The 144,179-nt window shown below is 43.7% G+C and overlaps 2 protein-coding genes and 1 long non-coding RNA gene across 4 annotated transcripts in view; 1 reads left to right on the top strand and 2 right to left on the bottom strand.

The window, feature by feature from the left end:
* ONECUT2 (one cut homeobox 2) overlaps positions 1–52,031 on the bottom strand; it is a 62,357-nt gene extending 10,326 nt beyond the window's left edge. Inside the window, exons 1-2 of the mRNA XM_041739651.1 lie at positions 50,724–52,031; positions 1–4,625 (exon numbers count right to left, since the gene is read on the bottom strand). The exon at positions 1–4,625 is cut by the window's left edge and continues 10,326 nt beyond it. Coding sequence (XP_041595585.1) covers positions 4,339–4,625; positions 50,724–51,969 — 1,533 coding nt within the window. The 5' untranslated portion in view covers positions 51,970–52,031 and the 3' untranslated portion in view covers positions 1–4,338. The remainder of the gene's footprint in view (positions 4,626–50,723) is intronic.
* Positions 52,032–54,564: 2,533 nt separating this feature from the next.
* Positions 54,565–126,034, top strand: LOC121482142. 2 transcript variants are annotated; one of them, XR_005985518.1, is made up of 3 exons: positions 54,565–54,813; positions 124,225–124,403; positions 124,930–126,034. It is a non-coding gene; the product is annotated as an uncharacterized LOC121482142 (long non-coding RNA). The 2 variants fall into 2 exon arrangements; XR_005985519.1 differs by lacking the exon at positions 54,565–54,813 and adding an exon at positions 122,917–122,971.
* ST8SIA3 (ST8 alpha-N-acetyl-neuraminide alpha-2,8-sialyltransferase 3) lies at positions 107,731–124,320 on the bottom strand. Its single transcript, XM_041739979.1, has 4 exons — positions 124,142–124,320; positions 122,607–122,729; positions 119,587–120,144; positions 107,731–117,043 (listed from the first exon to the last, which is right to left on the bottom strand). Exons 1-4 carry the CDS (start codon positions 124,318–124,320, stop codon positions 116,761–116,763), a joined length of 1,143 nt encoding a protein of 380 aa, XP_041595913.1. The 3' UTR covers positions 107,731–116,760.
* Positions 126,035–144,179: the final 18,145 nt, after the last annotated feature.

The following is a 144,179-nucleotide window of genomic DNA, read 5'->3' as shown; positions in this document are numbered from 1 at the left end:
CTGTCCCTTTACACTGTCCACTTTGTTGCTGATGGCTGAGGCATGCCTGGAATTTTTTTGGATTGAAGAAACAGATCCTCAAGTCTAACCAAGTCCAAATGGTTATTTTCTCTGAAATGATTAACTTAAGTTTTAAAAATGCTTGAGGAAACCCATTGGGTCAAATTTCATTACCTTTAAATTGGCAGGATCTTTTTTTTGCTTTCAGATTTTTCACAAATTGAAATTCTGTAGGGCTTAAAATTCTGATACATAAATATATGAATACACATGTGTACTCATAGATGTATGTAAATAATTTTCTAGAAGCAAGCACCTCTCTCTGGGATGACATTATCCAGTAAGAAACATTTGACAAACGTCCTTGGAGGGAAGTTCTTGCCCCTTTTGCATCATCACGTCCTCCTCGGGTCACCAGCAACACGGAGGGAGGGCGGAAGTGGCTACAACAGGTTTTAGCACTACGGAAATCTCAGGCCACAAAGGCAGCCTCTTTGGGTTTTGACATCTTCAGAGGGTGCCGGAACCCAAATGGTGAGATTAGCATGCCAAAGGATCGCTAACCAAACCAAGCAGGCTTGTTCCCTCAATCCAATCTCCAAAACACTGGCCCCAAGTCACAAGGATTTCATTTAGAAAGGGCTGAGCTGAAACTCCTTTTTATCAACCCATATGGAGCATTCCCCGGCTGAAACATGCTCTTTTTCTCAGTTGTCTGACAAAGAAGACATGGGGTATGAGCAAGAGACAAAAGGATACCAGGAAAAGTCCTGGAAAACGTCGCGATCAGATGGAGTACAAAAGCCACGGAGAGTCATATTCCTTCAAAGCTCTGTGACTGCTGCCCCTGCCAAGGGAGAGCCCCATGGTGGGCACAAGGGGGTGGTACTTCGGACGATGGGGCACTCAGGGGCAGGATGCTGGGATTCGCCCCAAACCCTGCTTTGTGTTTTCCCTCCAGGCTTGAGACAAGCCCCCGAGGAGTAAGTATCACTGCCTTACTCCAGTGCCCGCTGTGGTTGCACACAGGCTTGTCAGTACAGGTTGGTAACTGCCACCCTGAGGAAACCTGGTCAGCCCATCGCAACAGGAGTTGGGCTTCCCCTGTGAGAAGTCCCTTCGGTGGATCTGCTCACTGAGGGGATCTGGACACCCTGATAGGACGGGGTAGCTCCTGGAGAACACCTTCTGGACTGGCCTCATCTTCACAGCTAGTGGGAATGGACCACCGAGCCTCCCCAGCAGTTACAGAAGCACCCCACTGGCCCCAGCCCAGCTGGGGGCCCGGTCTCACGGACAGACCCCACTCGCTACCTTGACGGTGGCTGAGGCGTAGACTAGAGATGGCTCCAGATACAAATAAAAACTCCTTTGCACCATGGATCCATTTATCAACAGGCTAAATGTTGAAATGCTGGAGTTGGACTTTCAACCTTTTCAGGAACTTTCACAGAAATCTAAGTACTCCAAATCATCCACAGTGGAGAACGGACCCTGGGATGGCATGAGAAATGAGCAGAATTCGGAACTGAATGCTTAATAAATGAAGCACTTGACCAAAACAAGACATGGATTCGGACAGCAAGAATTTGGGGTTATCACCAATGTCAAGTTGAATCTATATATGTATTCATATATTATATATATATCTCTTTCTTTAGAAATGCAACTTTACAGCCGATTTTTAAAAAGCTAATAGAAAAGTAGAAACTGGCAATTATTTTTACATGTTTCCCCCCTCCCCCAAATGAAGCCGTTAGGATGTAGCAATCACATGAAAATGAGGCTGTTGATTCCTCTACAAACTCTTTGGTTCTGTGGTTCAGGAGAGGATGTGTCACCAAGACCTCTGACCCTGACCCTCACTCCCCTTCCCTCCCCTGATGCTGAGACTCTGAACATAGAAGGAACCAAGTCTAAGGGGTTAGCAAAGAACATTCAAGTGACATTATTCCCCAAACTCTGAGGAGTAGAGAGAACAGTTCAGTATCCCAACATCTTAAACTTGGAGTCCATGGAACCTTTTGAGAGATTCCATGTTGGGGTAGAAAGCCATAAAACAAAATTAAAGGGAAACAATAAAATCAAATCAATGACCCTTTCCTTTTGTTGCTCAGAAACAAAATTGATTACCTTCCCACAGATCAATGACGCTATTAGTATTTTAGCCAGACAAGAGGAGATAACGAATTGAAACAAAAGATGTGAGAAATCCTCATCTTTGGTATTGTAGCTGTTGAGGTTTCTGTTGCTCTGTTCCGTGTTCTTTTGAAAAACTGCATAGGCACAAATTAAAGACAATCTTCAACTTTAAGATTACCGCGTGAGTTGTCAAATGAAGCAGTAGCCGCCGAGGCTTTTCCTCATATCTATTCCTGTCTCAACCCTTTCTTTAAAATCTGCTTCCAAAAAATGTCCCAAGAGGTCTGTTTAAACACAGTGTGTCTCGCTGTTTTTTGTGGGTTTTTTTTGTTGTTGTTGTTTTGTTTTGTTGTTGGTTTTGATTTTGTGGGGTTTTTTTGTTTTTGTTTTCTGGCGTGCTTCCTTCTTGTTGGTGGTGATTTTCACGGATTTACGTATTTATTTATTCATTTTAATGGAACAGTTTTGTTTGTTGCAGAATTAGGTGCAGAAAAAGTTTCTTTGGTTTCGATTAAGTAATTCATAAAAAAGTCAGTCTCAAGTGTCTGTAAAGAATCATTGCAGCGTTTGGCTTGCTTCGAACCCCTCCCCCGTGGTGCCCACCTGGGGCCATTCACTGGTAAATATGCACATCGTGACCTTCGCAACCTCCCAGAGTCATGTGGGCGCTCTTCTGCGTGCTGTGGGAAGGTGACAGCCAGGAGCCAGGGCTGGCGTGGCAAAGCCACTCCCTGGGGTGGCTTGGCTAGCCCGTCTGCTCAGCCTGATGGTGAGCCAAATGCAAGAGCTGAATGCCATTCGGAGTTGCAGAGGTTTTCTGATTTCTAAAAGTAATCACAGTATTTTTAGGCTAGAAAATGGCAAGTAATAAATGTCTTTGGTTTGCAGTATTCTGCTTCTTTGGTGTGCTGTGTTTTCTCCAGATTTACTCAGCTGTTTTGCAAGGATGATTCGACAATGGAAGAGATTTGGGACCAGATGACCCTCATGAGTTACACGTATGGTGGTTTGAATTACTCCTTTTTTTTCCATGCTAGAAAACACTGAAAAACGTCCCTACCGATGGGATGGATGAGGAAACAACAGAAATCTGAACGAGTGAGAATGGATCATGTGGTAGTTACAATGCACAATAGGAGGAACCAGGTGACTAATAACCGAGGAGGATACATCAATGATCTAAAAAAATCTAGATCTTTTAAAATGCTGCATTTTCTCCATGTACCGTAACAGTTAAATTGGCCTCCTGAGTGTGCGTCTGCATTATGTACAAACAGAATTTGTAGCAAACTGCAAAATGTGCTTGAAGCCATATTCCCAACGATTCCCTAATGACTTCACAATCAGTGTCTTGAAAATCCAGATGTGGTGAATCCAGAACCTTCCTTACTTCTCTGTTTATCTACGTTGTGCTTGATACGTTGAGCTCAAGAGAACTGATTTTTTTTTTTTTGATGGATCCAAGACCACGTGAGATTTCCAGGAGGTAAGGAAAAGAAAATTGTAAACTGGATCAACTTAAAGCTTTCCAAACCATTCAATGGAATGATGCCTGAGTTGGAAAAACAGGTCCTTGGATTTTTTTTTTTTTAATTTCCGTATTTAAAAGTTGTGCTCAGTAATTATCATTCTGATTTTTTTTTTAATGTTATGGCTGTGAACTTTGGTGTACTGTGGTATGATGAGGCTAAGCACTTGGAAAGCAAATGAGGTCATTCTTGTTGCTAGAAGAATCTCTTATGGTAGCATCTTGGGAGCCCAAACTCAGAATCCTTACACAGGCCAAATTCCCACTGTGACAGGTGGGAACTCTGACTGCAACAGGGCCCAGAGTGGGACTGTTGACATCTGGCGAGATCCCGAGCTTGGCTGACACCACACTGGAATCACCTCGCTCCAGGAAGGCCTCATTTGGGTTTCTGGGATGCTCAGCATGCTGAGAGGACAATGTCCGGTTCAAAAAGATTAATTTTCAGCTTGCACTTGGACTCCATAGCCATTGAAAACAAAACAAAACAGAACACCTGGCCTATGATTACAGCTAGAATAGAAGTTTCTTTTTAAGAGAATTGTGCTTTCAAATCACCAGTGAAGGGCCCCAGCTAAGAATCCGGTGTCTTTTTTCCTTTGTGTTTTCTTTTGTGTCGGTTGTCCCCATCTGGAGGTGACCTGTGCCCAACCGCGAGAGTCCTCCCATCACGCTTTGGTACAAGTGCTGGAGGTGGATGAGGAGCCTCCTGTGCCCAGATCGTCCTGCCACTTCTCCAGGCTGCGGCGCCGGGCATTCATGAAGAAGTTGCTGACGGTCGTAAGCTCCAGGCCCAGCTGCTGGGAAATGGTGATCTGCATCTCTTTGGACGGGCGCTTGTTCTCCTTGAAGATGGCAAAGAGTGTTCGGCGTTGGAGGTCGGTGAACACCAGGCGGGATTTCTTCTGGGAATTGTTCCTGTCTTTGTTTGGTTCTTGCTCTTTGCGTTTGCACGCTTGAAGGGAAAGAGAAGAAGGAGCGAGTCAGTACAAGTGTGAGAACCAGCACCCGAGAAGGTGAGCCATTGAAAACATCGACAAAATCGTACAAGAGGATGTAAACCGTTAAACTTTATTGTGCCAATTGCCCAGCTGTCAATAACCAGCCTTCCCAGTTCATCTCTGGGTGATGGAAGGGACCGGTTAGTGGAGAAGAGAGGACGGTGAGAACAGCAAGGCTGCTCTGCGCAGTCTGGTCTTGGCCAGCCGCAGCCCCCTGCCTCCAGCACACCCTGAAAATTCTTCATCTCTGAAATCAGGCACCGTGAAGGGAGTGATGGCTCCAGGTCCCCCCGGGGGAGCCTGGGTGGGCAGCTCCTCTTTCATTTTCAGCTTTCTAGAAGTGTTTACAGCTTAGCTGAAATGACTTTCTGGAGCCCCCCATATTTTTAAGGTGCATGATCTTTTTTCAAAATCAAAGCTTCTTTCAAAAAAAATTGTTAACAGAACGAAAGGAGAAATGAGGGAATGATGGTATCATCCCAAATCCCCTTCTTCCAGACTTCTGAAAAATTAAGGAAAAACAAAACAAGGAGGGAAAGACTGGAAAAAAAAAAAAAGGTTGGTTTAGCCGATTCCAATTTGGATAGTTTGAAGTGAAGCCGGTACAAGAGGGCCGGGGCTGAGGGTGGGGGAAGCAGCCAAATCACGGAGGACACTAGTTTGGCATCACTCTCTCTGCCTCACCCTCCAAGTCCCCGGAAGGCAGGGTAGGTCTGTGTAACCCAATGGAATACTTGGGATGCCGACTGGTTCTGGTCTCAGAAGAGGCTCGTAAGGGTTAAGTAACACGGTGCATACAAATCAGGAACTTAAACATGAGAACACATGTTGGAGTCACTGGAAAGCAAACCCAGCTCACCCAGGGGTGTCGTGAGGCACCAGCAGAGCTATTCCGGGAAAGGCAAGGAGGGAACAGAGATGCTCTTGCCCGAGTCAAATCCTACTGGACGTCCCGGGCACAGGCTGGGAATCCCTTTGAACTGGACCGACACCCCCCAAATCGAGCAGTCTGGGTGCTGCCCGGATGTGTGCCCGCACTTCTCAAAACCCTGGTTTGCCAGTTTTGCTTCTCGGCCCCGGGGCAGGGCATGACCTTCTGCAGGGAGCATCTCGGGCAGGGGAGCTGCTACAGCTGGAGTATCGGGGATGTCCTTCAAACTGATGGGCCTCACAAGTTAACCTGAGGACCAGCATGCAGAGAGAAGATATTGTGGACACTGGCTGTCCCCCCACCTAACCGGCTGTCCTCTCTGGTGGGTGCTTTCTGCCATAAAGGGATCACTCCTGAAATACATGGGAAGGGATGACACTTCGCTTTGGCAAACACTTTCTTCCTGATTTTTCCTTCTCTCTTTTTAAACATAAAAGTAATCATATTATCCTTGAAAATTAAATATACACTCACACCCACACACACACTGATGAAAGCAATTTGTTTCCACCTTAAAACCGTAAAGCCCATTCACTTGGACGGTGGGACTTTCTCAGGGGAGGCGAGCTTCCCTGGCAACGGAGCTCAGATGGAAAGGCTGAGATATTCCACGCCTTTCACTCCTTATGGGCTTGGCCCAATAAAGGCCGTGTCCTTGCTCATCCCTGCGAGGATCTTCCAACTGTGTTGGATTCTGTATATTTACTATATGCCCTTATCTTCAGATTTACTCTCTTGTGCAATCTCCAGTCTTCCTTGACCGTGCTTCTCACCCTAGAGAAGGCAAAAGGGGGAACCCCTGAGTGGCTCAGTAGTTGAGCCTCTGCCTTGGGCTCAGGGCATGATCCCGGGGTCCCGGGATCGAGTCCTGCATTGGGCTCCCTGTGGGGAGCCTGCTTCTCCCTCTGCCTGTGTCTCTGCCTCTCTATCTCTCTGTATCTCTCATGAATAAATAAATAAAATATTAGAGAGAGAGAGAGAGAGAGAAGGCAAAGGATCCCTGGAGAACTCATTCAAATGCAGACTCCGGGGCGGGCAGCCTGGGAGGGGCCTAAGAACATCTCTAATGAGCTTCCAGGCCATGCCAATGCTACTGGTCCACATGCCTCAGCTGACTCCCAAGCATATACCTGATAGCTAAAATATCAGAGAAGCACCTTGATGGAAAGGAGAGCTCTGGAACCAGGCATGCCTGGATTCGCAACAGGGCTCCTTCATCTTCAGGTCTTGGGACCTTGGCAAATTGCTTCACCTCTCAGAGCCTGTGTTCCTCATCTAATGGAAGTAACGATGCTGCTGCCCTCAGCAGAGCTCGAAGAGGGCATGGACAAGTGCTTCCTCCCCACCTTCCCTCTAATTGCATTTCCCTAAGAATCCTGAGGTGGGTAAGTCAGCAGAATTATTTTCATTTTAAAATGAAATAAATTGAGACCTAGACTGGGTAAGGCATTGACCTGAGGTCCCATTCCAAGTCTGCTGCAGACCCAGGGTAAGAATCCGCCCTTCCAACCCTCCCTCTTTCTCCTCTACAGAAAGGGTACCCACGCCATTGGTACATCAGAGGGGATCTGTCTGCAGGGCAGCCCTGGGGCTCCACTCCCAGGGATTCTGATTTTCATTGTGCGGGGCGGGGCTCAGGAACCTGTGCTTTTACAAACCTCCTTGGACCCTTCTGAGACATGGGAACCAGCCACTTCAGGTTCCAGAGTACTGTCCCCACCCCAGCCTCCTGCGACACCAGATACCAAGTCTTCATTGGAAGGATTCTGCGTAAACAGTGGTGCATGGTAATCTCTTGATAACAAAATCTGGGCAAATATCCTCTACAAACACTGGCGGAGGTCCTCTGTCAATTCTGCGCCTTTGGGTTAACCATACATCCCTCAAATTTCCTATCAATATTGATTGTTATTCAGAGAATGCTTTATTTGTACTTTTAATTGGGTATTTAGGCAATAGTGCTGGTTCATGTTGGCCAGTCAGATTATATTTGCTCTCTCTCTCTCTCACACACACACACACACACACACACACACACTTTAAGAGAAAAATGTTAGAGTCTCAATGTTCAGCAAACTGTAGAGAAAGAACAAATCAAGAGATCTGTGCATGCTTTTCCAGCAGCTTTCCAATCCACCAGATTCCACACCAACCAACGCGAAGATGTAGCTTGTGGTCTACAAACTTACAGCAAGTCCAAGAGCCCAAAATAATGAGACAGTAGGTACGTACCCTGTCCAGAGTCCTTATACCAGCCAGTTGGCAGGCACCCCACACTTGTTTTTGGTGCTATAAGGCATTTATTTCTTCACATGTTTCAAAGAGACAGGTTTGTTCTCCACCCCCGACAGTTACAGAAATCACAAACACACCACTAACAGCATTCACCCCACGACTCTTACACGAGCAGTTGATCTGGAGCTGAAGGAAAATAAAGGCAAGAGGTTGGACACCTGCTTTGAAAGCCTATGCCCGAATGATGTCTGGAAGCTGGTATGAGGCATGAAGTGAGCCATCCCCACAGGCACAGCTACAGAGTAAATGGTTTTGGTGTGAACATATTACACTACAGTCAAATAGCCATTTCTAAGCAGCTAGGAAAAAGCCAGATAGCTCCCTCTGACCCAGGAGCGTGTCAGAAACCCAACAGACAGCAGGTGTTCATCAGCGGTGAGGGTGGATCCAGTCTCTCCAGGGTTCCAGCCACACAAGGTACATCCTGCCTCTGGAAGGTAGGTTAGTCCAGGCTCCTGCAGCCCACATGGATCTGCTGCTTCTCCCTCTCTAGGAGAAAAGCAGGGGAGGAGGGCACACCAGAGGTTAATGTGTGCATTCTGTGGTGGTGAGGTGGGGGTGTGGGCACAGAAAGCCCTCCTCCATCCTTGACTTCTCCTCATGGAGTACGTGGTTCTTGTGTTGGCCATGGGGGTTGGAGAATTTATTTTTATTTTAGAGACTAAGAGGCATCATTTGTTTATCTACAGTGAGGCTACCTACCCAGATTTTGGGGGCCTTTCCCCCTCTCGTTTTTTGGGCAGGAATAGTATCAGCTTATACTGGTAATGCTGGCTGCCTCCTGCTGGTCCCTGGCCTGTGACTGGCAGGTATACACAAAGAGAGGCATCTGGGATTAGTCACAAAGGGACTGTTCCTGCCTAAGAAATGCAGGGTCCTGGCTGGACAAATTTTTCAAATCACCGGCTTCCCAGGGTGAAATAATAAGAGGGAAGCTCTGGTCCAAGGCACAGGCCCTCCCTGAGATCTTAAGATGCCAGCCCACTTTTCCCCCAGAGGCCACCGTGGGTTTTTTTTTTTTTCCCCTCAGAGGGTTGGAAACAGGACAAAGCAAGCATCTGTCCAGGGATGTGCTGCTCCCTGTGGCTCATCTTTCTGAACCAGAAAAGCGAACTCTCCACAAGGGACCATTCCCTCTGCCTCCAACTGCAGCTCCCTGTGTGGTCAGGCTGCTCCTGGGGATCCTCAGGAACCCAGCTGCCCTCAGCTGCCCAGAGGAACTGGCCACGGCTCTGTCTGGCACCCACATATGGGCACCGCGACAGTATGTGGTCAGGGCAGGCGGCAGGTGCCTCACATCAGGAGGGGATTCAGAGTGAGGTGAGACAGGCGGAGGGCTGATACCAGAGACCAGAGAAAAACATTAAGGAGGCCAAGGAGAAGCCCTGCACTGACTGTCCTGTGCCTTCCCTTTCCGCTCCTGGTGGGAGAGGAGCCCTGGTGCCACAAAGGTCGGTGACCATGCAGTTTCTCCAACAAAAAAAGATTTATTTTCACCCACCACTAACTTTCCGTACTGTGACAAAGGTCTTTTGGTACTCACATGCTAAGGGATAAAGGGTCGTTGGAAGCCAGGGCCGCTGTGGAGAGGGGAAGACCGGACGCCAGGGGGAAGCAAAGTAGGGGCAGAGACAGGGCCACCATCTGCCTTATCTTCTCTTTTGGTCTTTCCTGAGAGGGCCCGTTGTCCCAGGTGAGTGACCTCAGCTGTGAGTGTGTGTGTGTGTGTGTGTGCGTGTGTGTGTGTATTGGGGGGTGGGTGATGGGCATAGAGCGTTAAGGGGAACAGGAGCTAGTTGGTTCTGTGAGGCAGATACAGGCCACAGTCATCCTGGACCCACACTTAACCTTGATGCCTGGTGCCACAGGTGCAGTGGCTTCAGCCCTTCAAGGCACCTGCACATCTCGTACCACAACTGGATCCTCATCACTGGGTCCTGGAGCGTGAGGGTGCTTGTCTGGCCCAGGGCTGTCAGTGTTCACATGGGGAGCTGGAGGCCCAGTGAGGGGAGTGTGAGCCGAAGCTGGAGGCTGAAGCCCATCAGAACTTTCTTCCTACCACACCTTTGGGAGGAAGGTGGGGTGGAGATGTAGATTCTCATCTTACAGGTGGTGAAGGTTCAGGGACCTGCTCAGGGTGACACAACTGGCACTGGAGCTAGGACATAGGCCCAGAGGCCCCTTCCCAGCCTCCCTAGGCCGGGGGGAAACCGTGAAGCAAGAGGAGCCCAACAGCAGGTCAGATTCCTCGGCACTTGCTGCTCTGGAGTGGGAACTTCTCATACTGGGGGTTTTGTCCCGTGAATTCAGCCAAACAGCAGGGAATTCAGCCTCACAGTTTGCTAGAATCAGTGTGGGAAGGTCCTCTGCGCTCCCGCACAAGGGCCTTAACTGTCAGGAAAGGAAAAGATCTCATGGAAATAAGTTGTACTCCTAAGATTTGAAATGAAAGACTTCGCAGTCTTATTTTTTCTTGAGCAATTGACAGAGGAAGAAGGTGGAAATGGATGAGGGCCTGGCAGTTCCCGCTGACCTAAGTGCGAAGCCCGGCCTGCTTTCCCTACCTGTGGGGTCACCGGGCTGCCCCGGGCCTTCCCCCGTGGTGGCGACTCGCCTGCGTGGGCCTCTCCCTCTGTATTCTACCACTTTACGTGCTGTCCCAAACCAAAGGCAAGATGCAGTCTTAGTGACACCTGTTCATCCCTTCTCTGGCAGATAGAATTAGGGACATCTTGGCTGTTCCTCGCAAGGTTAATATACACAATTGTGTTAATATGCACACCCCGCAATGCCTGGAAAACCCCATGTTGGGCAAGTGCCTCTTTTGGGGAGACTCACCCCACCTCCCTAGGTGGAGAGTGGACCCAGGAGCTTCTCTTCCCTCCCAGGCAAGACCCTCCAGGGTTTGACCTCTGAGACCACCTCGCAGACCCTAGGAGGCGCTCAGGAGCTACTCGCTGGCGGAAGGCAGCAAGGGCAGGCCCGGAGTGAGGTAGCAGGGCAAGCGGGGCCTGCTTCGGGCTCCGGGGCGTGCGAACATCGGCCTCCCCTCGCTGGTCCTCTTATCCCTGATATTTCGGGCTGGGTTTGTAAACCCTTGCCTCTTCTCAGCACAGTTTCTTTTTCACCAGCTTTCCGGCCTGTCCCTGTCCTCCAGAAATGCAGCAGCTCTTCCTACCTCCGCCCCAGCACCCACTTCCCCTCCCCCCCACCCCCAGCACATCCCCACCCTGCTCAGCGGGTTCCACCCCCGCCCAGATGGCCACGCCCCACTCAGCTGCTCCCTTCTCCCCCTTACCTGGCCCCGCCCCTGCTCAGCTGGCCACGCGCCACTCTGCTAACCCCACCCCCGCTCAGCACAACCCCGTCCCGCTCAGCTGTCCCCACCCCCACTCAGTAGGTCCCCGCCCCGCTCAGCTGTCCCCGCCCCCACTCTGTGCATCCCGCCCCGCTCTGCACATCCCCCCCAGCACGGCCCCGCCCCACTCTGCACGGCCCCGCCCCACTCTGCAGGCCCCGCCCCACTCTGCACGGCCCCGCCCCGCCGTCCCCGCCCCCACTCTGTGCATCCCCGCCCCGCTCTGCACATCCTCCCCCAGCACGGCCCCGCCCCGCTCTGCACGGCCCCGCCCCGCCATCCCCGCCCCCACTCTGTGCATCCCCGCCCCGCTCTGCACATCCCCCCCAGCACGGCCCCGCCCCGCCGTCCCCGCCCCCACTCTGTGCATCCCCGCCCCGCTCTGCACATCCTCCCCCAGCACGGCCCCGCCCCACTCTGCACGGCCCCGCCCCGCTCTGCACGGCCCCGCCCCACTCTGCACGGCCCCGCCCCCACTCTGTGCATCCCCCCCCAGCACGGCCCCGCCCCGCCGTCCCCGCCCCCACTCTGCATCCCCGCCCCGCTCTGCACATCCTCCCCCAGCACGGCCCCGCCCCACTCTGCACGGCCCCGCCCCGCTCTGCACGTCCCCGCCCCACTCTGCACGGCCCCGCCCCCACTCTGTGCATCCCCGCCCCGCTCTGCACATCCTCCCCCAGCACGGCCCCGCCCCACTCTGCACGGCCCCGCCCCGCTCTGCACGTCCCCGCCCCACTCTGCACGGCCCCCCCCCCACTCTGTGCATCCCGCCCCGCTCTGCACATCCTCCCCCAGCACGTCCCCGCCCCACTCTGCACGGCCCCGCCCCACTCTGCACGGCCCCGCCCCACTCTGCACGGCCCCGCCCCCACTCTGTGCATCCCGCCCCGCTCTGCACATGCCCCCCCCCAGCACGTCCCCGCCCCACTCAAGCGCGCCCCGCCCCTCTGACTTCCCGAGTGGGCCGCGGTGGCCCTGGAGTCCTGCGGGAATGGACTTGTCCTTCCACCCCTCCTCCCTGGAAACCGCAGGTCCTGCGCCCGGGAGGTCCTTGCAGAGGCCGGCGAGGACGTGGGCTGCGGGGCTCCTGGAGAGGAGGGGAATCCTGGTTCCACCAGCAAAGCGCGACGCCGGGGGAGCCAGTTGCGGAGCGGGATCTGCGGGAAGCGCCAGCCTCAGGTGTAGCGGAGGAGGAGCGGTGCGCGGGCTGCCGCCCCACCCCCGGGCTCCCACCCCCGGGCTCCCACCCCCGGGCTCCCCTCCGCACCGGCGCCTGCTCGGGCGCCTGCTCTGGCTTAATCAGATCCGTGGAAGACTTAACCCCTGCCAGACTGGCCGCCCTCTTTCCGCTTGGGAGGAGAATCCTTTTAAATGGAAAGAGTTTAAGTTCTCCGCAGCAGCCATCCTGCCCCCTATTTGGAGGAGGAGAGGCTCCCAGCGCAGGCTTGGGGGGGGGAGCAGGGGCTTGCAGGCAGCAGGTGCCCCCAAGGGGACAGCGCAGCCCCACCGCGGGAACCGAGGCAGCCTGGTTGCAAAGTTGGCCCCAACTCTTCCCTTCCCAACACCTGCACCCCCTGCAACGCGACTCCATAGCGGCTCCCAGCGCAACGCCCTTGCTGGCGACCTGGGCTGCTCGGATGACTTGCTTGAGCCAAATGAATGAGGGAGAAGTCACTGTGGCAGTTCTGAGCCCAGGCCTCGCGAAGCCATGTGCTTGTTCACGCTCTTGGACCGCTGCCTGGCGGCCACGGGACAAACCCCGGCCAGCCTGGGTCAGCGGCCCTGGTGGCCCCGGCAGCCGACTGCAGGTGCCTGAGTGAGTCCAGCTGAGACCACCCAAGCGTGGCCCCGGAGCAGCAGAACCGCCCAGCTGACCCACAGGCTCTGGAGCAAAGAGAAATGTGTATGGCTTTACGCCGTTGGTTTTGTGGTTCTGTGTTACGTTGCCTTACTGTGGTGATAGATGTAGCAGCCAAGGAAAGCCTGTGCCTTCCTGCCCAGGGAAAGTCAGATGCAGGATAAAAGGCCTCCGCTTGACAACTGAGCCCTGGTTATCAGCTACGAGACCTTGGGTCTCCTTTCCCTCATCTATAAAATGGGGATACTATGCTCCCCACTCCAGACATCAAGGCCAGCTGTAACCCTTGGCACACAGGAGGCGCTTAGTACATGTAAATATTTTCTCCCTTCATAGAGAAAGAAGGAAAAAGGTGTATAAGAAGGTAAGGTTAGGGGCACCTGGGTGGCTCAGTCAGTTAAGTGTCCAACTTTTTTTTTTTTTAAAGACTCCATTTATCTATTCATTCATGAATGACACAGAGAAAGAGGCAGAGACACAGGCAGAGGGAGAAGTAGGCTCCCCGCAGGGAGCCCGACCTGGGACTCGATCCCGGGACCCTGGGACCACAACCCGAGCCAAAGGCAGACGCCCAACCACTGAGCCACCCAGGCGCCCAAGTGTCCTACTCTTGATTTCTGCTCAGGTCATGACCTAAGGGTCATGAGATCGAGCCCAGGGTCGGGCTCTGCACTCAGCTTGGAGTCTCCTTAAAACTCTCTCTCTCCCACTGCCTCTCTCCACCCCACATGCTCTCTCTCTCTCCTTTTCTCTCAAAAATGAATAAATAAGTCTTTAAAAAATAAGGTCAGATTAGGAATTCATAATCTGAAATGGTTTTCCAAGATTTACTCAATGGTAGATGAACTGCCTAGAGGGCTAATGGCAAATAAAAGGTTAAGGAGATTTGTTTTCAGTGTGAAGTTGTCTCATAGCCAATTCCCAGCCTTGTAGAAAAGGTAAGACCATGATGTGTTTTCATATATGTGTCAGAGATCCTAATAGGCTTGGGACCCCTGGTGTTTCCTAACATCACTAATTTATGTCCAAATACATTCTACATGTGATGGGTATTGTAGCCCCTCATAAATAATGCAGAAGGACCATATTCTCCTTGCATCCAGTAAATACTTCCCCTGAATAGTTCAATGGGATATTGCCAGGGCATAGGGGGGAGATAGGGGGGAAGCATGGGGGTGTGCACTCGTCAGCAGTCACTTGACCTCCAAGTATATGGGTTTGGAAAATATGCTAAGGAGAATCACTGCCATTTTGCAGTTGGAGAGCTTGAAGCTGTCCTCTTACAAGGGCTTGTGCCTGGGATGCCTGGATGGCTCAGCGGTTGAGCTCTGCTTTCATCTCAGGGCGTGATCCTGGAGCTCAGGGATCGAGTCCCACATCAGGCTTCCTGAGGGGAGACTGCTTCTCCCTCTGCCTATGTCTCTGCCTCTCTCTCTCTCTCTATCTCTGTGTCTCTAATGTATTAATAAATAAAATATTTAAAAAACAACAACAACAAGGGCTTCTGCAAAGTGGGAGACTCTCTCCAGCAAAGAGGGCACACGTACCAGGGCTGGAGCTGTGCTGGAAAGACAAGCTGGGTTGTACTGGAAAAACCAATTACAAGTAAGTTCATATTTGTAGCTCCAACCTTGTTCCAAGAAACCAATGGGGTTTTTTTTGTTTTGTTTTTTTGTTTTTTATGTTTTTATTTGAATTCCTAGAGTTACTTAACATACAGTGTACTATTAATTTCAGGTATACAGTATAATGAGTGATTCAGCACTTCCATACATCACTCAGTGCTCCTCACAACTAGTGCCCTCCTTCATCCCCATCACCTGTTCCTCCCATCCACCACCCCTCCGGTGACCATCAGTTCATTCCCCAGTGTTAAGAGCCTGTTTCTTGGTTTTCCTCTTTCTCTTTTTTTGTCCCCTTGCTCCTTTGTTTTGTTTCTTAAATTCCACATATGAGTGAAATCAGACACATGAAAAAGATACTCGACATCAAAAAAAAAAAAAAAAAAAAGATACTCAACATCACTGACCATCAGGGAAATGCAAATCAAAACTACAATGAGATATCACCTCACAAGAGTCAGAATGGCTAAAATCAACAACACAGGAAACAACAGGTGTTGGCGAGGATGCAGAGAAAGGGGAATCCTCGTGTACCATTGGTGGGAATGCAAGCTGGTACAGCCACTTCGGAAAACAGTATGGAGGCTCCTCCAAAATAAAACTACCCTAAAGCTACCAGTTGCACTACTAGGTATTTACCTAAAGGACACAAAAACACTCAATTCCAAAGGTACATGTGTCTCTGTGTTTATACCAGCATTATCTACCATAGCCAAATTATAAAAACAGCCCAAGTGTCCACTGACTGGTGAATGGATAAAGATGATGTGTGAGGTGTGTGTGTGTGTATGTATACGTATATATATTCCATTATATATATAAAATGGAATATTACTCAGCCATAAAAATAATGAAATCTTGCATTTGCAATGACATTGATGGTGCTAGAGAGTACATGCTAAGTGAAATAAGTCCATCACAGAAACCTACGGGGTGCAGGTAAGAAGGGAAATAAACTCCTTTTCCTTCCCTGCTCCAAAGAAGTGGTCCTTTGGTACTGACAAAAGAACAAGGCCACAGAAGAGGTGACAGTGCCCAGGAGGGCACCCTGTCTCTGGAACTAATCTGCATATCCAAGAGCCTTTAAAACAGTAACAGGATCCCCTGCATTCAAATAGGGAAGCAAGACTAGAAGAGTTACATACTCTGACAGTACACAATGTCCCGAAAGCCATCAATGCTGGTAAGTCTTAGCAATGCAGGCTTCTCAGGCAGCAAAAGAGCATGTGCTGGCGTATTGCTATGGGGACAGGGAGAGGAGGGGTCTGACACACAGACTTAGGGCTCCCACTCTAAGCATTGGCCCCTGAGGGTCAGGGGTGGCTGGGCACTGATCATCCACCTGGAAGGTGGGAGGGCTTGATGAAGGGGGAGTGGCTGCAAGGGCCAAGATCTTATCAAATCCTTTCATTATCTTCTGCTAAAATTTGGAAACTATAAGTAGTTTGCAGTTAAATGCTTGCAGTTTTCCCTGACCTTGGTCCAGATTACTGTGGAGCCACTATGGTGAACTTAGCCCCTGAGAGCTAAACTCTAACTTCACTCTGGTTTCTGCAAATGTCCCTGGCCTGAATCAGATGGGAAACTTAATGGCTTTGTCTCCAGGTTGGGAGCTGGCTTTCCTCACGGATCAGATGCCAATCCACTTAGGCAGTGGAGCCAGTGACATCCAGACCCACATCCATTTGAGAGGCCAAGAGCAGAGACAGGGAGGATACACCACGCAAATGGACTTGGAATCATTCTGGGTTGTTGGGTTTTATCTTTCCTCCATTCCCTTTGAACTGCAAGTGCAGACGAAACTCTGGCGTGAAAATCCTCTAAACCATTTGGCAAATTATCCTGAAAAGCCAAGGCACTCCGGGTTGAACGGCTTCGTGGAAGCAAGAGAGCCACTGCCTGGCTTCTTAGATCAAAGATGAGCTGGGGGTGGGCAAGTAGGTGGGAAAGGGAGAGAGAGAGAGAGAAAGGAGAGAGGAGGGAGAAGAATCAAGAAAGTATGGGGGCCAGGCACACATGAGCACACGCACACGCCCCTCATTCTGGAGACTCTGGAAGGGGCCGTGTCTAAAGTGCAGAGATGTCAGCAGCCCCAGGAGGCTGGTGGTTGCCCCTGAGTGCTCGAGCCACACCTCGGGCTTCGCTCCTGATGTGGGGCAATTCCTGCCCATCTGGGTATCCTGCAGTCCCCTCTTCTCATCTGGAAATGTGGATAATAAATGATAAACTCTGCTCCTCCTCTATATCCTGCCCCTGCCTTTGCTCGGGCGTTGGGAGGATTGTGAGCAGGTTGGTCAGGACAAATGTTAGAGCTACTCCCCGATGTCCACTTATTGTTAAATGAAAGGCAGCCAGCAAGCCACCATTCTCAGTTCCCTGCACCTCAAAGACATTCTCTGAAGAAAACAAGTTTTATTTCCTGTCTTTATTTTTATCTTTAATACAAAGGCACTGGAGGGAACTCAGGAAATGGGAGCCCTTGGATGCCTGACAACTTTTATAGGCAGAGGTAGAGCCAGAAAAAGGCCCAGGTGGCCCCAGGAGGTGAATCTTCCAAAGGAGGGCACTGGCCCTCGGCACCTTATGCCGCCCCACACCCCCTCAGCAGGCTCTGCCCCTGGCCGGAGCTTGCACACCCAGTGTGGATGTGCCTCCACCCTTTACTTTCCTTTCAGCAAAAACTCTGAGTGCAAAAGGGACAAGTTTCTAATAGCAGGTGTTCAGGACAGCTGGTAAAGCCATTGAGTCCCAGAATGGCTGAACTTGAGAGACCATTTGGTCCAATCCTTTATCCTGGATACAGGACTCTTGAGGTTCTTAGGGGTGCCATGAGTAATCCCAGACTGACCACAGCTAGTCCATGACCGAGCTCTGAGAACCCAGATACTCTTACTTCTACTCCGGTAGGGCTTTTATTTCCTATCTGGTGATTAGAATAAGTCTTTTGGGGTATTCAGTCTTTGAAATGACAATTTCTTGTTATTAATTCTGCCTATAATGAAGTCTGGCAAAGAAAGATCTTTAATTCTGTGGCATAGCTGCATTCCTTGCAAGCTATCCAGGAAGTTGTGAGTTGCTAAAACAAATACTTAATTCTGGATAGAAACGTCTGCCTTAAAATGGTGAAGGGAGCCAATGTAGCCTCTCCTAACATCCCACTAAAATCATCTCAAAAACCTAGAATAGGAGAGAAAACTCACCATACTGAAAGCGAGGACTGCGGTCAACATGTATAGAGGGCACTCCTGAGGAATTTTCACCTAAACACAAGGCCAATGGAACTAGGCTGAAAAGTAAGATCTGAATTGAAAAAAAAAAAAATACTTGACTCTTCCAAATTCAAATTAAGGGGCCAGCACTTGTCTTGGCAGATATCTTCCGAAACAGCCAGAGTGCCTTCCACTCCCTTCAACCTACTAATTGAGAACTGCAACTCTCAGAAAACAATTAGGAAACAGAAATTGGGGATGGGAAGTGGAAGAGAGACACCAGCAGGGGTAGATCACAGCGTGGAAGGCTGCGTTACTGAAGAGTGCTCTCCGCAGACACAGGACAAGAGGAGGCTGTGGTGTGCAGGATATGGGGACGGATGCACATACCCCACTTGACTGGCTTGTCAGCAACCTGGGAGCAGATGCAGGAGCTGACTCCCTGTCAGTCCAGCAGGGCCAAATTAAAAGAAAGCTCGTTAGAGGTTAGGAGCTGGGTTAGGTGTATCGGCTGGCAATTTAGTGCAGGTCTCAGAAGGTGAGTGCATAGACATCCAGAAAGGAAGTTGTAAGGAAAACACACACTGTTTCTGTTGACCACATCAGGCCTCACTGGGTTTCTCTCATTTGAGAATCAATCAGAGGAAATTCTTCTGAAAATATGTTATAGAAACTTGAAGAATATTTTAGAGAATCATGTGGTATCTCAATACGATGCCAAAGGAGATGGTTTCTATGAAACAGGAACAGAAAATGATTAAGAAAACAGAACTCTAGGGGTGCCTGGGTGGCTCATCATTGAGCATCTGCCTTCAGCTCAGGTCATGATCCCGGGGTCCTGGGATAGAATCTCACATCAGGCTCCCCACAGGAACCCTGCTTCTCCCTCTGGACAATGTCTCTGCCTCTCTCTCTCTGCTGCTCAGGAATGAATAAATAAAATCTTTAAAAAACAAAAACAGAAAAGAAAACAGAACTTTGTAAGTAACAGTAGGTACGAAAAAACAGTAAGGCGAGATGAGAAAGATAAAAACTTGAAGGAGAATGACAAATACACAGCATTGGAGGAAACCCAGAGCAATACTGACAGTGCAAGTTGTTAGAATTTCTGTCATTCAAGTGGGTCTTTCCTATAGGGAGTTATTCTCAGTTACACAATGGCTTGGAAAAGTATGGGTATAGATTCTTGATGAAGAGAAAAATAACTGAAGACATACTCTCACTTGGGATATAATGAGAATTAAAAGCTCAAGAAAGTTATATTGTCCTAAAAAAGAACCAGCCAGCAGCACCATGTGGCTATGAATCCCCCTAAACTCATCCCAAACATCCAAAGGAGTATCACTACATTACAAACATTAACAAACATAGCCTCCTTGGAAAGGCTACTGCAACAAATCTATGTAGAATGGTAAGTAGGTGGGTATGTAAATGGTTGATGCCTCCTTTTGCAACAGGATCTCAGTAATGTTTACAAACAAATAATTTCATTATTCATGTTTTTCACCATTATGTGAAGTACATAGTTTGATTTAAAAAAATCCCTCTGGAAAAGCATCTCCCTTTCTCAGAGTGAAACACCAGATTCATAAGTCTAGCTAGAGATGATTTTGTATATGTGAAACAGATGAAAAAGAAAACAACTAGAAACAACTAGCCCTACAAGAACAAGGAAAAAACGAGGAGTGTTCAGTGAGGTCTGAAAGCACCACTACTATTCAATATTATGCTGAGAAAGTGGTCAATGAAATAAAAATAAGAAAAAAAATAAGTGAAAATTTAGAAAGGAATGAAACTAATTGGTAAGATGACAAAAGTCTACATAACTTGAGCGCTCATTATTTGATAGGCATTATCTGATAGGTATTAACTCATTTAATTTTTACAATCAACCTCTGAGGTAGTTTGCAATTAATGATACTGAGTCATAGAAGATTAAGCAAATTACTTAAGGTTACAGAGTGAGTAATGGAGCTGGGATGCAAAGTCAGGTGGTCTGATTCCAGACTCCTTGTACCTAACAGCTACCCTATACTGCTTTTCCAGGCAGAAATAGAACTCTCCTAATTTTAAGTTAATATGAATTTTTTAACCTAGAAAACCCAGGAGCCTTATTACTCAAATTACTAGAACCAATAAGATAATTCAGGAAGGTGGTCAGTTACAAAATGAACATACAAAAACCAATGTTGATTGTGTATGCATAAAAAATCCAAATTAACAAACAGATAAACTATTGGAATTAATATGAGAACTTAGCAAGGTTCCTGGACTCAGTATCAGTAGACAAAAATCCTCTAACACAACAAACAGAAAATGAAAAAGGATCAAAACATCAAGTATATAGAAATAAATCTAACAATAGGTATGTACTATTTTGACAGAGAAAACTAAACTTTCTTGGAGAAATTAAAGAATATCTAAATAAAGGGATTGGAAGACTCAATATTATAAAGACTTTAATTCTCTCCATGTTGATCTATAGATCTGATCAAATCTTTAATGAAAGTCCCAGCAGATTTCTCTTCATTGCTCTTTTTCTTCTTTCTTGCTGTTCAGATTTTGGGATTTGACAAGCTGCTTCTAAAATCTTTATGAGAATGCAAAAAATCAAAGAATAGTCTAACTATTCTTGATAAAAAAAAAAAAAAGGAAGACTTGCTATATCAACCATCAAGACCTTTAATAATATTGTCATGGTGTAGTACTGGGATAAGGACAAATAACTAGACCAGTGGAACAGAAAACAAAGTCCACACACAGATCCACACACATATGGATACTGGATCTAACAATAAGATTTAATGACACTTGATTTAATGACAAGTGCCATTTAATGACAACGGGCCCATAGAACATGAAGAAAGTGTGTTCTTTCCAATAATGCAGTTGGGGTAACTAGATAGGTATTGGGGCAGGGCTTAATTCTTAACCCTTACCTTCATGTTGTACACAAAAAATAAGTTCTGGTGGGTCACAGACCTTCATGTTAATGGCTAAGCAACAAAGCTTACAGAAGATAATATAGGGTCCTATCTTTATAATCATGGGAAAGATTTCTCAAGACTCAAAAAGTACTAATCCATAGGAAAAAGATTCACAGATTAGTGCATATTAAAATGAAGAATTCTGCATATCAATAGACACTAATAAAGGAGTAAAAAGAAAAAGAGAGAGGGAGTGTAAAAGGAGAGCCATGGGTATTTTTGCAACACATAAGACAGACATGGGCCTGAATCCATAAAATCTCTTGGAAAGCAATAAGAAAAAGTCAGGCATGAAAGTAGGCAAAGACCTGAACAGGCACTCACAGAAGAAGAAATCCACATTTCCAGTAACTATACGAAAAGACACAGTTATTAGTAATCCAGAAATTACAAATTAAAAACATTACACATCCACCAAAGTGGCTTAAATGGAAAAGTCTCTCAATACTAAATGCTGGCAAGGATATAAGAACTCTCCTATGCTGCTGATGGGAGTGTAAATTGGTACAATGGTTTAGGAAACTACTGCGCAGTATCTGATAAAGTTGAATATATGCACGCCCTATGACCCAGAAATTCTGCTCCTACGTAGACTGTCTTGTTGTAGATGCTATCATTACTGGCACACCCCCTTGGCTGTCACCATTGTAGTGCATGCCAACCCAACTTCCAATTCCAATTGCCAGCACCTTTATCTCTTTGCCTAGTGGCTTTCTTTAGTTACTAAACCCCTTCTGTCCACATGCAGGTCATGTCAGAAGGGTTGAGGAATCAATGCCCCCCTCCCAGGAGCTTCTCCCAATCAGTGAATGAAATGATGAGTGCTGCTAGATAAATATCCTAACATAACCCAGGTGCAAGAACTCTGAGGTATGTTTTCTATGAACACAGAGAGTTATCCAGTAGGATTAAGCTCCAGTTGCCCACTCTGGGAATGTACTTGATAAAACAATGCTTACTATGTTTCTATCTGTCTTGGTCTTACTTCTCTTATCCTCTACCAGTGCTTTTTGGGATTATCTTTCAAATAAATGAACTGTACTAGAATCCTTGTCTCAGAGTCTGCTTCCGGGGAAACTGAAATGAAGGAAACCCTACAGAAATATATGCCATGTACATTAGGATACATGTCCGTGAATGTTCAGAGCAGCTATCTGTAATAAAACTAGAAACAATCCAAGTGCCCATCAACAGAAGAATGGACAAATTATGGCATGCTAATTTAACAGAATACTATACTGCTATGAAAAAGAAAGAACTACTACCATATGCAACAACATGTAACAACATAAAAAGAGTGTTGAAAAAAGAAGCCAGGCACAAAAAAAAAATGCACACCAAGTGAATTTATTTCTATCAAGTTTAAAAACCTGGCAAAACGAACTGTTAGGGATATATACTTGAGTGCTAAGAACTATAAAACAAAGCCAAGAGACGATTATCATAAAAGGCAGGTTACTACTTAAATTTTAGACTGAGGGATGGGTTTTTGATAAGGAAAGGGAATATGGAAGACTTCTGGAGATCTGGCAATATTCTATCTGCTTTACAATAATTCACTAAGTAATTCATTTATGTTTCATGCACTCCCTGAATACAAGTTTTGTTTCATAATAATACATTCTTTTCCATACAGCAGAAATAACCTATTAGAAAATGCAACAGAAAAAAATATTCATAATAACACAAGCAGCTAGGAATAACTATTAGCAAAAAGAAAAAAAAATGGAAAGACCAAAGCTAAAACTTTTTTTTTCTTAATGAAAATATAAACAAAAATTTTGGATAAGTGAGCTCCATGCCCTATATATAATTGAGAAGGTCAAAATAATATATAAATTGATGCTGATTCTATAATTCCCATGGAAGAATGGAAGTGCAAGAAAGGCTAAGAAAATGCAGAAACAAAAGATGAAGAGGTAAAACATGCTTTACGAGACCTCAAGACACTATAAAGCAAAAATAATTTAAACAGTGTGATGTTGACATGGGAATTAATAGATCAATAGAACAGAATGGAGTTCAGAAACAGACCCAAGTATAAAAGTGAACTTAATACACGGTAAGGAGAATACTGTATTTCAAATGCTAAGAACAGGATGAATTGTTCAGAAACTAGTGATGGATTAAGTGGTTATCCATGTGAGGAAAAAATAGATTCCAACCTCACATCATTTACAAAAAGAAACTCCTGACAAATGAAAGGGTAGACTAAAGCGAACAGCATACTTAGTGTAAGGAATTTGAAGCTTTCACACTAAGATCAGATATGAAGGAGGAGACAAGGCAAGTGGGCCCCTCCCACCACTCCTTTTCAACTCTGTACTGGAAGTCCTTGCTAACTAATGTAATAAGGCAAGAAAGGAAGTAAAAAGTATACAGATTGAGAAGGAAGACATAAAACTTTGTTTACAGATAACATGTTCATCTACATAGAAAATCCAAAATAATTAAAACAAAAATCCAAAACAAACAAAAAAAAACCCAAAAAGCAAAAGCTCCTGGAGCTAACAGCAATTAGAACAAGGTTGCAGGATACATATTAACATACAAAAATCAATTGCTTTCCCATATACCAATAATGAGTAAGTGAAATTTGTTTTTTTTTAAAGATTTTATTTATTTATTCATGAGAGACACACAACAGAGAGAGGCAGAGACACAGGCAGAGGGAGAAGCAGGCTCCATGCAGGGAGCCCGATGTGGGACTTGATCCCAGGACTCCAGGATCACGCCCTGGGCCGAAGGCAGGCGCTAAACTGCTGAGCCACCCAGGGATCTCCGAGTAAGTGAAATTTGAAATTAAGAATACCATTTATATTAGCATCCAAAAAAGTTGAAACACTTAGGTATCTATCTATCTAATCTATGAGAAAAAGCACAAACTCTGATGAATAAAATCAAAGAACTAAATAAATGGCTAGGTATTTCATGCTCATGAAAAGGAGGACTCAATATTGAAAAGAGGTCAGTTCTTTCCAACTTGATTTATAGATTCAGTGCAATTCCGATTAATTGAAGCAACTTATCTTGTGGATATTGTCAAACTTTTTCTAAAGTTTATACAGAGAGGTAAAAGACCCAGAATAGCCAACAGCATTTTGAAGAAGAACAAAGTTGGAGGGCTGGCACTATAAGATCTCAAGACTTACTATAAAGCTACAATAGTCCAGGCAGTGTGGTATTGGTGAAAGAATGACAAATAGATCAGCAGAACAGAATACGGAGCCCAGAAATGGGCCCCTATAATTATAGTCAACTGATAAAATGAGCAAAGATAGTCTCTTCAACAAATAGGCTGCAACATCTGGACACCCATATGCAAAAAAAATGAATCCAGACATAGATCTAACACACTCCACAAAGACTCAAAACAGATCAGAGACCTATATGTAAACCACAAAGCTATAAAACTAGAAGATAACAAAGGAGAAAACCTAGATGACTTTGGATGTGTGATGCCTTTTTAGAGATGACAGCAAAGATATGATCCATGAAAGAAATTTTGCTAGCTGGACTTCATAAAAATTAAAAATTTCTGCTCTGCAAAAGAGAATAATCAAGAGAATTAGAAGACAAGACACAAATTTGGAGAAAATATTTGCAAAAGACACATCTCATAAAGAACTGTTATCCAAACTATACAAAGAACTCTTAAAACTCCACAAAAAGACAAAAAATAAAACCCTTCAACAATAAGAAAACAAACATCCCAATTAAAAAATGGGCCAATGACCTTAGCAGATACCTCACCAAAGAAGATATACAGATGGCAAGTAGCAAATAAGCATATGAAAAGATGCCCTATATGTCATCAGGGAAATATGCAAAATAAAACAATAATCTGATACCACTACACACCCATTAGAATAAGCAAAATTTTATTTTATTTTAATTTTTTAAAGATTTATTTATTTATCCATGAGAGACACAGAGAGAGAGGCAGAGACACAGGCAGAGGGAGAAGCAGGCTCCATGCAGGGAGCCCGATGTGGGACTTGATCCCGGGACTCCAGGATCACACCCTGTGCCGAAGGCAGGTGCCAAACTGCTGAGCCACCCAGGGATTCCCAATAACCAAAATTTTAATGTCAGTACAGAACACTGACATCAAATGCTGGAAAGGTTGTGGAGTAACAGCAACTCTCATACATTACTGGTAGGAATGCAAAGTAGTAATTACTTTGGAAGAAACTTCGGCAGTTTCTCACAAAACTAAACATACTCTTACTATATGATCCAGAAATTGTGCTCCTTGGTATTTACCCAAAACAGCTGACAATGACATCCACACAAACACTTGTACACAGATGTTTAGGGTGGTTTTATTCATAACTGCCAAAACTGGGAAGCAACCAAGATGTCCTTCAGCAGGTGAATGGATAAATAAATTGTGGTCCATCCAGACAACAGAATAGTTATTAGTCAGCACTAAAAATAAATAAACTATCAATCTATGAAAAGACATGGAAAAATCTTAAATGCTTATGACTAAGTGAAAAAAGCCAATCTGAAAGGGCTACATACTGTATGATTCCAACTATATGACATTCTAGAAAAGGCAAAACTATGGAGACAATACAAAGATCAGCGATTGCCCGGTAGGGGAGAAAGGGGGAAAGATACATAGGCATTGCACAGATTTTTAGGGCAGTGAAACTACTCTGTATGATAATGGATACGTGTCATTATACATTTGTCCAAACCCATAGAATGTACAACACCAAGAGTGAACACTAAAATTATGAACTTGGGTGATTGATATGTCAGTATATATTCTTTCTTAGTAAAAAAAAAAAAAAGTACCATTCTGGTGGGGGTATGTTAATAGAGGGGGAGGCTGTGCATGTGTGGGGCAGGAGGTATCTGGGACATCCCTGTAGCTTCCTTTTCATTATGTTGTAAACCTAAAACTATTGTAGAAAAAAATAAAGTCTTAAAAAAATAAAGAGGCAAGTGTTTAAAAATTACCCAAGAAGCTAAACACATAAAGTAAAACAACACTAAAAGATTAATTTGATTGCATGAAAGTTAAAAGAAACCCCTTTAAACTTCAAAACAAAAAAAGCATGGGAGAAAATGTTTGCAGCATGTAAAACAAAGGATTATTAGCATCCAGGATCAAAGAAGTGAAAAAAAAAAAAAAAAAGAAAAATCAGAAAAAAAAAGGGCCAAGGATATGAACAGAACATTTTCAGAAAAAGAAATGCATATAACCAGCAGGTCTGTGAATATATTCAGGCTCACTAGGAATCATGAAAATGTAAGTTAAAACAACACAAAATGCCATTTTTTATCCATTAACTATGCAAAAAAAAAATATGGATAATACATTAACTGTTGGCTAGTGTTGGGGAAATAGGTGCTTTCCCCACATTGCTCAGTTTGTTAATATCTATCAAAATTCAAATGTGTGCTTCTCCACAACCCAGCAGTCCACTTCAGTATCTTCTCCAGGGAGTACTCACTCCGTGTGTACAAGGCTGTTCATTCAACATTGCCCAGCAAATACAGCAAATAGCCCAATGCAACGAGTAGTCCAACTGCCCATCTGCACAGGAATGGCCAAGGAAATGAAAACAGTCATGCCACGGGATACAATGCAGCAGATCTGGGTTGGGTGAATCTCAGTTATATATAGAAACTAGGTAGACTGACCACTGAAAGCACCAAGCTGCAGAATGATGTGTTTAATGCAATGGGACTTGTGTTAAAGCAGGATGGGCAAGCCTCTGAGATAAACACTTCTGTGAGTACACACACTGGTAAATAAATGCATTGTAAGCACTTGGGTTGGCAGACAGCACTGCAGCTGTAAGAGTGTCACTACTGGGAAGTGAGAAAGAGACAGGGAAGGGCCCCTGGGTGGATCAGTCCTGAGGTCTGACTCTTGGTTTCAATCTCAGTGTTATGAGCTCTGAGTCAGGCTCCACGTTGGGCATGGAGTCTGCTTGAGGTTCTCTCTCTCCTTCTCCCTCTGCCACGCCCCTACTTGTGTTCTCTCTCACTCTCTCAAATAAATTAATTAATTTAGGGGCGCCTGGATGTCTCAGATGGTTAAGCATCTGCCTTTGGCTCAGGTCATGATCCCAGGGTCCTGGGATTGAGGCCCATGTTGCCTCCCAGCTCACTGGGGAGTCTGCTTCTCTCTCCCCCTTCCTGTGCTCTGTCTGTCTCTCTCTCAAATGAATAGATAAAATTTAAAAAAGGCATGGAGTCTGCTTAAGGTTCTCTCTCTCTCCCTCTGACCCTCCCCCTGCACAAGGGTGCACACATTCTCTCTAAAATAAATAAATAAATTTTAAAAAAAGAGACTTGGATTACAGGAGGTGAGCAAAGGAGACTTCATTCTCATCATTAAGGTTCTGAGTTTCTACATGGAAAATGTTTTAATGCATTATCTAAGTAATTAAAAAATAAGTTCAACTAAAACAAAATATTAAGATGGCTACCTCTGAGCATTGGAACATTTTTGTTTTACTATTTTTTCTATTTTCTAATTTTTAAGATTAAGCAAGTATTACAATATAAATGACCTTCTATTTTTAAAAATTGTGCTAGAATACACATAACAATATTTACCACCCCAACCACTTTTAAGTATACCGTTTGTTAGTGTCCAATATATTCACACTATTGTGCAAGCAATTGCCAGAACTTTTTCAGATGGGGAGCTCTGTATCTATTAAAAAACAAACTCCCATCCTTCTTCTCCCCAGCTGGTGGCAACTGCCATTTCTCTTACTGTTTTCATGAATTGGAAGACTCTGGATACTTCATATAAATGAAATCACACCGTCTCCGTCTTTTCGTGACTGGCTTATTTCAGTTACCATAATGTCCTAAGGTTCATCCATGTTGTAGCATGTGTCAGAATTTCCCTCCTTTTTAAGGCTGAATAACGTCCCATTTTATGCATATACCACGTCTCGTTTATCTATTCATCCGTTGATTGACCTTTGGTTGTATCCACTTTTGGCTATTCTGAATAATGCCGTTATGAACATGGGTGTACAAATATCTCTTAGAGACCCTGATTTCAACTCTTTCAGGTATGTAGCAAGAAGTGGTATTGCTGGATCGTATGGTGATTTTATTTTTAATTTTTAAAGGAACTGCCATATTGTTTTCATAGAGGCCACTCATTTTGCATTCCCACTAACAGTGCACAAGGTTTCCAATTTCTCCACATCTAATGCTTGCTATTTTCTGGGTTTTTTGATAGCTGCCATCCTAATGGGTATGTGGTCAAATAAACTTTTAATGAAAAGAACTCGCATCAGGACTCTGAGTGGGAAGCAGGCTTCCAGAGTGTAGTCAGTGATGGCCACACATTTGCAAGAACCGAAGAGAATTTGCTTGCCTTATTCTCTTCCAAGTACAGCTTCTCAAGGCAGATTTCTCTGGGCACTATCCTGTCCTTACCTCAGGTTCCAGAAGAGGTTCAAGTGATGGCCCACCTCCCAGCCAGAAGCTCTGCCCCCACTTCATCCTCCTTAAACCCGTCCCTCCCCTCTAGAAGAGCAGTCCTCACTGCAGGCTACCCTCCTTCCCTGCATCCAAGGGCAGGTACAGGGTGCATCTGTAACTAGACCCCATCAGAGCCATGCAAGATGTGCCTGTGGATCAGAACTAATGGCATTAGGCAATCACTCAGGGAATAGAGCTGCAATTACCCCTTGGATGCGTTCTTCAAGATGACCACATGCAGAACACCAAGAGGGAGAGAAAATGAATCACCAAGTGAATTAACTGGAAGCTGCTCTAATTAGTGTTATAATTTTTCATGAAAACACTAATGAATATGAAATAATGTGGCCATGAAACCACTAGGACAATTAATGCTTGGGAGTAATCTGGGGTCAGGAAAGGATTCTAGAGACTGTTTAAATAGACTTGCGTGTTGAGAATTCAGAGGCCCATGGCTTCAAAGTCCTATTAGCAAAAAAGTTGCTACTTCAGAAAAAGCAGCAGCGGGGTGTCTGTGAGGTTTCTTTCTTTTCTTTAAGGCTCCTGGCTTTGGGAATAAAGATGATGATGGTGTGAACCGAAACAGGAGCTCTTCAGGGAGTTAGATGAGAACTCAAGTGAATGCACAAAGAATGATTTGGGAAACTTGATAAAGAGGCAGGATCCGGACGTACTGAAAGCAGAAAAGATGTTAAGGAGAAACCCTTCTCAGCACTCTTACCCTCATAACCACGTGGTGTCTGAGAAAATGTGATATGACCCCCAACCTGAGATCATGATGAGGATATAAGACAGCTGAGCCTCGTTGGCTGGGCTGCAATTTTCACATGTAAGACTGTAAAATTCTATTGAATGTAGAGCTTGTGCCCAACACACATCATGCCAAAATGGATTTTATCCCAACCTAAGTTAGTAAGGATTCAGTGAGGACCTACTACATGCATAGTAGACTTCTGTGTTCTAAGCACGAGCTCAGCAAAAATGTCCATAATTGTTGAGTCTTACAAGGACACAAGGGTGAGGGGGTGGGGTGGGGGAGGAAGTAAATAGTACTGCTATATGTCTGATCAGTTTGAAAGGATTGTATCCTGAGACCAATGTGCTGTCTGGCAATCCCTCTCATCACAGATGCCACCAGTGAAAATGATGTGTATGTTATGCTGAAGGACAGATGTGTCTGTGTGAAATAAAGTGTCATCTGTGGTATGGAGCAAATAAGAATTAAGTGTGTGAAGTGCATCGCTAAGCATTTGTGGTATCTCATTTAGCCTGCACACCAACTAGGTGATGTCTGACAGCAATCTTACCCCCATGATGCAGAGAAAGTAACTGAATCTCCCTAAAGTTAATTACTTACCTGAGGTCACATAGCTAACTAGTAAGTGGTATAGCTGGGACACAAATTAGACCTGTCTAGCCCCAAAGTTCATGCTCTTGATGACAAAACCAAGCAACAATTATGGGAGAGTACAAAAATTATGGGAGGGTTTTTGACTCAAGCCAAGCCTCCTACTGATACACAGAGAATTCACAGAAGGTAATAGTAACCAACAGTCATACTAATAGCAGCTATGTTAGCAAGCTTCATGACGTACCAGTTGTTCTAAGCATCTATATGCATTAATTCATTGAAGGCTCACAGTACCTTGATGATGTACTTATAATCTGAGGCACAGAGATTGCTGCAGACTGAATATTTGGCCCCCAAATTCATATGTTGAAATCCTAATCCCCCACAGGTGATGGTATGAGTAAATAGGGTCTTTGGGAGGTGTTTAAATCATGAAGATGGAGCCCTCCCCAGGGGGTTAGTGCCTTTATGAAAGAGGCTCCAGAGAGATCCCCAGTCCCTTCCCTCACGTGAGGACACATGAGATGTCTGTGACCCAGGAAAGGGTCCTCACCCAACCAGGCTGGCATTCTGATCTCAGATTTCCAGCCTCTGGACCTGTGAGCAGTACATTTCTGTTGTTTGTAAACTACCCAGTTGGTGGTATTTTGTTATAGCAGGCTGAATGGACTAAGATGAGATAAGGATAAACCTGAAGACCTTGAAAGATTCTAATGAATTCTGAAATGTTTAAAGGCTAATTAACAGTGCAATGAAAAGTAGTTCTTTGGGACTATTTTTAAAAATATTAAAGCAGTGCCTATGGAGTGCCAGCTCTCCAATTACAGCTTTATCTCCACAGGTTCCCTTGCCATAGAATTGAATGGAAGGGCTGTCTCAAGGAGAGCTAGGATAAAATATGAGGAGGGGCAGTTTTTCTGTCTTCAACAGCAGAGTGGGTGGAGCTGAGAGATAAGGCCTTTCTCCTGTTTCTTGCTTCCAAAGATACAAAACATTGAGAATCACACCTCTTTCCACTGGGGATGAACCTTCAGACAACTCACCCTATTTGCTTTCAAACCCACTCTGGAATTCTCCACTTTCAGCTATGCAAATAAGACTGCGTGCCCCCAAGGAAGCCAGCTGCCTTGAGCTGGACTGTGAGTTTATACATGGGAATCCCTGGACTCCAGCTAATCTATGAAAGAAGCTATGAATTTTGTTCACAACACTCAGGATCTGAATAAATCAGCCTGCCAAACTGCAGGCACAAAAATGTGAGGGTTTTTTGGAATTCTAAGGTAAACAAGTTCAGTAGCCAGGGACAGCTTGTTATAATAACAGGAGAGACTACATCTGCTTAATAAGGGTGGCATTTTTTCACATCTATGAGAAGTCTACATACTGGGTATTGATTCATAGGATGCCATTTCATATGTACGCAGAACAACTCTAGCCAAACAAAGTTATCTGCCCAATGGAACTCAAAAATATTTCTCAATTTAATTTTAAACAGACCTTGATGTGAAGGAAATTTAATTAGGTAAGTAATATAGAACACAATGAAATGTCCGTCAAAATTGCTTCCAAAGGTTTAAAATGTTTTCCTTTTCAGACAATGTAGTTAGAGCAGCTGAGATATCTCTGTAAGTACAATGTCTTGAAAGTGGGGCTCAGAAATCAATGGGATCACCTCTCTGAATTAAGTATGCACAAATGAGAGCAACCGAGATCCATATAAATCAGCTCAAGTAGCCCTCTGTGTACCAGACCATTAGGGGACAAGCAGAGAAGAGGGAAGATGCAAAGAAACACATTATCTGGGGCATACTCACTAATGGAAGGCATCTCTTAACACCCGCATTAAGAATCAAGACAAAACTGTCCAGTATTTTTAACATTACTTAGGTCTTAATAATAGCTCAGATTAGAACCTAAGGTTAAGAAAAACAAATAAACAAAAACAAACCCTACACATTGTCAGAGTCACAAATGAGTAAATCTTTTGATCTTTGGGATATCATCTCTAAATTGGTTCTATATTCATTGGCAAACCCTAAGCAAACTATATTGTTTGGATTTTGTTGGCACAGAATAACAGAAATCTGAATGGAATGGCTTAACTCCTGTAGGCATCAGATATTCGGTGATTATTTCAGTGGAAAACAAAAAGAAAAGTGAAAATTGAAGGCTTATTAAAAAAAAAAATACACACAGAGGGGCACCTGGGTGGCTCAGTGGTTGAGCATCTGCCTTCATTCAGGGCGTGATCCTGGAGTCCTGGGATTGAATCCTACATCGAGCTCCCCGCAGGGAGCCTGCTCCTCCCTCTGCTTATGTTTCTGCCTCTCTCTGTGTGTCTCTCATGAATGAATGAATGAATGAATGAATAAATAAATAAATAAATAAAATCTTTAAAAAAATACATGTAGAGCCACATGAGGTCAGCTGGAGGGGACCTCACACTAGAGCTGTGTGACCCTGGGGATCACGTAGCATTCTCTATTCACTGAGTGCCAACTATACAGTTAGGCCCCACACTAGTGCTAAAGGGAAGATGAAGGAAAGCAAAGTTTAGGAGTCCTGCCTGCTATGATCTAGAAGATCAGATCACGCATGTCCACAAATAGACATAGTACAAAGAAATGTGGCTCCCATCAAGTTAGCCGTAGGTTTATTACTTCTTTCTTTATTTTTTTAAAAAAATATTTTATTTATTCATGAGAGACACACACAGAGAGAGAGAGAGAGAGGGAGAGAGAGAGAGAGAGGCAGAGACACAGGCAGAGGGAGAAGCAGGCTCCATGCAGGGACTCAATCCCGGAACTCCAGGATCAGGCCCTGGGCTGAAGGCAGGCACTAAACCGCTGAGCCACCTGGGCTGCACTTATTACTTCTTTAAAATACAAAACAAAGTATATTGAAATATTTCCACATGTATTTTCTATTTATTGCCAAATTTCTTATCCTATCCTATTCCTACCATAGGAATGGCTTCCTGCAAAATTAAATGTGAGCTAAACTATATGGTGTTAAGTACAGAATAAAAACTTCCAATTCACCCTTCCCTGTACCCATGCTCCTTGCCTTGTAACCTTTCCACTCTGTCTCTGTGCTCAACCATGTGACTTGCTTTCACCAACGCTATGTTGCAGAGTATCTCACTGCTTGCACTTTCCCCTTTGCCACTGCATGCAAGAGACATGCTGAGGCCACTAGAGTGGGCCCAGAAGAGGACAGGAAACACGTGGAGCAGGACGACCCACAGACACAAGATCAAGCCAGTTGAACCAAAGATGCATGAGCAAGCCTAGCAAGGACCAGTCTAGATCAACAGAATCCTGCAAATTTGTGAGGGAAAAAAAAAAAAGTTTATTGTTGAATGCTGAGTTTGGGGGATGGTTTGTTACTTGGCATTGTTATGGAAATAGATAACTGATACATAGTATATAATAGATTCAGTAAAATCTGTACTTTATTTCCTTTCTTTCCCCCTCTCAACATCCAAAGTCACCTTTCCCTCGGATCACCACTCAAAGTAAGTGATTCTGTGGGGAAGTTCTGAAGACAGCCCATCAGCCTGTTACCTGACAACTACTTTATAAGGATCATCTCTAATACTTACATCTGTTCTTCAATGTGGACATATTATTCCCATTTTATAAAGGAGGAAACAGACTCAGAGCAGTTAGGTTAGAGATAGTAAATGTCAGAGTTAGAATTAATACTCAAGGCTGTCTGGCTCCAAAGCAAAGATCACTCATTCTACTGTACTAACCTGCTGCTACCCCTGTAAGATCAGCTGGGTGAAGGGGTGATGAGAAAGGAATTTTTAGTGCCTCCAACCCCTTCCCAACAGCCCAGGAGGGAAGGATCTTGGTCCGTGTAGATACTGTTCCCAGGACTTGCCACAGACTTCCACTCTTCTTTGGGGCTCCTCCACAACCTCAGAGTTAGGTCTATTCCATGGAATTTCAGAGGTCTAAGGAGGCAGGACAGTTGGCTCCTGAGTTGGTCTCGCTTATAGCAGAAGCCCACCTTTTTCCCTTGTTGATTTTCCTCCCTTTCCCCCCTAATCCAATCACCTACCTACTCTACTCCCCACTCTGTCATTATTAACTGAATTTCCAGAATCTGCCTATGGAAGCCTGAGTCCAAAGCTCTAAGGTGGGGAAAACTGGTCAGGGTAAACCCAGCAGTTCTGATTCTGCTGGGTCCAGCTTGATTGATTCCTTTAGGCGGATGGCAGAAGAGGAGGTAGAGGTTCCAGGCATAAGAGAAAAAAAAGGGAATGTGTGGTCTTTGGTGCCAGCCCATGGTGTCCCAGCCAGAGAAGAGAGTGGCCCCAACTGGGGGGTCTGAGGCTCTTCAGACAGGCCCTAGAGCTGCCTCCTACTCTGCTCAATCTGCCTATCTCTGCCTCCACATCAATAGAAACTTGGTTGGGCACTGAGGAGAGCACTTGATGGGATGAGCACTGGGTGCTATACTATATGTTGGCAAATCGAACTTCAATAAAAACAAATGAAGAAAAAATCACAAAATACAAAAAAAAAAACTTGGTTGGATTATGCAAGGTACATGAATGACAGTCACTTAAGTCAATTAATTGCTTACTGAGAATATCTAATCATCATGCAGCACAAAAACGCATGCAATTAAAGGCATGGGGAAAGAAAAAGTCTGGAATGTTTTAATTTAACACTAACTTCTGTTTATATATGCTTGTCTTCTTAGTTCATTACTTATGTAATATGAACACCAAAACATAACTACAAAAAAGATAAAACATCTCAGGGCAATAAATAAATTCCACCTAAGATATATAGCAAATTCTCTTAGTTTTAGTCTCTCACTAAAGTTGAAATAATAGTAAAATCTCTTTTCATTCAATTCTATATGAATATTGTGAAGGTAAGTGAGGATTTATCCACTTAAATCTTAAAAATCCAGTAAAATGAGAGATAAAAAACTAGTTTATTTTTCCCATTCTTAACCACTTAGTTCAGTACTGTGTAGGCAAAGCTGGTATATCTGAAAATTTTTGAACTACTGGATTGCAAAGATCTCAGGTAATTTTGTTTATGTATGTACACATTTGCCAGAGGATAAGGAAATGAGAATGGAAAACAATAAACTTATGAATATAAAAATGTTGACCTCTGGCTTTTTTCTTTATAGGTAAATTTAAGTCAATAACCTAAGTATTTGCAGAATATGGAGTAATGGCTATTTAAATGCAAATTTAGTTTACTGGTAGCTAGAATGACTTAAAAGAGGACACAAGTCCGTCTCATTTGCTGATGTGTTTACAGGCATCAATGTTCTAAAATGTTCAGCTTTGTGTGGAAGCAGAACAATCTTTGAGCACTGTTTTCTCCATATTAAACTATCATCTCAGGGTGACATAGGAATCTATTTTTGGTTATGTAAACAAGAATTTCTGTCAACGATCGAAACATTTATAGAAAAGAATATTCCTTTTTGAAGAGCAGAGGCTAGCAAAGAATGCCAGATATAAGTCAATATATGCAACCTATTCCCTGGAAGAGTGATGGAAATTAGGGGAATCCATAAAGACAAGCAGGAGCCTATCAAATGTCTCACGTGAAAAAAAATCCTACTATGGGGTCAGCTGCGGACCAGTAGCTGTGGGATATAATACATAATATTATAATGTCTCCTCTTGAGAATCATAGGGGAGACATAGGAGAGAGGTCTAGAGAGTGGCATAAGACCATAGCTAAGAAGCTGTTATGTAGTTGGGAAAGGATGATGACAGCCAGAGCTCAGGAAAGAAAGAGAAAAGAATGGGCTAGAGTAGAATGGGAACACCCAAATAAGGAATAACTGAGGTGGCCAGCAAGGGACCTGAAGAGAGACAGGAAATAAGACATTTCAGGTAGGGGAAAGGAGTGTGCAAAAAGATATGGTCATGGCAAAGAAGACAATGTATGAGCAGAATAGCAAGAAAAACTACCTGATTAGAGCAGGTTGCCTTGGGGACTAGTGTTAACTGGTAAAATAGGTCCCTATTCTGATTGTCATTTTACATCCCTCACCTCAATGATGATAATCTGAAACTTGGATGAGATTTAACCCCACCTTAAGATTCTCTTTAAAACTAATACCCATAGTATCCTCACTTAGGGGGGAAATGACATTGATGAGAAATTGATATTGTGAAATATGAAATACTGTTCCAAAATGATGGATCAGTAGTGTTCAACACTGGTGACTCTTTTTCAAATGCCATCTACTAACTTGGGGGGTATAAGGGAGGGAAGAAACAGTGTCATACAGAAGAAAAATATTTTATTAATTTATTCACAGATACTTATTGGCTGCCTATTGTATGATATCTCCAAACTTTGCTCTAGTGGAACTTAGAATCTTTGGCAGGAAGACAATGACAAATCAGTAGGTGATACTTGTTTGTGTTCTATGTGCAATGGAAGGGATTGTCCAAGGGCATCCCAATTTAGGAGACTAGAGAAGAGTTTGTAGAGGCCGGAACATCGAAGCCAAGATTTGAAATTGAGTTCAAGTTAGTTGAGTGTGTGAAAAAGTGTTTTAGGCCAAGAATGGCCTGATGTGTTTGAGGAGCTGGCAATAGTACAGCATGGGAAGCGATGTGAGGTGAGGTTGGACACGAGCATGGGTCAACCTATATACGGACTGGTACACACTGCTTAGGGTTCTGGACCTTCATCCAATGGTCATAGGGAGCTAACAATGAGTTTTAAATAATGGTGTAATGTGATCATATTTGGGTTCCAGAAAAGTCACTCTGGCTTAAGCTTGGGAAATGGATGGGAGAAGTCAAGACTGGAGATAGGGAGACCAGTCAGGAGGCTATTGAAGTTGGGATGGCTCCAACAGGGCAGCAGCACAAGGAAGGGAGAGATACAGACAGATATTTATTTATTTATTTATTTATTTTTTAATTTTTTAAATTTATTTATGATAGTCACACAGGGAGAGAGAGAGAGGCAGAGACACAGGCAGAGGGAGAAGCAGGCTCCATGCACCGGAAGCCCGACGTGGGATTCGATCCCGGGTCTCCAGGATCGCGCCCTGGGCCAAAGGCAGGCGCCAAAGCGCTGCGCCACCCAGGGATCCCACAGACAGATATTTAGGAGATAAAAAATCCATATGGCTATTCTGGTTGACTCAAGGGGAAAGAGGAAAAGGAGAGAGTCCAAATTGATTTCCCAGTTTATGGTGTGTACAAGGTGATATGACTGAAAGAGAGAGAGAGAATAAATGAAGAGTCTCATATATGGTGGTAGTGGTAAGGGGGTCAGAGTGAGGCAAGAACATGAGTTCACTTTGAGGTAAACCGAATTTGAGGGCATTCAGGCAAATATGTTCAGATGCAGAAGGAAATAAGGACCTGGAGCTAGGAGAGACATCAGGGCTGGAGAGAGACTGAGAAGTCCTCAACACAGACAGATGGTAACTAAATGGATGAGATCTTCCAGGGTGAGTATGTTGGGCGTAAAAATTAAATAGCCTAGGCCAGAATGCTGAGCTAGGTGGACAGAGCAAGAGGAGCCCAGACAGGAGACTGACAAGGAGTGGCCAGATCTTAACAAGTTGAGAGTATATTTTTATGTCAGAAGTCAAGAGAAAGGCACGGGTGGTCAGCAGTGTGTCAAATGCTGAGGACAGGCCACATTAAAGTAAGAACTGAGAAGCATCCATTGGGTTTGGCTTCAAAAACCTCAACAGTGACACCCGTAGGAGCTGGTGTAGTAAACAAGAGTGGCTAGCACCAGCCTGCAGAGGGCTGGGCCTGAAGGGGGATGTAGGAAACAGACACAGAGTTAAAGCAACTCCAGAAGTGAAGAGAGGGAAGAGATGAAGCTAGAACAGGTGTTGGGGGTAGGCGGGGGGAAGGGCGGTACTCTTTTTTTTTTTTTTTTTAAAAAGAGAGAACTTGAGGACAAAAATGCAGACAGGAAAAAGGTAATGGAGAGGAAGGGGTTGAAAGCACAGGGAGGGCTGGGGTGCTGAGAAGGCAAGTAGAGGCAAGAGCCCAGAACCAGGTTGAGGAACTGGCCTTCATCAGAAAAGTGGTCTCTTCCTTTTCAGAAGAATGAAAGAGAAAGAAAGAGAGACTGCATGTTGAGATGAATAAAGAATCCATCCTTGTGCCTTGAACATGAACTGAACTCTGGTATACATTAGGAGACACATGAACCCAAGATTTGAAAAAATACCTTTTAGATTTGGGAGTCTGTCATATTGTTTCAGAAAAGCAGAAAGTTCCTTACTCCACCCAATTTTTTTTTAGTATTTGGAATCAAAGAAGTCTAGGAAAGATCCTGTTCACACATTGCAATCTTGTTGAAATATCTTTTGAAAAGCACACTGAGTTCACCAGAAAGGAAATGCATTTGGTACAAGTCCTTGCAGAGTGCACTGCTTATTTTAATAAGATGCAGTGATACATATAAAATAGACTTAAAAGAAAAAAAAAGGCTTTGCTTACTGTCAAATCCATGTTTTATCAGAAAAGGTTTTGACGGTGTAACCCAACTACTAAGAAATGCGTGCCTGCAAATTCAAAGATTATACAGCTTAATATTGGGAGTGAATGCTCTCTCACATTTGTTTAATTTTGGGCTGTATTTTCCTTCTTTTTATCTAAGAGCCACTTGGAATTTAAAGATGAATTGTCACAGGGAAGACAATCCATCTATCATATTCTTGACTTTCTTTTATTTATTTATTTTTTAATTATTTATTTTTGATAGTCATACAGAGAGAGAGAGAGAGGCAGAGACACAGGCAGAGGGAGAAGCAGGCTCCATGCACCGGGAGCCCGACGTGGGATTCGATCCCGGGTCTCCAGGATCGCGCCCTGGGCCAAAGGCAGGCGCCAAACCGCTGCGCCACCCAGGGATCCCCTTGACTTTCTTTTAAAGTGACTTTTCTTTTTTTTTTTTTTTAATCCTTTTATTACTCTTTTTTAACAAACAGCCCCAGGGATAGGGGACCAGGGGAGGAGGGTAGAGGGGAAGCGAGGCCCCAGCCCCACAACCCCTCCCCACCCACCCCATTCCCCCTTATATATTTATAATCTATATACAAGCCCTGGGGAGTGCGGGGCAAGGGGAACTCCCTCAGCGGGATGGGGGCAATCCAGGCACACACTTGTCTGTTCCTGTGCCCTACCTCCCTGAGAACCACTTCAGCAATAAATCAGGCTTGAACTAAAATTCCTTGAAATAAAGCAGAAGTTTTACATTCTAATTAGCTTTGGGAGTGAATGCTTCTTGGGTGGCTCAGTTGAGTGTCTGGCTCTTGATTTTGGCTCAAGTCATGATCTCAGGATTGTGGGATTGAGCCCTGCATCAGGCTCCATGCTCAGCATGGAGTCTACTTGAGATTCTCTGTCTCTCTCCTCCCCTGACCTCTTCCCCCTTTCCTAAATAAATAAATAAATAAAATCTCTAATCAGCTTTGGGAAGTCAAGGGCCATTTTACTAGAAACCCAAAGAGATGTGAGTTGTGTCCTATTGAAGACCAAAAGGACCAATCTGTCTCTTTTCTCTGGAATAGAAACACAGATAAAGCAGACCAACTGACCAAATATGGCCAGAATCAGGGGTCTGTGCCTAATGTTAGCTCTTACCTTACCTAGGCCCACCTGACTCCATTGTGTGGCCTGGAGGAAGTGACTCAACCCTTAGCCCACAGAAGTGGTGCAGAGGTTCTTAAAGAGAGCCCATCAAAGACGACTCAAGATATTAAACCCAGCTTCAAGGGATCCCTGGGTGGCGCAGCGGTTTGGCACCTGCCTTTGGCCCAGGGCGCGACCCTGGAGACCCGGGATCAAATCCCACGTTGGGCTCCCGGTGCGTGGAGACTGCTTCTCCCTCTGCCTGTGTCTCTGCCTCTCTCTCTCTCTGTGACTGTCATAAATAAATAAAAATTAGAAAAAAAAATTAAAAACCCAACTTCAATATTTAGTGGAGGTAATGTCTCTTAGTTGGCTCTCCCTGCAATATCACTGCTGAAACAATGTAAGGATATTGTTTAATTTAATGAGAACCATGTTTTCAAAAATCAGCATGGAGATGGGGAGAAAAAAGCATCCATTTGTATACACCTGTGTGCGGGGCAACCACACTGTAAACCTTGAAAGGCAATCCGAATCTAACATACTGTGTTGAGAGTGGCAATCAGCGTCTGCAAGAGGCAGTAACATGGAGTAAAACAGTTCAATCCCTCAGCCCCCCAACAGAGGTAATGCTCTTCCTTTTCCGAAGGAAAAGGGTCGTTTAGCATCTTTTGTCCTCTCACTGGGCATCCCCTCCTCTCCCTCTATTACTGGTGACCTCACACAGAGAACTGAAGCCATGGGGCGCCAGAGGAAAATCTGAGGCCCTGTTATGTCTGGGGCGCTGAGATCTAGAGAGCTGGAGCTACTGATCAGGGTCCTGCCCAGACTTAACTCGAGTAGTAGAGGGTCCATCTTCCTTTTTCTGGGTTGAGATGGAAACTGGCTCCGCGCCCTGCAAGCGCGCAGGCTCTGGGGCGCCCCGTGGCGCTGTTCGTGGTGCTGAAGCCCGTGCGGGGCGCGGAGGCCGCCACCCCCACCCACAGGCGCTAAGCAGCCAGGGGCTCTGGGCCGAGATCGATGGGAGGCCAGCCTGGAAACAGCTGCCGCCCACAGAGCTACAGCCAGCTCCACAGTTTGGCTCCAAATCTAGCTCATTGGCTCACTTCTTTGCAATTGCAAAATGGCTGGTCGGTTCACTTTCCCTCATCCCAGGGGATTTCACAGGGCCCACCTCTGGCTCTCTGACTTGGCGTATCTCTTTCCTGACATCCTCCCTGCCAATACTAATTCTCCCCTACCCCGTCTTCTCGTACAATATATTACCTTTGTAGAGCACCTTACAGCTGGCACAGCTCTCACTGGCACCATCAACTGAACCGTTTCACCTACACACACCACCATTCCTCTTCTCCCCCATAGATACTTTTTTGTTTTCTCCACCCCTCCTCTCTCAAGCAGGAGGAGACTATTACTTCAATGTGCATGCAGGATGGGCAAATCACCTCACCCATCACAGCAGAACCACTGATTTCTCTTTGACAATGAATTAGGAGAAGCAGTGGCTAGAGTCCCAATGGACAAGGAAAAAGTCCCTCAAGAATATATGAGTGGGGGATGGGGATGCATACTAGGAGCAAAGTAAGGGAAGGGGCTTGGGCCTTGTGGGAGGTGCAGGGCTTATTGCAGTTAGAAGACTCCCGGCAGATGGCACTCTAGCTCAAGGTGCTCTCCACGGAAGCCCTGACTAGGTTGGGGCTCCACCTCAAACCTTCTTTCTGCCAAATTAACTCCCCAACCGTGCCCCAGCCATGTTTGCAGGTCTGTCTTCCTCTGGATCCAAGCACTTATCCAGACTACACTCCTGCTAATAAATTAGCACCGTTTGCACAATTCTACTTACTGTAATGCACAATGAACAAAACATAAATAGAAAAGAGAGGGTTAGTAGGAGGATTTTTTTTTTTTTCTGGTGTGATTGATGGCACTCAGATCAGAACTGTTTAATCATCAATAACATGATTCAGCAATTGGGAAATGTAAACAAATTGTGCAACTGCTTGCTGCGGTCAAAGCCCTGAAGGGGCCTACAGGACTGGCCCAGCTTAGGGAGGGCAATGCCAGCAGAATGTCCCCTCCCTCCCACCAGGGTAGAGCTGGCTATGCCTACAGCCTGACTGGTGTGACCTTTGGCTTTTGCAGCACACACACGATTGGACTGGGGTTAATGGCACTTTGCAGGGAGCTCCAATTGAGTAAACAAAAAATGCCTTGCCCTGTTCTAATGGAGCACATTATTATGAGGCCTAAGCCTTCATGCAGGCCCCTGCAGCTGCTCTGCAGGTCAGTGCTACCAATAAAGCAATTAGCCAATGAGAAAACTCTTCTTCCCCGAGGGGGACTGTGAGGGTTTTGTTGCAGTTGCTGTGCTTTGCTTTGGGTTTTTAAACAGGCAATCCAAGTTGATCTGAGCCTCTTACATCAGACTCCAGGATGAGGACAGTGAAATTGTGTGTTTGCTGAGTGTGATATTTTAAGGGACTGGTCCCTTGCTCAACATAGCCTGGAGAGCTCACTGCTTCCTGTTCAATTAACCTGAACCAGAGCTGAACTCTGGCCTTTGAACTCACTCAGCAGATAAATACATTAGCTCACCTAAGGAATCATTAATATTTTTCAATCACAGAAAACAAACATGAATGTCTGAACACAACCCAAGAGATAGCCAATTAGGAATAATGCATGTACTATGCTGAAAAAAAAATCACAAATGGATGTTATTTACAGAACAAAAAAGGGTCAAGGAAGAAATGAAATGGATCATGCCAACAGTTCTGGAAACAAAGGGGACTTTCATTTTCATATTTGCAAACATGAGGGATACTGAGGAACATTTAACAATTCCTATTCTATCTCTACTGCTCAAAAAAAAAAAAAAAAAAAAAAAAGGTTGTCCCTTCTGTTGGCCTGGTTTCTACCTACTTTCATCAGAACACAAAACTCCAAGCCCTCTGTCTTCTGAAGTGACTTTGGTGTCCATGCTCAAATACGTGGTCCAAAATATGGCATTTCTGGGACAGTTCTATTCTACTCCTGATTTGCTACAATAATTTTTATGGAAGTATTAACTGCTTTGAAGTACCAGCTTGAATCAACCAAGCTAGTGGCTGGATTGAAATAAATTTATAGTAGAAAATGATGCTCCTGAGACATTGCTACTCTAGCATATAAACAGATTTTCTTTTGTGGAAAAAAGGAGAGAGGGAGAGAGAGAGAGAGAGAGAGAGAGAGAGAGAGAGAGAGAGAGAGAGACGCTAAATGCATCTATTTTGTTCTTAACCCTGCATGTCATCTCAGAAGAACAAGAAAAACATCTCCAACAGAGTCATTACACATTTCAGTTTGATTCAATTTCACTTCCCACAACTCTGCCTCCTGACCCCTCCCCTCCTACCCCCCTCCTTTTCATTTTTGTTTGGTTTGGAGTGTGGGCTTAATGCCCAGCTATCCTAGATGAGAACACTTAAAGGAATATCACAAGCACGAAGGGTAAATCTATTGAACGAGGGTCTTTAACTATGTGGTTTCCTTAAAGGGAAAGGTTGGATCAATAGGATCAATATGAAAGGTTTCCCTGGCCCTGCATAAAAGGGTAAGGGCTTCTCTTTTCACTGGTTTAACTTTACTCTCTGACAAATGCAAATCAATGGATCTGTGTTTACAACAGATTCCCTAACAGACTCAACTTGGGTAAAGCCCAGAGCCTCGCCCTGGGGGTGGGGAGTCTGGGCTTGCTCGGGGAGGATGCTCTAGGGTAGAGCTTCACGCTTAAGGCCCCGAGGGTAGAGTAGGGAGTGAGCTGCCAATAGCTACCAATCACCATTAAAGAAGGGCTCATGGCCCACTGAGATTTTGCTGCTGCTGCCTGTGGAACACCAAATAGGTTCCTCCAAGGATGTCTCAACCCAAATATAAAGCCCAAATTCCTAGGATCTGGTGGGCCAGTCAACGTCGTTTCCTACCTGTATAGATTTGTGGGGTTAACTGTACAAAAGCAGCTGGAATGAAATATCTAAAATTGAAGCAGCCCTTTCTTAGGTGGTAACTGGCTCTCTTAGCGATAGTAAAGCACACCACCAAACCTGTGGGTTCTTTCCCCCTTAATTTTACCTTTCCCTTTAAAAATGTGATGCTTTCCAGAGATTACATGATTTCAAGTCAATACCAGTTACAGAGAAATTATTTTTCTTCCTGCAGGAGAAAGTATATGTATATTTGATTACACGAGCCAAAGTCCGATGCTGATTAAATTACGTTGGAGGTGTGCTTCCAACCCAAACAAAGTCTGCTTTCTACAGGAGAGTAATGGATCTTCGAATGGCAATGGAGGCACCAAAGTGGAATGCAGAGCCTCCCTTCCCTCTGGGGCAATTTGCGTGGGGATGGTTTTTCATAAAAAAATGTCCACAACTTCTAGAAATCCTGCTCCCTAAATAAGACTAACTCCATATGCATGTCCACAGCCTGCCCTTGTGCTTTGCCCATCCTGCACCTTGTCAGGTATCAGATGGGCTGAATTATCCAGTTTCCCATCCTCCCCTCTCCCTGTGCTTACAAGAACCTATGCACATTTTCCAGAGTTGTTGCCTTGAGTGAGACTTGGATAACAAAAAGCCTTTCCCAAAGGCAATGAAGTGGGGTGGAGGGACAGAGTGGGTGAAGAGGGGTGCTGGTGGGCCTCCAGCCCGTCTTGAGCAGGCTCTGTACAGGATACCATAATGATTCCATTAGGCTTCTTCATAATGTTCTCTCTCCACCAAGAAAAGTATCACCTGGAGAAAGTGACTTTCCCCAGATCAGGAGAAAAAAAAAAAAAAAGTGTCTCTAAGATGGTCAGGGGTGAGGATAATCCAGAGAGTCTGTAGATAAAGTTTAAGGCCCAGGGCCTTACTCCATACACACCGTTCTCCCCAGGGCCCTTTATCCAGGGAATTATTTCTATTTATTCCCCTCTCATTTCCCTTCCTTTGGCAAGAACCCAGAAATTAAATCTCTCTCCTCCTTTGAGGTTTTCATTCCTCCAGGGATCCCCCTACATGATACCACTCTTCCCGAAGACAGTTTCTGCCAACATCAGCCACCAGCTGTGGTGTGGTGAGGCTCAGTATTGTCTTCCCTCAACCTCTTTCCTCTGATATTCCTTTAGAAACAGATACTAATGGACAGAAAACCAAGAATGACCTGACAATAAAGTCTTGTGTCCAAGACAGAAGGAGAGGCAAGCTCTCCTTCCCTAAGGTTCAGGTTTGGAGCTTGAGAAGGTAAACCTGCCCAGAGCCCCATTACCTCCAGACAGACCTGACTCCGGAGGGAAGTAAAGCATTTCTCCTCTTGGAGACAATATCTGGGGAATCATTTTCCCCTCTGCTCTCCCCTCACCATTCACTAGAACCCCTGCTCTATTTTGGGGTTCTAGGATGGATATAAAGGACAGTCTAAATGCACTCATCCCTCCTAGAACCTAGGAGCTTTTCAAGTGGGGTCAATGGGGAGGAGGACAGTTGTCTTCCAGTTCTGAAGGACACCACTCATCCTCTGTATCTGATCACCTGATCCAGGTAACTGTAGTTTTCAGGAAGGGGGTAGGGCAAAGAAATCAAGATGTCTCAAAGCTCCCGTCATTAAGAAGTCCACTGGTGGGGAAGCTGAGCCCCATCTCTGGGAATGACAGAAAGAAATACCAGTTCACCCTTTGGCACATCTCAAGGCAGAACCATGAAAGGTTTTTCTCCTTCTCTCCTCTCTCTTCCTCTTTTTTCTCATTTTATTCTAGAAGAAGGAAGGAAAACACTCCTTTTCTTCCAGATTGAGACCACCTATTGAAGGAAAAGCTTAGTTCTCACCAACTGGAGGATTTAGGATTTTGAAAAGCCAGAACAATTTAATTCCCATCCCATCCCCACGACCACCCCAGTTCTTTCATTCTTTTCAGTAAAATTCACCTTAGTGTTCCTGTCTGGAAGAATAAGCCACCATTTGGCAAGGGGAGCCACTGGGACACGGGGTGCCCATCTCCCCCAGGGGAAGGAAGGAAGAGCTCAAAAGTCACTCAATGCAGGCGCCTAAGGGAAAAAAAAAAAAACACCTCCCACTCGGGTCTCAGAGCCTAAGTTCTCTCCAGCTAGCGGGAAGGGGTGGGGTGGCGTTCCCCAGTCTGATTTTCTTAACTTCCTGCTGCAGCCGGTACAGGAAACAAGATTCTTCCCGGGTTGACCCAATTAACCTAGAGCAGACCCTTCTGAGGGATGAAGCCCAAGCCTTTGTCACTGGGGCGGCATTTAATTTCCCACCTAATGCGAACACTTTAGGGTGAATGATTCCTTTTAATGAAGACCCAGGAAAGCCGCGAGGGGATCTGAGGATCCAGAAGCTGCGCGGCTACTGGGCAGCTTGAGAGACATTTCCAAGTTGGGTTTGGTCGTTCCCGCAAGTCGAGAGGTAGGTCAAACGTCCTGGATGGCTTAGGAGGAGGGAAGAAGTTGCCCCGGGCCCAGTTTGACGGGAGTCATGCGGACCCGGGAGTGACGGTACCCCAGGACAGAGGAGAGAGGGAGAGAGAGAGAGAGAGAGAGAGAGAGAGAGGAAGGGAGAGACACGAGCCGGGAGGACTCCGGCACCGTCCCCTGCAGCCCCTTCATGGACTCCACCAGCCGCAGAGCCCTAGGCCGGGAGCGCAGGCCGCGGGGCGCGCTCGGGCTACAGAGATGGCTAGCAGCTCTGCGACCCAGAAAATCTCGGGAAGGGGCCACGCCGGGGAGAAGCCGTGGCCCGACACCGAGGCCCACCGGGAGCAGGGACGCTGGGGAGCGGGGGCGCTGGCGAGCGCTCTGCTGGGAAGAGCCCGCCGTCGGGCTTACTGGAAACGCGCAGGATCAGGTTCCAGATCAATGAGATCTGGGTCCACACGTTTACGTTATTGTTGCCAGCATTAATGCTCTTTTAATCTTCTAAACATTATCAGCATCGATCTCCCTCCATATACACATTTGTTTGAGAAAGTGACATAACCACACGGTGGAAAGCCTGGAATAAAAATAAATGCACAGCCACCCGCGTCCAGGGCGCCTGGCGGCCTAGGCTGCCTCTCGCGCTCGGCTTCACCACCCTCTCCAGCGCCCTGTCCTCTCGGCCCGCGCCGCTCACTCTAATGCGGGTTAGGAAGGTGTTCTCCAGGCACCCGGCGCTTGACCAAGCAAGGACAGTAACGAGCTTTCCCATCATTAATCCGACCGGCCAGCTGGCAAAAGTATTTTGTGTTGGACACGGATGTGGATGCGTTGGGTCTCTCACTGCCGGGAGACTTGGGCCGAGCTGGGCCGGAGGCGGACCAGCGGAAGGGGTGCGATGGGGTGTGAGGTTCCGACAATGAGGTCCCTGCCTCTCGGCTTAGAAGGTGCCTTTCCTTGGCACCGAAGGGGACACGCAGGCCTGTGGCGCCCCTGGCTGGAGCCGCTGCGCCCTGTGCCGGCCAGGCTCCGCCGCTGCGGGCGTCCTGTGACCCAGGCCACACCTTGGTAGGTGGGTGGAAGCCCCTCAGGTGCCTCCAGCCTGGCCGCCGGGAGTTGCTGTCTGAACTGGGCCGTGTGTCTATCTACCGCCGGATGTGTGGCAAGTTCCAAGCAGGCCGCCCTGGAGCCCAGGTCTCGGGAGGCGCAAACCTTGGCAGGTTATTGTCAGAGGCTTTGCTCTGTCTTCTGTGCGTTGGAGGAAACCACTCCTGCCACGGAAGCCTTGATTTTCCTCCCTGACGCTCCTGTCCAGGGTTTACCCGTTTTTTTTTCAGTCCCTCCTTTTTTCGTGTTTGTGCTTGGTTCAGAGATGGGCTCAAAGTCTGGGAGTGTTTGTGTTCAGACCTGCGGGAGTTTGTCCTTGCTGCCTCTCGCCGGAGTATACAAACTGCCCTGCAGGAGCATGCCTCCAGAACCAGGACTGGGCCCAACTGGGTACACCTACAACCACCTGCTGCCCTGGCCACCTTTTCCTAACGAAATAGTGCTCTTGGAGTCCACCTCTCTGAAAACTAGTGCTGGGGTGATTTGAGTTTACTGTGTCTTGTCCCTTACCCTTAGAAATGCCACCCTGAGCTGTGGATACACCAAGCAGTTGGGGCGGGGGGGAGACCTGCGGGAGGCAGGTGGGAGCGCAAAGGAAAAACCTGTAGTGCTGGGGTCTACTTCACCTGAGGGTGAGGTCTATAGGAAGTGATCCAAATCAGACCTGGATTCTGAGGTCCCTCAACCCCTGTCTGGTTGGGCCTCTGGCAAGATCCAGAGAGTCCAAAATGAGAAAGGGAAAGTAAAAGGAGACTAGGGGAGAAAAAAGAGGCCTGATGGGGGTGAGCTAGAGGTGCTCAGCGGGCTCTCGGAGGCTTGGGCCTGGCAGTCAGGTCCAGCTACCCCGTGGAGCCAACAGGGCTGGCTTCTCCCCTGGAGCCCTACCGTGTGGGCAGTCAGCAGCGTCCCCGTGGGGATTCCGATCGATACTCCTGGCGGGGAAGGCCTCTGCTTTTCTTCTCCATTTGCTCCTGTCCCCTAGCGCTCCTGAGCACATAATACCTACTTACCAGTTCTGGCTTCTGCGTCAGTGTCTGAAGAGACTGATCTACTGACCCCAAACTGAAAAGCCTCCTATGTAATAATAACCACTCAGCACACTTGTAGTTGCAGATAAAATGGCCAGATAAAAAGGCTAAAGCTCTTGTCCCCTTTCATCGAGGGGTAATAAAACAGACACACATTTGAATGCTTGAGCAAAGCGGGGTCCTCAGCAGGAATTTCCCACTCGCTGAAGGAGGCTTCCAGTCTCCTGTGGAGGTGGCTTCAGCAAACTCCTCCCTGGAAAAGCCTGCATGCTTCCCCAAGCCAGCCCCTAAAGAGTGCCCCCCTACCCTGACTTTCCTGGGGTGCGTGGTGGGACTGGGGACCCCCATGTATGCCACATGTGCCCTTGTCCCAGCAATGCTTGAGGCTGAGGTCGGCTAACTGGTAAAGCATACTTGGCATATCACTCTCAGACACATATAGGCACAAGGCTTTTTCTTTTCTTTTCTTTTCTTTTCTTTTCTTTTCTTTTCTTTTCTTTCTTTTCTTTTCTTTTCTTTTCTTTTTTTCTCTCTCTCTTTCTCTTCTTTCTTTCTTTCTTTCTTTCTTTCTTTCTTTCTTTCTTTCTTTCTTTCTTTCTTTCTTTCTTTCTCTTTCTTTGCTTTGTCCTTTGCAGGACAGGCGTGAGGGGGCGGCAGCGCTCTGACATGCTCTGGAATAGAATAGCTGTCATCCTGCCTTTACTGTACCCTCCACTGCAGCTGCCAAGTTCTTTCTGGTCCCTTGTGCCCAGAAAGCCAGCAGGTGCTCAAGCTCACCTGAGAGGGACTCGAGGTGTTCCCCCAGCCCCGCCTAATACAAAGGGGGGTACGCCACTGATCAGAAGTGTCAGTAGCCTCCAGTTTATTTCTCACCACTGCCCTCTATTCACTGCTTAATATTTCCTAGGAGCAAATCAGAGGAAATTGTAGGAGACAATTAAACTAGAGCTAAAGGAGAAAGATAGATGACTACACCTACGCAAAAGTATTAAGAGTCCACAGATTTGGGGAAGCTTTTTTTTTGGGGGGGGGCAGTTTTCTGTATCTTTTCAGATCGACACTGAGGGATGATTACTGCCTGGAGACCGGAATCCTCCCAACAGCCGGTAAAGGCAGAGGCGGGCAGAGTGGAAACGCCCCCTCCCCAAGGCCGGGCGAACACGCCCCCAGCCCTGCCGGGCGTCGGGAGAGCGCACCCCGCCAGCCAGGCTCAGCGGCGCGGGGAAAGCCCCAGGGAGCCGGGGAGGAAGCCCGAGCTCGCCGCTCCGGAAGCGCGTTGTGCACCGCGGGCTCCCAACCGTGCCGGCCGCACACCAGGCGCATCCCACTTTCCGCACCAACGTCGATCCCCGCCACCGCGAACGGTGCCCTCGGTGGCCCCGCGGCTCCGGAGAGACGGCGCCGGCCCGAGGGCAACTGCCCACCCGGACGTGCAGCAGGGTGCTGTGTGGGGCGCCCGGCCTCCCTGCCCCTCGGGGCCGGCGGCAGCTCGGCCGCCCCGCGCACCAAGCTGGGGCTGCGCGCACAAAAGCGCACGGCGGTGTGCCCGTCGCAGCCACCGCTGCGTCTTTCTCTCCGGCTCCCGCCGCCCACACAGGAGGTATCTGTGCTCCTAGAACAATAGAGGGCTGTACCTCGCGGCTCGGCCGCTAGAGGAGGCACAAAGAGCCAAGCCCGCTCCAGAACAATGTAACCAGCGCGTCGACCCGTCCCCTCCCGCCGGCCGCCGGCCCTCCCCGCCGCCGCGCTGCGCGCACAATCGGCGTCCGCTTCATGCAAAGGCGGAGCCTGCAGCCCGCGGCCGAGATGCGTTAACTAACCTGCATCTTAATTTTTTCAGCACCGCTTCTAAAGAGCGCCTCGCCTCCCTCCGAGCTCAGCCAAGCCTCGGCAAATGCCAGCAAGAGCTGGGAGCCGGGCCAGGGTGGCCGGCGAGTGTTGGGGAGCTCTCCCGTTCTTAGTTTTTCCTCCTCCATTCTCCTGGAGGTGAATGTGATAGTCCCAGCCTCCGTCTTTCCACGCTCCCCTCCGTGGGCAGTGACGCGGGGACTGGCCCGGGCCCGGCTCTCTCGGTGCCACGCTCCCCCACGCCAACGCCGAGGCCGGGGGTGAGCCCGGGAAGCGCTGCGGTGTCCTGGCCACCCGCTCCCCGCGCGGTCGCGATTGTAACTCCTGCTAGTAACTAAAGAAGTTTGCCTGATACGGTGGTGGGAGGAGAACGGAGAATTCTTTTTTCCCTTTCTGAAGAGCAACTGCCTCCACAGAGGGGGGACCAGGCAGCCCGGAAAACCGAAATGTATTGTCTAAGCAAGAGTTCAAGTGCACAGGGCTTTGAAAAAGGCCCATCCCCGGCCTCTGTGAGTCCTGTAAAGAGAAGGCTCCTAGTGCACACTGCGCACCCCGGGTCCCTTGTCCCACAAGTAGGGAAGGTCAGAAAGAGGGGGTTACACGGGCACACGGGGGAGGGGGCTGCTGAATGAAATGTGGTGGTGGAGGGGGGGTCGGTCAATGAGAGCTTGGAGTCCAAGAGGGAGGAAGAGAAATATGAAAATGCAGGAGAAAAAGAGAAAGCAGACAAGGAAGAAGGGAGGAGAAGGAGGAGGAGGAGGAGGAAATGACAGAAGAAGAAATAAAGTGGAGAGAAAATAGGAAGAGCCGAGCGGGGAGGAGGAAGGAGCGGAGGCGAGGCGAGGCGAGGCGAGGCGCGCGGGCCTGGGGCCACGAGCGGCCCGGAGCCCTCCCCGCGGCAGCCGGGCGCCGGGGGGCCCTCCTGGGCTTACCTGCCAGGCGTAAGGCGGACATGCGCTGGAACTCGGGCTCCTGAAGCCACTTCCACATCCTGCGAAAGGTCTCCCTGCCAGATTTGAGTTTACTCCACGGTTTTGGGTTCCGCAGCAGGTCGGAGAGCGTCCCCTGAGACCGGCACAGCACCCTCTGCGCGAAGATGGCCTGCGGGATGCTGTAGCGCTTCAGCTCGGCCGTGATGCGCTGGGCCACCTCCTTGGTGTTGATCTCCTCCAGCTGGCCCGAGGTGGCCACCTGCGAGCCGGACGAGGACGAGGGCGGCCGCTCGCGGCTGGGCGCCAGCACCGGCCCGTGGGACTGCGCGTGGCCCGGGTGGTGCAGGCCGTTGAGGTGCGACATCATGGCCGCGGGCGGGGTGCCCAGGCCGCGGGACAGGTGCTGCTCCCCGCGGCTCAGCATGGCAGTGTGGTGCGCGTCGAAGTTGGGGCTGAGCATCTTGTCGTGGCCCGGCGGCCCGTAGCTGGGCAGGCTCTGCTGCGCGTTGTGCAGGCCGCCCAGCCCGTTGCCCAGCGGCGCGGCGGCCAGCGGGGACAGGCTCTGGCCCATGCCGGGCATCTCCTTGTAGGGCCCGTACAGGTTGTTCATGGCCGGGAGCCCGCGCTCGTCGCGCATGAGGGTGAAGCTGCCGCTGACGTTGCCCGACAGGCGCTGGTGGTGGTGGTGGTGGTGGTGCGGGTGGTGGTGCGGGTGCGGGTGGTGGAACTTGTCGGACACGGTGGAGATGGGCGGCAGCGGCTGGAGCGGCGTCAGCGTGGTGTAGGTGTTGCTCATGCCCATGCCGGGCGGGGACGAGTCGCAGGACATGCTCATGGCGTGGTGCAGCGGGATGGAGAGCTCGGGCCGGTAGTCGCCGCCGTCCAGGATCGAGGCCATGCTGGTGACCATGGCCGAGCGCGACGCCGCCGCCGCCGCCGCCGCCGCCGTGCCCAGCTCCTGGTGCGCGGCCGGCGGGGGCGGGGGCGGCGGCGGCGGCGGCGGCGGGCCCCGCAGCGAGCCGGCGGCGCCGCGGCCCGCGTGGTGGGGGCTGGGGCTGGCCAGCAGCTCCTGCTCAGGGCCCGGGCCCCCGCCGCCGCCCCCGCCGCCCCCGCCCCCGCCCCCGCCGCTGCCGCCGCCGGCCGGCCCGTGCAAAGTGCCCAGACTTTCCATTGTCAGCTCCGGGTTCATGGCGCAGCCTTCTAGGTCTTTGGTGAGGCATCGATAGGCGGTGTAGGCAGCCTTCATTCAGTCCATCGGGGCCCGGGGGCGGCGGGGGCGGCGGGGGCGGCCGGCGGGCGGGCGAGGCGCGCGTGGCGGGGCCGGGCGCGGGCGCGGGCGCGGGCGCGGGGCGGGCGGCGAGTGCGGGAGTGTGCGCGCGGGCGTGCGCCCCGGGCTGCGGGCTGCGGGCGCGGGTGCGGGTGCGGGTGCGGGCGCGCCCGGGGTGGGGTGGGGGCGGGGAGGGGCGGCCGGGCGTGCGTGCGGGGGGGCGGGGAGGGGGATCACCGGGCCCCGCCGCTCGGGCCGGCGCGCTGCCTCGCCATGTCCGAGCCCGCTCCGGCGCCGACGTCTTCTGTTTGGGTGAGCGGGAGCTGTCCAGAAGGGCTCTGCCGCTCGCCGGGGCAGCCAACCTAGCCTCCCGGGCGCGGGGCGGGGCAGCGCCCGATGGGCGTCGCGCGCGGCCACTCCGAGCGCGCCGCTGCCCCGGGGGGCGGGCCTCCCGGGCGCGCCTGCCAATGGCGGCGGAGGGGGCGGGGCCGGCCGTTTCAGGTTTGGCTGACGGCTCTGTGCCTTTTTTTTTTTTTTTTTTTTCCTCCTCTGCCACTAGAATCAAACGTCAAGGAGAGGGAGGGAGGGAGGAGAAGAAGAGGAGAGGGTCGCGGGGAGAGAGAGGCGAGAGTGCGAGCCCGGGGGAGAAATGTTAAAGATGCCGCCCTGGGTCCCTCTCGAGCAGCTGCGATCTGTAGAAAAGGGCATTGCTTTAGTTCCCTTTGCTTCACCCCACAGCCTTTTTTTTTTTTTTTTTTTTTTTCTTTTTTTCTTTTTCTGGAGGCTAGCAAGCCAGTCTGTACTGCTGGGAAAAAAAAAGAAAAAAAAAAAAAAAAAAACCAAACCCAAGTCTCCTAGCGAGCCACTTCCCAAGCGTCTCTATCTCAGAGCCTGTAGTTGACCCTTTTAAAAATGCAGGCGCTTCTGTATTTCTAATGCATGCAGGGCAAATTCCCCAGACCGAGGCGTGCGCGGTCTGCCCGGGCGGAAGGAACCCCAAGCCCCGCGCCGCCTCCGAGCTGCGCCCGGCGACGCCAGCCCCTCGGCGGTGCGGGCCACCGTAATCCAAAGCAAAGTTAACACAATAACATCATTTAATTACCCGGCGAGCCCATAAATCTCCCAGTTATGAGGCTCCAGAAGGGCCCTGTGAGGTTGCAAAACAAAACTAGAACTCTAGGAGCTGCGGCTTCAAGGAGACCAAATGCCTCCCCTGTTGGGGACTTGGAAAGAAGTGGAGGGTGGGTGGGAGGGGGGAGGGTGCCCGCAAGATTGTTACCGATTGTTGCCCATCGGGTGCAAACTTCTCCTCCTGGGAGCAGGGAGTGCGGAGACCGTCCGGGACCACCCCCGCGGGTTTTCCCTGTACCGCGCACACACACGCGCGCACACACACGCGCGCGCGCGCGCACCCCGAGAAAGGAACGCCCCAGGTTGCCTCCGGGGGGCAGAGGACACGGACCCTTGGCCGACATCTGTAATATCCAAAACTTGTCTCTGGAAAGACCAAAACCCTGGCGAGTTTTAGGACGCAGCATTAAAAAAAAAAAAAAAAAAAAAGGTGCACCTTCGTCTCCCCAGAACGTCCGCTGTTCCGTAACCCTGGGTCGGGGGCCGCGAGGGGAGCGGGCGGAGGGAGGAGGTGGAGATTTCTGAGGCCTGGGTGGGGGGTGGAGGGGTGGTGGCTGAAGACCTGCAACTGCCCGGCATTGAAACCCTTAAAAGTAACAGATTCTTCCAAAGCAGGTTGCGCTCTGTTTGCCTCCGAAGATTCAAGCTGGCTGAGGTTGCGCAGATGTTGCCTTTGTTTAAAGAGACAGTAATTAAGGACAGGGTGGACATAAGTTTGAGAAGCGTGACCTATTTTCTTTTGATCAGCTGTCAAAAGAAGAGCAGGGGGTCTCCTTAAGACAGCCCCCTCCAACCACTTCCAGCTGTTAGAGAAAACTTGATAAGAAAACAAGGACACAGCCTGGAATACTGTATGTGCCTTCCTGGTGCTAGAGAAAGGTTTGATTCATTTGGAAAATAGTTCTTAGTCTTGATGACCTTTTGCGGCTGCCCTGCTTTCCCTTCTAGCTACAGAACAAACACACAAACAAACAAACAAAATCCACCCCCTCCCACACCATCCTGTTACATGAATGTACAGTGACGTTATTCATAGATCAACTTTATTGAGCTCTGGCGAATACCTTGCCAATTACTCTTTCAAGGAGCTGCCTTTTTTTTTTTTTTTTTTTAAATCAAAGCCTGGGTAAGAAAGTGGACGGTCCTCTACTTCGCTAGACACGCTTTCCTAGCTGTCACATTTTTTAATGTCACCAAATCAGACAGGTAAAATAACTGAGTTTTTTGTTTCTCTGTCTTTCCTCGCCCCCTCCACCCTCTCCTGCTGTCTCTCTTTCCACTCCCCACCTTATATATGGCAGCTGGATACTTGGGATAATTTGAAACAGTTAATGTTTGAAAAACTTAGGGAGTTGGACAAAAGTTCACAAAAGCGCAACCTCCTGTTGGTCTAGGAGTGCTCCCAGACTGAAATAGGGCAGGAGAGCAGCAAGGCTGGGCAAATAGTCTGATATGCCCCAATGCCTGAACACAGCCTTCCCTGCCCTGGCTTCAGGCTCCAGGAGTGGCCAGTGACCCCAGGCTGGGACACTGAGTAGGGACTGCCTCCATACAGAAGCCCGAGTATATAGATGGCCATTAAAAGAATTTTTCAAAATGATAAACTCGTTTACCAGGCTACCAAGATAAATCTGCTCCTGGGAATTGCATTTTGGTGTGCCTGGGAGCAGTCACGTGCTGGAGAGTTGAAAGGTGAGTTGCATATTCTTGCTGCCTTGCTCCCTCCCTCTCTCCCTCCTCCCTCTCTTCCACCCTCCCTCCCCCTTCCCTCGATCAATATTGGCGATCTCAGGGAAATCATGAAATCGTATTGGCTTCTTTGTGTATAATTTCATTGGGCTAGATTAAAGCAGATTTTTCACGTTGTTTTTCTTAATGATGGTTTGAGGTTTTGTATGTCAACCTAAAACCCATTTAAAAGGGAAATTAATGTGCGTTTTTAGTCAGCATCCTGATTTTTGCTAAATTAGTCTTGCATGCCCTTTCCTTTTCTTTCTAAAAAGAAAAACATATTTTCTACTTGAGGATAATTTTAAGAATATCAATAAGATTTTCAAATATGTTTCAAAATATCTTTGATGTTTCTTTCTCTGAGAAAATAAAAGGAAGAATTGCTTTCTAACTGCCCCTTGTTTACACATGTACTCTAACCTTCAGAAGTTGTGTAACTCAGAATTAAAAAAAAAAAAATTGAAGCTACACTCCGGTCCCCCTTCTCCTCAGCATTTGATTCACAATTAGACTGTACAGAAATGTGGTAGCAGGAGTGCTAGTTCACGACTATTAGAATCTGGACAGTTGCACCAGCCATTACACCGGGATCAGGATATCCATTTCTTAGCATACCACTTCCGCAGGTCTGATTTTCTTCAAAATCAGATACTTAAATGAGTCAAAAGAAGTCTGTAAATAAAATGCAGCTTTGACAACAAATGTAAGCTATTGCACTATAAAAGAAAAAAAACTTGAGTTAGTAATTGTAGAGATAGACTGGAAATTTTTACCAGAGCTTTTCATATGCGTTTTCACATTCAATAAATATATATATATATATTTATTTATTTATTTATTTTAGGCTCTGAGAGGGAGAGAAAGGTGAGCATTCAATTAAAAACAGAGACCCTATAAATTATTCACACACACACAAAAATACGTAGACCTCAAGTAAACCCAGACTGGATAAGGGGCCCATCAGCTTTGTTTCTACCAAACAACAGTAACCACAGCCCAAATCCCAGGAAGGGGGGGGGGCTGCTTATTTCTACCCAAATGTTAAAAATCCTGAGGAAGGTTTTGTGTTGGGAGAACACATTTGTGCTACAACTAGGTTTATCAGAGCAATACAAAAAGACATAATGGTGGGTTGATTTGGACTATTTTATTTTTGTCCTTCCCCAAACCATCTGGCGTGTGAGTGTAGGGGTATTGATCAGGATCTGTGAGCTGCAGACCCCATGCCAATCCATAGCGTTTCTGGCAATCAGTGTCGCCCATGAATTGCAGCTGTCTGTGTAGCTGCCGAAAAGAAATCTTCAGAAAAGTCCCCCCCTTATCAAACACTTCATCCGTTCAGGGGTAAGTCAATATCATTTCTTTGTCATTCGGTGGGCGAGGATTATGAGGAGAAAGTTTTTGTTGTCGGTTGTAGCTGCTGCTGTGCTTTTTTTTTTTTTTTTTTTTTTTAAAGGAAGGAGAGCAATTTTCTAGCCATTGAATGGTAATGGTTTTCCAGAAAGGCCTCAAGCGTTTGTATGAATCGGACAACAAATGCTGTTTCAATATTGTGGGGGAATTTTAAGAGGCGGGGGGGAATTCTTATGTTGCTATACACAAATAATAATAGTGATAATACAGGGTTCCTTTTAACGACGGAGAAATTTCTCCCCTCTTTTCGGAGCCTCCAGTGATGAAGACACCGCAAGTCTCTGTGATTACACTTGCAGATGGACGGTGGGTGCTCGTGGCGGAAAAGGAGCCTTCGGAATTGTGGCTCTGTTTGATATCTCCATTAGCTTCAATTTTATTCTGTTTGCAAGCTCAGGCTGGTTGAACACAGGGACAAGAAAACTAAAACCCAAGCCCAGCACCACTAACCCGCTTCTGCCTCTCAGCTCAGAAATTCGCTGACGCTTTGCAGATTCCAGTCGAATCTAGGAAAGTTTGCTTGTTTGTTTTTAAAAAGTGTGTTAGGTGGTGGAGCCCAACGGGTCCTCTTTCCCGTGAACGCTCTTCTGCTCCGCGTGAGTCTGGTTAAAATCCGAAAGGCCAGTTTAGTTATTGCGAGCTGTTAGGGACAGCCCTTAACTTTTCGGTTGACACTGTGCGCCGCGGTGGAGGAACACTTGGAGCGTGTTAGTGTTTTCCCACCCTCAGCTGGCCTCTTAGGAAAAGAAAAATGAAGCTGCAGGCAGAACCCTGCGGGCTGGGGGAGCGTGCTCTCGCAGCCCCAAGCCCCGCGCCTGGCTGGCTTCGCAGGTGGGGAGCAGGGCTGCGGGGCGAATCCCGCAGGGACGCTGCGCTGGGGCAAAACCTGGTGGCAGCCTCAGTAGTCCGGGCGCGGGCAGTGGGCGGGCTGGGGGGCGGGGAGAAGGAGGAGGAGACCCCCAGCGGGACGCGCCTCTGCACCTGCTCCTGGGGCGACACGTCTGGAGTGGCAGCCGCGGAACCCCCAGCTCCGCAGAGCTAAGTTGCAAGCGCGTCCACCTGCCCAGTTTTAAAGACAGCCAGGGACTAGGTAGGCGAACCTCGATCATTCTCCCTCCATTCCCATAGAGAGGAAATTGTTGGAGTCTTGATGCTCTCAGGGCTGCACACACACACACACACACACACACACACACACACACACACACACTTCTGTCCTCCTTTCCAGTCCTGGCTAGGTTCCCCGACCCCCTCGCGGGAGGAGTTTGGGCAGAAGTAAGAGCCTGGGCCTCTGGTACGGACTGGAGGGGACGGTCGCCGAGGCTGAGTGCTGGGACTGCAGACCTTGCCCAGGACATTTCCCTATCCCCGAATTCGGGACCCACCACAGAACCTTCCCTGGGGCCACCCTCCGCCTGTGTTTTCGCGGCTGCTACCGCTGTGGAAGCTGGTGGGAGAAATATAATTTGACTGTTGGGGCAAATGAAATTTTAAAAAAAGTGAAGGGGAATGTGAGGATTTGAAACTGCAGAGATCAGAGGGCTTATTTTTGGGGGCGAGGGGGACGGTGGAGAGTGGGGGGAGGCCTGGAGCTCGGCTCTCCCAGGAATACAGCTTTTTCTCTAAAAGAACGTTTGTTTCACTTTTAGAAAGCAACTTGTTATCCTGAGCCTGAAGATGAGTTTTATCCGGGCTGCCCCTAAGTACCTGTCCTACGATTTCTCTCCACCAAAGCCCTGTGAGGTTGATCTGGAGCCACAAATCTGCAGTCGCATTTTCTTTTAACCGTGGGTTTCCAAAAGTACAATTCATGCGTGCTTAAAATAAAGTTTTCCTCTCTGCCAGTTGTCACCCCACAAAAGAAAAACTGGCGTGAGGTCCTTTTGTTCAGGTCAAGTTGTGCGTGAAATCTTTTTGTTGTCCTTTCAAAGGGAAGGCAAAAGTTGCAGTTGATTGCAAAAAGGACAAATTTAACTCTCTGGAAGTGGAGCTGTTTTCAAGTTGCCCTGAGACACTAAGCACGGGCATTGCTTTTTAAAAAAATTATTATTTATTACCTTTTTAAAACGATCATTTATTTGCTCTGGACGTAACCACTTCTGATTGAGGATTCAGTATTGTTTAGGCATTAATACAAACACCGAGCACTTCTTCTCTCTATGAAAATGGGAGAGTTTAAAAATCCTTTTCTGTAATTTCAACGGTCTCGCTACCGTGTAATTAAAACATAAGAGCACAACAGAGTCCTGAAAAATAGTGTGCCAGCTTTGAAACTAAGAAACACCATTTCCGATTCCTAAAGGTAATACTTGTATTCGAAAACCAGCAGGAACAATCGAGGGTTTTAAAACATTTTTGTGCGCCGGACCATTTCTTTATGTAAAAAAAAAAAAAATCACATGGTACATATTTTTTAGATTCCGTGTATCTTATTTAGCTCCTAAAGTAATTCAATAACTACGAAGGGAGTCTGAGCCAATGTTTGAAGATAACACCACCGACAGCAAAATAGCACATTCAGATGATTTTAGGGGCTTTTTTTATATGCAGAATCGCTTCGATGCCACTTTATTTTTTTACTTATTTTTATTTTTTGGAATTTTGGATTGTTTCGCTTCCCAGCGTGCGCGGCCAGGCAGGTCCGGCCGCGCGCTGGGATCCCGGGCGGCCGCGTGGAGCGGCGCGGGCCGCGGTCGCTCGGGGCGCAGGACGCGGTGCCGCGGGCCACGGGGACCGGCGCCCGGGCCGGCCGGACACAGGTGGCTGGGCCGCGTCTGCGGGGCCCGGGCTGCGAGGCGGCGGCGGCGGCGGCGGCGGCGGCGCTCGGGGCTCGGGAGCGGCTCCCGGGACCTGTTGGCGGCGGCGGGGCGCTGCTCGCGGCGGCCGGGCCCGGGGCGCAGGGGCGCAGGGGCGCAGGGGCGCAGGGGCGCGCGTCGAGGCCGGGGCGCTCCGGGCCTCCCCCCTCGCCGGCCCCGCAGAGCCGCGCGGCCCGGCCAGGCAGCCGCTTCCCGGGGAGGGGGCTGCGGCCCCAGGGCGCGGGGGCGGAGGGAGCCGGCCGGGATTGATGTCTAAATCAATGCGGTTTCCAGGCGCTTCTCCCCGCGCCTCTCCATCTTCCTCCGAGCCAGGCCGCCTCCCGAGGGGGTTGCCTCTCCCTCCGCGAAGTCAGCGCCGGGAGCGCGGAAAGCGCAGCCCCACGCGAGGCAGCGCGGGCCGGGAGCCCCCGGAGCGACCCCCGAGCCCCCAGCCCCCCGCGCCCCCGCCCCCCGCCTCCCCGCGGCGCGCCCTGCTCCACCCCCGGCTCCCGGCGGGGCCCCCGGTCGGACGGGACCCGGCCGGGGAGACCCCAGGGCTCCGCCGCCGCCCCGGCCCTGCTCGGGCGGGCCCGGCTGCTTCGGATTTAATTATTCACCGATGAATTAGACAGCTGCAATTGTCGTGAAAAATCAGCGGCCACTATCGATCCCCGGAGCGGGTGGGGGCGGGGAGCTGGGCCGCGGGGCGCGGGGGAGGGAGGGGAGCTGGGCCCGGGCCTGGGGCTCCCCTCCTCGGGCTGGGCCCGGGATGGGGGGACGGGGTGGGGGCCCGGGCGTGCACGCCTCCTCGGGCCTGCCCTCGGGGGTGCAGAGAGGCCCCCGGGCGGCGGAAGGGCGTGCCCCGCGGTGCCCCGCGGACCCCCGCGCCCCAGCACCTGCGGGCCCCTCGCGGGCAGGCGGGCGCGTGCCGTCCCTCGCCGGGAGTTCGCGCCGCCGAGCAACAAGTCTCGGCGTCCTCGAGGCTCGACCCCGGAGCCCCGGAGCGCGGGCGGCCTGCTCCCCTCTGCTCGGGAACTGGGTCAGGAGTGTGGTGCAGAGGAGCAGTACGTGTGTTCTCGGGGCTGGGAGCCCACCCAAGGGCGCGGAGAGAACGTGCCAAAGAGGCCAGTGCGGTCCTCCGGGCCCAGATCTGCGGGCTTCAGATGGGGTAGGAAAGGCTCCCCTCCCCTGTCCGCATCACAAAAGCGCTGGCAGCCAGGGGTGGGGGGTGGGGTGGGGAGTCTCTTCGCGTAGGCGCGCTCTGTTCTCCTCTTGGGTCGTCCTGAAGCCCCTGTGGCTGCACGTTACAATTTGAAATGGCTTTTTATAGGAACCACAAATTACACAGGAAATTTATAGGCTACGTGAAGCAAAAAAGATAATAAAAGGTTGAACACTCCTCATCCCCCAGGTTTCCTTTTTCCCCTTTCTCTCTTCTTAAAACTACTTTCGAGCGTTTGCTATCTACTTTTGTTGGGGAAATGTGTTCTTCAGACTTTATCCGGGAAAGAGTTGAGCTCTGGCTCCCTGGAGATCAGATATAGAGTCAAAAAGGCACTACATTGCCTGCTTCGTAATCCATGGGGCTGAGTATAGGTCACTGAACACAGAATGGCCTTTCCTCTCTTGCTTACTGAGATGGTTTAATGGATTTTGTAATGGTTTCCAACTATCAGACAGGGGAAATCTGGTTTGGGGGCTTTTTGTTCACATAACCCAAATACAAAGCACATGTTAATACGCACTTTGCCTTATCAATGGAAATTGGTAGCACGGCAGTGGAATTTCTTAGGGCAGTTCTGAAACATCATGTTTCAGTACACCATGTTTCAAGCATGGCCTCTTGCTTAATAAATGTGAAAAGTCTTCAGAATTTTCCGTTTAGGTTGAAAGATTTCTGAGAATCCTTTGACTAATATCTCATATATATCTGCTACAAAACTACGATATTGAATTTGAATGCAGTTTTCAGTATTAGTTCACCCCCCTCCACTCTTTTAAATCAGGGGGTTGGGGAGGGTATGAATAATGGTTGATTTTAGCTTTCAGTGGAGTAGAGGTGGGGTAAATGGATGCCTTTTTAAGAATTTGCAAACCAAATGAGGTTAAATAGAGTCATCTGATTAAGGCAAAGATTTTTGTGTTGTGAGAGGGCACAGGTTTTGCTTTTGCAGATGCTGTTCCTTTCAAGTCCCTGAACCGTTTCCACACATGGCAATGTCAGCTCATATCTGAAGTTTCAGTTGCATTTTTAAAGACTTCTTTTTTTCATGCTATTTGCAAATCTAATTTCTTTTGAATAAAATTATTTCACTTTTTTCATTTTTCATGCTCATTCTTGGTTTTTCTCCCTAGCTCTTATTTTAAACTTCTCTTTTGAGAGCTTTTACTTCATCAGATTACTTACTACTTCAGTGGTATTATGTATAGTGGTAACTGGCACCAGGAGATATCACGGCAGGTTTTGAGAAAGGAAGTCTAACCCTAGTTTAGTTCAAAAAAATTTTTGTACTTGACTTTCTTGTATTAAGAACTTGCTTTTGTTAAATACCATAACTTAAATACTGGAGCATAAATGGGGTAGCAACCAGAGGCAGCATATTGGAGAATGCTGGAGAACTCTAAGTGTTTTACAGAAAATTATGATGGTGGTTAATTGATTCATTAATTTATTTGTTCATTTAAGAGATATTTACTGAATGCCTACTGTGTGCCTATTAGAGTTTTTAGTTATAAACAAAAGACGCTGCCTTAAACCAACTTAAGGAGAAAAGAATTTTCATGGAAGAAACCAGGTAGCTCACAGAAGCAATAGAAATGCAGGAGATTCAGGCTTGGAAAATAGGCAACGGCCAGGGGAGAAGAGGAGCTGGAGCAGAGTCAGGGTTACTCCATGCAACAGCCTGGCTAGGAAGCCTCTGTGGGCACTGCTGTCTCTGTCACTGTGTGTCACTCTGTCACTCTGTCCCTGTGTTTTTATGTTGCCTCCACAAGAGCCAGTTTGGGGCTGTCCTAACTACCAGAAGCTGAGAAGAGGGTCACTGCATCCTACCTGCACTGCATACCGTAGGGAGTTACTTTAAAATAAGAAGGATGCTTGGATCGTGGGTAGCAAAAACCAGAAAACAAACAAAAAGCACCCAGAAGTATGTTACCACATAGATGCTGGGGATAGAACAATGAACATGTTAGATGTGACTCTGCTCTCATGAATCCTATATTTTAGTGGAATACTTATTTTATAGTTTAAAATATTTATATTTAAAAATTTAATATTCAATAATATAATATTTAAAATATTTATACTTTAAGATGTTTTACATTTGCATGAATCTTTATACTTTTTGGATAAAGGAGGAAAAAAAAACCCAGTTATTTAGATCCCATCTCAAAATAATGGATTAGATTTCCTTCTTTTTTTTTTCTTTTTTTTTTTTTCTTGTTGTCTTTTGGATATGGTTGGATGTTGGTCAGGGCAAGTCAGAAAATACTGATGTAGGAAATGCTGTGTCTACTGCACTACCCTCAGTCTCAAGGTGAAGGATGTGGTGGAAACAAACTCTAGCTCTCGAGAAAGAGCCCTGGATTTCAGTCCCAATCCTATTATTGTCTCCTGTGTGACTTTGAACTCCCTTCTGTAGATGCTCCAAGGTCCTTACGTGCTTCAAGTCTGATTTGATATGGATCCCCTTTTATCAAAATGGAGTCTTTATAATGATTGAGTTAATTTTCTGAAGGCTTTCTTTTAGATATTCTAAATCTGAATCCAAGTAGTTATGGTGTTTATAGCCTTAAAAAGCTATTTTTTAAAAAAGATTTTATTTATTTATCTGAGAGAGAGAAGAGAGAGCAAGCAGGAGCAGGGATGGGCAGAGGGAGAGGGAGAAGCAGACTCCCACTGAGCTCAGAGTCCAACCTGGGACTCAATCCTAGGACTCTCAGAAATCCTGACCTGAGCCAAAGGCTGAAGTTTTACAGACTGAGCCACTCAGGTACACCTTTAAAAGCTATTTCTGTTGGGATAAGTTTGTAATAATTAACTTTATATTCCAAAAAGCTTTCAGGATCTTCATTTTCAAAAATGAATTTTCTTTTATTTCCAATTCCAAGTGATCTAGTTCAGTGTTGCTTTCAGTTTCATATTACATTCTGGGCTTTTGGTTCGTGTCTGTAACTAATTTTCAGACCAAGAAAGACAGAAGGAATAGAGGACAGAGATGAGAGAACAGATACTGTCATGATTTAAAGTCATTGGGGAGTCTAGAATTGTTTCAGAGTTGTGTTATTTTTTTTATATTTACTACAAATTTTTGACAGGTATTGCTTTTGAGGAGAATTTTTGAATTTTATGTGAAAAAAACTACTTGATGGGACAAAATCCTTACTTAAACCTTATTTCTTCAAGATGGAACCATTGTGATATTTACTATATCATCAAAGTGTCCTGACTGGAAAGATGTGGGAACAGTTTTAAGGTCATGTTTGACATTAGGTTTGTTACACAATATAACCAAACAGTGGCAACTCTGAATATTTTGTATTCTTGGAATTCTGAAAAAAACTAGGTGTCAATCAAATGAACCCATATAAAACCAGGGTCACTTGCCTTTTACATGAGACCTATGTATGACCCATTTTATGTATTTAATATTTTAATTTTTAGTTAAAAGATTTTAAAGATTTATTTATTTTAGAAAGAGAGAGTGAGTGAGAGCAAGCACTTGGGTGGGAAGAAGTGCAGAGGGAGAGAATCTTCAAGCAGACTCCCCACTGAGCACAGAGCCCCACCTAGACTCAATCTCAGGACCCTGAGGTTGTGACCTGAGCCCAAATCAAGAGTTGATTGCTTAGCAGACTGGGCCACCCAGGTGCCCTTTTAATTTTTATTTTTTTTTTTAAGTAAGCTCTACACTCACCATGGGGCTGGATCTACAACCTCAAGATCAGAGTTGCCTGTATGCTCTACCAACTGAGGTAGGCAGGTGCACCTGTATGATCCATTTTCAAGTGAATAATTCCTTGGGAAACCAATAATTTAAAGACACATATACTTAAAATATTGATTTCTGCATGTTGGGGTTGGGTGGGTGGAATCAAGTTGGCAGTGAGAGGAGTTACATTTATAGGAGTTTATTGATCTGTAATGGAGTAAGAATTTTTCGTTTGCAAATTCCCTTCTTATTTATGACATTTCAGGTCCTACTACTCATCCTTTAATACTCTGTTTGTAAACTTTCTGGGTGAGAGCCATAGTAGGAAATGGATTTTATGTTGCAACCCTAGTACATATATATGCACATTTCAGGAATGAAACACATCTTTTTTTAAAAAAAGATTTTATTTATTTGAGAGACAGGGAACATGTGTACATGAGAGGAGGAGAGGCAGACGGGGAAGGAGAGGCAGATTCTCCACTGAGCACAGAGCCTAACTTAGGGTTTGATCCCAGGACCCTGAGATCATGATCTGAGCCAAAAGCAGTCACTTAACCAACTGAGCCACCCAGCCATTCCTGAGATACATCTTTTTAAATGCCCTATTGTAGCCAAACCTGTATTTGAAATTAATTACTAAAATATAGAGCCTGGTCTGATCATTCTGAGATGTGTTATTTTCTTCTCTGTATAGCATTTGTTTTTCTTACTGTTCATTCAGTATCTGTCAACTAAAAGTTGGTATTATTATTTGTGTATGAAGTTCATTGGCTATTTTAGATGATAAGCACTTGAGGATGCCATCCAGGAGGGAAGTCTTCAGTGGCATGCCTTAGGGCTCTGATCCTATCTTGTCCAATATTTTTATTAAAGCCTTTACTGAAGGTTAAGGACTGCTTGTCAATGGGATACCTGGGTGGCTCAGTGGTTAAGTGTTTGCCTTTGGCTCAGGTCCTGATCCCGGGGTCCTGGGATCGAGTCCTGCATCAGGCTCCACAGGGAGCCTGATTTTCCCTCTGCCTATGTCTCTGCCTCTCTCTATGTGTCTCTCATGAATAAGTAAATAAAATCTTTTCTTTTTTTTAAAAAGGACTGCTTGTCAAATTTGTAGGTGACGTAGGGCTAGCAGCCATAGCTAATATATTGGAAGGTGAGGTCAAGATTCAAAGTGAAATATGAATGTTGGAATGAAAACTAGCATGATATAATTTAACAAAGACCAGTAGAAAAGCCCTTTACTGAGACTGAAAACTATTAATCAAGGGAGATTCCTGGATTGTGACAACAATGCAGATGCAGAGATTAATATACTATAAATGCAGAAATGATCCAAAACTATTATGCTGCACACAAAAACTAATGTAATTTTAGACTGCGTTAATAGGACCATGATATATAGCTTACAAGGAAGGTAACATGTTCCATGCATTCTGGGCTGGAGATTTATCTAGGTCTGGCTACCTCATTTTATTATACACATTGATAAGTTAGAGATTGCTATGGGCTCTCAGGGTGTAAGGGAAGAAGAAACTATACTTTATGTGGAAGAGTTAGAGCAAATGTTTAGCCTAGAGAAGAGGCAAGTGATGTGGTATGTGATTCCCATTTCAAATATTTGCCTAGCTGTCACATGGCGGGAGGGGGTGGGGGTAGAGTAGTTCTTCCTGGACCCCAGAGCACAGTTAGGACTACAGGGTAAAAGTGACAGCAGATCTGACTTTGATCCTCATACTTATGGTTTTCCAAGAGTGCAGCGGGTTGCCACATGAAGGAGTGAATTCTTCACCCATAGGAATATTTTGCAAAGGCTGAGTGACTGTCTGGATAGGATGCTATTAGTAGGGATCAACTGAATTAGGTGGCTACATGAAATAGATTATCTCTCTGGTTGAATTCCAGAATTTGATGAGTTGAATATTAAGAAATATTTTGAAAGTGATTTTATATAGAGAATTTAAAAAGATAGAGTAATATTAATATTTAAATTTGTAAGAACTTCATATGTACAGGGTGTAGCATTTTCTATCTCAAAGCACTATAAACCCATTCCCCTTTTTATGAAAAATACAACTTTATTTTTATTTAAATTTTTAAAATCCAGAAAGAGCTCTGAAAACCAGAAGTTTGGAATAAGCTTAACCCAACTGATGTAAGACTATTTCAGTGTTCATTCCACTTAGATTGAACATTCATACATTCATTCCACTTAGAATGAATTATTTCCTCTGCAGAAATAATTATTGTGTTTGATTATAGGGTGCCATCCCAGACCCTGCTGGGGGTTATGTAATATACAGTTTTTGCCACTAACACCTTTTCAAATATCTGAAAAAATTTCAATTTTAAATCTATCTCCAAAGGATTTGGTTAAGGGATTGTTATTATTAGCTATCCTATAGTCATATAGTGCTTATTTTTTCAGAGTAACTTGAATCCATTGGCCAGAAATCGACATAAGCTACATTACTTCGCCAAGCTAGAATGATTCTCATGAACTATTATCTGGTCCCTAAAAGTTGTCACAGAAGGAATTTGCTCTATGAGCCAAATTCATACTATATAATGAAACAATTAACTTACTTTGCCATTTCCATATTTATTTTATGAAGAGGTCAGTGGCAGAAATTTTCAGTGTCAAGGGTTTCCTCTCAAAGCATATTTGATATTACTTTAGGCTGGCTCTGGGTGACAATATCACACTTTTCTGTCTAGGTGGAGAATATAGTCGGATCAGTTAATTAATGGCTTTCATTTTGCAAATCTTTTCTCTAACTATTACTCATTCTGTAGACATTTATGGGACACCCACTCCAGTCTCACCCTAAGCTAGTCAACAGTGTTACAAAAATGAATGAGATGAAGATAATAGCCTGAATATGCTCACACGCTCATTTGATCCTCAAAACCAATCTGTAGGACAAGCAGGGCAGATATTATTCTTCTCATCTTAAAGATGAGAAAATGGGAAAGTCTCAGGGAAGTTGAGGGACTTGCTTAGGGTCACAAATTCAGCAAGTGGTAGAATAGGACTCAAATCAAAGGCTTTAATTTAGTCTACTTATATATATATAATTATACTATATTATATATATATAGTCTACTTAGTATATATTATATATACTACTTAGTGTATATGTGTATATATATATATAGAGAGAGAGAGAGAGAGAGAACTGTTGTCTGTGATGCAAAATGTATATTTTCGCTCAACCGCTTATCATAGACATTTACTTTCACTTGGCTGCTCAGAATTCATAGCCACTTCCTGTTTGGAAAATGCTTTGTGAAATGAGTTTTTATGGAAGGTGAGTCTGCACTTCTTCCTATGGAAACCAAAATGCCAACTCTCCCTTTTGTCATCCAATGGTAATTGGGACCCAGGAACATCAACTAAGCTCAGCCAACTAAACACACATTTCTGGAGGGAAGACCCCAAAGAACCAAAGGATGGGGACAGCCCAGAATTCATGCTGATGAAGATGGTGCAGAAGCGACAGTTTATCAGCCAGACTGCTTCTTTGGCCCTGACTCCTTACACTTAGACTTCATTGATTGCAGACCATTTTCTGAATTCAGTTCTCCTCCCCTTTATTCTATTCCATGAGCCATCTGATTTCCTTTCACTAAATTTGTCTGGGAATTTAGCCCAAGTCAGTTTCTGTTGTTTGCAACCAGGGATTTTGACTAGAGGAGATCCATCTTCTGATTAGGTGATGAAAATTGGTCATATTTTGGACATATTTTGAAAAGAGACTTGATATAAGTTGCCAAGGGATTGGATATGGAATGTGAGGGAAAGGAATCAAGGATGGCTTCGTAATTTTTGATCTGAGTAATTGAAGGAATAAGCCTACCATCAATTCTGTTTTTCTTTTTTTTAAATTAACTATAAGCCACCCCTAAAATAGCAGACTCAAACAACAACCATTTTTGTTGTCTTTTAAAAGAGTTCTCCGCTTGGGCTTTTGACAGAATAACGGTTGAGGGTTTTGAAAGGCAGAGCTTCCTCGGGAGAACCAGAAGAAACTGCATGGCTTTTCATGGCTGAGCCTCAGAACTCACATAGTGTCACTTCCATTATATTCCGTGGCTAGAATTGTGCACAAGCTCATCCAGATTCCAAGAGGTGGGGACATTGAGGTATCAAGGAACTCGGAGGCTTGATTTAAAACTACTATGCCATTTATTAGGGAGTTCTAAGAAAGCTTTCTTTCTTTTTCTTAAAGGCTCTGGGGGAAAGACAGGAAGAGAACCAGGTTGAGGTGGGAGATCAAGTGTTCGAATATGTTAAGTGTAGACATCTATTAGATGTTCAGGAGGAGGTACTGGCTAGGCATTTGGAACTGAGTCAGGAGTTCAGGTAGGAAATTGAGGCTAAAGTTATAAATTTTAAGAGTCATATGTGTATAAATGGTTTGTAAAGCCATGAGACTGGTTGGGACAGATCATCTAGGGATGTGGCTTTATAATGTTTTGCAGTTAGGGAGTGTGATACCCCCCGCTTTGTTGTTCTTGCTCAGAACTGCTTTGGCCATTCGGGGTCTTTTGTGGTTCTAAATGAAATTTAGGATTCTTTTTTGTATTTTTGTAAAAAAAATGCCATTGAAATTTTGATGCAAACTGTTGAATCTATAGATCACTTTGGCAAGTACAGATATTTTAACAATATCAATTCTTCCATTGCCTGAACATGCAATGTCTTATTTATCTGACTTTTAAAATCTATTTTGTCATTGTTTTGCAGTTTTTAGTGTACAAGTCTTTCATCTCTTCTACTAAACTTATTCCTAAATATTTTATTTTTTGATGGTATTGTAAATGGAATTAAAAAAAATATTTTATTTCTTTGAGAGACAGAGCATGAGCAGGGTGAGGGGCAGAGGGAAAAGCAGACTCCCCGCTGAGCAGGGAGCCCCATGCACGGCTTGATCCTAAGACTCCAGGATCGTGACCTGAGCTGAAGGCAGATGATTAACCAACTGAGCCACTCGGGTGCCCTGGAGTTGTGGAGTTTTTTTTTTTTTTTAAGAATTTTTAATTTATTCATTTGAGAGACAGAGACAGCACAAGCAGGGGGGAGAGGCAGAGGCAGAGGGAGAGGGGGAAGCAGATTCCCTGATGAGCAGGGAGTGCAACATGGGGCTTGATCCCAGGACCTAGAGATCATGACCTGAGCCAAAGGGCGATGCTTGACTATCTAAGCCACCCATGTGCCTCTGGAATTGTTTTCTTATTTCCTTTTCGGACAGGTTGTTAGTGTGTAGAAACATTACTAATTTTTGTATGTTGAGTTTTTATTTTGTTACTTTACTGAATTTGCTTAATCTAACAGCTTTTGTAGAGTCTTTAGGGTTTTCTATGTACAAGATCATGTCATCTGCAAGCAGAGAGTGTTTTACTTCTTCCCTTATGATTTGGATGGCTTTTGTTTCTTTTTCTTGCCTGATTGCTCTGGCTAAGACATCTGGTGCTGTATTGAATAGGAGAAATTAGAGCAGGCATCCTTGCCTTGTTCTGGATCTGAGAGGGAAAGCTTTCAACTTTTCATGGTCAAGTATGATGTTGGCTATGAGCTTTTCATAAGTGGACTTTATTGTATTGAGGTAAGCTATATCTATACCCAATTTGTTGAGAGTATTTTTTTGTCATGAAAGGGTGTTGCATATTGTCAAATGCTTTTTCTGCATATATTGCAATGATTGTGTGATTTTTTTGCCTTCATTCTATTGGTGTAGTGTATCACATTGATTTGCATATGTTGAACCATCCTTGAATCCCAGGGATAAACTCTACTTGATCATGATGTATGATTCTTTCTTTTTTTAAAGATTTTATGTATTTATTAATGAGAGACACAAAGAGAGAGAGAGAGAGAGGGGCATAGACACAGGCAGAGGGAGATGGAGGCTCCATGCAGGCAGCCCAATGTGGGAGTCGATCCTGGAACTCCAGGATCATGCCTTGAGCCTAAGGCAAGCACTCAACTGCTGAGCCACCCAGGTCCCCCAGTGATGTATGATTCTGTTAGTATGCTATTGAATTCAGTTTGCCAGTATTTTGTTGAGAATTTTTCATTGTGTTTATCAGGAATGATGGCTTATAGTTTTTTCTTTTTTCTTGTGCTATCTTTTTTTTTTTGTTTTGTTTTGGTGTCACTTTGAAGCTATTCTCAGAATAAATTTGGAAGTATTTCTTCTAATTCTGGAAGACTTTAAGAAGGGTTGGTATTAATTCTTTTTTTTAAAAGGTTTTTATTTATTTATTCATGAGAGACAGAGAGAGAGAGAGAGAGAGAGAGAGAGAGAGGCAGAGACACAGGCAGAAGGAGAAGCAGGCTCCATGCAGGGAGCCTGACGTGAGACTTGATCCCGGGTCTCCAGAAACAGGCCCTGGGCTGAAGGCGGTGCTAACCGCTAAGCCACCGGGCTGCCCATATTAATTCTTCTTTAAGTATTTCATGGAATTCACCCATATGACCATCTGGTCCTGGGCTTTTCTGTGTTGGAAAGTTATTTATTTATTTATTTATTTATTTATTTATTTATTTATTTAGTATTTAGTATGTTATTTATTTATTCATGAGAGACACAGAGAGAGAGGCAGAGACACAGGCAGAGGGAGAAGCAGGCTCCCTGCAGAAAGCCCATTGCGGGACTTGATCCCAGGAGTCCAGGATCACGCCCTGAGCCAAAGGCAGATGCCCAACTGCTGAGCCACCCAGGCGCCCCTTGATTACTTTTTAAATCTCTTCATGTGTTTTTGCTATGTTAAGATTTACTATTTTTTTCTTGATTCAGTCTTATAGGTTGTATGTATCTAGGAATTTCTCCATTTCCTCTAGATTGTTCAATTTGTTCGCATATACTTGTTCATCATGGTCCCTTATGACTTTTTTATTTCCGTGGGATTAGTTAGAATTTCTCCTTTTTCATTTCTGATTTTATTTGAGTCTTCCATCTCTCTCTCTTTTTAGTCTAGATAAGGTTTTGTTGATTCTGTTTTTCTCTTCAAAAAAACAACTCTTAGTTTTATCAGTTTTTAAAAATGTTTTTCTATTCTCCATTTCCTTTATTTCTCCTCTACTATTTATTGTTTCTTTCTGTCTGCTCGTTTGGGGCTTTGTTTGTTCTTCTTTTTCTAGTTACTTGAGATGTAAAGGTAGGTTGTTTATTCGAAATCTTTCTTCTTTTTCTATATAGGTGTTTATTGATATGAATTTTCCTTTCAGTACTGCTTTTGTTGCATCTTACAAGTTTTGGTGTGTTGTGTTTTCATTTTCATTTTCATTGACATATTTTGAGATGTTTTCTAATTTCCTTTTTTATTTCTTCTTAGATTCAGTAGTTATTTAGTATTTTTTTTAAAAGTTATTTAGTATCTTGTTTAATTTTCATGTATTTGTGTATTTTCCTATTTTCTTTCTATTGTTGACATCTAGTTTCAATCCATCGTAATTGGAAAAAATACTTTGAATTTCCTCTATTTTCTTAAATTTGTTAAGACTTATTTTGTGACTTAACATGTGATCTATCCCAGAAAATGTTCCATATGCACATGAATGAATATTCTTCTGCTGTGGAGTGGAATGTTCTTTATATGTCTGTTAGGACATTTGATCTGTAGTGTTGCTTAGTTCTGTTCTTTCTTCATTGATTTTCTGTCTTGATGATCTATCTACTTTAGAGAAGGTATAGAAGTCTCCTATTATTGTAATGCCAGGCATTTCTCAGTCCAGATCTGCCAGTGTTTGCTTCACATATTTATATTTAGGTGGTTTGATGTATATATATTTATCATTGTTATATCTTACTATTGAATCGATCCTTTTATCATTATTTAATTGCTTTTATATTATTATATAATAGCCTTCCTGTTGTGTTCACCCTTTTATCTTACATATGGTTTTTGTCTCTTGTGACAGTTTTTGAGTTAAAGTCTATTTTGTCTGATATAAGTATAATCACCCTGCTTTCTTTTCATTTCAATTTGCATGGAATATCTTTCTCTACTCTTTCATTTTCAGCCAATGTATGCCCTTAAGTCTAAAGTGAGTCTCCTGTAGACAACATATAGTTGGGTTGTAAATTTTATTTTATTCATTCAGCCACTTTGTGTCTTTTGATTAAGGAGTTTAGTCCATTTACATTTAAGGTAGTTATTGATAGGTAAGGACTTACTATTGCTCTTTTGTTAGTTGTTTTGTAGTTCTCCTGTTCTTCTCTTCTCTTCTTATCTTTCTTTTTGGTTTGAGAACTCTTCTGGTTATATGCCTTGATTCCTAATGTATATCTAATGTACTTTTCTTTGTTATTCATTACCATGGGGTTCATATTGACCATTTTATAGTTAAAGCAGTCTGTTTTAAGCTGATAACAATTTCAATTGTGTACAAAAACTCTACACTTTACTCCTCCTTAGACTTTATGTAATTGATATAATTACTTGTTTCTGTATTGTGCTGAATTGACAAATTTCTGTGGTTATAGTTATTTTTACTACATTTACCTTTTAATTTATATAACCAGTGTTAAAAATTGATTTACATGCCACCATTGCAGTATTAGAATATTCTATTTGTCTTTATATTTACTGTTTGCAGTCAGATTATTACTTTCATATGCTGTCATTTCATTGTTTAGATCTTTTTATTCAACTTGAAAAACTCTTTTTTAGCCCTTCTTGTAAGGCACATCTAGTGGAGATGAACCTCCTTCATTTTTGTTTGTTTCCTACATTCTTTTTTTAAGATTAAAAAAATTATTTGAGAGAGAAAATGAGAGAGAGAGAGAGCACAAGCAGGGGGGAGGGAGAGAGGGAGAGGGAGAATCAGATTCCCTGCTAAGCAGGGAGCCCATTGTCGGGCTTGGTTCCAGGGCCCTGAGATCATGACCTGAGCTGAAGGCACATGCTAAACTGACTGAGCCACTCACACACCCTATCTCCTACATTCCTAAAAGACAATCTTTCTGAGTACAGTATTCTTGGTGGACAGATTTTTTTCTTGAGTATATCATCCCATTCTCTCCTGGTTTGCAAAGTTTCTGCTGAGCAATCTGCCTTATGGGGTGGGGAGAGTTTCCCTTGTATGTGACAAGTGGTTTTCTTCTTGTGGCTTTCAAAAATTTTTTTTAAAAAGATTTTATTTATTCATTTGAGGGGGAACATGATTGTATGTGAGGAAGGGCAGAAGGCGAGGGAGAAGCAGACTCCCCACTGAGCAAGGATCCCTAATTAAGGCTTAACCCTAAGACCCTGAGATCATGACCTGAGCCAAAGGCAGATGCTTAACTGACTGAGCCACCCAGATGGCCCTATTTTTCTTTGGCTTTTGACAATTTACAGTGTGTCTTAGTGTTGCTGTTTTAGATTCAACCTATTTAGGAACTTTTAGGCTTCGTCAATCTGGGTGCCCTTTCCCTTCTCTAGATTTAGAAGACTTTTAACCATTACCTCTTTAAATAATCATTCTGCCTTTTTCTCTACCTCTTCTGGGAATCCCATAATGCATATAGTGATTCTTTTGATGACTTACTCTAAGTACCATAGGCCTTCTTCTTTCTTTTTTTGCTCCTCTTACTAGATAATTTCAAATAACCAGTCTCTGAGTTCACTGATATTTCTTCTGCTTGATTGACTCTGCTGTTGAAGTTCTGTGTTGGATTTTTCAGTTCAGTCATTGTGTACTTTAGCTCCAGGATTCTGTTGGTTTCTTTTTCATGGTTTCTGTCTCTTTATTGAACTTCTCATTTTGTTCATATATTATTTTCCTGGTTTGTTCAGTTGTCTTTCTGTGTCTTCTTATAGCTCACTGACCTTTTAAAAGGTGATTATTTTGAATTTTTCAAGCGGTTTATGGGAATCTATTTCTTTAGGGTCAGTTACTGAGGCTTTATTAGTATCTTTTGATGGTTTCATGTTTACCTGATTCTTCATGACTTTTGTAGCCTTGCATTGGTGTCTGTGCATTTAGAGGAGTAGTTACCTCATTTCATCTTTACTGGTTTCTGCAGGTAAAGACCTTCTCTGGACAGGACCATGGATGGATGGGACTGTCTCCAGGATCATAGTCTAGTAGCACTGCAGACAAGCCATGGGGCTGCTTCTGAGGGTGTAGTTGGGTCGCTGGCTGGTGGGCATGTTACTGGGGGTATGGGGTGGGAGGGTTGGTGGCAGGACCTCACAAAAAAGGACTGAAGGTAAATCTGTAGGGAAATAGGACTACTTCCAGTCTGCAATTGGGTCTTGGTAAGCCTGCAACCAAGGCATAGTTCTGCCTTCTCAAAGTGACGTTCCTCAGTCTTGTGCTCCACTGGGATGTCAGTCTTCTATCTAGATTATGAAGCTCCCACAAAGGCACTTTTTGTCTATGGATAGTTGCCAAGTAAGTGTTTCTGTGGAAGGATGAGGGCTCAGGATATCTTATTCTGCCATTTTGCTGACTTCTATTTATTTTTTAAGTCCTAGTAGTCTTCTTGACCTCTGGAAACCAGTAATTTGTTTTTTATTTCTATAGTTTTTTCATCTTAAGAATGTTATGTAAGTAGACTCATATGGTATGCAACCTTTTGAGAATGGCTTTTCATTCAACTTAATTCCCACAGATACATCTAGATTGTATTATCAATAATTTGTTCCTTTTTATTTATTTTATTTTATTTTATTTTTTTTAAATTTGTTCCTTTTTATTGCTGAATACTATTCTATGGTGTGGTTGTACCACAATTCATCTAACTATGCAACTATTGAAGGCTGCTTCCAGCTTTTGGCTATTTCATGAATAAAACTGCTGTGAACATTCATGTACAGGATTTTTTTTTTTCATGTACAGGTTTTTGTGTGGACATATGTCTTCACTTTTCTGGGATAAATGTCCAATAGTTCAGTTGCTGGGTTATCTGGTAATTATATGTTTCACTTTTTAAGAAACTACAAATTTTTTTCCAGAGTAATTGTATTATTTTATCTTTTCACCAGCATTATACAAGTGATTTAGTTTCTCTACATCTTTACCAGCTTAGGTATTGTTAATATTTGTGTGGTGATGTCTCCTTGTAGTTTTAGTTTACATTTTCTTAGTGGCTAATAATGTAAACCATCCTTTTATGTCCTTATTTGCCATCTGTATATATGCTTCAATGAAATGTTTATTCATGTCTTTTACCCATTTTCTAATTGGATTGTTTGTGTTTTATTATTGAGTTTTGAGAGTTCTTTTTATATTCTAGATATTAGTCCTTTACTGGATAGGTGGTTTGCATATATGTTCTTTTAGTCTGTAGCTTGTATTTTCACTCTCTTAGATAGGACCTTTCATAGAACAAACAGTAATTTTGATGAATCCAATGTATTAATTTTTCCTTTTATGGAACATGCTTTTGGTCTTAAGGCTAAGACCACCTTGCCTAGCCCTACATCTACTTTCTCACATTAAAAAAAAAAAGTTTTACAGAATAGAGAACCCAGAAGTAGACCCTGAAATGTATGGTCATCTAATATTCGATAAAGGAGGAAAGACTATCCATTGGAAGAAAGACAGTCTCTTCAATAAATGGTGTTGGGAAAATTGGACATCCACATGCAGAAGAATGAAACTGGACCACTCTCTTTCACCATACACAAAGATAAACTCAAAATGGATGAGAGATCTAAATGTGAGACAAGAGTCCATCAAAATCCTAGAGGAGAACACAGGCAACACCCTTTTTGAACTCGGCCACAGTAACTTCTTGCAAGATACATCCACAAAGGCAAAAGAAACAAAAGCAAAAATGAACTATTGGGACTTCATCAAGATAAGAAGCTTTTGCACAGCAAAGGATACAGTCAACAAAACTAAAAGACAACCTACAGAATGGGAGAAGATACTTGCAAACGACATATCAGATAAAGGGCTAGTTTCCAAAATCTATAAAGAACTTATTAAACTCAACACCAAAGAAACAAACAATCCAATCATGAAATGGGCAAAAGACATGAAGAGAAATCTCACAGAGGAAGACATGGACATGGCCAACATGCACATGAGAAAATGCTCTGCATCACTTGCCATCAGGGAAATACAAATCAAAACCACAATGAGATACCACCTCACACCAGTGAGAATGGGGAAAATTAACAAGGCAGGAAACAACAAATGTTGGAGAGGATGCGGAGAAAAGGGAACCCTCTTACACTGTTGGTGGGAATGTGAACTGGTGCAGCCACTCTGGAAAACTGTGTGGAGGTTCCTCAAAGAGTTAAAAATAGACCTGCCCTACGACCCAGCAATTGCACTGTTGGGGATTTACCCCAAAGATTCAGATGCAATGAAACGTCGGGACACCTGCACCCCGATGTTTCTATCAGCAATGGCCACAATAGCCAAACTGTGGAAGGAGCCTCGGTGTCCATCGAAAGATGAATGGATAAAGAAGATGTGGTTTATGTATACAATGGAATATTCCTCAGCAATTAGAAACGACAAATACCCACCATTTGCTTCAACGTGGATGGAACTGGAGGGTATTATGCTGAGTGAAATAAGTCAATCAGAGAAGGACAAGCAGTGTATGTTCTCATTCATTTGGGGAATATAAATAATAGTGAAAGGGAATATAAAGGAAGGGAGAAGAAATGTTGGGAAATATCAGGAAGGGAGACAGAACATAAAGACTCCTAACTCGGGGAAACGAACTAGGGGTGGTGGAAGGGGGGAGGAGGGCGGGTGTTGGAGGGGAATGGGTGACGGGCACTGAGGTGGACACTTGACGGGATGAGCACTGGGTGTTTTTCTGTATGTTGGTAAATTGAACACCAATAAAAATTAATTTAAAAAAAAGTTTTATACTTTTATATTTAAGACTTAAATTCATGATCCTTTTTGAATCAATTTCTGTATAAAGTGTGAAGTGTAGAACAAGATTCTTTTTATTTTTATAAAAACTGCTGAGTGATGCAGGTGTCCCTGTAGATGCTTTTTAAAAAATTGAGGAAATTCTCCTAAATTCCTATTTTTATAAGAGTTTTATCATGAATGGGCGTTGAATTTTATCAAATAATTTTAGGACTTGATTGATGTGATCATGTAATTTTTCTTCTTTTGTTTGTTAATAAGGTGGGTTACATTGTTTGATTTTCTAATATTGAATTAGGCTTTATCTCTGGAATAAACATCACTTAGTCATTGTGATGATTAGTTATATGTGTCATTATACATGTCAGCTTTACTAGACTAAAGGATATCCAGATAGCTGACAAAACACTATTTCTGAGTGTATTTGTGAGAACTTCTAGAAGAGATTGGAATTTGAATTGGTGAACTGAGTAAAGTAGATAGTCTTCCCCAGTATATGTAGGCATCATCCAATCCATTAAGGGCCCAAATTAAAAAAAAAAAAGGCAGAATAAGAGCAAATACTTGTTTAAAATGAAACAAAGAGGGCCACCTGGGTGGCCCAGTGGTTGAGCATCTGCCTTCGGCTCAGGTTGTGATCTCAGGGTCCTGGGATTGAGTTCTGCATCAGGCTCCTCATGGGAAGTCTGCTTCTTCTTCTGCCTATGTCTCTGCCTCTCTCTGTGTGCCTCTAATGAATAAATAAATAAGTAAAATCTTTTAAAAAATTAAAAAATAAAAAATAAAACAAAGAGGGAAAAGAAACATAAAAGAGGTGGAACAAATAGTAAGCAGATAATAAGACAGATGATGCAAGTAACATCAGTATTTGCTTTACATATAAATGGACTTAATGCTTCAGCTAAAAGACAGCCATTATAAGACTGTATAAAAACATAACCCTATTAAATGCTGTTCATAAGAGATATACCTTAAACATAGGAAGATTGAAAGAAAAAGGTTGGAAAAATATATAACTAGTATTCAAGAAACTAGACTTTAGGGAAGAAATATTCTAATATTTCACATAAGCAAGATTTTATGAGGACAAAAGGGTCAATCCAGTAGAAATGTAAAACAATATTGGGAAACTTTAACATGTCTCTGTCAATAGTTGATAGTACAGACAGATTTAAAAAAATCAGAAAGCATATAGAAGACCTAAACAACATGATAAACACACTCGACTTAATTGACATATATAGAACCCTGAATTCAATAATAACAAGAATGCATCTTAGTTTCAAGTACACATAGAACATTTACCAAAATTAACTATCCTGGGACCTAAATAAAATCTCAACAGATTTCAAAATTTTAATCATCCAGAGTATCCTCTCTGACTCAGAGGATTTAAGACTGAAATCAAGTATAAAGATAACTAGAAAATTCTTTAAGATTTTGGAATTAGATGGTGTGCTTTTAAATTACCTTGAGTCAAAGAAGAAATCAAATATTTTTAATCAAATGTTAATGGAAATATGATCTAGCAAAACTTGGCAGATGCAACTTAAACTATGCTTAGAGATACATTTATAGCATTAAATGCAAATCTTAGAGAAAAAAGAATGAAAATAAGTAATCTAAATATCCATCTCAAGATAGTAGAACATAATAGGAAATTAAGGTCAAATAAAGGAGAAGGATTCAAGTGATAAAAGAAGAAGCCAACAAAATAGTACTCAGATTGGGCCTTCTAGGACATTTGCTACATCTAAATATACCTACTTGGGGGAAAGTTTATATTCGTATTTTCAAAAAGAAAAAAAGAGGTCAAATTAGAGGACTTTGGCTTGGTATAATGGAAGGACTCTGGTTTAGACATTAGCATGCCTGGGTTCTACTCAAAGTTCTGTCATGATTGAACCACCTGACTTCCTTACACCTCACCCTTACCTCTTTTTTTTTTAAAGGATTTTTTTTTTTAAATGAGAGAGAGAGAGAGAGAGAGAGAGAGAGAGAGAGGCAGAGAGACAAGCAGGCTCCATGCTGGGAGCCTGACGTGGGACTCGATCCCGGGACTCCAGGATCGCGCCCTGGGCCAAAGGAAGGCACTAAACCACTGAGCCACCCAGGGATCTCCTCACCCTTACCTTTTTGTCAAATAGAATGATAATACCCAACCTATTTCCTAGGGTTTAAGATCTTGTTATACTGGAATAAATTAGAAGACTAGGTGGAGATTTGAACTTAGAATCCTAGGTTTTGTCCTGCCTCTTTTACTGACTCTCTGACATTAAGTCACCTATCCTAAGTGTCTATTTTCATCTACAAAATAAGAGGGTTATACTCCTTTCTAGTTTTCTGTATTAGGAAGAAAGATGTGAATTGTTCTCATTTCACCAGTGATGTATGCAAGATACAGAGGCTAAGTCACTTATCCAAGGGCACATAGATTATTGGTCAGGGACAGGACTAGAAATAGGTTTCCTGTTTCCTGGGCATCTCTCTCTCTCTCTCTCTCTCTCTCTCTGTCTCTCTCTCTTCGTTCTCTTCTCTCTCTCTCCCACTCCTCTTCAATTTATTAATTTGACCTACCTATAAACGTTTTTAATTAGTGCAGAATATGCTTGGCAGAAAAGTAACCATCTACATGATATGATCTGAAGGACTGATGGTTTCTGAACTGTTTGCTGAAAAATGACTCTTTCCTTGGTTTGCCAATGGCATTTGAAATTTCCATCTCTTTTCTTTTCTTTTTATTTTTTTATTTTTTTTTATTTATGATAGTCACAGAGAGAGAGAGAGAGAGAGGCAGAAGCAGGCTCCATGCACCGGGAGCCCGATGTGGGATTCGATCCCGGGTCTCCAGGATCGCGCCCTGGGCCAAAGGCAGGCGCCAAAGCGCTGCGCCACCCAGGGATCCCTCCATCTCTTTTCATTTCTTTAAGTTCAACCACCGAAGATGTCGTGAAGATAGCAGTATGCTGGAAAGGCATGTAAAATCTACCATGGAGACTTCAGCATTAATGCTTCCATTGTATTGTCCTGGCACAGAACAGCAGGTATGACGTAGGCAGGTATGAGGGAATCTTACAGGTCTTTCAGTGTGATGTCAATGTAGGTCATTAGTGTGAAGAAACATCTGACAATAGAAATGAATTTTTAAAATTCTGCAGTCTGTTCTTTTGTGAAATGGAAACCTGTGATTCAAACACCCAGTGCAACTCACTGTCCTTGGTAACTGGTACAAACGTTTACATGATAGCAAATGACTACTCATACCTTGTTCTTAGTCTCGCGGAGAAGAGCGGATGCTGAGCAGTTCCTGACCTGGCCTCTGGAGCGGTCATTTACATGGGGGAGATTCCAACTTTCACAAAGGAGGCTAGGTTCTAGAAAGTAATGTGTACTTGGAAGGCCGAGGGAGGGAGGGAGGGAGGGAGACCTGGAAAAGAAAGCTGTTTGGCTTAAGATGCTGGGGGTGCTGACATAATGATGTGATGAAGGGTAAGGAAAAAAGTTAGCCTTACTCACAGGAAGGGAATACAGGGTTTAGGGCCATTTAAAGATGAGATTAAATGGGATGGATTGGATTGATGGTGTTTTTCCAAATCATTTTGATCTGGCATTTGTTTGAGTGTTTTTTGAATTTTGGTCATTTGTTTCCTCATAATATATATGCCAACATTCAAGTGGTTCAGTGACCCAGGGAGCCAAATTCATGGAATCACTTTAAGAAGACAGATAGGTTTCTCACCGTGCAGCTATTTGGCTACATTCAGGTCCCACTTAAGAATATTACCTGGATTTAAGATAATCCTTAGAGGATTTTGGTTCCATTAAAAATTTTGAGCACAGGATAGATGTAATCCTTGGTTCCTCATTTAATAAAATATAAAGATAAATTGGTGCACACACAGCCAGCATCCTGAAATAAGAGATGATTAGAAATACCTCGATTGGAATACATTCAGAAAGATAGAAATACATTTAAAATCATTGGGTGGCATTTTGGGTGGGTTGGGGGGGTTGGGGAAACGTAGGTCCCCCTCTTTTTTACAATCCAATGCAAAAACCAAACCAAAACAAAAATCTCTCTTCAATAGAGTACTGTAGAAGTATCTGCACTTGCCAAGCATGGTATTACTTACCGATTCCTGTCTTGCAAGTTGGGGGAAAGACCTTAAGTACCAATTGACAAACACTGTGCTAGTGGTTTTGAAGATAAATGAAATGAAAAGCAGGACCCTGTTTTTGTTAAGAAGATAGAATCCCTGAGAAGATGCAAAAATTACATATTAGCTAATTATTGTAATCATAACTGCTAGTGTTTTTGTAGCATGTTACAGGTTCAAAATACTTTCGCAAGCATCGTAGCATTTGGTACTTGGTTTATTCTTTTTATTTTTAGATTTTTATTTATTCATGAGAGACACACAGAGAGAGGCAGAGACAGAGGCAGAGGGAGAAGCAGGCTCCATGCAAGAAGCATGATGTCAGACTTAATCCCGGGACTCCAGGATCACGCCCTGGGCCAAAGGCAGATGCTCAACCTCTGAGCCACCGGGCGTCCCTGGTACTTGCTTTATATGGAGTGTTTACTGTGTTCCAGATATAATAAAATATTCAATTAAATTATTTGACCTAATGACCTAGTCTTCTAATCCTTTCTCATGTGAACTTTCTGACATTAAATGTCTTTAATGTAGTCTTTGTAATCTTTTAACTAACTCTATTTTGATCTTTATATCTGTAGTCCAATGTTTTGTGTTGGAAGAAGCAACAGGTTTGTTTCTTTAATAAAGGTCTTATTTTTATGGAATCTCAACACCCAGTGTGGGGCTCAGACTCACAACCCCAAGATCAAGAGTTGCATGTTCCACCAACTGAACCAACCAGGCACCCCTGCAACAGGTTTTTTAAATAACTTGTGCAGCCTCACAGATTCATATTAAGACCCAGAGGGACTATTGCTCACCCAGATATTGAGAGGGCAGGTTGATTCGCCTTTTTTTTTTTTTTTTGGCTATTTTTAGATTTTATTTATTTATTTAACAGAGAAAGAGAGAGCATGGGGGGAGGGGGCTGGGTAGGGGCAGAGTGAGAGGGAGAGGTGGAATTCCCACTGAGCACGGGCGCTTAGCAGGGCTTGATCCCAGGGCCCAGGATCTCAACCTGAGCTGAAGGCCCCTAGGCACCCCAGGCAGGTCGATTTGACTAAATGAACTTAAGGAGATAACAGCCAAAATAAGCAACTTCTTCTGCTAATGGTTCCAGTGCGGTCTGTCTAGGCCATGTGGTGATGTGTGTGAGCAGGGCTATCTTAGGTTGAGTGCTTAGAAGTCAACTTTGAGACAGAGTTAATTGCAGATAGTTTATTGAGAATGTATTCAGGAGGGGCATCTATATGGTAGGGAGGGGAAGGCAGGATGGGGCAGAGGGAGACACTGTCCTGTAGTTGGGTGGCAACAGAGCCCTCAGGTGATTCTACAGGGAGCTCTGGAGCTGGGATGCCCTTCTGAGCCTTCTTGATGCACTGGGACCAAACCTTTGTATCCCTTCATAAGCCTGTCATTGGCCATATATAGCTTCTAGCTGGGACCATCATCCTAGCGGAGACAGATCCCTGCAGCTGGGATTCCCAGTGAGGAACTCAGCGGTGAGTTGCCATGATGCGGTATTCTTAGCAGCTGGGACACGAGTGTGTCAGTCCCGAAGTGGGGCTCTGGGTAGAGCACCTTATGTACACTACAGTCCATCTACCACCCTATTCACACCCATTCCCTTTTTATAAATAAACTCACCCTGTCTGGGAACATCTTCTATTGATATTTGGTTGGTCTTATTTCCTTAGAACTTAAAAATGAAGTTTTGGTAGGGGATGTTTCAGCTTTTGCTGATTTCAGGGTGGTAACTGATGCTTCTTACTATTCATTCTAGATTCCTCTCAGCCCTGGCTAGCTCCTCTGCTGGTCTAGGTGGCTGGTCTCCCAGAGAAGCCTGAGCCTCTGGTTACTATGTCCCTGGTTCCTGTGTTCCTTTCAAGTTATGGCTTTGTTCTTATCCATTTGCTATTCAATGGTAGGCATGGGGGCAAACTTGCCCTGATCACCAAACACATTCTTCCCTACTTCCACTATGGAGGTTAAGAGGAGCCCCTCACATGGGTGAGGGGCGATTTCCCTAGCCAGTATGGTTGAGTCCTTTGCTTGCCTTCTGGCATGGAAATCCCAAAGTAATTGAGTGGCAGCTATAGCTTGAAGCTCAAAGGGACTCTTACTGTGTCCCCAGGTAGCGGTATTCCTTCTTTGAGAATTAGGACCTTTAGGCACACAAAGCCTAAACTTGCATGGGTAGCAAGCCTAAATGCCCCCAGTGGGTTACTGGTAGCAGAGGTGATAAATAGTTGTACCTTTTGGTCCTTTTGGTCCTTGGACCTATGTGTTCTACCTAATGGGAACATGGAACCATGTACTGGTCATACAGAGTATATGTAGAGTTCTGGAGGATAGTGAGCCTTCCCAATAGGGTATTATCTCCAAGGTGGCCACCCAGCTATGTGATTAGAAAGCCATTCCACTACTCATTCAGGCTAGAGCTTCTCAGTCCTACAGTAGGACCGTAGGACTTTTCACTGGTGAAAGACCGGTGGTTTTTAGGGTCATATGCCCCCTGCCACAGTACCTTTGCTGCAAAGTGGGTCACTTGGTCTGCAGTAGTGTTTTGGGGCATCCCATGTTGGTGGATCAGACACTCTTATGTCTTTGGATAGTGCTACTCTTAGGGCTGTGGGCAGGAAAGGCAAAGGCAAACACCTAGCTAGAATAGATATCTTTCCTAGCCAAGACGAATTATAGCCTTTTCCAGGGTAGAAGAATTCCAATGTAATTGACTTACCACCAACTGACTGGTTGATGTCTTTGAGGGATGGTGCCATATGTTGGATATTTGGTAATACTTGGTGCTGGCACTTGGTAATTGAGAGCCTGTGCCATTGCACTCATTTGTAAACTTCGTCTCTGCAATCATGGCTGCTATGTTCACTCATGCATTCAGCACTGGGGTGACCGGTAACAAAGGCCAACTCACTGTCAACTTGGTTGTTTAATCTCTTCTATCAGAGATGCTGTCTGATGGGAATTAACATGTAATACAAAGATCTTCTGTATTCATGCCCACTCTTATGAGGGTCATCCAAATGCTTCTTCTCAACTCTCCTTCTCCTCAAGCTTCCAAATTATCTCCTACCAGGCACCTGACTAACCAGCTTAATGTATATTTTAACTTTCAACCATTTACTTTCAGTATAAAGTGGAAGACTGGTGCATCACTTGCAGCTTTGCCTTCTGGGAAGAGGGCTGTCTTCTGGGCTACTGCTGAGTGGGTGGCAGTGCAGCAGCAGCTAAGCCTCTTCCCTCCTATGTGCCCAGGGCCTGAGAGGCTCCATGCTGGTGGCTCCACAGGAGAGGTGCTGGTGCAACAGTCTTGGAGGACACGTGGGTGTCCTTGCTGACACAGCCTCCCACGTGCTCTCTGAACCTGCTTATGCCTGTTCCCTGTTGGAGCACTTTCATTTAACTAGTTCTTCTTTTTTTAAATCTCAAAAATATGATGGTACCATGCCATCAGGGGGTGGGGAGGTTCAAAGGCCTAATAAATTCTGTATTTTTCTGGATTAAGGTTTAAGTAATAGCTTGCAAGAATATATGCTGGTATCAATTGCCCATAATTGAGCTGCACCTAGGAAATTTGGCCAAGGACTAAAAAGAATTTCAGAGAGAGCAAAAATACCTCCAGTGTCCAAACAGCTAGGGCTGGCTGAAGCTAACTTGTGAAGGAGGCAGAGTTTCTTTTTTCATTTTATACAGTTTTGTACTCAAATGTTTTTGTACTAAAAATTAGGAAGTACTTGGGTTTTTTGGTGTTTAAACAACCCAGATTAAAATCTTAGCTCCACTATCTTCCAGCTGTTGATCTCAGACAAATTACTATTATTTTTCAAAAATATATTTATTTTTAAAAAATTATTTATTTCTGTGATCTCTACACCCAACATGGGACTAGAACTCATGACCTCAAGATCAAAAGTCACATGCTCTACTGATTGAGCCAGCCAGGAACCCCTCTGAGGCAAATTATTTAACCTTTCTGAAACTCAGTTTGCTAGCTAAATATTATAATTATCCCATGACACCCAAGTTGACCTCATAGGGTTGTTGTGAGGAATAAATGCGATCTTCTTTGCCTAGCATGTAGGAGCTGCCCGTTAAATGCCAAGTGAATGATTGTATAGATGATGGTTGCTTTGAGCTGGTGTGTGCACAGTGCCCTGCACAGAACCTGTTGTGAAGGACAGGTGAAGGGGAAAAGGTAAAAGGATCAGGAGGAGCTGGGTTTGCCTCAGATGTCAGTTTTTGCAAGCTGGGAGATGGCAGATACTTAGAATGTTTAGTTTCTCTGACCATCTAGAACTGTCACCCTAAATTCACTGAGAAATTACAGGGAGGCTTGGGGTTTTATGCAGAATGATGGGCAAGGCCATTGTAAGGGATGATCCTGGTGACATATTTATATTCCTTGAGACTCCTCCTCTTCTAAATCCTCTGTCTTGCTTCAGAGGTTCCACCCCTCTTCAACGTATTCTCTAGTTTGCTTAAGCTCTTCTCCTCCCTATCCTCTTTTTAAAAAGATTTTATTTATTTATTTGAGAGAGAGAGCGTGAGCATGGGTAGGGAGAAGGGGCAGAAGGCGAGGGAGAAGCAGACTCCTTGCTGAGCAGAGAGCCACATGTGGGGCTTGATCCCAGGACCCCAGGATCATGACCTGAGTGGAAGGCAGAGGCTTACCTGACTAAGCCACCTGGGTGCCTCTCCCCATCCTATTTCTTCCTGCACCTTGTCCAGTGTCTTTCCCCTGTTTGGATTGTCTTCCACTTCTTACTTCATCTCTTCCACCCAACCTTCTGGGGTGAATCCTTGCTCCTCATTATTTTGAACTAAATGGGCAGATTCCCAGTTAGCACAGGATGGATCTCTGCTTACCTCATTTGTGTATTTCTCATTTGTCTGTGGAGAGTTACATTTCTGGAGAGTAGCCATCACAGTGCTCAAACAACAACAACAACAACAACAACAACAACACTTGCTCACTACATATATTTTGGGTGATTATCATGTTCTCTTTAGACCTTCCAACAAATAACAGGGAAGTGCCTATGTGGAGAGCTGTGATTCATTTTTAGTGTGTGTTTGGAGACATCATGTTACTTCCCAGAGCCGAAGTTTCATAAATTGAGAGTATTGGGTTTGATCACTAGAGTCTTTTCCAGTAAGACAAGTATGTGATTCTAGGAAGTATGTGGGTAATAACTTATATGCTAGGCCGTCTTTGCATGGCTGGCTCCTTGTAATTCAGGGCCCCTAGTCACTCTAATGTATGGCCCCAGCTTTTAATTTTGGATGGTGATGAGTTCAAGGAAGAGACTGTCTGCCTTCCTCCCTCCCTTCCTTCCCTTTTTCTCTCCTTCCTTGTTTGTTTATTTATTGTCTGTCTCTCCTCACTAAAATGTGAGCGGCCAAGAGTTCAGGGCCCATGTTTTATTCACAGTTGCTTCCCTAGCATCAATAATGGTGCCTATTGTACAGTGGGTGCTCTGTAAATATTTGTTCAATGAATGAACGAGGTCCATTAAACTGGATAAATCCACTTGTTCTTGGACTGTGAATAGCCACATCCTTGCCACTAGACGAGTTCTAGTAGTTCATCCCGTATTCCATCTAGAACTACACATTAGTTGGGCTGGCTAGATGGGTTTCCTCATTGCCTGCAAGTCTCAGGGCAGGAAATGCCACCACAACTTCAGCTGTTTAGGCTTCAATGTTTGTCATGCTGTTCCTTTTGTCTTTTATATCATGTAGTGGCTTCTTACAGCCTGGGCTTTAGGAACCATGCATTTTAGTGGCCCCAGCCTTGTGACTATGATTTGAAGATTTGTTTTAATTTATGAGTTCTTTGGACCAGTCCTTTCTCCCTTATGAAGCAAGTCTGGAACCATCATTTGGTAAATCCTGTTGATACTTTTTCATCTCCCACTGGCTGGTTCATTACACTGTCTGGTTTATATGGTTTCCCTGTAGATTGTCAGCTCATTTGTATAGTGGTTTGTTCTATCTACAATGCTTCATTGTTTTCAAAGAAAAATATTGTTCACCAGCAAGCATGGCCTCTGATCTTGCTCTGCTGAGATTCTGCAGATAAAACAGCTCTGTAGATGAATGCTTGCTTGAGGCCCAGGGCTAGTGGAATTTAGTGCCTTCCTGAAACTAAGTGTTTTGGGCAGGGTGGTGATCTGGAACAGCTAGGACCTCTAGGATGGAAAAGGAGTCAATCTTAGTCAAACTGTAGAGCAAGGGCAAGGGGAGGGTGGGAAGAATGATGAATATGTACCAGGGACTATGTTGTGCATGATTATCTCAGTTAATCCCCTGGCAAAGCTGGAGAAAACCAGTGCTTGTTGATTTAGGTACCTACGGTGAGTAGGCTAAGCTATCGACTCAACACAGACCCGGCAAACATTAAAGGTCATGACTTTTTTCACTATACTGTGCAGAGCCTAGAATAGTGCCTGATACATCAGGGAATCTTCACTGAATGAATGAATAAATGAATGAATGAATATTGGCCAATCTTGGTTTTACTTCTTTGCAATTTCCATTTTGATGCCCTCTTTTCCATCCGACTCTAGAACTGTTGGCCAGTTAGCTCCCCTCCCTAACTTTGGTACTCCCCATAGGTCTCCTATTCTCTCAAGTCTCTGATCCATTCCTAACCCTGAAAACTGAGCTCTCCATCCATCCAGACCTTCCAATCTCAATCCTACTCCTTTCAGGACCTTTGCTAGGAGTTCAGTAAGAAAACAGGTGCCGTGTGTTTATGGTGCTCATTATACCCTTTTCAGGGTCCTTCTTGAAGAATTACTTTAGCGCAAAGATAGATCTCTAATAGCAGCTGCTTTGCCACAGTTGCAGTTGGGTAGAGGGGTAGATTTGGGGTGGGAGGGAATTTGAATGTCTTTTAAGTTGTCCTAGACCTTCTGCTGCTTCTACATATGCTGAGGAAGCAGAATTGAGAGAGGAACAGTAGGTAGGTTCGAGGAGAGTGTGTGTTTGGGAGATAGAACAGGGGATTGAAGGATATTCCCGCTATGAGGAAGTCCCCATCAGCTGCAGATCAAGACTTCTAAGTTTCTAATGCTGGAGAATGAAAACAAAATCTCTTCTCCAGACTTCTTCCCTAGATGTTAATGAAAAGAATGGGGCTTTTGTTTTCCTACCTTTTTAGAAAATGTAACTCTGTATATAACAACCTATCTTACTATAAGAACCTATCCATCATAAATAGGGAGGTTTGGGAACAGAGCTTTGAAGCCTAAAAGACCCTCAAACCACTGTATCAGTGCAATTCCTGTCATTCCTCTGCCCAACCCTCCAGGGGTGCCTGCTTACAGAAACCCAGCCCCGGCATCTGAGAAGTGTAGAAGCTTAGAGGGCAGCCCCTCCAATTGTTTTCAGGTAGTAGGGTTAGGAAATTCTCTTCTTACTTGTGACTTCCATCTTTTAGCCTATGTGTGGCCTTCTGAAGGGGAACAGATTCAGTCCTCTGTCAAGCACAACTCCAACTATCTCAGCCCATTTCAGCCCTCAGAGGGTTAATTATGCATGCAGCTCTGCTCTGCAGAGGGAAAGCACAAAAGGCAGTGTGAAATTAAAGTCACAGAAGCGGTACTTTCTAGCTGATTGTCCTCTGCCCCACACCCCCAAACATAAATGTGGGTAAAAACTACAGACGTGGGTCACCGTGTTTATGTTGACTGTGTGACAGATTCTCTGCCACTGGGCCTCTGCATCTTCATTTGGAATTTCTGGCTCTGTGTCGCACCTTAGAAATAATCCCTGCTTTTTCAATCTCTCTCTCTCTCTCTTTCTCTCTCTCTCTTTCTCTCTTCCTGTCTGTGTGTGTATGTGTGTGTGTATGTGTGTTGAGGAGTAGGGCAGGGTAAGATATCAGGAGGGAAGAATCCCAGAGATCTAGCTGATTCTATAATTAATAAAGAAGGAAGACCCTTCTGAAATTTTTGCATCATTCTCAAGTAAAGTCACTGCACATGCCATAGCCATAATCACTGAATTTGATTAATCACTGAAGAGAGAGTTGAGCTTTCAAATGCTCTCCCTTTGGACATGGCGTCATTCATATGTTTAGTGGGTATTTACTGAGTGTCTACTGAGTGGATAATCCCATTGCTGCTTCTACATGGACTGCCTTATTTAAGCTGCCTGTGGGTTTGAGATTGGCCAGGAAAGAAAAGTCGGTGATATTAGTCAAATCATCCTAATTGCAGTCACCATTTATTGAATTCTTACTCATTAGATAGATGCTGTGTGATTTAGGTAACCCTTGCTCGGCCACCGCTTGCTGTGACTTCCTTGCCAAATGGCTATTATCAGAAGTTCTGCAACCAGGATCTGCCCGATGGGGCTGCAGTCCAGGCTCTTCTGACTACGTAGCCTTGGATGGCTCCTGGAAGTCATGTTACCTTCTCATAGGGACAGGGGCAACAACAGCGACTTTGTGCTGAAAACACCGTGAGTTCAGTGCAGTCCACACAGCCTCACGGAGCACGAAAACATCTTGTAGGGTTAAGTTTAGTCTAGGCAGACATCATGGAGGAGGTGTCTCCTTGGAAAATCATACAATGAAGGGAGAATTCAGATTCCTGGGGAAATCCACTTGGGCTTGCCTTGGTTTTGGTTTGCTTAGGAATCAGATATAACTGACAAATGGAAAAGCTACTCTCCTTTCTCTCCCTCCCTTTTTCCTTCGGTAAAGGAGACAGTCTAACTTAAAGGAAGAGATCTTCTCCCTCTGACTCTCTCTTTTTGCCTGTGCTGAGGTAGGAAAACCCATCTCCCTATTCATCTTCTTCTTCCCTCTCCCCTCAGACTGGAGTTCCCATCCTGTACTTTGTGGTTTTCACTTAACGAATGTTAATGAGACAGCATTGTAATCACCGGATTTTATAAATATCTCATCCACAAATTGGACCACAAAACCCAAATGAGCCAGCTGAGCATCTATATTCCATGAGCCTGTGTTTTCCCCACAGTCTTAACCAAAGGATGTAAAACGTGTTCTTGCTTTGAAGCTCTTCGGGCCCATGGGTGTTAGATGCTGAGGACAACTGCTGTTTGCCTGGCCCTAACTCAAGTGGCTTGTTGGGTATGAGCCTTCCACAGAGTCCTGGGTGATGTAAGGGATTTAGGCTTGATCAATTATACCCTTTTCAAGTTAACGCTAGAAAAATGAGAAATTGATTTTTTTGACGAAACAATATTTTAGAAATTCAGGATATAAAAATGGGATTTGACCTCTCTTATCAAGTCAGCTATCATCATGATGATTACAGTCTACAATTATGCCATATTTTGTATGTCACGGCCTAACGCGATCAGCTTGTCAGATTTGTTCGGGGAGAGGGTAGAGCAATGATAAAGCATCCAGCTGTGACTGCTTTGTGGTGTGAAGGGGAGAACCTGGAAGATCCATCTTGTTCAGCAAATTTGCTGGAGTGAGCATCCTCAGACATGGGCGTCAGAATCTAACAATCCTGCTTAATCTCTCTGCAGAGGTCTAATAAGCAAAAACTCTTTTGACTAATTTTTCTGGTGTTTCATATTTGTACCTGGTATTTCTTATTTTAATGCTCCTATTGTTAAATCTAAATCATAACCAAACAATAAAGAAGAAATAATGCACGTTACAATCTATTTATTCACAGATATGTTAAACAGCATTTTGAAGATAGGATTGAACTTTATGCATTTTCATATCTTCAGTATCTAGCTGCTGCTTGGCCCACAGGAAGGCTTTAATTCATCTTTATTAAATATTTGTAAATAATAGTCCAGCCTTGGGGCTATGTGAAAAATAGTCCCCCAGCTTCTCCACTGCAGTAATATAAAATAAACCCCAATTCTTTAAAATTTGCCTGTAAAAAATGATGCTTGCTTTGGGTAAGTGATTGCAAGGTGGTTAGTTAATGCAAACATTTGAGCGGCCTGGTGAGTGAAACAAAAAATAAATATAATGGAAGGAGAACATGAAAGATTTTGTTAAAAACAATAATCATGATCACCTCCATTCACATATGGGAACCGGAATGACTATAACTTTCTTACTGTTCATTTCCAAGTACTGCCATGTTTTTCAATACCATTTATTTAATTACTAATTAAAAATGTCATTATAATCATATACTGAATTCTTGAATCTGCTTTCAGAATTTCTGTTCTAGAAAAGAATATATTGACTATTTTGTCTACTCATTCACTAATAATAACAATTTTATTTTTATTTATTTTTATTTATATTTTTAAAGATTTTATTTATTTATTCATGAAAGACACACACACACACACACACACAGAGAGAGAGAGAGAGAGAGAGAGAGAGAGAGAGAGAGGCAGAGACATAAGTAGAGAGAGAAGCAGGCTTCATGCAGGGATCCCGATGTGGGACTTGATCCTGGGACTCCAGGATCACGCCCTGGGCTGAAGGCAGACGCTTAACCACTGAGCCACCCAGGTGTCCCCTAATAAAACACTTTTAATTATAGTAACGCTTTTATTTGTTTTAACATATGCCAAGGCTAGTCATTTGTTATTAATTGTTTTTCAAGAATTTTTTTGGTTATTTTTATATAGCTATTTTTTAGGCTGAACTTAACATTTTGTCAAGTTAATTTGTTTTTTGTTTGCTGTGTACCTTTTGTTCCCAAAATCTCATTGGAATTTTTATTGGAATATGTTAAATTTATTTATTAATTTGTGGAAAAATTGACCAATTTGTGATGTTCCATCTCTTGATTTGATGTTATTATCTCCCAGGATAGAGGTAACACTGTGTAGCACGGAAACAATCAAGGCATATAGATTCCAGTATCTGCCCAGCCATAATTGTGTGCCTGTTTGTGTTGTTTTCTTATCTCAGATGTTGAAAAACAAATACATTTACATATCTGCAACTCTAATATTTATGGTTATTAAAATGATTTATTATACTTTGATAGAATATGGATATCCTTTCCTTAATTCTAGGATTTTGGTGTCAGATAAAAGAATGAGATTATAACTTAATATATAGATGACTTCTAGTTCTGGCTAGGAAATAGGAAGTTACAAGAGACTGTTGTTTCCACCCTAAAAATGGAAATAAGCCAGGTAAGCTACAAAAATCATAATTTTAAAAACTCGCTGGACACAATAGCAAACCAAGCATCCATGGAGGGGTGAATAGATAAAATGTGGTATCTACATACGATGAAATATTCAGCCTTAATAAAGGAAATTTTGACACATGACAACCTGGATGAACCTTGAGAACATTATTCCAAGTGAAATAAGCTAGTTATAGGACATATATCAATGACACTGGTTATATGAGATGTCCAGAGTAGTCCAATTCATAGAGTCAGAAAGTAGAATAGTTGTTGTCAGCGGCTAGGGAGAAACAGAATGGGGAACCATTGTTTAGTGGAGATGGATGGTGGTGCTGGTGCCATAACAATGTGAATGTACTTAATGCCACTGAAATATACACTTAAAGATGAATAAAATGGTAAATTTTATGTTATGTATATTTTATCACAATCAAAAAGAAACCCTGAGAACTGAGGACAGAAAGAAAGTTGAAGGAAATATAATCCAGAAGTATTAAGCTAATGAAGTAAATAAGCTATTTCTGGGCGGGAAGAGCAGGGCAGTGGAAAGAAGAACATGCCAGAGGCAGGGATAAGAAGCCAACTGAGCTTCAGCTAACTGAAAAAAATTTAAGTCTTTTATGGAAATATAATCGACATAGAATACATTTCAAATACTTAAAGTATAAAATTGGATGCATTTTGGCATCATTATACAGCCATAGAACTATCATCACCACAATCAAAATAATGAACATACCACCTCCAAAATTTTCTTTGTGTCCCCTCTGTAATCATTCCTTCTCAACCCTCACCTGCCCCCTACCCTTCTCTTCAGGCAACCAATAATCTGTTTTTTTTCACTATAGATTAATTTATATTTTCAAGAATTTCATATAAATGGAATCATGTGGTATGAACTCTTTGAGACTTGGCTTCTTTCTCTCAGCATAATTATGTTAAGATTCATTTATATTCTTGAATGAATAGTTCAATAGTTCATTTCTTTTTACTATGGAGTAGTAGTTCATTATGTGGCTGCTCCACAATTTTTTATCCTTTCATCTACTAATGAACATTTTGTTGTTTCCAGGTTTTGGCTGCTACAGATAGAGCTACTGTAGGTATTTGTGAACAAGTCTTTACATGGACATATGTTTTCTTTTCTTGGGTAAATGCCAAGGAATAGAATAACTAGATAATAGAGCAGATATGTGTTTAACCTTTAAAGAAACCACCAGCTCATTTTCCAAAGTGATTGTACCATTTTAGATTTCCACCAGCAGGGTACAAGAGCTCCAGTTTCTCTGTGTCCTCATCAACACATGATAGAGTCAGTCTTTTTCATTTTTGCCATTTAAATGAGTATGTAATGGTATTTCATATTTAATTTGCATTTTGCTCATGACTGGTGATAGTGAGCATCTTTTCCTATGCATATCTGCCATCTGTTCAAATCTTTTGATGAACTTTTAGTGGCCACATGTAGGTTGGCATGACCAGTTAGTATCTTGAAGAACTCCAGCCATAGATCAGATTTGCACCAACCCGTAAATGCTTTCTAGTGGACTTCACTGAAGCCCATGGGATTAGTGTACCCTGTTAGTTTTCTAGGGCTCTCATAACAGTACCACAAGCTGAACAACTTAAGCAACAGAATGCAAAATAGAAAAGATCTTAGATTAGTGCAAAAATGCCCCATTATGTGTGTAACTGGAATAATAGAAAGAGAAGGGAGAGAGAATGGGACAGATGAAATATTTGAAGAAATAAAAGCAAGAATTTTTTAAAATTGTTTTTTTCTTATTTTTTTTTAAATTTTATTTATTTATTTGAGAGAGAGATTGAACAATTGGGGAAGGAAAAAGGGGGAAGGAGGGAGAGAGAGAGAGAGAGAGGGAGAGAAGCAGTCTCCCTGCTGAGCAGGAAACCTGATGCTGGGCTGGATCCCAGGACCTGGAGATCATGACCTGAGTCAAAGACTAACATTTAACTGACTGAGCCACCCAGGTGCCCCTAAAAATTGTTAAAAGACATTAATTTACAGATCAGAGAATCTCCAAGAACTCCAATTCAAAAGAAACCATTTCTAGGCACACAGGAAGCTGCTAGATAACCAAAATTGAAAATTAATAATAATCTTAAAAACAGAGAAAAAGAGTATTATCACATGTAGGTGAGAAACTGTAAGAAAATGGGCTGACTTCTTGTCTGAAATAGCAGGCTACAGAAAACAATGAAAGAATAACTTTAAAATACTGAAAGATAAAACAAGAGCTTTCTGTGTAAAAACCTATTATCTCATGACAATAAACTCCAAAAATTAAGGTAAAATAAAGACATTTTTAGACAGACTAAGACTGAGAATTAAGCAGAATTTAGCAGATCTGCACTATAAGAAATGCCAGAAGTCCTTTAGGCTTAAGGGACATGATACCAAATGGAATCCTGGATCTGGATCTTCAAGAAGATTGAAGACCACCAGAAAAGATAATTATCTGGATAAATATCAAATACCTTTGAAAAATTATTTTATGTGTATCTTTCTGTGTGTATTTGCATTTCTTTAAAAGAATATGGACTGCTTAAAGTAAAATAATAACACTATATTCTGGGGTAATTAAACGTATGTTGAAGTAAAATATCTGAGAATAAGAGCACAAAAGTTAGGTAAAGGAACAACTAGGTTATCTTGTTTTAATTTTACAATGTTAACAAAACTATATTGATATTATTTGAGATTAGATCTTGATGCATATTACAATTTTTTAAAAATATTTTATTTATTTATTCATGAGAGACAGAGAGAGAGAGAGAGGCAGAGACACAGGCAGAGGGAGAAGCATGCTCCATGCAGGGAGCCTGATGTGGGACTCGATCCTGGGACTCAATCTCGGAGAAGCAGGCTCCATGCAGGGAGCCCGATGTGGGACTCGATCCTGGGACTCAATCTCGGGACTCCAGGATTATGCCCTGGGCTGAAGGCAGGCACTATACCACTAAGCCACCCAGGGATCCCCCTGCATATTACAATTTTTAGCACATAGCTAGAAAGATAGTACTTAGAAATACAGCTAAACAGACGGTAGGGGATTTAAAATGAATTACTAAAAATACTTGATTAACTTGAGGCCTGGAGAGGAGGAACAGAAAACAAACAACAGAAGAAACAAAGAGATAATAAATACTTATGTGGAGAACTGAAGTAGATGCATATATATGCATTAAATGTAAATTATCTGAATAACCCATGTAAAAGGCAGTGTCAGGTTGTCAGGCTGAATCAAACACACACTCTCTCTCTCTCTCTCTTTCTCTCTCTCTATCTCCCCCCTCACTATAAATATATATAAAATAGAGGGTGTAAAAACATACCATCCACATTCTAAGCATAGGAAAGTTGATGTGCTTAATATCATAAAAAGTGACTTTAAAGCAAGAGTCTTACCAGAAATAAGGAAGTATATATTATGATGATAAAGGAATCAATTAATCAAGATTTAATATTCCTAAATGTGCACATATCTAATAAGAGATGTTCAATATTATGACACTAAATTGATCCCCTTAAAGGGAGAAATAGATGAAACTACACTCATAGTTAGTGATTTTTTTATACCCTCTCAACTGACAGAAAAAGTAGACCAAAAATTAGTGACCCTGAGCCTCTGGGTCTGGCTTGATGTAATTAATTTTGGAAAGTTCTTGGCCATTATTACTTCAAATATTTCTTCTTTCTTTCTTGTTCTTCTAATTCTCCTGGTATTCCAATTATGCATATGTTGCACCTTTTGATACTGTGCCACAGTTTTGGATGTTCTGGTTTGTTTGTTTGTCTTCCCACTCATTTTTTTCTCTTTGCATTTCAGTTTTGGAAGTTTCCATTGATGTATCTTCAAGATCACTGATTCTTCTCTTGCTGTGTCCAGTTTACTGATGAACCCATCACAGCATTCTTTATTAGTGTTACAATGTTTTTGATTTCTGGCATATCCTTTTGATTCTTTCTTTTGCTTCCATCTCTACTCATTACCCATTTGTTCTTGAATGTTGTCTTCTTTTCCATTAGAGCTCTTAACATGATCATCATTATTATTTAAAAATCCCTGTCTGTTGCTTTGACATCTCTATCACCTCTGAGTCTGGTTCTGATGATGGTTTATTCAGACTTTGTTTCTTTTTTCATTTTGGTTTGTTTTGTGATTTTTTTTTTCTTGAAAGCCACACATATTGTTTTGGGTACTAGAAACTGAGATAAATAGGCCCTTAGTGTAAGATTTTATGTTAACCTGACTAAGATTTGGGCAGTGTTTTTATATTTGCCATAGTTCAGGGGCCAGAAGGTTCAGCTTCTTCTATTGTTTTTGTTTTTGTGTCCTTTTGACTTTGAGCTTCTCTAAGTACTTCTCTTCTGGGAGAGTGTATGGCTTGGAGCTCTTTCATTACACTGTCATTACACTAGTATTCTCTTGGTGTGGTGGTAAGGTAGGGGAAGGAGGGAAATTTTCTAGTCTATATCTCCGTCTTTTAGTGGGCCTGTGTCTCAGGGCTGTGACCTTCAAATTGTTTCTTCAGTGATATTCCTTTATTCTCTGGCTCCTTACTCCCCTACCTGGATGCAGCACTTCTAATCTATTTTTTTTTTTTTTGAAGCTCTGACCCCTGTTGATTGCATTTCCCCCTGTTAGGTGAGACAGGAAGTCTATAGGGGGCTGGAGTGAGAGGAATTCCCTTCCTTTGGCTGGTATAAGGCTCTGGAAAAATATTTTCCCTGCAAGGTGGACCTTTGTTAGAAATAAAGCTCCGGCTGTGTATTTAAAATGATTACTCTTCCTTTCCCCCTTCTAGAGCTATAAGCTATAAGATGCCTTTTGTATGAAGTCCAAGAGCAGAGAAAATAATCTATGGGGATAGAAATCAGGAATTGTTTGCCTCTGGGGTAAGAGAATTGATGGAAAAGAGATAAATGGAAATTTCAAGATTGATCGAAATATTTTATACGTTGTTTCGGGTATCAAAAGCCATGGGACTGAACACTTACAATTTGTGTACTTTGTTATATGTAAATTATTTCAATAATGAAAAAAGAAAACTCTAGCTGATAGATATGGAAGTGCACAGTCATGTTAGCAAAGTGTGTGTAGTAACTGTGAAGAAGGGTACTGATGAATGGAGATCCTAGCACAAGCCCAGGTGAATAGTTTGGGAGAGGCAAGTTGGTGTCAACATTTTACTTTGCGAGCTTGCATTAGTCCCTTCACTTACCCAGGTTTGAGTTTTCTCCTCTGTAAAAAGAAATAGCTAGACCAGATGATCAATAAGTAGGGTGGTCTTATTATATATATATATTGTCTAATCATGACATTCTTGAGAAGGAGATGCAGCTCTCTTAATAATGGTGCCAGGAGAAGAATCATAAAACCACTCCTATCCTGGGCTATGGAGATGAACAGTCATCTTCTCAAAAAGGTTCTCTAAAATGTCTTAGATGATGGGAGGCAGCTGCCTGCGTATCAGTAGGAGTGGAGATCTAGGAGCTGGATCTTGTGAACTCTTATGGGTTCTGTTTGATCTGATGACATGTCAGGACCTGTCAGCACAGCTGCTTGTAGGGCAGGAGAGGGGTTTCAGAAAGGCCTCCAGCTCTTCTGGTTAGTGGACTGCTGTCTTCCATGCCTGTGGAATGACTTTCTAGCAGTAAGACATTGACATTTCTAGGCTAAAAACTATTGTTGAAATGAAGCTAATTTCTCAGTAGGGTGACAAATGGATCCTGCTTTCACCTGCTCGGATGATATGAAAATAATGGATCTCCTTTATAGATTACTACCTGTTTTTCAGTCTTCAGAGGCAGCTGATTAACATTTATTTATTTATTTATTTATTTATTTATTTATTTATTATTATTTTTTAAAGATTTACTTATTTATTTGAGAGAGATGGAGAGGGAGCGGATGAAGGGCAGAGGGAGAGAGATATTCCCAAGCAGGCACCCTGCTGAGTGTGGAGCCTGAGGTGGGAATTGATCCCAGGACTTTGAGACCATGTACCTGAGCCAAAATTGAGTCAGACGCTCAACTAACTAACTGAGCCACCCAGGCATCCTGATTAACCTCTATTTATAAAATTCATAGAGATTTCAAGCTATTCGTGTCATCCCTGTGCTGCCAAAGCTTTGAGGAGACTAAAAAGGTTCTAAGTGACTAGGATTCTAGCCATTTAGCAATATGATAATGTCATGTTGATGGGATTCACTTACTAAGAGACATCTGACTGGAACCCATTTCTAGAAAGAATCTAGTGGGTAATACAGACTCTAATTCAGAGATTAGAAGATACCTAGGAGGTGGCTGGGAAATGTGCCAGAAATTAGTGAACTTCCCTAGGATCCTTGGAAGGGAGTGGGATTTAGACAAAATAAAGTACTATGCTCGGTTAGGTAGGTCCAAGACCCTTATAAATATATGTTTATTTATAAATGAACCCCATCTCCAAGATAGTGAGAGCGGCAGGCAGCCTTCCAGTTTGTATGCTACTAAATAAGAACTCTTCCTCTTGACACCTGCCCCCCGTGGATATGTCCTGTGCTGGGTATCAGAAGGGGAGATTCTAGTCCTAGGCTTGGCCTGGGAAGGTCAGACTGCCTGATGGCTAAGTGTATGGACTTCATTAACATGATCTCGGGAATTAGTAACCACCTTAGAGGATGGCGAAGAGGAAGATGAGATAATGTTTTATTTTTTTATTTTTATTTATTTATTTTTTGAGATAATGTTTTAAAGTCCTTTAGTGTATCGTCTGATACATAATTCCATAAATTCCACTACTAGAAAGCTACTCTCAGATTCTACATGGTGCCTCTACAGTTCTTAGCCATGTTTGTGCTGCTGGATGTCTCTGGCAGTCTAGTGAAGCCTATCGACCTTGTCTCATAATTTTAGAAATGCAATTATATTGCATACAACTATCAAAGTAGCAAAAACAAAATTTTTGATATAGTAGTATGTAGTTCTTAGATTAATGCATTAAATAAGACTTAGTGGTGATTCTAATACCTATTTGTTTCCAAGTAGTGATGAACATATGATATTTTAAGATATCTACTGAAAGTTGATATGAAAATATCTGGAATTTCTGTTCGTGACCTGGGCACAGATATTGCTAATATCACTATGATTTGTTGCCTACTTTTATAATTGAATGAAATTTGTTTATTTTAGTTGCAGGTTAATCAAAATAGAGATGTAATTTGTTTCCCATCCAGATTCAGGTACCTCTCTTGAAGTCTATGTAGAGTGTCTGTTTCCCAGGACTTAGGAGTTCCAGTGCTAAAATTTGGACAGTTCCATGCAAACTGGGATAGTTGGTCACTCAGTGGACCCCAGTTTAAGTAGCCTTGTTCTGGAAGCTCCGTGGTGAGATGTAAATTTCTTTCTTAAAGGCAACATATTACCCCACTATTACCTTTTCATCTCTCAGGAGGAATTAGAATTAGCTTCAGTGACCTGACTTACCAAGTGATATAGTTCCTTTAAGTCTACTTTGCTTTAATTTTTAAAACACTTCCTTGATTTTAATTTTCAGTGGACTCCACTGTGTTTTTATTGTTGCTGTTGGAAGCTGGCAATTTAATTACTAATTACAGCCTGACAGTGGTTGTTTGAAATCTAAGCCAGTGCCTTTTGATTAGAGAAGTCAGAAAGCCATGTACAACACAGGTATGCACAGAGAAAAGCCACATAGGGTAAAACCAGTTCACTCCTTTGAATGAACTGGAAATTCTTTCCAATGTTAATATCCTCTGGTTGTCAATCTGAGAAGCCATACTTTTAGTGCCCATTCACCTGGAAGTATTCAGTGTCCTGTTTCTAGATGGAGGAAAGAAAATCGTAGAAGGGGTACATTTCCCTCCTCATTCCCTGCTTTGGGCCAAGTCTCAAAGTGCCGTTAGTCATGGTTCATGAAGTTGCTGGCTTCTGGTCTGTAGGCTCCCCACAAGGAATACCGTGGAGTATTAATGGAGCACCATTGGTATCCAGCCCAAGTGGGTTATTTGGACAGCTCTGTGGAGATTGGTATTCCTTAGTATGGTTGTAAAAGTGAGAGTGAGCCTACTGGGTTTTTCCTGTTTAGCTTCTATTGTTGTTGAACATTTTAGCTGATGAATAAAGACATCCCATTCTGGGTGTCAGTGCTTTATTTAGTCATGGCAGTCACTTGTGGATAGCGCTGAGCCACAGGGTAGGCTTCAATATTCCATGAGGGATGTTTTCAATTGTATTCTGAATGGAATCTTTGTGTTTCCTGGTGGGAAGGGGGAAGAAGCAAGATAATTAACCATTTTTTTTCAGATCACAAAAATAAACATTTATTGGAGAAAATTTAGACAATTATAAAAAGGCACCAAAATATCACCATGCAATGATAACCACTGTTAAGTAACATGCTAATATCTATCCTTCCAGGTGTAGATGTGAGAGAAAGCCGTAATAGAATATCCGAAAGGATTTCTGAATGTATCTACTCATGAAAACTATCTCTACTATCTAGTGAGCTTCCTTCTGAAATTAAGTCGTATGTGTTGACTCCTCAGAGCTAATTACTTTAGAAGGAAAGAATAGGGTGAGAAATGCAAGCCTTTTGGAGGAGTTAGGATCTGTAACTGGATACCAAGAAGTTCAATTGTGTAAAGTGTGACAGTGCCTGGATGATTCAATTGTTTTAGTGTCTGACTTTGGCTCAGGTCATGATCCAAGGGTCTTGGGATTGAACACAGCATTGGACTCCCTGCTCAGGGGGGAGTCTGATTGTTCTTCTCCCTCTGCCCCTCCCCACTGTCTTGTGTTCTCTCTCTCTCTCTCAAATAAATAAAGAAAATCTTTAAAATAAAATAAGAGTGTAAAGTCTGAGGTATTGTATTAATTTGAGTAAGGTAGGTTATATTGTAGTGAGAAATTCACCCCCCAAATCTCAGTGATTTAACAACAGAAGTTGACTTGCTTCACCTGAACACTTTTGGGAATCATGAATAGGTTTTTGAAGATGTCATTGTCACGAGGGTGTTGGGAGTTTAACTGACCACTCCAGCTTTCTGCCTCCCTTTCTGTGGCCACTTTCTCCCTCCCCAGAGAGACTAAGTCTATTTGTCCTTCTTTATCCCAGTGCTGCTGCGTATACTATCCTTTGAACTTCTCTGTGCCCCCAAACTGGCAGCAGAGGAGGTGCTAGTTCCCAGCACCTAGGCTGATTTTCATAATTCTTTCATACATGGTCTGGGTCTTGGAGGTGCTGTGGGCTTGCTTAGTTATATCATAAATGCCTGACTTGGGGAGCCCCATCACAAGTCAGAGGTTATTACGGTATGTGCATCTCAAGGCCAATCCCTGGTTCAAAAAGAAGGTAAAATCTTGGAGTTGGAATGAGGACACCAAGCTGGAGGTAAGTAGGAGGGGGACTATGGGAAGTTAACGTATGAGGAAGGTCAGTGTGGGTCAGAAGGAAAGCAAATGGATGGGATTTCCTGGAAGCAGCATGTTGAGACCATTTAAAGGGACTGCCAGAGAGTCAACTCTACCCACAATGGGGAAATAGTCTAGGCATGCAGTGAAGGGAGTGTAGGGAATTATAAAGGTTAAAGAGAATGACAAAGTTCTCTGGGTCCTTGTCCCTGGTTGGTAGTTCATGATTCTTTTCTTTAGAGAGTATCCAGATCAACCCAACCCTCTGCCTTTTATACCAAGAACTTACTGAGCTTACCTCTTCCATCATTACTTCCTGCTCTAATGTTTGCTCTATTACAAGGAAAATACCCTCCCTTAGTTAGGGCTGGATCAGAGAGCAAGAACAGACTGACCCTGTGTGTTCCCTGGTACTGGTAGAGCATTTCCTGATCTAGGACATCCAAGTTTGGGGGTATGTGGGGGGGATGTCTCCCATCTGGGAATGCTTGGCTTCCTACAGGAAAAACCATTTGGGCCATTTTCTTTTAGAAGCCTTCACATTCATGTAATTTTTCCTCTTAAGAATGTGGGCTCCAAGTAGTCATTCTGGTCTTGACATACTTTAAGGCAGAAAACTTTCTTGTACTGTAAATGTTCCATTCTGAAAGATGTAATGCTTCCAAAAGGACAAAACAAATCTATGTGTTCAATTTCTGATTTTCTATTTAACTCTGACTTTTCTCTCCTTTAAGTCACTCGATCACTCTCCTTTATATCTTCTGTACTTCGTGAACGATAGTTTCCATTTCTGAGAAAAATGTCTCCAACTAAATTTCCACCTTAGTTCCCAACAGGCTTTGCTTGCTGATTAGGTCACAAAGGTTTCTGGAGGCAAAATCAGACATATTAGTGTTTGTGACTAAAGTTGTTTAGTTCTATATCTATATATCTATGATATCTACTGCAAGATGAGAATGAGTTAAATTGATCTTCAAGTGTTGAACAACTGTGTCTACTGAAACATTTCAGACACTTCTTCTGAACTTATTACTTCATGTCATAGGTTGGTCAACTTTTGTATTTTCACTGTACACATTTTTTACTTTCAATGTGGTTGCATGCACCCCAGCCAGAAAACTCACTTAACACTAGATCAGTATCCCTGGCACTGAGCATCTCTTGGGTGTGGGAATGAGTTCTTGTAACATCTTTAGAATCTGTTGGTTTTGGAGGTGATGTTTGATTTGTTTCTGAATCTGTTGTTGGAAGAATATCCATTTACTGTCTATGAACTGGAGAGCTTTATAAATGTAATTTGAGAACATAGCTTCCACCACCCAATAATGCTGTTAGGCTTTTACAGTATGGATTTGTTACCTTCAAAGTGGAAAAATAGCACCATACACACATCCTAGTCTGCATTGCCACATTGTCTTCCATGGCCTCTTCTCTATGGGTCCTTGAACTACTTGGTGGTCAGAGTTATGTTGTAAATGGATGTAGTGTGTTGAGCTGTGGCCTCTAAAAGATGTGTCCACCTAGAATGTGACCTTATTTGTAAAACAGGTCCTTGCAAATGTCATTAAGGTAAAGATCTTGAAATGAGATCACTCCGGATTATGGTAGGCCCTGAGCCCAACGGCGAGTCCTCAGGAGAGATGGGGAACAGATACAGACATACAGAGAAGGCCATGTGAAGAAGGAGGCAGATTGGAGTTATGCACCTGCAGGCCGAGGAACACCAGGATTGGCTGCAGCCACCAGCAACAAGGAGAGACCAAATGATTCTCCTTCAGAACTTCAAAAGGGAATCAACCTTGTTCATACCTTGATTTCAGATTTCTGGTCTTAAGAACTGTGAAAGAATACTTTTCTGTTGCTTTAAACCATCGAGACTGTGGCAATTTATTATGACAGCCCTAGGAAACAAATATAATGGAGGCTGTCAAATGAAATATTTTGCATAAAGAACATGTTACTCAAAGGAAGGCTTGGCAAACTATAGCCCCATGGACCAAATCTGGTTGGTGCCTATTTTATAAATAAAGTTTTATTGGAACACAACCATACTCATTGATTTATGTATCATTTCTGGCTGCTTTTGTGTTACGATAGCAGAATTGAGTAGTTTGTAACAGAGACTGTAATACTCATAGTGATTTTTTTTTTTAAATTTATGATAGTCACAGAGAGAGAGAGAGAGGCAGAGACACAGGGAGAGGGAGAAGCAGGCTCCATGCACCGGGAGCCCGATGTGGGATTCGATCCCGGGTCTCCAGGATTGCGCCCTGGGCCAAAGGCAGGCGCCGAACCGCTGCGCCACCCAGGGATCCCCCTCATAGTGATTAATATATTTACTAGTATATGTTTTGTGCAAAAGCAGAGTTACTTAAGAGAAGGACAGTGATAGGGAATAGGGAATTCTGTAGTGATTTCTTCAGCCACCCTTAATATATCTGCTTTGAATATCTATATATTCATATTTGAATTTGCTTAAAGTCACATATCTCCTATAGAAGTGGAAATATTGATTAAAAGAAGGTTCAGGGCAGCCCGGGTGGCTCAGTGGTTTAGCGCCACCTTTGGCCTAGGGCGTGATCCTGGAGACCTGAGTTCAAGTCCCATGTCAGGCTCCCTGCATGGAGCCTGTTTCTCCCTGTGCCTGTGTCTCTGCCTCTGTGTGTGTGTGTGTGTGTGTGTGTGTGTCTCATGAATAAATAAATAAAATATTAAAGAAAAAAAAGAAAGTTCAACAGAAACACCTGGTCTATAGGATTTGTGTAGCTTCAAGGTAGATTGTTAGTTCATTGTCCTCATTTCGGGTTCTCGGACTTAATGTGAATTGGAAGCATTATTAGGTTGGTAGGCTTGAGTAAGCAATAAACATCCTCTTGGAATAAGGAAAAGAGCTATCTATCATTGTATTGAAGGTTTGTCTTTGCCAGATAGTCCTGGGTGCTTTTTATTTGATTAGCAATGAGGAGCAATGGGATGGGCTTTCTCTTTAAATGTGTGAAGTTCTCCTGCCTCCTAAACAAGAGATGCAGTAACTGAATTTAAGTAGCACACAATAGTAGCTTATTAATTTATGTTAATATAGTACATAAAAACACATTACCTCTCTGTGGAGGACGTCATCCTCAATGATGATACATACTTTTCTCCTAAACTTTTTGCCTTTTTAAAGCCTTATAAAGTTTTCTAGGGAAATAAAGATTTAGAAAGTTGGTCATCGACCTCCTACTGAAAATTTTTGACTGCCTTTGAAAAGACTCCTCTTGCAGAATTTTCTCATGTCTCTTGAAAATTTACTTCAAGGGATTATTCAGGGAAATAATCATGGATGTTCAAACATTGTTACAAAGATGTTCATCAAAGCACAATTTATAGCAGTGAATGAATGGCAAAGAGCCTAAACTTAAATTTGAAATAACAATAGAAAATGAATTAAATAAGTGCTTCTGTACTGTGAGCTTATCAAAGAATATTTAATGGCATGAAAAGATGCTCTTGGTATATTTTTAAATGGGGAGAAAGAAAACACATAGCATGTATGGTGTAGAACAAGCACATACTCAGGTGAAACAGGTTAAAATTTTAGGTGTTTTAATACTCTTTCACTTGTCTCTATTTCCTAATGGTTTTTCAAAGAATATTTTAATAATAAGAAGAAATAGGGGTTAACTTAAGATGAGGATCATGTCCTTTTAAATATTTCATTTAGAGTTAAGAATGTTGGTTGATATAAAAATAACTTTCTTTCCCAAAAAAACTGATAAAGTACTTAAATTGTTGCTAGCTAGGAGAGTACATTTGGACAAGTAACTTCCTCCTCTGAGCCTCAGTTTCTTCATCTGGGAATGAGAGCTTTGAATTCATTGAATCCCTAAGTTCCTGGTCACCTATGATATTCTGAGTGGTGTGACACACTGGTCTGACCAGCCTATTCATCAAGCTAACTCAGTCACTAAGAACAGAACATGCAATATGGAGGGTAGGTCAGTGGTTGAGGTGGGTATCAGCCATCCCAGGCCTTTGGACTCTGCATAAGTGCTGCTGGGTAAGGAGCTCATGTTCTTGCTTATCCTGATGCAGAAAGCCTACTTCCTTCACTGGCTTGGGAGTGTTGGGTCAGATCGGTCCTTTTATGAGTACAGTTTCCTTAATCCTCTTTGTCTTGATCAAGCTGTGGCAATGCATTTTCTTAGGGAAAAAAATTCTACCTTTAAAATGTAATTTGTACTAAGTGGCCCCAGGCAAAGAGAGCCTGCAATAAACTTGGTGTCAATTTCATGTTTTGCCAAAGTTTGTGAAGTGCTTTATTTTAGAAGAACTTACCATTTCTCTGTTGGTATGGGTAATCATCAGCCTGCTAGTAGTTTTCAGAAAACATATGACTTAAGTATTACATCTGGCCTTTAAAATTTTTATTGTGTTCACTCTGATGGGGTCATTCTTTTCTCTCTCTCCCCGTCTCTCTGTCCCTTACTTGAACCCCAACATTCCCTGGCATTGCCCAGGATAAAAAAATGTTCCTTTGTGATGTGTTGAACTGTTTCCCCAATAAGACATGTAGGTTCCTTCAGGATAGGCACTGTGATTTTGCTCATTCTGTATCCCGTTCCCATCTTACCCAGTGTTGTACACAGTGACCAGTAAGGGCTTTTGGTTTGAACTAAAGAGCTTTGCAGCAGGCCCTTTCAGATGTGATCCTGTTTCCTGAAGGCAGGTTCTCTCCAGTAACATTATATTTTTACCCTACATAAGTTCTTATTTTGCTTGAAATTATAATCAACCAAGTATAAGAATAGGATACGCTTTGGTGCATGAATATGTTGGGACATGCTTGATGTTGGAGAATGGATGTTGAGAAAAACAATTCCTAGGACAGTTCACTCACTCAGTCAACAACTATTATTATTCTCAGTGCTATCTGAGGCAGCACAGTCAGCAGAGGGAGGACTTTTGGTGTCTGTGGTGTAGGCATAAAGATGAGCAGGGAAATAAAGAGAAGTGACACATAGACTCTCTGGCCATCCATCCATCCATCCATCCATCCATCCATCCATCCATTCATCCATCCATCTAACAAATATCAATTGATAGCTTACTAAGTTCCCAGCACTGTTCTCAGCACTGGGAGATACAGTGTGATTAAGATAAGCAAAGTTACCTACTTTGTAGAAGGTAGAGCTTATAGTAAGTGAGAGACACAGACAATGGAATAATTGAACACTGTCATTTCAAACAAGGAAAGAAAATGCTGGGGCCCATATGTGGCTCAGTGGGTTGAGCATCTGACTCTTGGTTTCGGCTCAGGTCATGATCTCGGGGTTGTGGGATGGAGCCCTCTGTCAGGCTCTGTGCTCAGCCTGCAGTCTGCTAGAGAGTCTCTCCCTCTCCCTCTGCTCCTCCCACTGCTCATGCTCTCTCTCTCTCTCTCTAAAATAAATAAAATCGGGGTACCTGGGTGGCTAAATCAGTTAAGCATCTGCCTTCAGCTCAGGTCATGGTCTCCGAGTCTTGAGGTCAAGCTTCATGTTGGGCTTCCTGCTAAGCAGGGAGTCAGGTTTCTCTCTCTCTCCCTCTTCCTCTGCCCCTACCTCCTGCTCATTCTCTCAAATAAATAAATAAAAATCTTTAAAAAAATTTAAAAATTGTTAAGAAACAAGGAAAGAAAATGCTATGAAGAAAAATAGAACCATGCAAAGGGATGGAGGCTGATGGGGGGCATTCAGGGAAGGCTCTATGAGAAGGTGGCCTGAAGAGAGACCAAAATGGGGTGAAGAGGCAAGAGCCCTGGACCAAGCGTCAGGCTGCAATCTCATTCTAACTCCACCACTGACTGTGCGACATGGACCAAGTTCCTTAGTGTCCCTTTCTCACCTGATTATTGATTAAATAAAATGATGTGTGTGACTGTACATTCAAGACAGATGTATTATTATTAATAATGTTTAAGGCCTGTTGCACGATTTGCATAAAGGATAGTGTGTGGGAGTGCTTTTACTGTTTGCTGCTAGTTCATGGCTGAAACAGCCAAGCCCAATCTTCCTGGAGTGGTACAAATCTCCAAGAAGTTTTTAAATCTCCTCAAAACCTAGGGAATGAGAAAAAAAAAAAGAGGGTGCACTTAATCTCTGCATTGGATGGAGTGTGTTAGTGGGTGGTGAGGGGGTGGGGGTCTTCCAGACAGGACAGAGACAACCAGCAGTGTTCTCCAATGCACAGTAGAACAGTTTATTTAAAAACAATGCATTCAGTACTGTGTTTGGCACACGAGGCAGTGAGGCAGGTACATTCACACTCAACAGGTATACAAGTAGGGAGCCGTCGAAGCAAATCATTGTGTTTTCGTCACAAACTACAGTCACAATATACACACGATTACCTCTACTAAAGAAAGATGGTCATCCTTGTTGACCAAGAAGGCGGAAGATATTTACATGTTCCTCAGTCCAGCCATGCTGACTCCTCTCAGGTCTCCAAGGCCCTGTCCGTCTGGCACCATGTTTCTCAGGGCAGCTGAGGCCACCTGTCACGGGAGATGGGAGTCCGATCCTAAGGGCCGCAGCTTCTCCCAAAGAGCGAGAGTGCTTCTGATGTAGTTGAGAAGGAGTGAAGTCTTCGATGCCAGTCTTTCAGCATAAAATGGCATTTTCCAAAATAAATGCATCATCAAGTATGTGAGGGGAGGGCTCTATGGTTATGACAATATAAGAAGCATTTATTTTCCCTGACACATGCTTCTTGCTCATTTCTTTAATAACTTACATTCACTGTTCTCCCACCTTTTGGTTTCATCCTTACTCTGAAAAAAGTTTTTGTTCCTCATTCTACATTGGCATAACATGCTTTAAAGAGATACTGAGATGAAGTGGTGAAACCAAGTAGGTCAAGTGAGAGAAGATATCACAAACATTCTTTTGTCTTGACTTCTGATTTATGCTTTACAATGGATTGTCAGCTTCCCTTCTAAAGAATGGAGGCAGCTTGGTGTGCTGGAGTAGAATCAGTGGTCAGGAGACCCAGACTCTAACTGCAGTTAACTAGCTGGGCAGCTAAATCACTTCCTACTTTGTGGACCTCACCTGTTTCATCTCCATGCTGAAGATGTTGATCTGGAATCTAGACCTGAGATAATGTCTAGATCTGTGAAGTTCTGCTATGTTCGTAGTTGACTCTCCTATGTGAATAAACGATGCTGCATTGTGATGTTTCAATATTTTGTTCTGTGTCCTCGGAGAATTTCAGTGCTAATTGCTGATGCTTGGTGATAGGATCTAAATTCATCAATATAAAGTCCTACCAGGGCTCTTGGCCGGAAGGCTCCTTTTCTGCATAATAAGGGCTTAGATTTGGATTTTGAAATGTGGTTCAAGAGTGTTTAGACGTGGAGACCAATTGTTCTAAGTCTTGCAAAATGATCTAGATTCCAGATTTCAGAGGAAAACCTCCCTTTCCTTTTTGTAAGTACTTTAGTGACTTTGTTCCACATCTGCACATTGATCAAACTTCTCTCCTATTATCTACCAATTTTTCTAACCTACTTCCCTACCTCAAGATACTATGGGAGTGACTGGTTCCTCAAGGCTGATTTTGCTGTGAATTTGTTCATGACAAAATGGGGCCTGCTGTCAAATCCTTTCTGCTTGTGGCTATGGACTTATCTCTTTGGTGTCCAGAAAAAAGCCAGGGGGTGAAGGTATATTTTGTGCCCAGGCTGCATGCAATTTGTTGTGAATACAGAAAAGCATCTGAACATGTACCTGATTCATTTAAAACAAAATGTAGCGTATTCAGTATAAAGAAGCAAGCTCATTTCAATGACTACTAAGAAGTACAGAAAACAGAGGGATACCTTGGCCTTTCAAACATAAGATAGACAATGTTTAAGTTGAGTTTCAAACATTTGTATTCTAGAAATGCCTTACAGACCCTACAGGATATTTTACTACAGCAAGTAAAGTAGATTTTGCCTGTTATGATCTAATTTTGATTTACTACATAAAGAATAAAAGCCTATGTCCACTTATTATGTTTGAGGAATTAAATACATTTTTTCCCAGTATTGCCTTTCAAAAGATCTAATCAAATCCACCTAAGAATGATTTCCATCAGAAAAACCTTTAATTTGCAAACCAAACTTGTTCTGTGGCTCACCAGAGTATTTGGTTTCTAAACACTCTTGTTAAATGGGGCATTCACTTACAACTAGTGGGAGCACAACTGCTCAATGCCCAGGGGACTGCATGGTAGGTTCTTTCAAGGTCCAGCCTTACACTAGCATAGGTAGGGGCAAGGCATCACATGTTGCCTTCCTCACAACGTTTACCCAATGGTGTTCTTATTTGTGGTATTTATTGCCCTTCAGAAACTTTTAGGGGGGCAAAAAAAGTCTAGCCTGGTGCATATTCAAGCCTTGGGCATGAGGCTTAGCAGGTGTCCCTTAATGAAGTAAAGACATGTGAACCATGGAGCCTCTGCAGGTGTGGCGGGGCTAGCTAGGTAAGCTTACTGGATGTCTGTTCTTCTCCTGCTCCTGTGCAAGCGCTGATTTCTGGATGCTATGACGGAGAATGAGAAGCAAGTGGACAGGGAAAATTTGAGATTTGGGGAAACAGGCCATGGACTACAGGATATGAGAAAAGATCAGCTAAACATGGTTTCAACTGGCAGTTAAAGAATGTTTACCTGGAAGCTTGCCCTTAGAGATTAGAAAAACCATGGCTAGTAGTCTCCCAAAGTACTGAGTGGTGTGTGGAGAAGTTCCTAAGAGTCACATGGCTAGGAAATATTTTGAACACCTCAGGGTCCTTAGCCTCAAGGACCCAATAATATACTAAAAATTAGTAGATCTAACCAAAGTAGAAATGCCTCCTTGTGGGGAGGGGGCACTTGGGAGTTTCTCCAAAGCCACTGCCAGCCTCTCCCCTGTTTGGTACTCTCGGGCTCAGCAGCTGTTCAGGTGGTGCTGTGCTGGAGCTCCTGAAAACATGTTGTTACATGTTCAGCTGGTTGACATAAAGTTAGTAGCTTGAAACCGTCTATGTTGAGAATATTTATACCACGGAAATTGGCAAGAGCTACACATCAGGGTGCCACCTTTTCCAGATCCAGTTGTGAAATATTTAGCAGCACACCAAAGAGCCGCAATTGTCTCTGACTCCCACAGAAAGAAAATCAAAGGAGCCCTTCAGTAACTCTGATGATTAAAGGCATGTGCACAGTTATCAAAAGGAACCTGGCCGAAACTTCATTAGCATGGTGGCACCTTATTCGACAGAGGCTGATACAGGGCAGCCAGTGACAACTGGTTCAGTTGGTCTTAGAATTTTATACTCAGTCTTAGAATTTTAACTCCTTGAATTTCCTTTTTTGATTGGTTTCATTTTAACCTGAGGATCTTTGCATTTTGCGCATAGCCTGTAGGTTAAGAAATCAGACCCCTTTAGGAATATTTTAGGCTCTGGGAATGACATCCAAGTAGAATCTGAATGAGTCATTTAACTTCCCTGCTTCTCAATCTATCTATTTGTAAAGACGAATGACCTGAGATCTACCTCTCCTTTTGAAATATCAAAAGCGAAATATAGAGAGCTGGCCTTGGGGTAAAGTATATTAAAGCTATGTCCCTCACTCCGACTGTCTTCAAGCTTGAATCCATTCTGACTAAATTAACCAGTTACTATTTGCTTACAAATTAGTGACAGGTCAATTCAGCCAAAACAGTTGAATAGTTGAATCACTAAGACTGTGTCTATATCGCCATGTATTATGATAACTTCAAGGAACAGATGTGATACTAATTGCATGAGGAGTGATAAGCATTCAGCTACTTTGTTCAAAATGGTATATATGACTTTGCTATATATTATTTGTTTTCAAATGCTGGAGACCTCAGAATTACCTGGGAATCTTTATAAGCTTAGCTTATCCTAGGACATTCTGAGTCAAAGGTCTGGGGTGGGGAGCAAGAGTTGTGTTTTAAAGAGCTCCTCATGTCATACAGCTTTGTTTGCTGGTGGATCAGCAGCATGATCCAGGTCCTAACCCCATAACCCTATTGTAATCTTAGATTGGCGTCAGCTTTTCTGTGACAGGCTCTTCACTGTGATTTCACTGTAATTAACAACATGAGAATGGGCTTCATTGAGGATAACAACATCTGTTAAAACACGTATCTTCAATAATAAGTCATCACAATAAAAACAAATTTTAGGATATACTGTGTAATACAATAATGACATTCTAAAATGTTTCCCATTTCAAACGTTAAATCTGTGTGGCAAAGCAATCAGAATGTGGGAGAGGCATATTTAGTTATTTTGATCCTTGGTGTCAATTCACCTGTGGCCTTGATTAATTGGGCCACAGAGCCCAGGTACGTCAGTCAGGTGGCCCAGAGCCTCTAACTCTCTGGCACCTGCGATGCTCCATCTGAGGTTTTAGCCACATACACACGGTCCCAACAATCTTTGTAAGCAAAAGCACAGTTATGCATATTCTGGGAGAAGGAGAGGCTACACAGATACTTTTGCCTAGCACATTTAAACAATTTGAAGAATGGGATTTAAGGATCCAGATTTATATAGAAAATTGTTTGGCCTGTTATTTTGCACCAGAAGACTCAGCTCAACATTATTCATTATTCGCATCTTAACATATTAAACCAATGCAATGATGCAAAGTCGGCTGTTGAAATTACTTGCAATGTGGAAGGCATTGACAAAAGTTATTCCTTACCTCAACAGGCCCCAGCTGAAAATAATACACATGGAGCAAAACAACAAGTGAACTTTTCTTGGTTTAAATAAACTGAATACGAATTTTCAAAAGAAGTACATAACTGTTCTCAGGATTCAGCGTTTAAATTGTGCATATATATTGCTAAAACCAGGTTTTATAAAGTGGATATTGAATTACTAGATGAGATTCTAGCTGTCAACTGTGAACTGTCAGTAACTAAATTGTGATTTACCAGAATCATGATTTGCCAAGGGGGTTTTCTCTCATTTCAGGGAAGAATACAGGTTATTATCAGTGGACGTTGTATGCTTAGGCACCATCTCCCTTACTGTTCTACACTGACAAATAAATACTTTTTTGGGGGATGGGGGAGAATAAATTTTCCTCCTTTACAGTGTACTTTCTGTGCCATGAGGACCCCGGACTAAAATACTTTCTTTTTGGGCCCATCTTCATTTTATGCTGGTAAAGGAGGAGATGGAGAGTCATAAATTTTCCTACTGATTATCTATGTAATCTTGGGAAAATCATTTAGCCTGTTTCTCCAGTTCTCATTTGTAACGTCAAGGATTAGGACTATAGAAGTTAAAAGGCTCTTCCATTTCTGGTATCCTATGGTTCTACAATTCTGTCCCTGCTTCCCCTGACCTCAGGTCAACCTTTCTTTGCTCTTTAAGAGTGCCCAATAACTACTGCTTAGCCCAAAGTCATAAGAAATGCTCTTCCATTCCTTAGCTTCCCCATCATATTAGGTTAGTCATGGCACTCACATTCGTGGATAACTGGAGGCCCGGACACAAGGAGGCTGGAAGACCCTCTCCCCTCGCACGTCCTGGCTGGCAGCCCCATGGTCATGTGCATGACATCAAGGTCATAGGCAGATGGTACGGCAGTCACAGTCAGCACTGCTAGGCACACACCACTACTAAACATACACCACTTTTACAATGGTCAAGGACACTTAAGACACAGAAGCAAAAGCAGAGGAACTATAAATGTTTTAATCATCAGGTATGGGAAAGATTTCTGGGTCTGGGAGGAATTCTTAATACCTCATTTTAGCTCTCTATCCCCTGTTTTAAATATCTGCACATGATTCCCAGAATAATCCATGAAAGCTGGTTGGTGGACTGGCATTAAGCTGGTCACTAAATGTTTGTGGGTTTTTTCCTCCTCTGCAACTGAATTGGTCATTGTTGTAGGTATCATATGTAGATGGCTTGGAGGGCTGTATGGTGAAATTTATCCCAACATCTGAGGGTGGATTCTGGTGTGAGTATCCCAGAAGAGGAGAGGGTCTGACAAAAGGATGTACTTAACCTGGAACCAATAAAGCAAGGACAGTGCAAAAACCAGGGGTTTGTATCTGAGTTGAATCAGGAGCGGGGATTCAATAGTTCTGGATCTTCCTGTTTCACTGCTCTTGACTGCAAAGGCCCGGGAGTTCCAGTTACTTACACCACTGCCTTTCTAATCAGGACTCATGGGACCCGCCAACCCTCTGGTCGTGACAGTGGTTATATAGATTTGATCTTTGAAACAGTCTTTAAAAACAACAAGAGATTATATATGATCAGCTAGCGGCTGCGTTTCTCTGTGCTGGAACTATTATAGGTCAAGGGCACAATTAACAAAAGTAACAGTAAAAGCTGCCATATATCGAGTGCTTACTATATGCTGAAAACTGGGGTAGATGGTTTACCCACATTCGCCACCTAATTTTTCCAATAGGAGGGATGTAGGCTGTGCAGAAAGAATTTGTGAGAACTGTGGTTAACCCCTATGGCAGGGCTTGGGGTTTTCTTCAGAGATTTTTGAAGAAAAGGGAAGGGTGGTCTTTTTGGATCAGTTCCAGGAAATCCTGCCTGGAAATGGGATAAGACTGATCTCTAAGCCTTCTGTTCTGAGAAACAAGCCTGTTTTCTCAACATTCTGAGTTCTTGTGAAGGCAGCAGATGAAATGATGCTGGAAAAAGTCCCCTTGTTCTGAAGTTAAGATGGAACCAAGAGTGATGCGAGATGTTTTCCTGAACTTAAAAAGACCTCCCCAAAACAACAGCAGCAACAAAAAACAAAACAAAACAAAAACCAAACCAAACCAAACCAAACAAAACAAAACCCAAATGGCATTATGATGAGGTCTACTTTAAAAGTCCACATAGAACAATGAACTGTTTTTAGGGATTCTGGTCTTTTGCTCTCTTAATCTGCCTGGTTCTACGTGTCTACATATTTATATTTAGTGAAATCTAATGGGCACATTGGGATTAAAACTCCAGAGTCAGGATCTGGCCCATGTAACATTGGCATTAATATCACTTAGCTGTAACCAAATGAACTAAGTGCTTAGGAAGAGCCAACTAAACACTTCTGTCAGTTATCAATCTCACAGCGATCCTAACAGAGCACAGCATGAACACTGGAGCACTGTCTTCTTTAAAGTGATAGGGAATAAGCATGGGGTGGTTTTGATGCCCATCTAATGATACCAGTGAATTTAAAGTTTTTTTTTTTTCCATCTATACTCTAATTATTTCAAGTATTGAGCTTTGTTAGTATTTCCCCTTTTGAAACATCCATTCCTGTCTCTTCCTGTTTGGATTGCCATTCATATAGCATTGTAAAATGTGTCACAATTGGTAACACATTTGAACCTGTATGGTTTTTCTTTCACTAGTTAACATCTGGATCTATGTAAGCTGCTCCAGTTAGCTTTCTGGAAAAAAAAAAAAAAGAAAGCAAGACAGGACAGCTCCGCTTTAGGACCAGGAGGCAGATGAGCATCAGAACTCTGTCTTCTCTTATTGTATTTGGTTTAATTTGCGGCATGATTATACCTTCCCAAAGAGGGACAGTGAGCTGATGACTGAACAACAGCAATTATTTTAAACAGCATTGTAACATTACAAGCAATCTAGGATGAGATTTCTGGAAAAGAACAAGCTACCCCACCCAGATGTATTACAAATGTGCTTGACTGGCATTTGGAAAGAAGAAAAAAAACTCTTATTAAAATTTAACATCAACTTGGCCAGACTTTGGGCTGAACTGGAAGAACAAAGTGCTGTTCAGTGAAAAGCCAGGGATGGGAGTGATGTGATTTCTACTTCTAAGGCTGAAATAATAAAAAAAGAGAATGGCCAACTAATTCCTTCATGGCAGGTCTACACAGTTCAAATTTCAAGTGTTATTTTGTACCAAATCTTGCTATTACCCAATGGCTTTTCCTTATGAAAGGCTTAATTTTTAGAGATACACAGATTTAGATATACAGATTTCAGTGGGAAAAGGAACTATCCACTGTCTATAATTGTTTTGAAGAGAACAGATGGTTCTGAGCGGTGCTGGTGGACACAATGATACTGAAGATGACCTCACCTCAGCACTATTCACATGGTGGCCTGTCCTGATCAACTCTGAATCTCCTACTTTGCTCTAACCCTCCTGGTTTGCAAAGACTCGGCACGGGCACCATAGTCACAATACTTTAGGTTAGACAGAGATTCCATAAAAACTTCTAAGCATTCTTCTTCCTTTTCCTCTATATGTTCCAGGCTCTTAAGCTGACTCATTGCGTTTATATTCTGAGAGATTTCCCAGCCAAGTGCTTGGGTTGGGATTGTGGGAGGCACTAAACTCAGGCTGGAATGCCCTTGCCGATGTGGCAATAGAATGATTTGCCATAATGGCACTCATGTCAAGAGATGCAATCCCGCCCATGACATAAATTTTCTTTGTGTTAGTGAAAGATGCACTGCATTATATGCCACTCACCACAGAGGGACCACTCTGCTATAGAACGACTGCATGGACTAATGAGAACTTCCTAAGAAGCATTTCTTGTAAAAGTAATCATAAGGTGATCCATCATGATTTGGTCAGTTTGTCATGAAATATCAAAGTTACCCAGAGCCTTGAACACATCAAACAAGTACAAATGCAACACATACACGCAAAGCTAATTTAATATGATTCCTAGCAAATTATTAAACTCCACAGTGATGGGGCAAGGGGTTGTAGGGAAAGAGACCGAGAATGACAGAAATAGAGAGTGAGAGATGAGATATGCAAATAATTTTTTTTTTGTTTCCATTTTAAAGAGTCTGATCCCGCCCAGGCAAAACTGAAATCCTGCCCAAACTGGCCAGAGGCCTGTGACTATGAGGACTGTATCTCAAAGCTGCAGAAACTACAGCTCTAGTCCTCATAAAAAAGGGAGGCAGTTTATTATCAAAATACAAACACGAAAATACTTCAAACCATTTCATTAGCAGCATAGTTCCAAATGCAACATTCCCTTTATCAATCAAGTTTAAATCATGTGGCTTCAACTCATTTGTCTTGCCAAGACCCTTAAAAGAGCAGTGCAAAAGAGGGAGAGAAGACATCTTTCCTTTTAAATGGCAGACAATCTTTATAAGGAATTCTCTAGGGTTCTATTCTGAAGACTATTCCATTTGATTTGGGGCACTTTTTAAATGGCCATTTGGCACTTCTGTTCAGAGTCTTAGGCACAGTGTGACAGAGTCAGCTTGGTGAGCCCTTCCCCATGCATTCGGTACAGCAGCTGGAACTCAGCAGGCAGCTGGTGTGATTCCTGCCACTTGGTGGTAAATTTGGTTCCTTTTTTGTCATAGTAATGGTATGGAAGATCTTCCCTTGTGTTGGGGTCAAATCCAAAAGGCCAGAATCCATACAAGTGGATCTCTTCACATATTGCTGATGCAAGGGTGTACATAAGAATACCTGTGCTCAGCCGTTTGGGTGACAAATGTTTGTTTTTCCAGTACCTGTGGAATAATAAGTACATGTGGATTCAGAGGCCAGTGCTGGTTTCAATCAGAGAAGGTCAATATGACTGGGCCAGGAGATGGATTTGTACATGTAACTGAAATAGTACTTGCCTTTTCCACCCTCCCCTCCCCTCCCCCTAATAGTACTGGCTTTGAATCTATCTTTTAGACTACAGAACACCTCTGGGCAGGACTGGCTACATAATTTGTGAGACCCAGCATAAAATGAAAATGTGGGCCCTTCCTTCAAAATTCACTGAGATTTTCAAGAGGGTGATAGCAGAGCATTAAATCAAGTACTGGACCCTTCTGAGCACAGCTTCTGTGTGACTGACTGTACAGGCTGTACATGTCTGATGCCAGTCCTACCTCTCGGTTGTCCTAAGGAGTGGTGGCTCTGACTCGCTGGTGACAACGCAGAAGGCCAGGAATGAGAATGACTATTGTTTCTCATAGTCATTAACCTAAGGGCACCTCCTGTGTCACTCTCTTACCCTAGAGATTAAATCTTTCTTATTTGGTCTGGAGAGAGTGTGGGGATTTATTTTTCTGTACCTTCTTATAAAAAAAATAATATTCTCTGTTTCTTTGTTTACTAGCTAGGAGCTCCAGAGCCCTTCTTAAGCATGCCGGGGTCTAAGAAAAATATTTAAACACTTTCTGAATTAAAAAAAAAAGTTAAATTGTGGCTATTTTCCCTTCCATATTTATACAGTAGTTTGAAACCTTCCTACCTATACTACCACATATTTGAGAGTGCTGGTGTGTGTGTGTGTGTGTGTGTGTGTGTGTGTGTGTGTGTGTATCATTAGCTATGCAGGCAAAATTAAACTGTTCATGAATCAAGTTTCTATGGACTGTATTTCCTTTGAGTTTTCATTGAAGCAAGGTATTTGGTTCAAGCCCGAGTGACGGTGAAGAATTATGGCTAACTCCACGGTCCTTCTGAAAAGCTGGGGGCAGGACAGGCCACACAGGCCAATTTCCTGAAGTTTCTAAGCATGTGTAGTTCCTTCTTTACTACTTGAAAGCTTCATACATAGATCTTTCCCCATTCCAGTTGAAATTTAAAAGTTTAGTCTTGGCTTTTCTTACCTAGGAAGTTAGAATGACTTCTGACAATTCTTTTGGTATGGCTGAACTTAAATAAAGCAAGAGGGGAGCAAAAGGATGTGGTCAAAAGACCAGAGGAGGACAGATTAGTGGAGGGCCTGGCTTCTAATTCTGTTTCTGCCCATTTTGGGCAGTGACATTGGGTAAATAGCTCCTTTTCTTTGTACCTCAGTTGATTCATCTTTAAACTTAGGAGTTGGGCTACATTACCTCTCAAAAAAATGACGATACATCTTGGGAAACTAGGATAGTCCCAAATTTTATTATCCTGTTGTCATTATTAATAGCACCCTCTTTCTCTCAAAGACAAAGTTCCAGTTTAGACTATATATTATGATCCTAACCCTACCTGTTAGATATATACCACTTTATTAGATGATAATTCCTCCTTCTGTGAGAGGTCAACTAAACAGATCTTAAGTTTGGGAGACTTTAGAGGATTATAGGATGGAGATAAAAATCTTTAGAAATCCCTGGTTACCAGTCCTCCCAGAACTCATTTTAACTCATAGGACTATCTGGACAGTATGTTAGGACACGGAGGCTATTTGTAGACAGGAAATTAGAGTTGAGGCAGTTTCCTCAGATGATTTAAAGAAAAAAACCTTACAATCAATTTTGCTTTATAAAATTCCCTGGACAGGGGCTCTGAATTCTGACTACACATTAGAATCATCTGGAGAGTGATTAAGAAAAACAGATATGTGGGCCTTCCCCCTTCCCCCTTCCAGATAAATTTACATTAGAATTCCTTGAAGTAGAAACAAGCAACAGTATTTTTAAAAGTTCTCCAGGTGATTCTAATGTACAGTCAGAGTTAAGATTCATCAGAATAGACCAAAAAAAAAAAAAATGAATTTCTGGTCAATCTCTCTATCAAATTATAAGGCATAACAACAAGCTCATAAGATACCCTTCACATGTTTTGGCACTGAAATCCCAAATGATAAAGGCTGATTATACAATTTATGATTTTCTAGTCTTGGACATCGATAAAACACCCAAATATCAAATAAAAAGGGACATTTTAAGTCAATTGCATAATTTTTTAGAAAACTACTTGGTTTGTCTAATTTTGCCATTGGCATTATCGGGGCCTAGCTATCCATTTAAAGAAAATTCTTGATTTTTGATGATTTCCATGACTGCCTGTCAGGCTTACCACCAAGATAGGAGACAGGAGGGAATAGAGAGGGGAGACCAATGAAACACCAATTTCCCCATTTGGCACTTGTTACCAGCTGGGGGTAGAAGATAGAACTTCTTGCCTAGAATGATTCATTCTTTCATTACAAAAACATAAGAGTTTGCCCTAAAGTGCTAAGCTAACAACAAGTAACTAATCAGATACCTCCCACCCCCAAGAGATTACAATATTGATTTGCCATCTGGTGGGGTAAGACTTAAAGGCAATAAAATATACACACCTGTTGACATGTTGCATTATATTTCCAGGCCAAGCCAATTGGACCTTTAACTGACCTCTGTGTTCAACAAAAAAGTCAACTAATGTCCTGGTAACAGTTGCTGAAGTGTGGAAGAAAAATGCAGGGATCCAAAGAATGGCCCCATCGAGCTTTTTTAAACTGAGGAAAAAGTTGTTACGGTCCTGAATGGTCAAAAGATTGTTGTAATATTTTTCCAGAATGCTGGGGTTGAAGGTGGTAAGGTTGGTTTTCCTTCCAACATCTCTTTGGAAAGCCTCCGTAGGGGCAAAATTGCAACGGAAAACAAAATCTGACTTATCTATTTCTTGTCCACACCGGCTCCCTGTCAGGATCCCACTATTTCCAACCACAGCACAGATATTAAAATGCTTATTCACAATGGGAGATACATCTGGAAGCAGTGATCGGAAGTTATTGCTAATAGAGAAAACATATTTATGGCTGGAATAATCATAGTGCATCAGTTGTCCGATCCGAACACTATTCTTGGTCAAAGAAAAATTTTTTATTACATCGACATGCTGAAGAATTTCTTGCCTAAAATGAAAAGAAATTCATTAAATGCATCCCATTCAAAAGAACTGATTTCCATCTTATGTCTTATGCTGCCATTCCATTCAGACAAGAATCATAGGTACATCGTATCCAAGAAAGATTATACATTCATAGTGATTGTGGTTGTTGGGGAAAAGACTGCTTCAGAATCCACAGACATGCTAATTTCTCAGCCAAGTTATGGATGTAATCCTTCAAGGCTTATCAGTGGTGTAACTTACAGTTCTAGCTGCCATTCTTTGGTTTTCTATTCCACGTGAAAAGTATATTTGATCAAGGAGGAGGCATAGGCCAAACTATGTCAGAAAATACAGGGAGACAATTTACACAGGCTCCAAACAGCTCACATGAATGCACAAACACTGGTGACTTAGAGTTTGTAACTAGGGACTACTTGCTTGCTATTGGACTGCAGTGTTCAAGGAATATCAAATATCGCTGGTATCCAAATAAGAGCCAAACAGATATGAGTCAGTATAGTACTATCTATTATTAAAATATGGAAATGGTAGTATCAGTGAGTGTAGTTGAATATTTAATAGAAATGAGATGATAATCTCATTAAGGTCCTTTGAATAATGAAACAGGAGTATTTTTCTGCTTGATTGTATAGAAACACAATTTAGCTGGAGTAACCTAATCCTTAGAAAAAGAGGCTATGGTAAACGCTGAAAATGTGTGTATATTCTAAGAATTCAGAGGATAAACCAGGCAAGGGTGATACTTAGCACTAATTTCGGGTTGCCTTCATGTTGAACTTTAAGTAAAAGTAAGCATTTCCTCTTAAAGTTTCAGCTATTTAAAATATTTAAGAGAGACCAATAATATGTTACTTTGCTACTAGATTCTCTAATTCTTGGAATTCTCTAATTCTTTAATTCCAAGAAATCACAATGTGAATTTCCTTTATATTTTGCCTAAAAAATAAAAGGACTGAAGCTAAATGTTTTGTATATCATCACTTTACCTGGAACTCTATTTTAAAAAATATCTTCATTTGTCAAAGTATAAAGCAACATAAACTGAAAGCTTTAATCTAAAACCTCCAAAGTTACTGATACTGCTCTTTACAAACTATTCTTTACCTGTTATAAAGGTAAATTTAAAATGATATTGGGAAAATTAGAGCCTGTGAAATAGATGGATTGAAAGGAGAGAAGTTTTGAGAAGGAAATATTGTTCTGACTGGTCATGGCCTAGTGTGGGAAGAAAATTCTTATTCAGTTAGAAATATGTTTTGGGGAAGGTATTATGTATACTGGCATTAAAGTTTTCTGTGTTGTCTCTAGAACTTATATTGGCCTAGGAACTGAATAGTTTAAAAGAAAGGCACATCTGTGGTTTTAGAATTAATTATTGCCAGGGAGTAAATTTCTAATTAAGCAGCATTTAAAAAATTTTAATAATAATCACATGACTATATCGGCTTTTCACGTAAACAACATTTTCATGACACCATACATATCTAGTGAATTTAATTCTGTCATTAACTTAAAAAACAGTGCAGAAACCAGAAATGCTATGACCAAACACAACCCTCTAAATGAGTGGTAAAATGAATACGTGTAAAATAAGTATTCACACCCCTAATGAATACACTAGATGGCTCACATTCCATTTAGCAGCATAATAATCCCACCAACAAGGAAGGAGTAATGACTTATCTGGGGGTTGCTAAGAGGAGACCAGAATCACTCAAGATAAAAAATTTGAATAAATCTCATTCTTTCCCACCTCACACACACACACACACACACACAAACCCCATACATACACACACATAAACTCCCTCATGTACAAACAGGCTGTTATAAGACAACCTATAAAAATGATGTTGGATAGCTTTTATAATATGTTAAGGGCTATAAAGGTTTAATGAAAACAAATAGGTAAAACCAAAACAAAACCATACTTAGATACCTGCATATATTTAGGCTAAGATTTTTCACTAGTAATTGACAGGGGCAGATTATGGTATTTGCTGCTGCGTGTTTCAGGGTGCGACAATTCTATTTTATTACATTAAGAAATATTTTTTTCTTAGTGGGAGAATGAAATGCCTTAGGTGGTCTTTATGCAAATAACTTTTTATGTATGTATGTATGTATGTGTATATGTATGTATCTAGTAGATGGCTTTGGCAGTATTACCCATGCATGTTAACTGCAAATCATTGTGCTCAATTAAGCCCAAGTTAGGGAGGATATTGGAAATGTCTTTTTCTCTTCCATTCAAATTGGTCCTCTTGATGTTTTCGTTTTAGGAGAGGGCACTACATGAATAAAGAGGGGTTACCAATCAGCCTTTGTGCAGTCAGGCTGGGTAGGCAATGCAAATAACACCTCGGGATGAGGGGCAGATTTTACTTTTTTTTTTTTTTGCATTATTTTGTTTTGAACTCCAGAATTCAAAATCACCTTTCGGATCTTTTCCCCCTATCCTACCTTTGATGCAAAAACGCTGTCCGATTAAATGTCCACTTAGAAGGTTTCTCCTGGAGTTCGTGGGTCAGAGAATTCGTAATGGGCACAAAAGACGGATCTAGAAACTTCAGCGCAAACTGTGACCTGGAGAGGAGCACGAGTACACAGACAGGCGAGCTGGCCTCAGCTGGGGCGGCCAGGGGGCGGTTAGAGCCCCGGCGGCTGGGGCGGGGGGGGGGGGGGCGCGCACCTGGCGCACGCGCGGGCTGCATCCCGGCCGGGCCGCTCTCCTGCGGTCCCCTCTGGCTCCCACGCACGCCCGGGGCGGGGAGAGAGCAACCCAGGGAAATCCGCCTCCATTGTCCACCCCCGGTGCGGGAGAGACCGTAAGATGGCCGTCTGCGGAGAGCAGGGCCGGGAGCCGGGCCCGCGGCGCCGGGAGGGCCGGGCGTCAGCACCGCGGACAGCGCCCCCCCCCCCCCCCCCCGCCCCCGGGGCCGACGGGCCGAGGGTCGGAGAGAGGCCGAGGATGCCGGAGACCCGGGGCGAGCCGGGGGCGGCTCCGGCCTTAACCTCTTAGTTCCCGAGCCCCGCTGACTTCGCTCCCTGTCCCCGCCCGGGGACCCCCCCCGGGGGCCGCGAGCCTGCTCCGCTCTGTGCCGCGATCGGGCTTCCCTGGGCCGCGCGGACCACAGGTTGCACGCGGTGTGCGACCCCTGCCCGCAGGAGGGCCCCGGGAGAGCTCCTAAGGGTCACAGGAAGGCGCAGGGGCTCTCGAGGGGTCGCGCCGGGCTGCACCTGGCGCCTTCCCGGTGCAGCCCCTCGCCGGGGTGACCCGGACCGGGGCGAGGGCAGGCGGCCCCAAGGAGGCCCGCTTCCCGCAGGGGGCGGAGGGATCGCAGGATCCGGGAAAGGCCGTGGGGGAGGGGAGCGGGCAGCGGGAGGGGGGAGGGGGCGGGTGCCCGGAGGCCGCAGGGGGGGAGGGGAAATGCCCCGGGGGCTTCAGGGGCACAGGCCGCGCCGCGTTTGCTGGGGTGTGGGTGGGGGGAGAGGAGCGAGGACCGCGCCAGGGGAGTCCAGCGCCTGCGCCATTGAGGCCGCCCTGGGCCGCCGGGTCCGGCCGCCGAGCCCGCGGACGCCGCACCGGGAAGGCGCCCGGCTCAGCTCACGCAAGAGCATCTCCCCGGCTCGGCGCCCCCCTACACGCGCACACGCGCACACGCGCACACGCACACACTGCCTCTCCCTCCATCACCGTTCTCCTCAAACCCTCCCCCCATTTTTGAGATGGGGGAAGGGATGCCGAGGAGGAATAGCGAGAAATGCAATCCCATCGATTAGGGCCACGGCTTTTAGGGGCTTTGGTTCAAAAAAAAAAAAAAAAAAAAAGGACGGGGGGGGGGAGGGAGAATCAGAGAGGGGAGTGGAAGGACCACGCAGTTATCTCGCCCAAAGTGTCTCGGAGAAGCCGAAACACCCCTGCCCGGTTCCCGCTCCCCTCCCCTCCCCCTCCCCCACCAGGTACCCGAGGCCGCTCAGACCCGGCCCGCACTCACCGGAACCCCGCGTGGAACATGTACATTCGGGGCGCGCCCGGGTTGGCGTACTTGGGAGTGGTGAAGATGTTCTCCTTCTTCAGGGACACGTAGCTGATGAGCGACAGGATCAGCAGGGCGACGCTGAGCATGACCAGCCCCAGCACACTGGCGACCCGGGCCATTTTGCAGTGTCTCATCCCGGGCTGCGCCGGGATCAGGGGAGGCAGCGGAGCCGGCCCATGGAGCGGCGGGCGGCTCGCCCGCGTGCCAGCGTGTGCGTGTGAGTGTGTGTTCGCGCGCGCGTGTCGGCGCGTGTGGCGGGGGAGGGGGGCCGGGCCGGGGCGCCGCGAGGCCGGGGGGCGGGGGGCGGGGCGGGGGGCAGGAGCCCCGCGGAGAGCCGACCCGGGCAGGGCGGGTGCGGGAGGGTCTGCGCGGCGGCGGCGCGGGGGGGGGCGCAGGGTGGGGGCGTCCCCGGCCGCCGCTCAGGCTCCCCCGCGCGTGGCCCGCGCGCCTGCCGTCGCCGCCGCCGCCTGCAAGATGGATGTGGTTGGAATAACGCGACGGCTCGGTCTAAGCCCGGGGATTTAATTAAGGAGCCCTCATCTCCCAAATAAGCGGGGGGGGGGGCAAGGAGGGGAGCTGAGGCTGGAAGGCTGCAGCCCGCGTCACTGGGCCCCCCCGGCGAGGGTTGGCGCGACCAGGTGCCGTGGCCACACGGGAGCCCCGACTTGCTGCAAAGGACCCTTCGTTACTTTGTGACTGTGTTCAGGGTGGGGTGGTAAACAACTGCACTTGCCGTCCTGCAGGTTATTCAGCAGCTGCGCGCTTCTCCGAGACGCAGAGACAGCGCTTTCAGGAGGAGATACCCTTGCAAGCTCCTCTCCTCGGCACCGAGGCACCGCCCCGAGCCCCACCCCCACGGGGCCCAGCAGGCCGGCACCCCAGCAGGCCAGCACCCCAGCAAAGACGCCCCAACAGCTGCTGGGCCAGCCTGCCTTGTGAGCGCTTCAAACCTCCCTGGAATTTTCCAGAATCTCTCCCCCATCCACTTCCTGTGCCCATGACATACATTTCCCCCCCCCCCCTCTCTAAAAGATGGGCAGTGCCTAGCAAGGTTATGAGGTGAGCTGTGAGTGTGGAGGGCCTTGTTCTAGCATACAGCAGGTGGCCCGGCCCGGTTGACCAGGCCTGGAGCAGTGCTTCCTGATTTAACTCTACATTGCCCACTCTCCTGACCCATCCCCAGGGCCAGCTCTTGGGGATGGGCCTCCTGACAGCCCTGTGGGGGCCAGAAGCTAAAGGCACTATAAACTTTATAAATGCACAGAATTCTCTTGTGAAGGAGCTCAAGAACCAGGTAAGAGAGGCTGCCTCTAAGAGTGGAAGGAAAGCTCACCGCCTAACACTTTGCATTGCTTGACCTTCAGTTTTAGAATATTCGTATGTTGCCTGTTTTAATATTCATTGGAAATAAAAATTAATTCATTTTCAGTCAGGCTGCTGGATCCTGGGGCAACCCACATATTTCTTGAGTTCTGTTCTTTGCAATTAGCTTGTGGCCTCTTCCACTCTCGTATTGTGCTTAGCCTGGTCCTTCCAATACTGGTCAATAAGCACTAATGAAAGAAGCTGGAGGTGAGAAACTGGCCTCTGAGAACCTTTTCCAGTAAAGCAAATGGATACTTTCCGAGATGGTTATGATTTCTTTCTCTCCTGAACTTCTTGCTTTATGGACTCTGGTGGACCTAATGTTATGATCTCTCTCTGGACCTCAAATTCCTCAAAGGGCTGAACTCCTGGACTGTAAACTCCTGCAAAGCCAGGGCCCCATCTTCTTCCTTGCTACTTGCTCATACTGGCCAGGAATTGTCCCATGTAGAGGGCACACTTAATAAATATTTGAGAACTGAATAAGGTCCCCTGTGAAAAACACGTGTCCAGTTGTAGACAGTGGCATTGCAAATGTCTGTTTTCAATGAATGACAAAGGCAGTTGCTCATTTTTCACTCATAGAAGACATTTGATACCAAAATCTAAAAATGTGGAATGGGGCGCGTGGGTGGCTCAGTCTGTTAGGCATCCAGCTTTTGATTTGGCTCAGGTGGTAATCTTCGGTCAGGAGATTGACCCCTGAGTCAGGCTCCATGCTAGATGTGGAGCCTGGGATTCTCTCTCTCCCTCTCTCTCTCAAAAAAAAAAAAAAAAAAAAAATTAGAAAAGTAAAATGTGGGCCAAAAGGACACAAATAATCTTCTTTTTCTCATGGGGCTTTCCTTATTTAAAAAATGTTAGAAAAAGCCTGCACATCTGTATATGATGAATACTCAAATCCTATTTTTTGAATAATTACTATAGTTTCTTTTAATGAGAAGAGCATATAAATATAGTATAAAAGGCCAAAAGGAGTAAGATCTTCCCTTAGAGAGCTATCTAGGAATTACACATATTAGAAAAACTCTTCTTGATAAAGAAGTCAGAGAACATGCCATGGAGCCCAGAGTAAAGGTTACACTTTCTGGCTCTGGAGCCAGCAGACCTGACTTCGGAAGCTTACTCTGGCACCTACAGCTATGTGACCGGGGCTAAGTTATCAGCCTCCTTGTGTTCCATACTCCTCATCGGCAGAGTCAGGATAAAAACCTTCTAGGAGTTGGGGGAAGATGAAACAAGGCATGTAAAGGCTTTGGCACAGCTCCGGGTATATTAAGCTGTTAATAAATATGAGCTAAACAGCTTGGGCAAGTTTTCAGGGTCTTTCTCTGACCTCATAAATGACCCACTACAGAATGTATGGGAAGGGATGTACTTGGTGCGGCACTGAAATACAGGAAACGGTAAAAATCAAGAAGTTCTTTGGTTCTTTTTTAAAAAACAACATAATAGGCTTTCCTGGGACATATGATACAGACTCATTCTATCTGGATTTAAAGGTTGATATATTGCTTATGTTAGGCATACCTTTGTGAATCTTCTAAAGAAAGTCCTAGTAGGATGATTCCCATATTGCATATGGGTCACTGAAAGTCCTATGATGTAAAGGAACCAATTAGCCAGAAAATAAACCAGCGTGCAGGAATCCTGTGCCAGGCCTAAAGGTGAAAACGACAATTACCAGAGGGAAAAAATTCTGGGGATGGTGCCTCACAGAGCAACTGCGGTATTGGTTATGGAGTTTTTCAAGCCTGGGTTGATAGCTACTTAGTAAATTAAAAAATAATTAGGAATTTCTGCACAACATCACTTAACAAGTTTCATTAGAAATGAGAGCATAGGAGTTGTGAGCATAGGAGAGTGAAAACAAGAAATACAGAAATGAAAGACCCCTCTGACTTATGTTTTCTAGGGGAACTGTTGTTTTGGACACAAGTAATTCCCTCTCCCCCTCCATGAGTGCCCACCTTTTGCAAACATGGCTCTGTGACCCTGTCTAGTTCCTCACCAACTCATATCTACCCAGAGTAGATTTCAGGCATTTTAGATGGGAAAGCTGGGAAGGATGATGTCTTTTGTTAGAAAGAGCTTCATTCAAGGGCACCTGGGTGGTTGAGCGTCCAGCTCAGGTCATGACCTCAGGGTCATAAGATGAGGCCTCACACTGGGCTCCACACTTAGTGCGAAGTCTGCTCAAGATTTTTTCCTTCTCCCTCTGCCCCTCTGGCCTGTGCTCTCTCTCTAAAAATAAATAAATAAATCTTTAAAAAAAAAAAAGGAGAAAGAACTTCGTTTATTCATTTATTTCTGTTTTCTTTCATCAATTCATTAAATAAAATGTGTTGGTTATCAGACACCTTGCTGGACAAATAAAGGGTTATGAAATCGTCCTTGACCTCCAAATGCTTATGGTCTTACAGGAGAGAGAGGAGTAAGCGTAACGGCAGTACCATGTAAGCAGGCACTGCTATAGAGTAGGCATATTGCTAGTACTCTGGAGAGCTCAATGATACAGGGCTGATGGGGGAACTAGGGGGAGAAATGTGACGGGTAGGCAGGATTCTCCATAGAGAGCAACATCTGAGTTGGGTTTTAAAGTATGAGTAGGATTATTAGGTGAAGAGGCTAAAAAAGGAGGCAGGGAAAATTACAGTGGGCTTGAGGAACACCAAGAGATATGAGGTGACTGACTGCCACAAAAAAGAAGAGCCTAGAAAGGGAGTGAGGACCAGATTGTAAAGGGTCTTGGATGATGTGCCTAGGAGTTGGCTGTGTTCTTGGTAGCTCTGCTGACAACTGCCCAACATTTAGGAGAGGAATGGCTCAATCTAATTTGCACTGAATGGATATAGGAGCAGCTGGAGGCAGGCCCGTGGGGAGATGGGAACAGCAGCTGCTCATGTGGACATCAGCTGATGTGTCCTGTCCGCATTCAAGAAGCCGCAGCGTGCCTTAATTTTTCAATGTAGCAATTGATCATTTTCTGTGAGGAGATACTCACTCCTGAGTAAGGTGCCAGGGAGTTGACTTTTGGAAAGGCAAGTGACCCCTCCTAGATGACATGGATATCATAGTCCATGGAGCTCAGGGACAGTTGAGCTCTTCAATCACATGTGACTGGAGTTCTTTCAGCACATTACTGCGTGATTTCTTAGTTTCTGGTAAGTCTAACAGTGGCCACAGGGAAAAATTTTGGGCTTTGGGTGTTTTCTACTTCCTATTTTCCCATGGAAGATACTTTATGAGCTCAGAGATGGGAAAGCCTTTGTAGCCAAAGAAAGCTTCACAAAAGCCTTCAGATGGAACTGAGATGAGAAAGATGCATGGAAGTTTCTAGAGGTGGAGATGGTAGCAGAGGGCAGGGCAGGCAGGGGTAACAAGGCTGAACAAAGATGTGGAGGCGGAAGAGAGATAGGTACGTTGGGACCAGCAAACAGATAAGTCCACTTGGAATAAAGTGAAAAAAGTCAAGATGTAGAGAGCACTTATTATGTGCCAGGAGCCTTTTATACATAATCTGTAAATCTTCACCCCAGTCTGGAGAGGAAGGTATAATTATTTTCACTTCATAGTTGAGGAAACTGATGTTAATGATTTTGCTCAAGGTAAAACCTCTTTGACTCTAAAGCCCACTCTTTCTGCTATTCCATACTGCTTGTATGTGGTTCCTGAGGCAGCTGGAAATGTGTGCAGCCCTGGGAAATTTGAAAACATCATCTTTTGAGAGTGAGAATCAGTTACACTAATGATGATGAGGAGGAGGAAGATGATGTCATTTAGCATTTATTGCACACCTACTATGTCTTGGGTATTATGCTAGGCATTTTAACAAATAATCTCATTTAATCTCTATTCTATCCCTCTGAGGGATGGCCAGCATGTCAATATTCGTGACATTCGCTATGTCAAGAATGAAGAAACTGAGGCTCAACGAAGTTACATAGCTTGCGAAGGCCACACAACTAGTGTGTTCAGGAAGAGAGTTTGGCTCTACTGTGCTCCATGGGTATTCTTGTGGAAGGAAGAGGGGCTTTAACTTCCTTTCTTGGTCATTGTGTCTCAGGGTTACTGAGGAAGATAATTCATAGCCTCTTTGAAAAAGCTATTTACTCATAAGGGTGGAGGGCCAGGGGCAACAAGAGAAAAACCAGAATGATCCATCTGAAGAGCAGTGGCCTGCTCTGCGGCTGGAGGAAGCTTGCGTAGGGCTGGAGCTTGGGGATTGAGGGCCAGCCATCCCATGGGGTCAGCCAGGAGACAGAGTCTTCCCTTCACTGTATGCTTTAGTGCCAGCACAACACCCGGCACAGCTGATGCTCAGTATGGAAAGAAGGCAGGGAACTTCTCGGTTCTGCAGCCTACCTGAGGTCCAGGGTAGGTAGGGAGAAGTTTGGTCTCCAGTACAGATTGTAGAGAAGGATCATAGACCTGGACTAGGATGGACGAGTTGTCTTACCTCTTGAAGAGATCATGTTTAATGAACTTAAGTAGTTAGATCAAGCTAGATTAATAGTAATGCATGCACATAGTACAAAATATAAAGCACAGGGGTGATGCACTGGGAACAGTAAAACTCCCTCCCACCTTATCTCCTTAGAGACAGCCACTGTTGCCGTCCGGAGATGCTGTACGCATTCACAAGTATGTGAGTATTAATTTTTAAACATAAACGCTGAGACCAGTTTAAAATGCTATTTATTTCAAGGTTTTTCCTATCTTTACAAAAGACATTTTGCATAAAATTTTAACATTTCAGATGTTTGCAATGATTACATTTTCTAGAAGCTAAGGAATTACTCATTTTGTGCCTACAAACGAATGCTGCTCTTAAAGCTCAGTGAAGCATCTCTGTGTGAAAGGAATACAAGAACTTCAAATAGCCCTTTCTTCATTGAATAAATAAAATATATTTGGAAAGCCGTCTTCAGGCTTTTTGTGATCCAGTCCCTAGGAAATGGTTTGGAAGGAGCTATTATGTTCAATTGTGTTAATCTCCTGGGTCCTTGCATAGAATTTCCACTTTTCAGATGTTTGCAGCTATTACTTTTTCTAGAAGCTCAGGTATTATACTTGGAGAAGCTACTTGAACAATAATCTTACAGTTAACTTTTAAGCTATTCTTATGTCTATTGTGTCTTTTTTATTGCACTGACTGTGGGTATAGGAAATCACCCACAGTTAGAGCCGCCACAATAACATTACCTACGTACCATCAGGGAAGGTGTTTTAAAAAGAAATCTAATTTTAGCTTTCATCTTGAGTTTTGGGGCAATTTTTTGTCCCTTATGCTTCTAAAACTGTAGTTGTCAACAACATATCTTGGAGAGCAGGAGAAAAAAACCCTATTTTGTTTGTACATTATTATAACAAGAGAGGGTAAAATTTCTGTGTAATTATTAAAAATGCACCACCACTTGCTAATTTATTGATAGGTGCTGCTTCCACAGAAGAAATGGTAGGGATTATTGATGGGTGGACTACTAAGTACCCCCTTGTGGGAGTTCTGGCCCCTTTTTCCCAATTACAAGCATGCACCCTCACTGAGATTTCTTGGGGTCTGTTCACAGGGATAAGAAGTTGCTGGACTTCCCAATATTGAAAAATTCAGTCTCGGTAGGGGCGGTGGCGGAGGAGACTGAGCTATAATATGTTTTATGTGATGGATGTCCATGCTCTATAGCAAGTCATGTTCACAATAATCTTCTGTGATAGCATTTTATTCCTTCCCATAGATACAGGGAAAAGAGACTCAGAGAGGTTAAGTAACTTGGCCAAGTTCACAGTAGCTTTTTTAAAAATGAGATTTTACTATAGGACCAAATGACTGCACAGCTATTCCTCTTTTCACCAAACCTTGTTGCTTCCCATGCTAAAAGCTTAGGGTTTGTACACTGGGGGCATGAAAGATCTTCTTTGAAGAGAATGTTTCTCATTAAAAAAGAGCCAAGGATGTGCCCCACCTTGGCTTCTGTACCCCTTTCTCCTCATGAGTGGGGTTTTACAAGGATGTTTGCACACAAGGGAAGTAACTTCTCAATGGATGAAATGATTAAAATAAACTTATGAAGCTCTTATCTCTTTGTTTCAAAATTCTATTTTGTCCTATAGTTGTACAGTTTTATATGCCAAAAGGCCTCAGTCCTGTTGGAGGTGGTGTAAGATGAGGGAATGTCTGGCTTTGGGTGTCTGTACTTCTGTTTTGAGGAGGGAAGCTTTGAAGTAAGCTTTCCTACAGATGGAAGAGGTTGGGTAGAGAGTATCAGAGGAGTTGCAGGTAGATCAGGAATGTAATTAGCACCTTCTCCGTAATAGCATCTGGAGTAGAAGGAGCCAGGGCAGGCTCAGAGGCAAGAGCAAGGTAACTGATATCCCTTAGGATATCTCTGATGCTTACATCAGTTATCTGACACCTGGCTTACTTCTATGTAGGAGTTTGCCTATCTTTTTATTCTTGCTCTGAGTGCAAGCTGCTTATTAGAAAAAAGAAACTCAGTCATTGTGTATGCTATTTATTTGACAAATAATTGTATTTCTTGTATTATTTTATGGAGGAAAACATCAAGCAAAAGTGAATAGAGAGCATATTCTAATACCGCTCTTCACATCTGTCATCTGTGGACCTATTGGACCTTGGTCGCCATAAGCAGGTACGGTTACTCTCCTGGTAGCAGGTGCTACCTCAAGGGCAGTCAGAAAGTGGAAGATGGAGAGTATTGCTTCATTTCTTGGGAACCAGGCATGACATTTTATAGAGATAGACATATATTCAGGTACCTGAAGTAGACTCCAAGGTGGCCTATGAATTCTACTGTTGGTTTTGGCTCAGATCTTGGATAATCTTTCCCCATCTGCCAGAGGAATTAGGATTTTCTGGATCCTGCAGCATTGCCTGCTGTCACAGACATCTTTCAATCTCTCCTCTGCCTTCCCCGGTCTCTGTAACAAGGAGGATTGACAACTAAATGGAAACCTTATAACATTAAACTTTATTTTAATCTCTATAGCCGCATGCTTCACTCTTGAGTTTTATGTTGGGTGGCTCTGTGATTTAGCAATATTAGGTAGGATTTGCAAGACTGTGGAAATGGCATCCATTATAGGTCCTGTGCAAAGCTAGCTGTGAAAAAGTGAGAGTTGAAAACAGCCTTAGACCTTTAGATAGTGGCTGTGAGCACTTATCAAAGGACGTTTTCTTTGTGAGCTCAGTGGAAAGGGATGCTGGTTCCACGTGGGTCTTTATAGTTGATAATCACTATCTTTAGGGCCATCTTTGGGGAAAAAAACCGACAACCATATAAATCTTACATTTTTATAGCACTTCAATCTTTTTTCAAAGTACTCTCACATCTATTATCCCATCTTGACCTCCCAAGGAAACTGTGAGTTGGGCACAGCAAGAATTTCTATCCTGATTTCACAGATAAGACACAACGAGGTTAAATCACACAGCCAGGCAGGAGGAGACTGAGGCTAAACATCCACGTCTGATCTTAAGACTGCTAGTTCCTCTACCAAAAAAAAAAAAATCCAAAAAACCAAAACACCCTTCTTTTTTATTCTCTTCAATCTAGCTTCTACTGCTGATATTGCTGTATTTAAAGCAATGTTTCTCAACTCTACCTGTTTATTTAAGTCACTTGAACAAATGAAAAATAGTTCCAGAGCCCCATCCCAGACCAACTGTATTAGGATCTTGAGGGTAGCTCCCAGGCATCTGTGTGTTTTAAAGCTCTTCAGGTGATTCTGATGCACAGTAGGGATCAAAAATCATTGCTAAAAGCTGAGCAGTGGCAATCCTCATGTCAAATTCAGTGGCTTTTTCTTCACTACTAGACTGGGCCCGTTGGACATTAATTTCTTTTTTAAACTCATTCGTTTTCTGTTTTAATGAAATGCTACTCCCTTGATTTCCTACTCTTCTCTAGTGGTATCCTCCCCCTGTTTTCTTATTTTCTCCTTCACCATCTTTGCCTTGCCTTCCCAACTTACATGATTTGATTTTGCTCTTTTCTCTGTGTGCTCACACAGGGCACAAGGAATAGTGTGGGAGGTTGTGCAAGGGGTCATTTTTTTTTTTTTTTTTTGCAGGGGCTTGGATATTAGAACATAAGAAACATGAGAGCAGAGGTTTTATTCCAATCACTGCTGCAGCTCTAGATCTAGGACCATTCTAGAACCTAGGACAGACCCATGTTCAATAATTGGATGAATGAATCTGCTTGACTGAAACTCTTACCTGTGTATACAGTCCTCACCTTCATTCCAGTCTTGCCCCCCTAATGCTATCTCTTAAATATGCCACCATCTTCTCAAACCCAACCTATTCAAAATTGAGTGCATCTTCCTTCCTTCTACAAAATAGCTCTTTTAAATGTTTTCCAACCACATCACTGCTGCCCATAACCCCATCCTTCCAGTCCTGTAACACAGCTTTGAATCTTCTTTCTCCTTTACCGAGGCCTACATCTTAGTCTCCCCATTTGACTGACACTGCTCTGCCATGGACTGTGGCGGAGAATCAGTGCTAGGCTGTGCTCTGGGCACTGGCTGGGCCAGGAGTGGATACATCCATTCACTTTATTGAAATTCAATTTTTCTTAAGGCTGCTGACATGAGACTGTTCTGGCAGTACCTATCTATAAACAATTATATCGATGTCAGTGCTAGTATCTCTTCCTTCAAAAATAATATAAATTTCAGTTTGCCTCTTTCTTTTTGTACCATCTAACCAGGTCCTAACTATCTCCTACTTCAACCAGATAATAATTTTCTAGCAGGTGTACTTGTTCCTTCTGCCTAGACTTCTGACTTCAGGTTAAAGGATCTGGGGAAGCCCATATTTGTCCCTTTGAAAAGCGTTTTGCATGATTAGGGAAGAAGAATGGCCCAGGGATTAAATAAAAGAAAGGATCTGGAATTAGCTTGCCTGGGCTTGAATCCAGGGATCAGTTAACTAAATTGGGGACCTGAGAAAAGCTACTTGATTTCTCTATGCCTCAGTTTCTTATCTTAAGATAAGAGAGAGTAGAAACCATTTCAGAGTGTTATCGAAGGGATACAATTTAGTGAATTATGCAATGCACTTAGCACAGTGCCAGGTGTAGAGTAAATGTCGAGATATGTTGGCTTTATTATTGGCATCTCCTCTGAGAAAGCATTCCAGTTTCCTTTTCATTCCCTGTCATCCTCTACTCTCCACCAAAGAGTTAGAATTAGGCACTTTTCTGCATGAGTCACTTACCTATTTCCCTATTATTTTGTAATTTAGGGCTAAGCGATCTTTTCACATAGTGAATTTCACAATGATTATTACTGAAATTTGAGTAACTTTGCTCCTTCTGCCCACTGCCTCAGACTCATGTGAGACTCGTGACTGGTGTCTATAACTGGCACTTTTGGCAAACTCTCCAACGCCTGTCTTCCGCTCAAGAGCAATTCTTCATCAATTCTGCTCTTGAGCAGGATTGGTAATTCCATTTTCTTGCCACATTCTGCTTTGAGGGGAGCATGAGCTCGTTCTGGCCAATGAGACATAAAGGGAAGTATTTGGGGAATATTTCTGAGAAAGATTGTTGCCTTTGTTTTAAAAGGATTCCTAAAGAAGAGCAGTTGCTAGCTCTTCTTCCCCTGGACATTGTTCTGTTTGTTGTGAGGTTTGGAATGGTGGCAGCCATCTTATGACCATGAGGGAAGATAATTGAGGACAAACCTAATATTGTCGATGGTAAGGTAAAAAGGCAGAAGGAACTGGGTCCTTGAGGACTTTGCAAGGAACGGATCTTACTGACCTTACAGCATCCCTTTGCCAAGACCTCTAGCTACGTGAGAAAGTATATCTTCCTTACTGTTTAAGCCAGTTGAATTTGGGTTTTATTTGGCCAAAGGCATCCTAACTGACATAGTGCCCTTGTCACATTGTTTAAATTCCGATGTTTATTATTATTTTTTAAAATGTGGTCCCTGATCTAATGTTCCTGGGACCTCTTGAAGAGAGACTTTTTCTGATAGTGCTAGATGAGGGCAATATTTCAGTACCCATGAGAGGAGATGAAGGAAAGGTAGGGGGACAGAAGAAAGATAATGGGGAGGGGGTATAAAAGAGTGAGGTGGCTTTGCATGGCTCCCTATCTCCTCTTAGGCTTTGAAGGACAGGTTTGCAGCCTTATAAGGGCTCCCAGGGGCATAGCCCAACACTCCCCTGCATGCAGACTCAGCTCTTCTCTCTTGCCCACCAGCTCTTGTCAGTTACTTGCTAAAACAACATAAGGCATCAGGTTTGTTTATTTCTCTCTTACTATTGCTTAAAGAGCTTCTCCTTGCTTCTAATGCATTCCTCCAAAGCATCTTTGAGCTCACCTGAATACTATGCCTTCATTCACTAAATATTTAATGAGAGCCCAAGCAGTGTTGCATGCTCTGGGGATCTAGTGGTGAATGACAGAGACAAGGTCCCACTCTCATGATACTGTGTGAGTGATAGATGATAAGTGAATAAAATTAATCCATATGGTGCTGGGTGCTAGGTATAAACTGTAAAGGGATGTGATAGAAGATGTCTCATTTGAGCTGAGACCTAGAAAAGAAAAAGGAGCCATCTGGATGGTCCAGGAAGAGGGGACAGCAAGTTAGTGGCCCAAAAGTTGGACTTAACATGTGAGAGGTACAGAAAGGTTAGTGTGGGAGTGTGGTGAGAGGGAACTGGGCTTCAGAACACATAGGCCCTTGTAGCAAGTGGAGTTGGACTTTATCCTGATTGCAGTGGGAAGTCCATGGAAGGTACCACTCACAGCGGTAGAGCAGTAGGGTTAGATTTATAGTTTTGGAAGCCACTCCTGATACCAGGTGAATAATGGTTAATGGAGGGGGGCAGGCAAGGGTTGAAGCAAGGAGGACAGCTAGGAGCCCACCACAGTGGTCCAGATAAGAAGAAAATGGTTGACAAGATGAATAGGAGCTCTGTCCTCACAGAGCTCATTGTCCTGTTAGGGATACAGATCAATAAACTAGAATTCTGATAGAGTATATGCTACAACAGGAAACCTTACAACCTGTATCTTGTGGTTTGCTTATTATGTCTCCGGTACTATGTGGACCTTGTTTGTAGGGGATCATGTTGGGCAAGTGGCCCAGGGATTCAGCACCTGAAAAGCAGGTTTCTCCATCTAATAAGGAGGGAAAGACTCATTAAGCATGTGCAAGGCACATCTTGTACTTTTTGATGCACATATTCCTTGACTTTTCAAATGAGATTTTAGGTCCTTTGCAGTAAAGTGATGCTTTTTTGCTCTTTGTAACCTAAGTGAAACCTGGTATACATTAACTGCTCAATAAATATTACTCAAGTGTTTGTCGATGATTTCTGCACTTAGTTGAGAGATGAAACAAGAGTCTGGTACTTAGTAGGAAAGAGAATTCAGTAAAGATCTTGGCAGGAAATAGTAGTACCAACCTGGGCAGTAGAGAGGTTAATAAAGATGTAGGCAGGACTTAGGGAAGTCAGTAAGGGCTGATGAAGCATTATGGGGCTAATAAACAAGAAACCACCGGAGCTTGGACAGGATAGGTGATGAGGACAAACGACAAGAGCTGTGACATTTAGTAGAGGGATGCAGCCAACCTCTGGCAAACAGATGCATGACCTCTCACTTCTTCCAGTCTCTGATAAGCAGCTGGGGTCTTGGGTTAGCTGAACCTAACACCAGAAGGCAAGGAAGCCCATTGATGCAGTTCAGATCCAGATGCATCCCAGGGCATGAAGCAGAGTGGATCAGAGTGGAGGGTGGCTCTGGAGGGGCAAACAGAGGACAGCTGACACAAGTGTCTTGCCTCTTCTCATCTCCTTTCTTTTCAGAGCATGCACTTGAGAATTGCAGGGAGTGGGTTTTGTGGGAGTCTGAGTAAAGCTATCACCACCACCACCACCACCACCACCACCATCATCATCATCATCATCATCACCATCACCACTTCTCCTTATACAAAAGGAACCTGAATAGTTTAAGATAACATAGTTCATGTGGAAGAACCAAGATTTCATCCCAAGCCTTTGGACTCCTGGTTCAGTACTTCCCACCATCACACCCAGTGTCTCCCCAGCCACCTGCTCCTGTCTGCACATGGATGACTCATCTTCCTCTTAGTAAGTTAACCCACTCTCATGCTGGCAGCTCACCATAGAGGATCCCAGCCCAGAACCCCTCAAACCAGCACACCCTGCAGCTATCTATAATTTCCTATCTGTACCATGTGCCACGTCACTCTACGGCCCCTGGGAGCCCAGGAGCCACCGCAGGTCCTGGTGAAGTGCCCAGGCTGGGACCGTAATTACCAACAAGGAGCTCCCTTACCAACAAGGAGCTCCCTGATCTGAATAGTCTCTCCTCTCAGCAGGATGCAGTGTTCCGTTGCTGTGCCTGCTGCCAGGAAGGCTGCCTTCCAGGGCTGACTCCTCCTGGGGTATGTGCAGGGAGATGTCTGGGGCAGGGACTGCTCTGTTGGCTTTGAGGTAAGGGGCTGTTTTCCAAGGGTTCAGCCCAAGAACTATCAAATGGAGACACATGGGGCTTCAGTCAACTTTGTACAGGAGAAGTGGTGGCAATTCTTGAAGATGGAGAGAGATTAGGAAGAGGGGCCTAATAAAAAGAATGAAGAACAAGGATTTATTGTGTATTTATTATGGTAGGAACTATTCTAAGCACTTTATATGTGTCATCTCAGTGAATTCTTGTAATTTTATGATGGAGTTGCAGGCATTATCCTGACAGTTAATCTGTTTTCAGTCTTCTGCCCCACTCATGTGACCTGCCACTCCTCCTCTCTCCATACCTCCTTCCTATTCTCGCTGTCACACAATGACTTCGCTGAGAAAATGGAAGCAACCAGAACAGAACTTCCACAGCTGCATGTCCTACCACCTGAAGAGTCTGTGTCACTGTGATACTATCCGCCCTCCCTCATGTTACCATGAATGAACTGCTGCCCTTGTACTTGTGCACTAGACCCTGTCTGCCTTTGCCTCCCCAAGGGCATTCTTTTCTCCTGCATCATCGCGTTGTTGCTGTCTGCCATTTCACTCTCAACTGCCTACCAAGACACTTTTATTTCTCCCATCCCTAAAATAATTTCTTCTTTTGACTCCACATACTCCTCCAGCTACCTCCCCAGTTTTCTGTTCGCTTTTATAGCAAATCTCCTCAAAAGACTAGTCTGTTCTTTTTTTTTTTTAGCTTTATTGAAGAACACTTGACAGCTATAATTACATATATTTAAAGTATAAAACTTGATGATTTGATGTACATATGCATTGTAGAATGATTACCAGAATCAAGATAACTAACCCATTGATCACCTCACATAGTTAACATGGTTAATATTCTCAATTTTTTGTGGTGTGAATGCTTTAGAGCAAGTCTCAGCAACTTGCAAGTGTGCAATACAACGGAGTTAACAATAATGCATTGTATAGTTGAAAAAGTTGTCCATTCTTGATGTCTTCAATGTTCCCCAGAATCCACTCTACCCAGCCTTTTCCCTGCCATACCTTTCCAGAGAACCCACTCCTGTTGAGATCATCAATGACTTTCCTATTGCTGCATCTAATACTAATACATATTTCAGCCCTAAGCTTATTAGACTATCAGCATCATTTAACACGGGTGATCACTCACCTCTTGGAACATTTTTGTCTCTGGATTCAGGGACCTCATGCTTGTTAGTTTTCCTCTTCCCTCACTGATTGTCCTTTCTTATTTCTTTCCCCCTGGATTTTCATTTCCCTAAACCATCAATCATGAAGGTCCCTCGGACTCAGAACTCAGACTATATTCCATAGATGAACTCAACCAGTCTCCTTGATTTAAATATGGCCGATTTCTGAACTTTTTTGAGTATTTCATTTGTGAATTTATTTATTATTGAAGTATAATAGACATATAACATCATATTAGTTTCAGGTATAAAACATAATGATTTGATATTTGTATACACTGGGAAATGATCCCTACAGTAAGTCTAGTTACTCTCTGTCACCATACGTAGTTACATAATTTTTTTTTCTTGTGGTAAGAACGTTTAAGATTTGCTCTCTTGAGGCACCTGGATGGCTCAGTGGTTGAGCATCTGCCTTTGGCTCAGGTCTTGATCCTGGGGTCCTGGGATCAAGTCTCACATGAGGCTCCCTGTTGGGGAACCTACTTCTCCCTCTGCCTGTGACTCTGTCTCTCTCTTTGTTTCATGAATAAATAAATAAAATGTTTAAAAAAAAAAGATTTGCTGTCTTGGCATTTTTCAGATATGCACCATGCTATACATTACAACCCATGACTTAATGATCTTATAACTGAAAGTTTTTATCTTTTGACATTCTTCACCCACTCCACCTACCCCCCCCAAACTCCCTCTCCTTTGGCAGCCAATATTCTGTTCTCTATGAGTTTTGTTTTATTTTGTTTGTTTGTTTTGTTAATTAGATTCCACATATAAATGAAATCATGCATTATTTGTCTTTCTCTGATTTATTTCATTTAGCATGAAAATCTGCAAATTTATATTTCCTCTGATATTCCTGGCTTATTTTGTTCAACATAACATTCATTACATCTAAGCTATATATATATTTTGCTTATTTTTTTGTTTGTTTTGTCATAATCAAGTGGTAAACTCTATGAGGGCAGGGATTTTTTTTTAAACTTTGTATTATACAAATCAAAACCACAATGAGATACCACCTCACACCAGTCAGAATGGCAAAAATTAACAAGTCAGGAAACAACAGATGTTGGCAAGGATGCGGAGAAAGAGGAACTCTCTTACACTGTTAGTAGAAATGCAAGCTGGTACAGCCAGCCACTCTGGTAAACAGTATGGAAGTTCCTCAAAAAGTTAAAAATAGAGCTACCTTACAACCCAGCAATTGCATTACTAGGCATTTACCCCAAAGATACAAATGGTGTGTTCCAAAGGGGCAGCTGTACCCCAATGTCTATAGCAGCAATGTCCACAATAGCTGAACTGTGGAAAGAGCCCAGATATCCATCAACAGATGGATAAAGAAGATGTAGTATTTATATATATATTATATATATATACACATATATATTATATATATTATATATAATGCAGTATTATTAATTATATATATTATATATACTGTGGTATTTATATATTATATATATAAATATAATTGAGTATATATACATATATACATATATACATATATATATATATAATGGAGTATTACTTAGCCATTTAAAAAATGAAATCTTGCCACTTGCAACAATGTAGATGGAACTAGAGGGTATTATGCTAAGCGAAATATGTCAACCAGAGATATACAAATACCATATGATTTCACAAAATATAATCTTAGCAATTCCTTAATATTGTCAAATATCCAGTGTTCAAGTTTCTCCAGTAGTCTCACAAATGAGTTTTTATTGTAATAAAATAGATATCACATGAGATTGACCATTTTAATAGTTTTTAAGGGTACACATCAGTGACATTAGCACACTGTTGTGTAACCATCACTATTATCCATCTCCAAAACTTTTTCATTATCCCAAACTGAAACTCTGTACTCATTATGTACACATAAATGACTTTTTGGTAGTGAATTTGTTTGTTATCAGGATATGTAAGAGCCATCAGTTGCATTTGATTGATATTGCTTTTATGTTCCTATATTTCCCCACTCTCTTTTTTTCCTGCCTTTGAAATTATTGTTGCAGAAACTGGGTAGTTTGTTTTGGGTCTTGCTGATTGCATTTCCATGATAGTATTTAACAAAGTCTTCTGTCCTCTGTATTTCCTGCAGACCTGTAGATTTAGAGGCTTCTAGAGATTCAGGTTTGGTTTTTGTTGTTTGCCAGGAGTTCTTCAGGGATGGTGCTGCATCAAGAATCCCATAATGGCTGGTTGTCTCTTTTCATGGTGTGGGCAGGCATTGATGATCATACCCAGACCCATTAATTCATTCGGGGGATTGAGAGATGATGCTATTCTATCATTTATTTCCCATGTATTATCCGAAATATAGAATCCACTCCTATAGAATGAAATATACTCTCATCAACTATTGAATTACCTTGAGATACAGCTCGTTCAGGGAGGGCGACTTAAGTGCTTTATTTTATTTTTTTCAGTTTTCAGGATAATACATCCAGCATCCTCCAAATGGGGTCATTAAAAAAATATCAGTATGAACTCACGGATTTTTACAAATGTGGGTGATGCATTTCAATCCATTGCTATGGTTAGTCCTACTTGATGCTTTTCCTTAACCAGTAGGAATCCCTTCAGGTTGGCTTCTGTGACCTTGGATAGCAGCCTTGTATTCTTGGGTGACAAGACGTTCCAGACTCATTTTGTAACACATTCTCCTATAGACCTGGGCTTTCTGTCCATTTTGTTCATTGCTGTGTCCCAGCATTGCGTATATGTCAGAAAAGAATCTCTGGTGTGTGGTAGGTACAAAATAAATACTTGCTGAATGAATGCATACAGGCTCTTTCATTTATTTATTTATTTATTTATTTATTTATTTAGTATATTTTTTATTGGAGTTCAATTTGCCAACATATAGTATAATACCCAGTGCTCATCCCGTCAAATGCCCCCCTCAGTGCCCATCACCCAGTCACCCCATCCCCCTGCCCACCTCCCCTTCCACTACCCCTTGTTCATTTCCCAGAGTTAGGAGTCTCTCATGTTTTGTCACTCTCTGATATTTCCCACTCATTTTCTCTCCTTTCCCCTATAATCCCTTTCACTATTTTTTATATTTCCCATATGAATGAAACAATATAATGTTTCATTATATTGTTGAAACAATATATTGTTTGTTTCATTATATGTTGTTTCATTGTATGTTTCATTATATGTTGAAACAACATATTGAAACAATATAATGTTTGTCCTTCTCCGATTGACTCAGCATAATACCCTTTAGTTCTATCCATGTTGCTCTTTTAAAAAGAGACGGAATAGTAGAGGCTGGCTAGCAGGCATGCAGCTGGCACACGGAAGAGCAGAATTTAGACCAAGAAAGTTTGCTTTCCGGTTCTGTGTTCTTTTTTTTTTTTTTTTAAAGATTTTATTTACTTATTAATTAGAGACACAGAGAGAGAGAGAGAGAGAGAGAGAAAGAGAGAGGAGAGAGAGAGAGAGAGAGACAGAGACAGAGACAGAGACAGAGACACAGGCAGAGGGAAAAACAGGCTCCATGCAGGGAGCCTGATGTGGGACTTGATCCCGGGTCTCCAGGATCACACCCTGGGCTGAAGGCAGTGCTAAACCGCTGAGCTACCAGGGCTGCCCCAGTTCTGTGCTCTTAATGGAAACACTTGTGAGCCTTAAGATGGGCCAAGATGAAAATACAATTTGATCAGAAAGGTGTGGCACACATTCATGAGTAGTCAGTTCAGAAGGTTGGTTCCCAGAAGACAGTAAAGGCCACTGGAGGCTGCTCCATTCCCATAGGAATCCTTCAGTGCTGTTCTCTGCAGGGAACCCATATTTACCATATTTATATAGTAGATGCTGACATGTTATTTTATTTACCCTCTGCAACAACCCTGAAAACTATATCACCTGAATTTAACAGACAAAGTACCTGTGGCTCAGGGAGGAGGAGTGGCTTGCTTTGGGTCACACAGCTAGCTAGTAGAAAGCCACCCCTGGAGTCCAGGTCTGCTTGGTTCTAAGCGAAGGCATGTTCTTCCTGTGGCTTCCTGAATCCAGTAGACTTTGGGACAGGATATTCATTAGGGCAGCCCCATCTGGCATGTTTTATTACCTTAAGTTCGGAGACATTGAGGCCCTCTGTGGGTAGTCCTTTGCCCACATCCCTTTGACAATATCCTACCTATCTGTCAGGAATCAGCTTACACCGAATACCTTTTAGCTTTCCTGTTATATTCTCATGGCCCATTATTTTTCTTTCTACCCAGCTGCCCGGAATCTGAGTGATGTGGGCACCCCCAATAGCAGAGATGGGGTGCTCCAGAGAGCAGATTCCATGACTAACTCATTCTCGTATTTCTCTGTATTCTGCTCAGTACTCAACACAGTGCCAGGCACACACTAAGGCACTTTGAATTGTTGCAGAATGTGTAGGTTGACCCTTTGAATTTGAGGGCAAGAGCTAATCCTCTCATCTCTTCTTCCTACCCTCAGACATATTCATCAAGGTGACAAAGACATTTACGTTCTTTAGCAAGTTGGCACATGAGATGAATGGCTGAGCAGACATGGCATTTCCAACAAAGTTTAAAGAACAAAAGAGTGACAGACAATGAGGCTGCTTACAGCCATGGCTTCCAAAGAGAGTTGTTCCTGATGATTGGCTGGTTGGAGTAGAGGAAGAAACATTAGACCTATCTACATTTAACTTTTGACTCGCCCTTCAAAAATGTCTATTCCTGTGTATGCTTTATAATGTACTAACACACAGTCACAGCTGTAGGTAGTTTATAAATTTTAATTGTGCATATATTGGGAACACATCTAAAATTTTTTACTAATAGAGGTGAGTGATCAAGAAAACTTTGGAGACCATTGATTTCTGGAAATCTTGGCTGGCACCATCAGTTATTTCTCATGGCAAATGCTAGGCTGTCAGTACTAG

This window comes from Vulpes lagopus, chromosome 24 (assembly GCF_018345385.1).
Source record: "Vulpes lagopus strain Blue_001 chromosome 24, ASM1834538v1, whole genome shotgun sequence".
Classification (NCBI taxonomy): Eukaryota; Metazoa; Chordata; class Mammalia; order Carnivora; family Canidae; genus Vulpes; species Vulpes lagopus.
The sequence above is the reverse complement of the archived record's forward strand: the minus strand, read 5'-3'. Positions and strand labels throughout refer to the sequence as shown.

Excerpts from the sequence above, each read along its gene's own strand:
- ST8SIA3 (XM_041739979.1), bottom strand. The coding sequence starts at position 124,320 with ATGAGACACTGCAAAATGGCCCGGGTCGCCAGTGTGCTGGGGCTGGTC. Across the intron at positions 120,145-122,606 it reads ACAGCGTTTTTGCATCAAAG|GCAAGAAATTCTTCAGCATG; the intron begins GTAGGATAGGGG and ends TTTTCATTTTAG. Across the intron at positions 117,044-119,586 it reads ATAATGCAACATGTCAACAG|GTACTGGAAAAACAAACATT; the intron begins GTGTGTATATTT and ends ATTATTCCACAG.